This window comes from Oryctolagus cuniculus, chromosome 2 (assembly GCF_964237555.1).
Source record: "Oryctolagus cuniculus chromosome 2, mOryCun1.1, whole genome shotgun sequence".
NCBI lineage: Eukaryota > Metazoa > Chordata > Mammalia > Lagomorpha > Leporidae > Oryctolagus > Oryctolagus cuniculus.
This window is the reverse complement of record NC_091433.1, coordinates 119,175,554-119,319,732: the sequence shown is the minus strand read 5'-3', so window position 1 is coordinate 119,319,732 and position 144,179 is coordinate 119,175,554. Positions and strand designations below refer to the sequence as shown.

Below are 144,179 nucleotides of genomic sequence, written 5' to 3'. Positions count from 1 at the left end.
GTCCTTTAATGCCTACAGAGAATTTCTGAGCTGGGCATTGTCTCTGACCTTGAGATCATGATGGTAAATGTGATGACACACATGCAGCATATCAATATTTCCAGGAATACAGTCCAATATATGGTGGTAATTAAGAGATGAACTCATAATTTGATAAAGACCAAACTAGAATGTGCTTTTAAGACTCTTACAGATGCAGTAAAAATGCATGTGTTGTTTATTAAAACCACACCACACTCATGCACAGAGATATTGTTTGCCCTGCCATGTCTATCAGTTCTGACGGTGGTTTCTCTTGTTCTTACACCAGCTGCCTGTGTTCCCAAACTCCTCTGTTTTAAGCCATAGTCTAAATCATTGCTTTTAATCACCATTTTTAACTCTTCCACAATTTCACCCTTTACATTGCCTAGCAACATCTCTTAGGCAAGCCTCTGTTTCCTAAACTATGGACAGACTACCCTGCTTTCTATTTAATAATATTAAATTAATTTTTGGAACTAATTTCATATGTTCCTTGAATAGGATTATGTTGATTTTGTAAAGACAAGTGGTAAACAGAACATCCAGTACAAGGAACACAGACTTTCATGAAACCACACAAACAACAGCAGCAATGTATGTTTTTCACCTGTGCACTAATTCCCCTTAAAGTAACTATCTGAACACATCAGAATGGCTATTAAGTGGTATTAACCCTAACAGTATCCATCACTCATTTCACATCATGTTTCAAGATAATACTCATATATCCTGATGAGCTCTCTACATTACACCAGGAAATAGCAACATTTACCAGGCATTTATTAGTTCTACTTCAAGAGTTAACTATTATTTTAGTTACTACTATTTTAAAAACTTTTTTTATGAGTGGAAATGTGATTTAAATTAGACATTAGTAATGTCTCATCTCCCACAGGGTACAGTTTTGAGATATCAGATTGTCCCTTCTTTTTGTCTTTGATTTTGGGAAACATGGTAAAAAGTTAACATGAGAGCAGTACAGCTGACACTTTATTTATTCCAAATATCAGAATATATAAAACTGAATGTAAAATGTAGAATTAAATTATACTAGACTTTTATCATAGACCAGATGTATTTCCAAAGTTACATTAGCTATTCTTTTAACTCAAATCTCATTATAATTATGCATTCCATCGTATAATGTTATTGTTGAGGAGAAAACTTCACTAATACCATTTGTCCCAAATTGTACATCTCCTCCCTCTTTTATTTCCACTCTTATATTTAGCAGTTTCACTTTTCAGTTAAATTTCAACACCTAAGAATAATTGTGTATTAATTACAGAGTTCAACCACCCTACTCTGCCTTCCAAATGCATTATCAGGAAACTGTATTGAAAGTGAAGCAGCCAGGACTCAAACCATTACTCCAATATGGGATGTTGGTATTGCAAGTGGCAGCTTAATTCTCTGTGCCAAAATGCTGGTCCCTTTCATTCTTATTTTCTTTCCAAACTCTTCTTACGAATGTAATAGAGATAAATTTTCTCCAATTTCCAGACAGAGAGAGAAAGAGAGATAGATAGAGAGAAAGAGAGAGAGGGCAAAATTTCAATAGAGTATCAAATAAATAAGTGCCTATGAAAAAAAGAACACAAGTAAATTATTCTCTAATTAATTAGAAAGAAAAAGAAAAAGAATCCTGCAACAGTTTATTGATTTTTCCATATAAAGTGGCTTGAAAGAGAATTTCTCCTGTTTGTTTTAGTTGGGTTAAAAGAGGTACTATAAATCATAGAAATATGAAGAAGAATTATCATTTTACAGTCACTGAAGGATAGAAAACAATAGAACCTAGAAGAATCCTGTCAGTTGATGTTATGAAATAAGTTAGTATAAACTGAGAAGACATAACCATAGCACAAGTCCTATAGGAAAGGGGATTTGTGTTTTTGTTATCGTTAGTATTATTGTTAGTTTTTATTAATATAAAGAGAACAAATTCCATGTATTTCATAGATACAACCCTAAGAAGATAATTGTATTTCCCTCCCTCACTTTCTCCTTCCTCTCATCCTCCTCCTTCTTTCATTCCTTTCTTCCTTCTTCTTGTCTCCTTTCTTTTATATGCTTTTTATTTTTTACAAAAACATAATTTCAATCTACTCTATATTCACAGGCTTAATGCACCACTAACTATAATATTCAACAAGTAAAATAAAGACCATAGTTCCATGGGAGTATAAGTAAGAGCTAAAAACACCACTCAGATTACAAGGTGTCCATTTCATTCCTACACTTTTTTTTGTATTCTGCACTAAATATAACGTATCAGAGGAAGCATGTGATATTTCTCTTTTTGGATTGTCTTATTTTATTAAGCATAATCATTTCCAGTTCTACCCATTTTGTTTCAAAAGGCAAGATTTCATTCTTTTTGATGGCTGAGTAGTATTCCACAGTGTATAATACATCTTCTTTATCCTTTCATCAGTTGATGGACATCTGGATTGGTTCCATATCATAGCTATTGTAAATTGAACTCCAATAAACATGGTAGTACAAATAACTTTTTCATATGCTGCTTTCACTTCATTTGAGTAAATTCTCATGAGTGGGATGGCTGGGTCATATGGTGTATCTATTTTCAGATGTCTGAGGAATCTCCATACTATCTTCCACAATGACTTCTCAAGTTTACATTCCCACCAACAGTGTATTGGCGTATATTTTTCCCTGCAAATTTACCAAGCTCTGTTATGAGTTTCAGTCATCTCTTAGTGGAGTGTTTTGGTTCCCCCTATATATAGGATCATGACATTTGCAAACAGGGATACTTTTACTTCCTCCTTTCCAATTTGTATTCATTGAATTTCCTTTTCTTCCCTAATGGTCTGACTGAAACTCCCATAATTATATTGAATAGCAATGGTGAAATTGGTCATCCTTGTCTGCTTCTGGATGTTAGTGGAAATGCTTCAAAATCTTCCCCATTCAATAGAAGCTGACTATGGGTTTGTCATTTATTGCCTTGGTTTTGTAAAGAATGTTCATTCTGTACTCAATTTGCTTAAGGTATTTTAACAAATGCTTTCTCTGCATCTATTGAGATAATCATAATTTTTAATTTTGCATTTTTTAAAAGATTTATTTATTTATTTTAAAGTTAGAACTATGGAGAAAGAGAAGGAGAGACAGAGAATCTTCCATATACTGTTTCACTTCCCAGATGGCCACAACAGCCAGGGGTAGGCCAGACTGAAGCCAGGAACCAGAAGCTTCTTCCAGGTATCTACATGGTTAACATATTTCATTGCTTTTCCTAGGCCATTAGCAGGGAGTTGGATCATAAATGGAGCATCTTGGACATGAGCCACTGCCCATGTGGGAGGCTGGCATTACAGGTGGCAGCTTTACCCATTGTTTCACAATGCCAGCCCTCTTCAATTTATTAATGTGATGTATCACATTTATTGATTTGCATATTCACATATGTTGAATCATCCATGCGAACCAGAAATAAATGCCATTCCATCTGGGTGAATGATCTTTCTGATATGTTATTGGATTCTATTAGCTAATATTTTGTTGAGGATTTTTGAATCTATGTTTTTTTTTCCCCAAAGAAACCAATTATTTAATGAGTACAAATTTCATAAGTACAACTTAGAAATATAGTGATTCTTCACATCATATCGCCCTCCCACCCTACCTTCTCCTCCCTCTCCCATTCCCAGTCCCATTCTCCATTAAGAAAGAAAACAACAAAAAACTGTTCCTTGTCAGTGAAGACAAGGGCTGTTCAAGTCATCACTTCTCAAATGTCAAATTCACTTCTACAGAGTTCCTTTTAGGTACTCTGTTAGTTATCACAGATCAAGGAAAACACGATATTTGTCCCTTTGTGACTGGCTTATTTCATTAAGAATGATGTTTTCTAGATTCATCAATTTTGTTGCAAATAACCGATTTCATTTTTTTTTATCACAATGTAGTATTCCATTGAGTACATATCCCATAATTTCATTATCCAATCTACAGTTAATGGGCATTTAGATTGATCCCATGTCTAGGCTACTGTGAATTGATCTGCAATAAACATGGAGGTGCAAATAATTTTTTATTTGCTGATTTCATTTCTCTTGGGTAAATTCCCAGGAGTGGAATGGCTGGGCTATATGGTAGGTCTATATTCAGATTTCTGAGGTATCTTCAAACTGAATTCCATAGTGGTTTTACAAGTTTACATTCCCAAAAACAGCAGATTAGGGTAGTTTCCCCCCACATGCTCACAAGCATTTGTTGTTTGTTTATTGCTGAATAAAAGTCATTCTAACCGGGTGAGGTGAAACATCATTGTGCTTTTTGTGTGCATTTCCCTGATGGTTAATGATCCTGAGCATTTTTTCATTTGTTTGTTGGCCATTTGGATTCTTCTTTTGAAAATGTCTATTTAAGTTCTTGGCCCATTTCTTAAATGGGTTATTTGTTTTGTTGTTGTGGAGTTTCTTGATCTCTAAATATATTCTGCTAATTAATTCTTTATCAGTTGCATTGCTTCCAAATAATTTCTCCCATTCTGTTGGTTGCCTCTTCACTTTCCTGAGTGTTTCTTTTGCAGTACAGAAGCTTCTCAATTTGATGTAATCCCATTTGTTGATTTTAGCTTTGATTGCCTGTGCCTCTGAGGACTTTTCTAAGAAATTGTTGCCTGTGTCAATGTCATTCCGGGTTTCCCCAATGTTCTCTAATAATTTGATGGTTATCAGGTCATAGATTTAGGTCTTTAATACATTTGAATGGGGGGCCAGTGCCGTGGCTCACTTGGTTAATCATCCGCCTGCAGTGCCGGCATCCCTTGTGGGCACTGGGTTCTACTCCCAGCTGCTCCTCTTCTAGTCTAGCTCTCTGCTGTGGCCCAGGGAGGCAGTGGAGGATGGCCCAAGTGCTTGGGCCCCTGCACCCTCATAGGAGACCAGGAGGAAGCACCTGGCTCCTGGCTTTGGATCAGCATGGTGCGCCGGCCATAGCGCACTTGGGGGGTGAACTAATGGAAGGAAGACTTTTCTCTCTGTCTCTCTCTCTCACTGTCTAACTCTGCCTGTATAAAAAAAATACATTTGGATTTTTATGTAAGGTGTAACGTAGGGTTCCTGCTTCATACTCCTGCATGTGGAAATCCAGTTTTCCTAGCACCATTTGTTGAAGAGGCTGTCCTTGCTCCAGGAATTAGTTTTAAGTCCTTGATCAAATATAAGTTGGTTGTAGATGTTTGGATTGATTTCTGGTATTTCTATTCTGTTCCATTGGTCTATCCATCTGTTTTTGTGCCAGTACCAGGCTGTTTTGATTTTAACTGCCTTGTAGTATATCTTAAAATCTGTTATTGTGATGCCTCCCACATTGTTTTGGTTGTATAAGATTTCTTTAGTTATTCAAGGTCTCCTGTGCTTCCATCTGAATTTCAGCATCATTTTTTTCTATATTTGATAAGAATGTCTTTGGTATTTTGATTGGTATCACATTAAATATGTAAATTGCCTTTGATGATGTTGATTCTTCCAATCCATGAACATGGAAGATTTTCCCATTTTTTGCATTTTCTTCTATTTCTTTCTTAAATGTTTTGTAATTCTTATCATAGAGATTTTTGACATCCTTGGTTAAATTTATTCCAAGGTATTTTTTTTGTAACTATTGTGAATGGGATCGATCTTAGAACTTCTTTTTCACCATGGCTTTGTCTGTGTATACAAAGGCTGTTAATTTTATGTATTAATTTGATATCCTGCTACTTTACCAAACTCTTCTATGGGTTCCAATAATCTCTTGGTGAGTCTTTTGGATCTGCTATATATAGAATCATATTATCTGCAAATAGGAATAGCTTGACTTCCTCATTCCCAATTTGAATCCCTTAGATTTTTTTTTTCTTGTCTAATCACTCTAAAACTTTCAGTACTATATTGAACAGCAATTTGAGAGTGGGCATCCTTGTCTGATTCTGGATCTCAGAAGGAATACTTCCAAATTTTCCCCATTCAGTAGAATGCTGGCTGTTTGTCATAAATTGCCTTGATTGTGTTGAGGATTGTTCCTTATATACCGAGTTTGCTTAGAGTTTTCATCATGAAATGGTGTTGTATTTCATCAAATGCATTCTCTGCATCTATTGAGATAATCATATAGTTTTTATTCTTAAGTTTGTTAATGTGATGTATCACATTGACTGATTTTCGCATGTTGAACCATCTTTGCATACCAGGGATTAATTCCACTTGGTCCAGGTGAATGATCTTTCTGATGTGTTGTTGGATTTGATAGGCCAGAATTTTTTTGAGGATTTGTGCATCTATGTTTATCAGGGAACTTGGTCTTCAATTCTCTTTCTCTGTTGCATCTTTTTCAGGTTTAGGAATTAAGGTGATGCTAGCATCACAGAATTTGAGAGGATTCCCTCCCTTTCAATTGTTTTGAATAAATTGAGAAGAGGAGTTCTTCTTTTTTTCTGTAGAAATTGGTGTTTATTTTCCATCAACCTCATTTCCATATTTGCTTCAGAAACTGTGACAAACAGCTTAAGACTACTCAGTGGTTGTTCATACCCACTTGGTGGCCTGAGCTGTGGGTGCTGCAGACCAGTCTTCAGTGGCAGGCTGAGCACTCCAGTCTTCAGTGGGGAACTGCTGAGTAGGCACAGAGGGCATCTGCATGCCTTTGGACCAGTCAGCAACCTCATGCTGAATAGCAGTGTACTCAGGCGCTGGAGCTGTCCATTCACCCTTAAAGTCTTCCTTGGTCACAGCTTTTTCAGCAGCTGCCTGCTCTTATTTTTCAATCTCTTCAGGATATCTGTAGAAGTAGAGATCAGGCATGACCTCCCATGGGTGTTCACATGAGATGATACCAGACATGCGCAGAACCTCCTGGGTCACCATCTACCACATCAGACTCACTGAGTGGGCTCCCTTGTTGTTGCATGGGATAGAAATGTCCACATAGTGCAGAGGAGAGTCTGTGTTATGAAGAGCAATGATAGACAGGTTCACATAAGATGCTTCTGTAAGAGGCTGCTGGTCAGCCAGAGGATCAGTAACCACCAGAAGCCGTGGTTCCTGGAAGGCTGCTTGGATCTGGTTAGTGAGAGTTTTGGGTGTGAAGCAACCAGCAATAGGAGTAGCTCCAATTTCAGCAGCAAACTTCAGCACAGCCCCCTGGCCAGTGTTCCTGGAGGATATCACACTGACATCAGCAGGCTTTTCAATGGCCGCAATAGCATGGGCCACAAACAGAAGCTTCTCCCAGGTCCTCTTCAGATTGATGATGTACATGCCATCACTTTTCCTTTTGTAGATGTACTGTTCCATCTGAAAGTCAAGGTTGGTGCCACCTAGATAGTTCCTGCTGCAAGGAACTTGACATCATTCTCCTTCATTTGCAGGACATCAAGAGCTCTGGACATTGTGACAGCTTCCTCTTAACTTATGCCAGGAATCAAGAACAACACTGTATAGATCCATCGCCAGGGAGTGCAGAAAGGCTAGTTCTTCTTTAAATGTCTGGTAGAATTCAGCAGTGAAGCCATCTGGTCCTGGGCTTTTCTCCATTGGGAGGGTGTTTATTATTGATTCAGTTTCAATCCTGGTAATAGATTTGTTTAGGTTTTCTATGTCTTCATGACTCACAGGTAGATTGTCTATGTCCAGGAATCTATCCATTTCTTCTAGATATCCCAGTCATTTGGCATAAGCTCTTTATAGTAATCTCAGATGATTATTTTTATTTATGCGGTATCTGTTGCTACAGTTCGCTTTTCATCTCTCATTTTATTGGTTTTGGTCTTCTCCTTTTTTTGGTTAGTTGGGGCAATGATGTGTCAATTTTGTTTAGTTAAATAAAAAACTCACTCAGCTCTTCATTTTGCAGATCTTTTGTATTGTGTTTTTGGTTTCAATTATGTTGATTTTTTCTGTAATTTTAATTATTTCTTTTCTCCTACTAGTATTGGGTTTGGTTTGCTGTTGTTTTTCTAGATCCTTGATTTGCATGGCGAGTTAATTTATTTGGTGTCTTTCCAATTTCTTGATATAGACACCAGTTGCTATAAACTTTTTTTTTTTTTTTTTGACAGGCAGAGAGGACAGTGAGAGAGAGAGACAGAGAGAAAGGTCTTCCTTTTGCCCTTGGTTCACCCTCCAATGGCCGCCGTGGCCGGCACGCTGTGGCCGGCGCACCGTGCTGATCCAATGGCAGGAACCAGGAGCCAGGTGCTTTTCCTGGTCTCCCATGGGGTGCAGGGCTGGCCTGGAAGAGGGGCAACCGGGACAGAATCCGGCGCCCTGACTGGGACTAGAACCCGGTGTGCCAGCGCCACTAGGCGGAGGATTAGCCTAGTGAGCCGCGGCGCCAGCTAAACTTTTTAAAAAATATTTATTTTATTATTTAAGATAGAGTTGTAGAGAGAGGTAGTGGCAGAGAAAGAGGTCTTCCATCCATTGGTTCACTCCCCAGATAGCTGCAATGGCCTGAACTGCACTGATCCAAAGCCAGGAGCCAGGAGCCTCTTCTGGGTTTCCCATGCAGGTGCAGGGGCCCACAGACTTGTGCCATCTTCTACTGCTTTCCCAGGCCATAGCAGAGATCTGGATCAGAAGAGGAGCAGTTGGGACAGTATGGGATACCAGGACTTTAACCCATTGTGCCACAGGGTCGGCCCCTGCTATAAACATTTAACACTGCCTTTGCTGTATCCCATAAATTGTGATAAGTTGTATTGTTGTCATCATGTTTCCAGAAAGTTTTTTATTTCTCTTTTTATTTCTTCTATGACCCACTGTTAATTCAGGAGCATGTTGCTTTGTCTCCATGTGTTTGCATTCCTTAGTTGCTGATTTCCAGTTTCATTCCATTGTTGTCCAAGAAGATGCATGGTATGATTTTATTTATTTATTTTTTAATTTGCTGAGACTTGCTTGATGGCCTCGCATGTTTTCAATCCAGAAAAAGTGTAGTTCTCTTTCTTTGTTATATATTTTTCTGGTTTTGGAATTAAGGTGATGCTGGCCTCACAGAAGGAGTTTGAGAGGATTCCCTTCTTTCATATATTTTGCATACCTTAAGAAGAATTGGAGTTAATACTTTAAAAGTTTGGTAGAATTCAACACTTAAGCCATTTGGTCCTTGGATTTTCTTTGTTGGGAGGGTCTTTATTACTGCTTCAATCTGTTGACCAGTTTTGAGAAGAAAAAGAGAATGTTCAGGAGTTTTCAACAGGGTGGATATACAAGGTTTCACTTGGAAATGATATTAGATGTATATATCTTCTTTATACCTTGTTTTGCAAGCTACCTATCTGACAAAGGATTAGTATCAAAATATATTGGCAACTTAAAAAATTCAACACCAACAACAAACATAATCAATCCAGTTGAGAAATTGCCAAGGATCTCCATGGACAATTCTAAAAGAACAAACACTAATGGCCAATGAATATGTGAAAATGGCTCAACATCACTAACCATCAGGGAAATGCTATTCAAAACCACAATGAGATATCACCTCACCCCTGGCAGAACAACTATAATCCAAGAGACAGATGGAACAAATGCAGGAGAGGATTTGGAGAAATAGGAACACTTATACATTGTTGATGGAAATGTAAATTAACACAGCCACTGTGGAAAGAAGTATGAAGGAGAGATTAAGTGAAATAGTGAAGTTAGCAAAGAAGGGTTTCAGAAAGAATGATGAACAGACCAAAAACCCCATTGTGTTTACTTGTAATGAGATCATGGTAAGTTGCGACACATGCAGACTTAGTGGACTCCTTATGTATTGGGGAGTTAGAAGACTTCAAATAAACAGCACAATTTTGGCATATTAGCATTTCTCCAAAAGTTATGTGTTTGACATGATAATGAAAAAAATAAGACAAATTATAGGGGTATGGGATCCTTCTGTTTGTTATTCTTATTTTTCTAAATATTAACTATTCATTTGAAAGGTAGGAAGATGGAGAGGGAGAACGAGAGAGAGAGAGAGAGCGCGCAAGAGAGAATCCTCCATCTAAGGATTCATTCTCCAAAGTACTACAATAGCCAGAGCTGTGTCACTGTGAAGCCAGGAGTCCAGAATACCACATGGGTGACAGGGACCCTTGTATGTGGGCTATCTTCTGCTGCTTCCCTAGATGCATTAGCAGGAAGCTAGATTGAAAATTGAACAACCAGGGCTCAAACCAGTGCTCCAATATAAGATGCCAAAATCACAAGTGTAAGTTTAATCCACTGTGCTACAATTCCAGCTACTTGTTTTTTAATTTAAAATTTCTGTAGATTTCATATGTGTGTAAGTTTAAAATAAGGGTATGAAAAAAGGGAAAATTAAAAATACAGAAGCTTTATAGATATTCCATCTTCAATGAAAAGATGTGTGAATATTCTAGAGAAAGTTCATGAGGAGAGGGAAAAGACTGAAAAATAAAATGGCAGGAACAATCATTTAAGAGAAGTAACAAATCCAGCTCTGAGAGTAGAAGACAGAATGAAGATACAATGGATATATTCACAGCTTTAAGTCGGTTAAGGAAAAATAACTGATATTTTCTATTTCCTTGTGAAATAGTAAATAAGGTCATTTGGGGGTAGAAGAGTAGGCAGAATAAGCCACATTATTAATTTCACCTGAGTATTAAATCTAAAAGGCATCTGTACTTAAATAGAAAATTATAGAATAGGGCTAACATGAGAGAAACATTCTCTTATTTAGCCAAGAGCTATTTGCCCAACTGTAGCTCACCTACTTTCTTTTGTACAGCTGATGAGAGCATTGCTAAATGAACACTTTGCTTTTGCATTAAAATGTAAGACTGCCCTCTTTCTGCAGTAATTCAAACTGCAAGATTTTTGCACATGAATATAATGTTATATTGCTATAGTAATATTTTTCAACTGTGTGAATTGTAAAATTATAGATTTCCATCATTTTTTCAATTTCTCTATTATGTTAGTAGTTTATTTTACTATAAACTTCATGTTTAGTTGTTGTATGTGTGTGAGGGAAAAGGAAAGATAGAAACAGAGAGACAGAAAGAAAGAACAAGAGAGAAAGGAGGGGGAAGGAGGGAGACAGAATATACTTAAACAAGACATCGGGCATACAAAACTTGACTGAAACCAATTAAAAATTAAGATCATGCAATTTATTCTTTTCCTAGAAATATAACTCAAAGTACAACTATAAATTAGCATTCTCTTTTATTGTGAAAACAGTGTCTGATTTAGCCCTGCATCTTGTACATCTTCAAGCAAGTATTAGGAATATATTTCAATGTTTCACACTCATAATTTTCCATAAGTTTTGGTTTGGATGCTTTGCAGTCAGAAACATGCACAGCTCAAGTGTGACTTCCTAGGCTGTCAAACGACTAATGTGACCAATTAGTTGGCTTTATTTGGAAATACCAACATTATGCCTATATTAAAGTGTTGCTACATAAGTCTCTTTCATCCACTCTGTTATTTTTTAACTAATTGAGCCAGAAGGAATGTGTTATACATATTAGTTGTTTTGCATATACATTGGAAATTATTCCTTTCCCTACCTGGTATTGTTAATAATTTTTCCTCTACTATTGTCTAAACAGCAGTCTCCATGCTTAGATGAGACCTATCCAAATTATTGGAAAATTATAACATTTGCTGACAACCTTCTTAGAAATCAATCAAACTTCCCCAAGAGAAAATTATATTTTAAAGGAAGCTTTATAACTTGGATGGCTTCAAAGGTCAAGTTATTCCTGTTCAATTTAAGGACATATTCTGGAGTCAATCAATGTTAATTCAACCTAAGACTTTAGTCCTCCATTTCACCTCCTACATTAACTAGCATAGTTAAACTGCTGCTGGAGGCTGGCATTGTGGCACAGCAAGTAAAGCTGCTGCCTGCAGTGACGGTGCTGATTCATGCCAGGATGCTCCAGTTCCATCCAGCTCTCTGCTGATGGCTTGGGAAAAGCAGCAGAGGCTGGTCCAAGTGTTTGGGCTCCTGCCACCCATGTCCTGCCACCCACGTCCTGCCACCCATGTGGGAGACTCAGATGAACCAGCAGATGGAAGTTCTCTCTCAGTAATTTTCAACTAAAATACAAAAATCTTAAAAAAAAAAAAAAAAAAAAAACAAACCTTCACTGCTAAGCCAAATGTTGATTACCTTTTTCTTATGGGCAAAGCACTCCACCTAGATTTTCTTTTATTTTATAATTTATATTAATTTAAAAAATAATTATTTCTTTGTATTGAGTTTAATTTTTTAAAAACTTACCCATATGCTTTTGTGTTAGATAATGAATCTCATGGCTTTTGAAAAGTAGTCACCTGGGATTATGTCTGAGTGTTTAGTTAATCCACAGTTCCAAAGAGTTGGTCAAAGTCACTTAAAAGAAAGAGTGACTTAGAACTCAAAGCACATAAAAAGAAGTCTGCTTTCAGTCTCTCTGCCATTAATACCATGACGTTGTCCTGAATTAGATGCCTATTCTATCTTGATGTTTATTTTTTGTCATAATACTTCCCATGATGTTCTCTGGAATTCCGGATGACTTGTTGTAACTTTTGACTTATATATCTAGTGATCTGTTTGGATAGATTTCTGTTTTTCTGTTTTAGCAATGCTCAAAGCCTAGTGTAATTAGCCTAGTGTAATTCCCTCAAATAACATCATAGGCTTCATTGTATCAATTGTATGCAAAAGTAGACACAGGAAAATAAAAAAAGTCAGCAGAAAATGAAATTAAAAGATAGTTTATTTTGGTGCAAAAATGTTTGAAATGCATGCACACAAGTGGTCTTCAAAAAATGTATGAAAATGCATGTTATGAAAACAATTTATGGATTTAAAAATGTTTGTGCTTCAAAATACTTTTTTAGCCCATTTCAACACACTTTTTGAAGTTTCCTCATACAGCTAAAATTGCCTAATGCCCATGGGAAACTGCTGATACTTTTCAACAACAAATTTATCTAGATAAAATGTAAAATCAGATTGTTCCAGTGCATTAAAGGTAAATATATCAATTTTCCTTGTCAAAAGAAGACAGAAAAATTGGATAATTGTGGTGCTATCAAATATATTATTATTGGATGATCTCCCTCCTGAAAGAATTAGAATCGTCCTTTATTTTTCAAGCAAATATGAGACATAGTTGTGCATCACTTCTCTGTGGAAAACACACACAAATAAACATATACTGCATATATAAAATTATGTACACATTTTATAAAGTAAAATATTTCATGTGTGTAAGTGTTTGAAAAATAAATGAGAATGAATACCCAAGTTACAGAATGAAGTTAGTGAAGCTGATACTCTATACTGTAGGTCTTTTGCTTCAAAGGACTTCAGCCTTGTCAGTACTAAAATATGTTTTTATTGATTAATTGATGATTAATAGCTTAGGCACTTTTCATTATTATAAATATATTCTCAGGGTGGACATTTGGCAAAAGGGTGATTAAGACCCCTTTTGGGGATGCCTCCATCCCACAACAGATTGATTGTGTTTGATCTCTGGTTCTAGTTCCAAATTCAGCATCCTACTAATGTGTACTCTGGGTGAAAGGCCACCACAAAACACACCAAACACCGAAGTTAAAGGACAAGTTTATTGTCAGGGGTAGGGGGACCAATGGGGTGGAAAGAGGGGTTGAGAGAGAGAATGTACAGGAAAGCAGGTCTTGTTATAGCGTTGCAGGGGTAGGGGAGTGGGAGCAGCAAATCTTGTTATAGTTGGGGTGGAGTTGGTGCTTATAGTTGGGCCATTTGGTTACCTGACTTCTAGTAAGCCAAGCTGGATTTTGGAGAGGCTGAAACTTATTGTACAAGATGGTGACTTGGCCAGAGCCTAAAATGGCAGCCAAGATTCAAGATGGCACCTCAGATAAGGCAGCACGGGTTTTATTAACACTGAGAGGCATAGCAGGATGGCTCAAGTACTTGGGTTCATGACATTCACATGGGAGACTCTGATTGAGTTCCTGGCTTCTGGCTCTGGTCCATTCCAGCCATGGTTGTGGTAGGCATTTGAGGAGTGAACAAGAGGATAGAAGAACTCTCCCTCTGTCTCTTTCCATCTCCATGTCTTTCAAATAAACAAATAAATAAATATTATCAAAAATTATTTAAAAATTTGTACAGAAGTAATATATACCATTTAATCCATAATATTCACATATTAAAGATGCTTCATGACTTCAAATTTTTCTTTATTTTTTAAAATGTTTATTTATTTGAAAGGCAAAATTACAGAGAGAGAGAGAGAGAGAGAGAGAGAGAGAGAGAATGGAGAGAGAGCTATCTTCCATCTGCTGATTCATTCTCCTGATGACTGTAACGGCTGACGGTGGCAGGGTCCAAAGAATTTGGACCATCTGCCGCTGCCTTCACAGGCTTATTATTAGGGACCTGAATTGGAAGTGGTGCAGCCAGGAATTCAACTGGCACTCAAATGGATGCTGCTAAAAGCTAAATGTTGAACTTCGATGTTAAATTCCTTTCACAACTTTCCTGTTACACAGTTTGTTTTCTAAATAGTTTACAAAATACTAAACAGAGCCTGTAGGTGGAATATCACAATTCCATCTGCCTACTTGATTGATGCCATGATCAGGCAGTGTGAATTTTATTTTGTAGTTGATGGAATTCAGTATTACTTTGATATTAATCAGAATAGCTCAGACTTCCCCAATTTTGATTGCTGGATAAGTTCAATTCTGAAAAAATGACATAGAGTAAGTTGTGGGAAAGATATAGACAGCACAGCAGTCTGATAATTATTTGCCCAAAATAATTTAATGAATACTTATCAGTTGAAGGATTTTATCTATGTGTGTATAATCCAAGGAAAAACAACTCTGGGATGGTCCCAGCCATACTGAAACTTTTTTCCTACCACTTGAGTATATTATACTACAACTCTACACTTTTTAGTCTTATTTATCAGAAAAATATCACCAGCAGAAATCTGGAGACAGAGAATAATTTTATAATTATTATTTTAGCAACAATTCTGTATCTTTGAATAAGTTGTTTACATGTAGTTTCTCCTATGTAGCAGTAGTATACATTATTATTTTATCATTATTAGTTGGTAATGTCTATTGAACTAGTTATTGATTGATAAAATAAAACACATATTATTATCAGTTGTATTGTTCCACTAAATGTACTTTTTGGCATAAAATAGTTATAGAATATTATCATGGAAAGTAATCCCAGAGTCCAAGTAGTATGAACCCAAATTTGCTATGAATTATTTCCCATTGAGGCAAAATGAATTATTAAAAGTCCCAAGTCAAGTACTTTGGAGTACATCTAGTTATGTCAATGCATGGTGATGAAAAATGAGAAATCCTTGCATGCCTTATGTCTGAATGGCACATAGTTCAGTCTATCTTCTTGTCATTATGTGCTACACCTCCACAGTAGACTTTTCAAGATTTAGTGCCATTTTGAGAAACTATTTTTTGAACACCAATGACTTCCCAGTGCTTTTGTATTACTCAAGTATTTATTTTAAATTGATAATTGGCAAGCAATAAAAAGAAAAAAATTACTGTTTGATTTTTCTGAATTACCAAAATACAAACTTTTATTAACTGAACATCAGCAGAAAATAAACTCAACTAGTTTGATATGTATATGAGTTTTTATAGTATAATAACAAGAAGATTATTTAATTTCTTTGTCAGTTCTACAAGCTGACATTAAAGTAATGCAATTCCTCCATGAGCCAGTAGCAACATTGCTATGAAATTTCTATAAAGGCAAGTAAGCAGCACACACTGCGACCTATCTCTGTGATACTCAGGTCATGAATAACTAAATTCATCATTGTTCTTTCCACCATCCAGTCAACTCAAAGAGATACTTTCAGACATTTTCTTGACAGCCACTGTTAATGGGCAGCTTTGACAAATGAAATGAAGTATATTTGAACACACTGGGTATGATAATTTTAACAATATTTGTTAATATTTTATATTATTTTATATATAATATATTTATTATAATACAATTCTATTATATAATATATATATATAATTCCAAGTGAGCATGTGCTGAACTGTACATCTCCTCCCTCTCTTATTCCTACTATTATATTTAACAAGGGTCACTTTTCAGTTAAATTTAAATGATTAAGAATAATTGTGTGTTAATTAAAGAGTTCAACAAATGGTGTAAATAGAACAAAAAACACTAAAAGGAATAAAATAGTAAGTTTTTCCTCAACAGTCAGGACAAGGGCTGATCAAATCATGGTTTTTCATAGTGTCTATTTCACTTTAACAGGTTTCCTTTTAGGTGCTCAATTAGCTGTCACCAATCAGGGAGAACATATGATATTTGTCCCTTTGGAACTGGCTTATTTCACTCAGCATGATGTGTTCCAGATTCCTCCATTTTGTTGCAAATGACTGGATTTCATTTTTTTTACTGCTGTATAGTATTCTATAGAGTATATATATCCCCTAATTTCTTTATCCTCTTCTGTTGATGGGCATTTAGATTGATTCCATGTCTTAGCTATTGTGAATTCAGCTGCAATAAACATTGAGGTGCACACAGCTCTTTTATTTGCCAATTTAATTTCCTTTGGGAAAATTCCAAGGGGTGGGATAGCTGAATATGGCCTTGTCTAAATATGATTGGAGTTAATGAACTCAAGAGGCTTCCATAGCCTTGGCAGCTCTTGACAAGAGCCTCGGTTGATTACTGACAACATAAATAAGAGTGTCAATTGTTAAATCAACAACGGGAGTCACTGTACAGCTGCTCCCCATGTAGGACCTCCGCCCTTAATGTGTTGTACTATGCAAATTAATGGTAAAACTACTACTCAAACAGCACTCTACACTTTGTGTGTCTTTATGAGTGCAGAATGTTGAAATCTTTACTTAATATATACTAAATTGATCTCTGTTTACAAATATAATTGAAAATGAATTGTGATGAAGCATGGGATGGCAAAGGGAGTGGGAGATGGGATGGTTGCGGTGGGAGGGAAGTTATTGGGGGAAAAGCTGCTATAATTCAAAAGTTGTACTTTGGAAATTTGTATTTATTAAATAAAAGTTGAAAAGAAAAAAAAATCAAGGAACCAAGAGCTCAAGATTGGTTTCTCTCTCTCTCTCTCTCTCTCTCTCTCTCTCTCTCTCTTTCACACACACTCTCACTCTCACTCTCATTCTCTCTATCTCTCAGTGTGTGCTACTTACCTGCCTTTATGGAAATCTCATAGCTGTGTTGCTACTGGCTTATGGAGGGATTACATTACTTTAATGTCAGCTTGTAGAACTGACAAAGAGATTAAATAATCTATTTGTTTTTGTACTACTGCCTGGGCAAACAGTAGAAGATGGCCCAAGTCCTTGGACTCCATGTGGGAGACCTAAAAGAAGCTCCTGGCTCCTTGTTTCAGATCTCCACAGCTCCAGCCATTGCAGCCATTTGGGGAGTGAACCAACGGATGGAAGACTTCTCTCTGTCTCTACCTCTTTCTGTAATTCTGTCTTTCAAATAAATAAAATAAATAAAATAAATATTTAAAAAAACTATATAATAAAATCAATAGATAAAGAAAAGGTATTTGATAAAATTTAACATCCCTCAAAGTTAGAAGATCCCACAAAAATAAATATAGAAGAAACATATTACAACAAAGGCTATATATGTATAACAAACTTGCAGCCTACATCATACTGACTTAAGAAAAGCTGAAGGCTTTCTCTTTAAAATCTAGAATATGACAAGAATGCCCACTTTCTCTTTTATTCCACATACTACTATAAGTGTTTTCCCGGACAAATGTTAAAGAGAAAAAAATAAATTGCATCCAAATTGGAATGGAGGAAGTCAAATGTCTCTGCTTACAAATTATATGATATTTTATTCAGAAAATGCCAAAGACTACTACAAAAAGATATGAGAACCAATAAGAACATTCAACAAGTTTGCAGGATATAAAGAAAACACAAAAGCATCAGAAGTATTATTATACTCTAATAGTAAACTATTGGAAAGAGAAATCAAGAAAGCAGCTTTACTTCATTTTCTAAAAATTTTTCTTTTAGGGGAAGGAAGCACAAACCAGTCCCCAGTACCACAAATTATGTAGTGGAGTTTCCAACATTTGGGGAAATCAAAGGAATTAGCACATCCAGAGTGCAATGGATCAGCCTTATCCTGGGAAAACCACCTCTGTGATTATGGTATTTCCACTGCCAGCTAAGGATGAGCAATCTTATTTCTATAGTCCCAAAATAAAACAAAACACACACCTAGGAATAAACTTAATCAAAAAATGTAAGATTATACAATAAAAACTATAAATCACTGGTGAAAGTATTTGAAGAGGACACAAAGAAATGAATAGGCTTCCATTGTTCATGGATTGAGACACATTATCATTTAAATGCATATACCTTATAATAAGATTTACATATTCACTGCAACTCCTATCAAAATGTGAATGACAATATTCACATACTAGAAAAAATACTACTAATATGTGTAGCCAAAACTGTCATGAACAGAACGAATAAAGCATGAGAAATTATATTATCTGATTTTAATACAAATCACAAAGCTATTAAAATAGCATCATATTTGGCATAAAAACATAGACTAATAGGACAGAACAGAGTCCCTAGAGGTAAACTCACATATTTACTTCCAAATGGTCTTTGACAAAGGTGCTAAGAATAGAGCTGAGGATACAAGATGGCTGAGAAGGATGACGTCACACCAACTGCAGCAGGGCTATTGTTTTTAAAAAAAAATACAAAGAAATGGCTACATTTCCAAGATTCTGAGTGACAGAAATTTTTAGTGCATATGTAGCAAAATGAACAAAGACTCCATGGACAGTGATGAAATAGGACAGAGACAACGTTGGTGCCAGTCTCACAGGGCAGTCAGCTGCTGACTGTGAGTTGCCATCTTACCAAATCAAGGAAGGAAGAAGTTGCTGCCCACACCGTCACCTACAGCTTTTGTGTACAGAGAATTCCACAATCATCAACTATCTGTGTCTTCAATGTGGGGAGCTCACTGGGGTCTGAGTAACTGCTGGACTCTAAGAAGGGAAGCCACACTGCCCCTCTGGTCCCCAAAGCCACAGAACAGTGGATTCAACTATGAAAAGTCAAGCAACTGATTTCTACACCTCTGCTATCAGAATAAGTCAAGAGTCTAGGCAAATTTGGGGACAATGGACATTTCCCCTGTGTCCTGTAACTACAGAACTTCAGAAGTACACTAGCTCACTCTATGTGAGCTGGTGGGGAGGTGGTTCCCTTAGCTTCTGGAGGCTAGCACTGGTAACAGACTATTCAAAAATTCTTCCCTTCCCATCCTGGAATATCTAGGTAATGATCCCACTGTATGTTGCAACACCAGGACTGTAACAATCATTTCTCATTTCCTTAATCCACTGGAATCTACTCAGTGAAAATAAGGAAAACCTACACATATTTCACCTACCTGGACTCCTACCAGCCACAGCAAAATGGGACTGGAGCAGGATTCAATTTACATCCTCCAGTCCTAGGAGTAGAGCTGTTAGTGTTATAAGCCACAGCACAAACTTTTCTCTCCTAGAAAGACCTGATGTCACAGTCCTACAATCACAGCATTTGGTGCCACAGCATCACTCACATTTACCAGTGGAGCAAGGGGACAGCCTCCTATGTCTCCCTCAACATCTATAAAAAGGTCATGGCTATCACATTCCCCAACGTGATTGATACTGAACACCCTTTTGGCTGAAGACACACATGCAAGGAAATCCACAGTATACCATTGTGTCACTTGTAGTCACAGCTGACACTGATTAAAACAGAAGAAATCACTCAGGGGCGGCACATCTAGACTCACCTAGAACCAAAGCCAAAGAAACATGGTAAATGGTACAATGCAATCCAATTAAACCATGAACTCTGAAAAAAAAAAACAAAACAAAACAAAACAAAACAAAAAAACTGCATAAATAGAAGGAACTATTATACCAAATGAGCAGATGTCAACATAGGGGCATATGAAAAATGAAGAAGTAAAGTAGTTTTATACCCCCAAAAGAAAGCAATAATTCTCCACAAATTGATCTTGATCTGAAAGAAATGTATGAATACCAGAAATAAATATCAAAATAATGATGATAAGGAAACTCTATGAATGAAAATATTACTAAGGAGAAAGCAGTCATTAAGAAGAACCAAAGAGAAATTTGGGGATGAAATCTCAATCAGTAAGACAAAGAAAAAAAGAGATTGTATCATATTATTATACTATATTATATTATATTATATTAGCAGCAGAATAGACCAAGTTGAGGAAAGAATTTCTGATATTGAGGACAAAACTTTTGAAATAGTATAATCAGACATAAAGAGAAAAGAATTAAAATGAATTAAACAATCTACATGAAATCTGGGATAATGTTAAATGACCAAATATTTATAGTATAGGTATTCCTGTAGAAGGAAAGGTAAAAGGTGTTGACAATCTGCTAAATGAAATAATAATTGAAAAGGTCGTACGTCTTGAAAGAGACATGGGCATCTGGACACAGAAAGCTTGAAGGACCACAAGCTAACTCATCCAAAGAAAAGATCTTCTCCAAGGCATATTATACTCAGATTATCAAAAGTTGAGGACAAGGAGAGAATCCTAAAGACAGTAAAGGAAAAGTATCAAGTTACATATAAATACAACCACTCAGACTATCATTAGACTTCTCAGAAGAAACCCTATGGGCCAGAAGGGAGTGAATGATATATTCAATATCTTTAAAACAATTTCCAGGGCTGACACTGTGGCATAGCAGGTGAAGTTTTGCCTGCAGCACTAACATCCCAAATGAGTGCCAGTTAGAGTCTCAGATGCTACGCTTCTGATCCAGTTCTCTGCTATGGCCTAGGAAAGCAGTAGAAGATGGCCCAACCCCCTGGGACCCTGCACCCACATGAAAGACATGGAAGAAGCTCATGGCTCCTGGCCAGTTCTGATCATTGCAGCCATTTAGGGAGTGAACCAGGAGATGGAAAACTTCTCTCTTTAGACAAAATTTCCAACCAAGAATATTATATCCAGTGAAGCTATCCTTTAGAAGTGAAGGAAAAACAGGTGTTTTCCAGATAAGCAAAAACAGAGAATCCAGCATCACCAGAGCAGCCTTACAAGACATTCTGAAAGGCATCCTGCATTAGAAGTCAACATGAAGACACATGACACCACCAAGTTCACTAACAGCGCAAGTGGAATCAATATCAAGTCAATAAAATGACAAAAATTAGTTCTTGTCTATCAATACTAACCTAATTATAAATGGATTAATTTAAACAGCCAAAAGACTTAGTTTTCCTCAATAAATTAAAAAATCCAAGACCTTACTCTATACTGCCTACAAGGAACTCACATCACAAATATATGCATAGTCTGAAAGTGAAGGACTAGAAAAAGATATTCCAGGAAATGGGAACCAAAAATGATCAGGAATAACTGTCCTCATGTCAGATAAAAGACTTTAAATCAAAAACTGTAAAGATAAAAAGGATATTATATTTTGATAAAAGGTTTGATTCAACAAGAAGATACAATAATCAAAAATGTTCAAGATCACTAGCAATCATGGAAATGCAAATCAAAACCAAAATGAGGTTTCACCTCACCCCAGTTAGAATGGCTCACATTCAGAAATCTAACAACAATAGATGCTGGAGAGGATGTGAGGGAAAAGGGACACTAACCCACTGTTGGTGGGAATGCAAACTGGTTAAGCCACTATGGAAGTCAGTCTGGAGATTCCTCAGAAACCTGAATATAACCCTACCATACAACCTAGCCATCCCACTCCTTGGAATTTACCCAAAGGAAATTAAATTGGCAAACAAAAAAGCTGTCTGCACATTAATGTTTATTGCAGCTCCATTCACAATAGCTAAGACCTGGAACCAACCCAAATGCCCATCAACAGTAGACTGGATAAAGAAATTATGGGACATGTACTCCATAGAATACTATACAGCAGTCAAAAATAATGAAATCCAGTCATTTGCAACAAGATGGAGGAATCTGGAAAACATTATGCTGAGTGAATTAAGCCAGTCCCAAAGGGACAAATATCATATGCTCTCCCTGATTGGTGACAACTAACTGAGCACCAAAGGGGAAACCTGTTGAAGTGAAATTGACACTGAGAAACAGTGACTTGATCAGCTCTTGTCCTGACTGTTGATGTACAATGTAATACTTTATCCATTTTAGTATTTTTTTGTGTTTTGTTCTAGTACTATTGGTTGAACTCTGTGATTAACACACAATTATTCTTAGGTGTTTAAATTTTAACTGAAAAGTGATCCCTGTTAAATATAAGAGTGGGAATAAGAGAGGGAGGAGATGTACAATTTGGGACATGCTCAATCAGACTTGCCCCAAATGGTAGAGTTAGAAATGTGCCAGGGGATTCCAATACAAACCCATCAAGGTGGTATGTACCAATGCCATCTCACTAGTCCCAGTGATCAATTTCTGTTCACAGTTGACCACACTAATAGGTCTAAGAGTCAAAGGGATCACATAAACAAGACTAGTGTCTAATACTAACTGATAGAATTAAAAAAGGAGAGAACAATCCATCATGGGAAGTGGGATACACAGCAGACCCATAGAATGGCAGATGTCCTAAACAGCACTCTGGCCTCAGAATCAGCCCTTAAAGCATTCGGATCTGGCTAAAGAGCCCATGAGAGTACTTTAGGCATGGGAAGCCAAGACACTCAGGAGAAAAAAAAAAAGAAGAAAACCTAAATGAAAGATCTCTGCAAGTGAGATCCCAGTGGAAAGAACGGGCCATCAAAAAAGGAGGTACCTTTCTCTGAAGGGAGGAGAGAACTTCCACTTTGACTATGACCCTGTCGGAATAAGATAAAATTAGGCGAACGCAAAAGGCTTCCATAGCCTTGGCAACTCATGACTAGAGCCAGGGAGATTACTGACGCCATAAACAAGAGTGTCAATTTGTTAAGTCAACAACAGGAGTCACTGTGTACTTACTTCTCATGTGGGATCTGTCCTTAATGTGTTGTCCAATGTGAAGTAATGCTATAACTAATACTGAAACAGTATTTTACACTTGGTGTTTCTGTGTGGGTGCAAACTGATGAAATCTTTACTTAATATATACTAAATCGATCTTCTGTATATAAAGATAATAGAAAATGAATCTTGATGTGAATGCAATGGGAGAGGGAGCAGGAGATGGGAGGGGTGCAAGCGGGAGGGAAATTATGGGGGGCGGGAAGCCATTGTAATCCACGAACTTTACTTTGGAAATTTATATTTACTAAATAAAAAAAGAATGAATTTCAAAAAAACCAATAATCATAAATATATATGCAACCAACATAAACCTACCAGGAAATATACAGCAAATACTATTAGATCTGAAAGGAGAGATGGACTCAAAAATAGTGGGCGAGTTCAACGATACACTCCTATTAATAGACAGATCATCCAGACAGAAAATCAATAAGGATACATCAGAGTTGATACATAGTATCGAGCAAATGGACCTTACTCACATTTTGAGGACATTTCACCCAGCAGCTACAGAATACACATTATTCTCATCAGCACATGGAATATTTTCTAGAGTAGACTATATATTAGACCACAAATCAAGTCTAATGTAAAAAGATTGAAGTTATACCATGTATCACCTCAGATAACAAAGGAAAATAAAAGTAGAAATCCACAATTTCAATCATAATACCTGATTTCAAAACATACTACAAAGCAATAATAATTAGAACAACATAATATTAGCATAAAAACTGACATACAATGGAATATACAATAGAACAGAATAAAGAGCCTACAATTAATTCACATACATACAGAAGACTGAGTTTTAACAGAAGTACTTGGATAATACATTGAAATAGGATAATTCTTCAATAAATGGTGTTGGGAAAGCAGTGTATAAATGTAGAGGAATGAGAGTAGATCCATACCTCTAACCATATACAAAAATCAACACAAGATGGATCAAAAATCTCTATTTAAGACATGATACTATGAAATTCCTGGAAGAAAATATAAAGGAAACAATCCAAGATATTTGTACAGGGGATGACTTCTTGTACAAGAGCCCCAAAGTACAGGTAACAAAAGCAAAACTAAACACATGGGAATATATCAAACTCAGAAACTTCTTCACAGCAAAAGAAATGTTCATTAGAGTGAAGAGATACCTAACATAATGGGAATAAATATTTGTGAATGACCTATGCAACAAAGGATCAATATCCAGAATATATCACTAATTTAAAAAATTCAACAATAAAACAAACAATCCAGTTAAGAACAACACATTTATGGAAAAATGCTCAACATTACTAGACATCAGGGAAATGCAAATCAAAATTGCAATGTGATATCACATCGGCACTCTCAGAATGGCTATTATCCAAAAGATAGAGAATAACAAATGTTGGAGAGGCTGTAGAGAAATGGGAACACATATACATTGTTGGCGGGAATATGAATTAATGCAGTCATTGTGGAAAATAGTGTGGCAAATTCTTATAAAACTAGAAATAGTCTTGCCATATGATACAGCAATATCACTTCTGGGTACATATTCAAAATACATGAACATGTTGTTTCAAAGAGATACCCACACCACTATGTTCACAGCAGCAGTGTTCACACTAGCCAAAATATGGAATCAACCAAGGTGTCCATCATCAGATGAATGGATAGAGATAATGTGCACACACACACACACACACCCCAATATACACATACAACAGAATATTATCCAGATATAAAAAATGAAATTCCACCATTTGCAGGAAAATAGATGCAACTGGACAATATCATGTTGAATGAAATAAGCCCAACATGGCAAGACAAATTCTGCATCTTCTCCTTTACATGTGAGAGCTAAAATTAGAAAAATAAAACTGTAAAAAAGAAAAATATTTTGTTTCAAAACACATTACACAGATATTGTAACTCAAACAGCATGGTACTGACATAAAAATGTTCACACAGACAAATAAAACAGAATAGAGAGCCCCAGAATGAATATTTACACCTTTAGCCAATGGATACTTGACAAATGTATCAAGCACATCAACTGGAGAAACTATTCTTTTCAATAAATTGTGTTGGGAAAACTGAATATTCAGCAGAAAAACAGAACTTGACTCCTAATTCTCACCCTACAAATGATGCTTTCATCTCATAAGACATAAAATCATGCTAAATTTAGCTAATGCCAATTGAATGTCAGAGATGATAAATTAAAATATTTCAAGTGTGGAATATTAGCAGAAAGTTTAATCTCAGTAATATATAATGCCACAATGCATTCTATTTACCAATTAGTTTTGTCCAAATATTTATCCTTAAACTGAAATCTTCAGAAATTCAAAGTTAAGTAGTTGGAATTATCTAGATTAAATAATTTCTTTATAAAACTAAATGTTAACACTGAGATTTATTAAATTAGTACACATTGTCAAAGAAATATTATGGAAAATTCTAGAACAATTATATTAGTAGCACTAACCACAGTTTTACACTTTCCAGGAAAAGTAAAATATCTTAATCTGTTATTAGAGAATTATGCATATGGTTTTTGTTGAAGAATTTCCTTATGACCAGGTGGTCACAGTTGAAAAATATTTAAACTGTGAAATCTCATTATATATCTCATTTTCTTGCATTCTAAAAAGCATATGTGTAATAAATACCTAATGCATCCTTTATTTGTACCACTGGTAATATGTTTATTTTGTTGCCTTTGCCTTTGTTCTGTTTTAAGATATAAAATAAATTAGAATACAAAATTGTTTGGGAGCAACTTATTTGGAAAACAGTGCACTATTTCATACAGAATTACATAAAAAATTAGACTGTTCCATGCTGATAGGAGTCATGATCCTATAAAAGGAAATGTCCACTTAAAACTCCAAGATTAATTTTATTTATTCAAATTGTAATTAAAAATAATCAATTCACAGTGTGGCGGGTTTATTACATATTTTTTTATAGTTCCAAGTACTGCTTATTAAGTACTTCACTTTGTAATACCATTTAAAATTCTTAAGTTAGATATATATACTGTTGCTTTGTATTAAACTATGTTGGCATTTTAAAAATATAATTTTAGGTTAGGATTTAATTAATATAAATTATAGCTAAGAAAAATCCAGTTGTAATTCCTATAAGATAAAAATGAACACAAAAGCAAACTCCAGCATTTTATTTCATTTCTTCTGTGTGCTCCATGATGAAGCAATTATGCAATCAGTAATTAATCACTTCTCACCAACAATGAGGGTATTTTAATTTTGGAAAATAATGCATTCTGCTAAAATGGTTGGATAATAGCCAACTGAGCTTAGCACAAACATTAGAATAAGGAAAAGAGGCAATGAAAATAAGTTGTGATCCTCTGGAAAAGCAAGACAAAGTACATTAAAATGCAAATCTGCAAATCAGTGTGTGTGATTCCTGAACACACAGTAAAATGGAAATAATTTTGCTAAAATACATTTTACTTGGGTTTCCACAAGGATGGTCTCCTTTTTTTTTGGTATGGTTTATTTATGGATTGCCTAATAACTTCATATCAAAAATATTTAAGAGAAAAACTATTATAGGCTAGAAGAAAATAAAACTATGTGGATAAAATTAAATGGATTATGTTTATAGTGAATGTTGTACCAACTCATCACTGCATCTGGAAAAGCAATTTTCTATGTACCAGAGAAAAGTTGCTTCATTTAACTGGTTGCTATCCCATTTTAGAAAGAGCCAGGAATCAAAAAATTAACATGGGAATCCTCTTTAAAACTCGTTTACTCGTCTACTTGTTGTCTTGTATAAATTAATAATCCCCTCCAAATTTTAAGAAATACCCCATGGTGTTTCTGCTTGGCTCAAGAGTAGTCACTCGTAGGCTCAGCCTTAGAAGAAAGACAGATAGTAGATAAATTATAGGTAGATACATAGGTAGGTTTCCTCACCTACTACTATCTCTCCTCTCATTAGATACATTTTTGTCTACCATTTTTCATTAGTGTAACTGCTTTGATTTTCATAATTAGTATATGCTTCTTTGTATTTTATAGATTTTCTTGTTTTCCATCTCAATTAGATTATTAATGAGCAAGGATAATTTTTTATGCTTCCTTATATCCTGAATGTTATATATAACTGCAATCATGTTCAGAGAAGTAGACAACATTACAATTTCATAAGAATAATCAAATTTCATAGACCCCATTGTTAAAGTAAAAATACAGAATTCAGGAGCCAGCATTGCAGTGTAGTAGGTTAGTCCTCTGCCTGCAATGCCAGCATCCCCTATGGACGCTGGTTTGAGTCCCAGCTGCTCTAATTTCAATCCAACTCCCTGCTAATGGTCTGGGAAAATAGCAGAGAATGGCCCCTGAACACAGGAGGGAGACCAAGCTCCTGACTTAAGCCTGCCTCAGACCCAGCTGTTCTAGCCATTTGGGGAGTAAGCCATTTGGGGAGTAAACAAACTCTCTCTCTCTCTCTCTCTCTCTCTAACACTGATAAAATAAAATCTGTAACAAAATAACATCTTTAAAAATTACAGCATTCAGCAAATACATTAAATGCAAAAAAGCAATTATTTTGATAACTCCAACTAAGCTCAGAAATATATTCATTTTTCTATCAATGTAATTAAATACTGGCTTTCTCCTCCAGAAAGTTTGGAGCTAGAGAGAGAAGGAAGAATTGATAGTGAGACAAGTAGAGTCAAATGTTACAATCAGTGGTGTTATAATACTGTAAAGAATTAAAAAACAATGTGAATTTGAAAAATATTTTGAATAAATATGCAAACAGTACTTGATCATGATCTAAGAAGCATCTGGAGTGCATGTTGTAAGGGATAAGTCCAATGTGTCCCACTATCAAGGTAATTTAGTTTAAACTAGGGGAAGAACCAATAAGTCACCGTCAAACTATAACCTCTGCACCAACATTTGGCAACTATGAGCCTTGCTTCAACTATGACTGATAAATGTCACTGATCTCTAGATTCACCAAAGGAAATAAAAGTATCTTTATAAATGAGAAAAGAACATGAGATTGTGCTAGGCTATAACTGAATCTGAAATTCCAATAATTTGTATTATATTTCATCATTTAATTGCTGGAGTCCTCTTTTCACTTTCATTTATGTGGACTTCTTTTCATTCCAAAAGAAATATAATCTAAGATATTTTTCCCATTTGCAAATTGATGGACATATACATAAGCATACACATGGGAAAACTAGGCACAATGTAGAAACATTTTTCTCAAATACAGCAAGCAAAGGTAACTGTATTTTAAACACTCAATAAACTTCTTTTTAATATTAAATTTTACTTTTTTTTTTTTAATTTTTTATTTATTTTTTTTTTTATCTTTTATTTAATGAATATAAATTTCCAAAGTACGACTCATGGGTTACAATGGCTTCCCCCCCCATACCGTCCCTCCCACCAACAACCCTCCCCTTTCCCACTCCCTCTCCCCTTCCATTCACATCAAGATTCATTTTCGATTATCTTAATATACAGAAGATCAGCTTAGTATACCTTAAGTAAGTATTTCAACAGTTTGCTCCCACACAGAAACATAAAGTGAAAAATAATAGATGATTTTTTTAAAATGATGATGAAATCAGATCAGACCTATTGTCATGTTTAATCCCAGTGAGAGTCAAGTTGGGAATTGAAAATTTCTTTTTTTTTTTTTTTTTTTTTTTTTTTTTTTTTTTTTTACAGAAGATCAGTTTAGTGTACATTAAGTAAAGATTTCAGTCGTTTGCACCCCCATAGAAACACAAAGTGAAATATACTGTTTGAGTACTCGTTATAGCATTAAGCCTCAGTGTACAGCACGTTAAGGACCGAGATCCTACATGAGGAGTAAGTGCACAGTGACTCCTGTTGTTGACTTTACCAATTGACACTCCTGTTTATGGCATCAGTAATCTCCCTATGCACCAGTCATGAGTTTCCAAGGCTATGGAAGCCCCTTGAGTTCTCCGACTCTTATCTTGTTTAGACACGGTCATAGTCAAAGTGGAGGTTCTCTCCTCCCTTCAGAGAAAGGCACCTCCCTCTTTGAAGACCTGTTCTTTCCACTGGGATCTCACTCACAGAGATCTTTTTGCCAGAGTGTCTTGGCTTTCCATGCCTGAAATACTCTCATGGGCTTTTCAGCCAGATCCGAGTGCCTTTAGGGCTGATTCTGAGGCCAGAGTGCTATTTAGGACATCCGCCATTCTATGAGCCTGCTGAGTATCTCACTTCCCATGTTGGATCACTCTCCCCTTTATTTATTCTATCGGTTGGTGAGATCAACGATGACACTATGATGCCTCCAAATAAGCAAAACACCCCAAGCCAAGAGTATGAAGATGATGAGATAGAAGAAATGCAAGATACGGATTTCAAAAAATTTATGATAAGAACATTTAGAAGTTTTCAAAAGCAAATCCTTGAACTACAGAAATCCTTAATGGACAAGATTGAAAATCTCTCTCGTGAAAACGAAATTTTAAGGAAGAGTCAAAATGAAACTCAGAAACTAGTAGAACAGGAAAGTGTTATAGTGAAGAGAAATCAAAATGAAATGAAGAGCTCAATAGATCAAATGACAAACACATTAGAAAGCCTTAAAAACAGAATGGGTGAAGCAGAAGAGAGAATATCGGACTTAGAAGATAGAGCACAGGAAAACATACAGTCAAACCAAAGAAAAGAAGAGGAAATTAAATTTTACTTTTTAAAAATTTATCTCAAAGGCAGAATGCCATGAATACACACACACACAGACACACACATAAACACAGTAAGATCTTCATCCACTAATTTATTCCCAAATGCCCACAGCAGTCAAAGGTGGGGATAAACTGAAATCAGGATCCAAAAAGTACATCCAGGTCTCCCTCATGGATGGCAGGACTCCAAGGACCAGGCCGTTATCTGCTGCCTTCCACAATAAGCATTGGTAAGAAGCTGGATCAGAAGTGGAGATGGGACTCAGTCTTGGGTATTCTGATATGGGATGCAGGCATCCCCAGCAGTACCACAACAACCCCCGACTCAGTTAAGTTTTGAAAGATTAAGAGTGTCAGAGTACAGCTCCTCCAGTGTTGATTCTAATGGCTTCTTCTAGCCAGCAACACTTCCGATCTCATCATGGTTGGCATCTTCGGTAAAGAAGTCTATTTTAAGCTGTCAGATTCTGATAAGATTCAACACCAGTGTGAGAACAGTGACGCTGAGATTCCTGAGTTACGACCCAAGAGAAAATGAAGAATATTTTGACTTTGTATTACCCACATTGTTGACAAATGTATCCGTGAAAATGAAAAATTAAAACTAGATCAGTATTTTTTTTTTTTTTTTTTGACAGGCAGAGTTAGAGAGAGACACAGAGAGAAAGGTCTTCCTTTCCGTTGGTTCACCCCCCAAATGGCTGCTGAGGCCGGTGCGCTGCACCGATCCGAAGCCAGGAGCCAGGTGCTTCCTCTTGGTCTCCCATGTGGGTGCAGGGCCCAAGGACCTGGGCCATCCTCCACTGCCTTAATGGGCCACATCAGAGAGCTGGACTGGAAAAGGAGCAACCGGGGCAGAATCTGGCACCCCAAACAGGACTAGAACCTGGGGTGCCAGCACCACAGGCAGAGGATTAGCCTAGTGAGCCACAGTGCTGGCCTAGATCAGTATTAAGTAATGTTTGAATTGTGGCTGGAGCTACAGAGAAAGTATTAAATGGGAATATGCTGATTTTGGTAAAACATCAAGTGGAGTCCTCTCATCCTTTAGTCAGCAAACATAAGGAGTCTATTCACTTGTGATGTCACCAAATAATCAGTCTCAATATTTACCTGTGACAAGTTAGGAGATTGTGGGAAGACATCCCTTCTTAAAGAAAATGCCCCCTGAAAAGCAGTTTACCAGTGCTTTCATAGCAAGGGTTAGAGGTATATCAAAAATGTAGTGATGGTAGGGCATTGTGATGAACCAAGTTAAGCCACCAATGGGGACACCCACATTCCACATAAGAGGGCTTGGTTTGTATCCTGGCTACCCTGCCTGCAATACAGCTTCTTGCTCATGTAGCTGGGAAGCAGTAATTGTTGCTCCAAGTATTTGGATTCCTGCCACCTATGTGGGAGACCTGGATAGAGTTCCTGGCTCCTGGCTCTTGGTTTCAACCTGGCCCAGCACTGGCTGTTGTAAGCATTTGTGATGTAAATCACTGGATATGAGATTACCTCTTTCTCTCCCTTCCTCTTCCTATCCCTCCCTCCCTCCCTTCCTCCTTCCCTCCCCCTTTTTTCTGTCTTTAAATAAATATATATTTTTTAAACATTATGTAGCAAATGGGAGGTAAAAGCACCCTGTTGCTGACACCTGTAAGTCGCATTTTTTTTTTATATACATTGGATGATCAGAAAATGGCAGTACTCTTGTCTGGGTGGAGAATTTAGTATTATAAAGAAAGCTTGGCTTATGTCACAAAGATCTCACTCAAACTGGTTTCTTAGGGCTTTAAATGTTCCTTGCTCACAGTGGTATGATCTCCCTTAGAGAGAAATGTAGCAAGACAAATTGTTTTTGTTCCTAAATCCCTTCTTTGTTTTACATTTTTACATATTTCTCTTAATTCTTTTTTTTTTTTTTTTTTTTTTTTGGACAGGCAGAGTTAGACAGTGAGAGAGAGAGAGACACAGAGAGAAAGGTCTTCCTTCTGTTGGTTCACCCCCTAAATGGCTGCTGAGGCCGGCGTTACGCTGATCCAAAGCCAGGAGCCAGGTACTTCCTCCTGGTCTTCCATGTGGGTGCAGGGTCCAAGCACTTGGGCCATCCTCCACTGCTTTCCCAGGCCATAGCAGAGAGCTGGAGTGGAAGAAGAGCAACCAGGACAGAACCAGCTCCCCAACCAGGACTAGAATCCGGAGTGCCCGCTCCACAGGCGGAGGATTAGCCTAGTGAGCCCTGATGCTGGCCTTTCTTAATTCTTTTCAAAGCTGTTTGTAACTGTTTTTCATTCATTCAAAGAATTTTTGAAGACAACTGTATGCCATCCCCTATTGACAGCTGCTCTCATAGATCTTGATGCTCTGCCTAGTTCAAATTTCATTCCTGATTGAAATTTCTAAATGGTTTTCACAGTTAAATGCATACAATAGCAGTTTTGTTTTTCATATAGCTATTTAGTCTGTGCTTGGAGCAAGCATAGAAACAGGACCAGAAGTTAGAAAAGGGAAGTCCTCTCCGGATGTCCCCAGAATTGTCAGATCTGTTGACTCCCATGGCTAAAGTGAGACTCTGAATCTTTGATTATTTTCCTACCTCCTTGACTGAGCAGCGACACCCCATATCATTTTCTCTTTCCTTTGGACTGAAATTTGTATACCTGATTCTCAAACCTTCAGATCTGGACTGAATTATAGCACCAGCTTTCAGTTGGCAGATTTTAAGACTTCTTGGCTTCCATGGTCATGACAGCCGATTCTTCATATTAAATCTCTCTTTATGTGTACACAATCATGTATGTGTGGTGGTATTCTGTTTCTCTGGAGAACTCTTTAGAACTCTAGAACTCCTTTTTATGCTACCACCAGCATTCTCTGTGACAATGGGTAGAAAAAGGCTATTTGAATTTTTAAAAGGTGAGTTTGTCTATGTATCATGTGCATGCATAAATGAACTCTTGACTTGAATATATAAATATAAAGACTTGGCCTAAAAATGTGGCAATACAAACGATTTTACTATATAAATAATTGATTATTCATACATGGGTAGGTAGATCCATAGTTAAGCAGATAGAAAAACTGAAACTTCTTTCAGTACTGAACCACAATGAAAGACTTTGGAGAGAGTGTATATTTCTTGATCTATATCAGAAAGAGATCAATATCATGCAGTTAGTATCCATCCTGGTAGGTTAAGGACCACGGAGAAATTTAAAGATAAGCTAGCTTGATTTTAAAGCAGGTTGGGAAAGACGAGATAGAATTCAATAGTATTCACAGAGAGAATTATAAGACATGACCTTACGGAAAATCAACCAACCTTTCATGCAACAAGCACCCCTGAACATGTAATTTCTTGGCATGAGGTTAAATGCATTGGAAATCAATGACTACCTTCTGAGTTCCATTAGAACTCTTACAGGCACCCACCATTCCTCTTCTAGGTATATTCTCTTTGTGAATCTCAGTTGAAAAGTGAGACCTCAACTCTTGCCCCAACATTTTTCTTCTCCATTTGTGTGTATCTTGCCTGATCATATAGACAGGTCTCTTATCTTACCCATTTAAGATGGAAGGACTGAACTCAGAAAATAATTATCAATCTCGTTTGATTATCATTTCCAGCATTCCAAGGGGTGAACATTTCATTAATTTTGGTTTCAATTGGAATGCTGATAAAGGGATGATGGGGTAAGGAAGTTTGAAAACAGTATTAAACTTTTTCGTTTATTTGGTAAAACATTACATTTCCAATTGGACAACTGATTGGTCAAATTTGTGTCCTAGAGAAGTCAGGGGAAGATTAATATTCATTTCTAACTTGTAAACACTTGTATGTTCTGGATGCTGCTGGATAACCTTATGTGCAATGTAATCTATGAAAAAGCCATGACAACCTACTTTTGCAAAAGAAGAATCTGATATTCAGTGATTTTATGTGATTTTCCCAAGTAAAATTCAGTAAATAATGGTGGACCTGTGATTCAAATAACTGTATATACATTTCAAGAATGTAACAAAACACAGGGACCACTTCTAAGAAAGAACCTAAATTGGTTGATCAGTCAGGAGATTTTTATTAAAACTCCAAAATAAATAAAACAAACATTGGATTATGGTAGCATATAAATCATCAAATAAATCATCCAGTGATTAAACAATTAAAGTGCAAAACAAGAACATATATTTCTTGTCCTAAAAGAAATGTAAATGGTTTCAGAAATTTAATTTTAAATTATGCTAATAAATCTCAAGAGTTTTGTGAAAATATTGTAGGCATATGGAAATGATATAATTCAGCAAAAAATCAACAGCCTGAGGCTATTGGAAATTTAAACAACATCTAAAATCACAGAAAATCTTAAGTATATTCAAATTACATTTGGTATTGCAAATAGAAATATTTGTTAATTAAGGAAAAAATGTAAAAAATTAAGTCATCATCTCAGTAGAAAGATTAGAGATACTATTTAAGTGGTTAAATGAATAGGCTAATTGAAGAATTAAAAGACATGAATGCTTTGATATGGGAAGCAGTCCATACAGCAGATTCATAGAAAGACAATCACTTAAATTAGCATTCTGACCTCAGAATCAGCCCTTAAGGCATTCTGGTCTGGCTGAAGAGCCCAGAAGAGCATTTCAATCATGGAAAGCCAAGACACTGTGGCAAAACGTGTCCTACATGAAGTACCCTTCTGGGTAAGATCCCAGTGGAAATATGTGGTCATCTAAGAAGGATGTACTTCTCTTTGAATTGAGGAGAGAGCTTCCACTTTGTTTATGGCCTTGTCTAAATATTGAAGGAATTTGTGGACTCAACAGACTTTCATAGCATAGGCAGCTCATGTCAAGAGCTTTGGGTGATCACTGATGTCATACATAGGAATGTTAATTGTTAAATTAACAACAGGAGTCATTGTGCAGTAACTTCCCATGCATGACTTCTGTCCTCAAAGAGTGATGTTATGAGAGTTAATAATAATACATGTTCTCAAAGATTTACTTTGTTTTAGTATATTAAGTGGAAGATATGTCCCATAAGATTTACATGAGCTTATATGCCCAACTCCATTGCCTGTTTCCTTAGGTGCTTCTTCAATTAATGATAAAACTTGTTTTCAATGGGCACCAGGTTCTAGTCCCAGTTGCTCTTCTTCCAGTCCAGCTCTCTGCTGTGGCCCGGGGAGGGCAGGGGAGGATAGCCCAAGTGCTTGGGCCCTGCTCCCACATGGGAGACCAGGAGGAAGTACCTGGCTCCTGGCTTCGGATTGGCACAGTGCCATCCGTCCGTGGCGGCCATTTGGGGAATGAACCAATGGAGGAAGGACCTTTATCTCTGTCTCTCTCTCTCTCTCACTGTCTATAACTCTACCAGTCAAATAAATAAATTTTAAAAAACCTTGTTCTCAAAGAATAAAAGTATATTATCACAAAAACTAAAAGAAAAATAAGAAAGGAGTTAGGAGGAAGGATGGGATTGAGGGAGGGAGGGAGGATGGGGTGGGAAGTGTCATTATGTTCTAACAAATGTCTGTATGAATACATGAAATTTATTTTACTTATATAAATAAAAAAATTTTTTAAAAAGCCACTTGCAGTGACAGAACCCCATAGGGCATTGGTTCGAGTCCCGGCTGCTCCAATTCTAATCGAGCTCTCTGCTATGGCCTGGAAAAGCAATGGAAGATGTCCCATGTCTTTGGGATCCTGCACCCGTGTGAGAGACCTGGAGGAAGATCCTGGCTCCTAGCTTCAGATCAGCACAGCTCCAGCCATTGTGGCTAATTCGGGAGTGAACCGAACCAGTGGATGCAGGACCTCTCTCTCTCTCTCTCTTTCTCTCTCTCTCTCTCTGCCTCTCTTTCTCTCTCTGTGTAACTCTGACTTTCAAATACATCTCTAAAAAAAAGTATGATGATCATAATATCAAAACTTTAAATGAAGATAGCCTGTTCTTTGCTAAAAAAAATTACCCATTAAGATAATGGAAACCACAAGATATATCAAATCAAAAACTATTAATTAAATTGATTGAAGATGGAAGAGGAAATGTAGGATTTTTTTGTCTATATTGTCCTCTCTAGGGATTTTTCAGGCAAATATGATATTGGAACATTAGTCCTACAGATTTCACACTCTCTGCCATTGCAGAATCAACAAAATAACTGGCAAGTTATTCTTGATGCTCTGCCTTATTGATTTCACTTTGTATTCCTTTATTTTTCCATTCATACAAACAAAAGTTTGCATAGCAAGCATGTTCCAGGCCAGCATCTGTACAAAGCAATGAGGAATGAAGAAAACGGTGGTTGTATTTGCTCTCCATTCTTTTAGTGCTTTCCCTTCAATGTTTTTAGCACTGTGCAGAAAGAAGTATGGGTGTCCTTTCATTCTCAGTCTGCCAGATAATCCAAACATATATTTTTAAAAGATTTATTTATTTATTTATTTGAAAGGCAGAGAGGCAGAGAGAGAGAGAGAGAGAGAGAGAGAGAAAATCTTCTATCCCCTGGCTCATTCCCCAAATGCCCTTAATGGCTGGAGCTGTGCTGATCTGAAGCCAGGAGCCAGGAGCCTCTTCCAGTCTCCCATGTGGGTACAGGGCCATCTTCCACTTCTTTCTCAGGCCATAGCAGAGAGTTGGATCAGAAGTGGAGCAGCTGGGACTTGAACCAGCTCCTTTATGGGATGCCAGGACTGCAGGCAGCAAATTTATCTGCTATAACACAGAACTAGCTCCGCCAATCATATTTTTAATGACTACGTTGTGTTGAGGGAATATTTTTCAACAAATGCTTTTAGTAATCACAGCCTACTAAACTTTCACAGAAAGATTCTTACTAGAAATACTTAATCATCCAGATTTTTCTATCTTAAAACCAATATAAGCAAACCATCCAATAAACACATATTACTTGCTCTGATTTCCAGTTTTTAGAGGGTAACATTGCAATGATATTATTCTCTCTCTTCCTTTCAGAACAACCTTGTCAAGAAAAAAATTTTTTTGCTATACTAATGCTTTATTTTTTTTCACTTCCTGTCTTTGACTCTGCTCTATCTACCACAATTATCCTTTGGCCTCAATTGTGATGAACATGAGTAGGCTTTCAAAGGTTAGAGTCAATTACGTCTCACTGAAACCATGGGATAGAAGTTGGTCTTTTATTAGCTGTGCTTCTGAAAAGTACCTCAAATACTCCCCATTACCTACTTAAACAGTCTTTCATTTGTCTTCTAGGATATGGTAGTCCTCTTTCTGCTCTTCTGGAGGCTTTGTCTTTGTCTTGAATGCTTCATTTTGTCTACCAAGTGATTGAATAACAGAAGTTCAAACACTTACTTCTGGTATTAACTTTTCTCTTCACCCTTCTTCTTTCTGTCTAGTGTATTTTATCTATGCCAGTGATACAGATTACTCAGTGCTAATGTGATCTAAATTATTTTTTCCTGCAAGACACTCTTGCTGACCTGAAAGTTGTGTAGACAATCTGACATAGTATTGTAGTCAGACTTCAGGATACTTCAAAAACAAAGATTTAAAAACTGGATGTGTTATTTCTCCCTGTGCTTTTCTCCTACTCTCTCTGTAGCTTTAGTGAATGACCCCAACATTAATCCAGTTGCCCAAGTTGGACATGAACTCTCTTGGGAACTTTTTTCTCCTTATATCCAACCCACATCAAAAGCACATCTCAAAATATTACAGTTATCCTCTTTATCTGTGATTTTATTACCTGCACTGTAAGTTAGATGCAGACAACTGCAGTCCAAAAATTTAACATGAAAATTCCAAAAATGAACAACTTGTAAGTTTTAAATTGTGTGCTCTTCTGAGTGGCGTAATGAAACTTCCCGTCTCCCCACTCTGTCTTGCTGGGGATATGAATCTCTCCTTTGTGCAGAGTATCCAATTATATATGTTACCTGCTTATTGGTCACCTAGCCTTTTGGACTGTTAGATTTACTGTTGCAGTATTTCAGTGTTTGTGTATAGAGTTCAGTACTATCCATGGTTTCAGACATCCACTCAGAGTCTTCAAATGTATTCCCAAGGATAACAGGCAGGTTTTTTTTTTTTTTTTCAATGTGTGCATTTCCTCTTTTTCCATTGAGGAGACTGCAGTGATATTACTAGTCTAGTATCATCCAACTCTATCTCCATAACATTTTTATTTATTTTGTAGCCAGAGAAGTCATATTCATATGGAAGTTTTGTTGTAACTTTCCTCCTTATAGATCTTAAATGATTTTTCGGACATCTAAAGAGAGCCTTCAACTTTGTTCTGTGAACCCTGGTGATGATACGGACTTTGTCAACAACTTGTAGACTGTTGGTTTTATCATCTCTTTATTTATCCCACATGTTCCATAATTATTGCATTTCTAATATATGAAAGGCATCATACTATGTACTAACAGTACGTTGCTGAAAATAATATGAGGGCATGGAAAAACTCTCATGAAAACTGTGTTCTTATATGAGAGAGAGAGTAATGAAGATGACAGTTTTGTATTTGTAACAAAAGGCACTGTCTTAAGAAATTATAATGGATCAAGTGTAAAATGAAAATTCCCCTTAGAACCATACAGAGTGAAACTTAAGTAGCCTGGCCATTCTTCATGGACTCGTTTGGCTTTTCCAATAAAGGATACACTTCTCAGTGAAACTGAGGTTGCCACTAGCCCATTTTTTCATACTAGTCTCAAAGTTCCTAGAGTACAAGTAAGATGATATAATGAGGAAAATAATCTTAAACATTGTTGTCTCCACAAATTCTGTTTCTACAAACTCTGTAGAAACAACAGTGTTTAAGATTATTTTCCATTTCACACTCATATTCTGTCTCAGAATGCTTAATATTTTTTCTAGAATTTAAAGTATGTCAGAGCACCTTCTTGGCACAAATGAGGGGCCATAGGGGTAGAATAGGTTAAAGACTACATAAAACTATAAGAAAACTTAAAGGAGAAGCAATCACTGTGGAGATAAGACCACAAATGGAAAATCAAGAGAATCAAGAAACTGATATGACTGGAGTAGAGACGAAGAGATTTTGATCAAAAACAGATTGGCATATACTGAGGGACCAGATGATAATCATTCTTAACAACAAAAAAGGGAACATCAATTTTATTCTAAAAACAATTAAGAGGTTTACAGATTTTCAAAAATATATTGCAATAAGATAAAATCTAGGAAAACCATTTAAAATTCTGAAAATGAATATCTATACTAGAGAACCAATTAAGTGCTTTACATTGAAAATGCTTTGATTCAATTAGGGCAAAGTTTCAGATCAGAAGATGATTTTGTGAACAGAAGAAATGTAAATAATAAAGCATCCTACTGGGATATGTGGCATATTTTCTAAACTTTACTGTTGAATCCAACAGCCTTCTTCTCTAGGCACATATTGAAGTCCTGTTCTGTTTCACCACTTTCATTTACTGTCTCATTGCTTGGGCATATCCTGATCATCTCTGTATTTGCACCCTAATCACTGAAGTTTAATTCTCATTTTCTTTCATAGTGATGTTCCTGTTTCTGTTTCTGTGTGTAGCATATACTTGACCATTTTTTGTAGGGCTGGGTGTGTAGTTATAAATTCTTTCAATTTCTGTTTGTTATAAAAGATCATTATTTCACCTTCATTTATAAATGAGAGTTTTTGCAGGGTACAGTAGTCCTTCTCTCTGTGTGTAACTCTGACTTTCAAATAAATAAATAAATCTTAAGAAAAGAGAAGAAATAAAATTTTAAAAATACTAAAGATCAATGAAATGAAGGGTGGGGTTTATGAAAAAATGAACAAAATTTGTACACTATTGGCCCAACTAACAAAAAAGGCAAGAGAAGACCAAAACTAATAAAATCAGAGATGAAACAGGAAATGTAACAATAGACACCACAGAAATAAAAAGAATCATCAGAAATTACTACAAAGAGCTGTATGCCAACAAAATGGGAAACCTAGGAGAAATGGATAGATTCCTAGACATACGCAACCTACATAAATTGAACTAGAAAGTCATAGAAAATCTAAACATACCCATAACCATGACAGAAATCAAATCACTAATAAAGACCCTACCAACAAAGGAAAACCCAGGCTGGATAGCTTCACAATTGAATTTTACCAAACATTTGAAGAAGAACTCCAATACTTTTAAGTTATTCAAAATTATTGAAAAGGAGGTAATCCTCCCAAATTCCTTTTTTGAAGCCAGCATCACTTTAATTTCTAAACCTGAAAGATACAAAAAAGAAAGAGAACTACAGATCAATCTCTCTGATGAATAAAGACACAAAAATCTAGCAAAATATTAACCAATCAAATGCAACAGCACATCAGAAAGATCATTCACTGGACCAAATGAGATTTATTTCTGTATGCAGGGATGATTCAATATTCGCAAGTCAATCAATGTCACACATCACACTAACAAATTGAAGAATAAAAACCATATCTCAATAGACTCAGAGAAGGCATTTGACAAAATACAACACTACTTCATGATGAAAACCATAAGCAAATTGGAAATAGAAGAAACAGTTTTCAACACAATCAAAGCAATATATACAAAATCAGAGCCAGTGTCCTATTGAATGAAGAAAAGTTTTGGAAGCAATCCCACTGAGATCGGGAACCAGGCAAGGTTGTCCACTCCCACCACTGCTTTTCAATATAGTCCTGGAAGTTTTAGCCAGAGCCATTAGCCAAGAAAAATAAATCAAAGGGATACAAATTGGGACAGAAGAAGTCAAACTATCTCTGTTTACAGATGACATGATTCTATACATAGGGGATCCGAAAGACTTCACTAAGAGGCTATTTGAACTCATAGAATAGTTTGGACATATAGCAGGATATAAAAATCAACACACAGACTATAACACACCTGAGAAAGAGCTTCTAAGATCAATCGCATTCACAATAGCCACCAAAAAAATCAAATAGCTTGGAATAAAATAACCAAAGATGTCAAAAAGCTCTATGATGAGAATTACAAAACATTAAACAAAGAAATAGAAGTTACGAAAAAGTCTAAAAATCTTCCATGTCATGGATTGGAAGAATCAATATCATCAAAATGTCCATTCTTCTGAAAGCACTTTACAAATTCAATGTGATACCCATCAAAATACCAAAGACATTCTTCTCAGATATAGAAAAAATGATGTTGAAAATCATATGGAATCACAGGACACCTTGAATAGCTAAAGCCATCTTAGACAACAAAAAACAAAGCTAGAGGCATAACAATACCAAATTTCAAGACCCACTACAGGGCAGTTTTAATCAAAACAGCGTGGTACTGGTTCAAAAACAGATGGATATTATAATGGAACAGAATAGAAATAACCAAACTCAATCCAAATATCTACAACCAACTTATCTTTGAAAATGGAGCTTAAATCAACCCTGGAACAAGGTCAGTCTCTTCAAGAAATGGTGCTGAGAAAACTGTATCACAACATGCAGAATCATGGAGCAAGAACTTTACCTGACACCTTTCACCAAAATCAACTCAAAATGGACTAAAGACTCAAATCTATGACCCAACACCATCAAATTATTGGAGAACATTCAGAAACTCCTATAAGACATTGATGTAAAAAAAAAAGAATTACTGGAAAAGACCCCAGAGACACAGGCAACCAAAGCCAAAATGGACAAATGGGATTATATCAAATTGAGAAGATTCTGCACTGCCAAAGACAATCAGCAAGGTGAAGAGACAACCGACAGAATGGGAAAAAATATTTTCAAATCATACATCTGATAATGGATTAATAACCAGAATATATAAAGATATCAAGAAACTCAACATCAACAAAACAAACAATCTGGTTAGACAATTACATTAGGTAGCACTCCAACCTCAGAATCAGCCCTTCAGGCATACTAGTCAGGCTGGAAAGCCCAGGAGGAGCATATCAAGCAAGAAAAACCATGACACTCTGGCAAAAGATTTCCTACACAAAGAACACATAGGCAAGACCTTAGAAGAAATAAGGGGCCACCAAAGGATGTACTTTCTTCTGAAGGGAGGTGAGAACATCCACTTTGCTTATGGCTCTCTCAAGCTAGTGGATCCAAAAGGCTTCTATAACCAAGACAGATCATTTCAAGATCCTTAGGTGATTACTGATGTCATACATAAGAGTGTTGTTTGTTAAATAAACAAGAAGAGTCACTTTGAACTAACTTCCCATGCAGGACCTCTGTTCCCAAAAATTTGTCCCATGAAACTTAATAGTAAAACTTGTTCTCAAAAATCACTTCATTTTATTATATTAAAAGGAGGATATTATAGTTACATCCAAGAGCTCACAAAGGAAGTAACATCCTAGGTTTCTTCTTTAAAGACAATTATGTTTCTAAAAGGAAAGAAGAGGGAGAAAGGAAGCGGAAAGAGAAAGTGAGAAAAAAATAAAGTGAAATCACCTTCCAGAATCAATAACATAGGTCAGCCCTTATATAGAAAGTTGAGGAACACTTCTTCGTTTTTCTTTTTACTCCATTTGTTCTTTTTTTTCTTTGTCTTTCTTTCTTTTTATTTCTATTTCTTGAATAAAACAAGAGAAAGAGCAGGAAGAGGGGAGAATTGGTGAGAGAGTGGGCATGGTGGGAAGAATTACTATATACATAATGTATTTATGAGATAAATACAAATTAAAAAAAAAATTCGTATCAGTGAGATTGTTCAAACCCTACACAAATCACATTTTCTCATAGAACACATGGGTGGCAAGGACCCAGGACTGGAGCAGAACCTCCTTCTTCCCAGGTTTTGTACTAGAGAGCTGTTGGAATCAATAGCAGAGCCAAGAGTCAGGATCTCCAATGTGATATGTGGTAATCCCAAAGTCTTAACCTCTGCAATAAGTACTTGCTCCTTACCTCCTATTTTATACCCATTTGTTGTACCCCTTTTTCAATATTCTAATGAAAAGCTGATCACAGAAGAGACATATTGCCTGTAAGTTAACGATGTACTTCACTAGTTATGGGACATGATATGGTGTCCAAAATAATAGAAGCTGTCATGATCTTAGGGAATTTAAAATACAGTTGAATTAATAAGAAATAAGAAATCAGGGGGACAAAAAACAACAAAGGGGTCATTTCATTGTATAAGTCTATTTCTGATAGTGAATTAAATACTAAGTATTCCAAAACTTTCTATTTTCTAGTTAGTATTACAAAAACATAGGAGCAGGCATTTGGTGTAGTGATTGGGGAGTATTATCATATCCCCAGAATTGTATCTATGAACTACATTGAATCTGTTTTGTCTCTTCTCTTGGTATTAACATCATATTAACATGAACATTGACAAGAATTGTGTTGTCACAATTATTATGCATTTTCTGGGACCCTCATAATCTAATGTTTTAATAAATTCCTTAAAATAGGGAACAAAGAAAGAGAAGGGAAATAGGAGAGTGGGAGGGAAGTATCATTATATTCTTATATTTTATCTATTAAATACTTGAAATCTATTCTCTTTATATTAATGAAAATTAATAATGGAATACATATTTTTAAAAAACTGCATAGATTTCATTTTTTACCAAAATATATTAATTTTTCAGTTCTGATGATAGCGATAATAATAATAAAAGGCACTGCAGTTGGAATGACTGTATTCCATATCCCAGCGCATATGTCTGAATCCAAGTTCCACTCTTAATTCCAGCTTCCTACTAATGCACACCAGGGCAAGGAGCAGGTGATTGCCCAAGTAGTTGTTCCCTTCCACCCAAATGGGAAATGGATAGACTTCTTGGCTCCTGAGTACTAGCTGGAGTGTACCAGCAAACGGAAGATCTCTCTCTCTCTCTCTCTCTCTCTCTCTCTCACACTCGCTCCCGCTCTTGCTCGCTCTCTCTCTCTCTCTCTCTCTCTCTCTCTCGTGTGTGTGTGTGTGTGTGTGTATACCTCTCAAATAAATATCTAAAGAATACTAATTTTTTTTTTAAAAAATTAACACAATCCCCTAATTGTCCTTAAATTACTCTCTTTAAATGCTTTAAAATACCAAAGAGGTGTTTAACTTCTAAATTATGTAATTCTTAAAAAAAAAAAAAAGCACTTTCTTCTTTTGCTCTGAAAGCTGTCTCCTCCTTTCAACTTAGTTCTCACAGTAATTAATTAACACAATTTATATGTCTAGTGTATCTTTTCTCATATAGTCTAGTAGGTTAAAAGATAAATAAAATAGCTAAATCACAGTTCCTGACCTGGACTCCAATCAGAAATTCTTAATATTTTCACTTTTTTAGCATTTGCAATAAAATGTTAGACCTTTTATTTGAGAGGAAGAGAGAGAGAGAGAGAGAGGGAGAGAGAGAGAGAGAGAGAGAGAGAGAGAGAGAGATCTGCTGGTTTACTCCCCAAATACTTGCAACAATCTGGAATGAGGAAATGAACTGCAAGCCAGGGACCCAATCAAGGCCTCCTATGTGAGTGACAGGTACCCAACAACTTGAGTCAGCACTGCTGCCTCCCAGGGTTTGCATAAGCTAGAAGCTGGAATTAGTAGGCAGAGTCTGATACCAAATCCAGGCACTCTGATAAGAGACACCAGCTTCTCAAGCAGTGCCTTAACTTCTAGATCAAATGCCTGTCTCAGCTCCTACTTTTGATATTTATCTTTGGACACATTTTAAGACCTATCTCTGCCTTTTCCAATTCTTCCCAAGTCTGGAAAAAATTGAAAAGAGAGGCCAGGTACTCCAGGATGTACAAGGAAGGTAAGACTCTGTATTCTGAGACAGAAACTCTCACTAAACCTAACCTCAAACCCAAATCAAGTAATTGTAAGTACCTTAAGCCAAAAGTTTCCTTTATCTGCACCAGCTTTGTTAAGTCTTCCTGCTCTTCCCCAAATGCCACATTATACAAATAAAAATCTTTTTGTATCCTGTTTATGGGCTCAGCATTATCAGTTTTGGCATGTGAACCAAACATTGGGCAGAAGTTCATCTCATGATTTCTATGGAGTGGTATAGCAATGGACTTTTTTAAAGTTCAGGGTTCCCTTCCTGAATAATGTTTAATTTTCTTAAAGCCATGATATTTACAGTCAAATTTATTATCTGCCTAAACACATCAGAGAAATAAAAAATAATGTGATACATTATATAATTTTAATAGCTGTATTTTATTGAGGATATAATTATAGTCTTCTATTAATTTTAATTATTTTTATGCTAGTTATCTTTTATCTGAGTCTAGTTTTATAACTGTCTTCATGTCTTTGTTTTCTTATAGTTACATGAAGTCATGTGTGGTGGTGGGGGTAGTCACTTTGCTTAGGGGTACATTAAGCTTACCAAGATGGAAATTTGATTATTTCATTCACCCTTGAATTTCTCAGCCATTATTTCTTCAAATATTGTCTCTACCTATGTTTTTCTATTGCCACTGTATCGGCTCAAATTGCACGTTGGACCCTCTTGCTTCAACCTCCCCTGTGTCTTCACACTTTTCTATGTATCTGTTTTTTTCTCTGTTTTCTTCACATAAATCTACAGATCATTTGTTCCTTCAAATATACAAGTCATTACTTTAAATTCAATGTCTATTTTTCATATTAATTGTCTTTTTCAATTCAGAAACTTATTTAGTTCATTTTAATATCTATGAGATAATTGGTTAGACTTTGTATATTTATTATACTTTCACTTTTTATTTTATTTCTTCAAATAAACAAAACTCACTGTATTCACTCTATAACTCCAGTATTTGGGTTTTTTATTGATTATATTCATTAATGATTTATTTTCATGGTAACACATTTCCCATTTACTCAGGCTATTTTTCAGTATGACTGTTTCTTCCTTTCTCGGTTTTTAGAATTATTTGGAATGACGAGCAAGGGTGCCTTTATCCAGGCAATCTACTTGATTGTCACAATTAATTTATTCTCCATTTGCACATCTAATTTGCCTCTCAAATAAATGCATCCCAGTAAGACTTTATTTGCAATTGGTTAAGTGTGCTTTGGACTGCTATATACTTTATGACATATTTTTCTCTGTGTTGAAAAGGTAAGATCCTTTTTCTTGTTCCTTGGCTAGTAAATCCTACACTTAATCAGGCTTTTGACTCACTGTGCATAATTGGATAGAGACATTCCCCAGCATCCTCACTATCAGCAACAACTTCTCTTTGATGAGTACAAAGAAAACCACACAGTCCCTGGCATAGGCTCCCAATTTCAGCTTCCTACAAATGGAACTTCGGAGATGGTGGGTAATGGCTCAACAGTCCATTCCCTGCCTATATTGAATTTCCAGATACTAGTTTCAGGCATTTGGAGAAAGAACCAAACCAGTGGATGACAACTCTCTCCTTTCTCTTCCTATATACATATGTGTGTGTGTGCGTGTGTGTGTGTGTATAAAATATATAATATATATAAAATGTATATGCCTCAAAAATTAATATAAAATAAAAAACTTTTAAAACATTTTGAAGTTTCAGAAAAGGGTTGTTTTAACTTAAATTGAGTCTATTAAATAGTTTAATATAACACTCATTAAATTCTTTCCTCTAGAGTCACAAATGGAGTCTTAATGACAGTGTTTAAGAGTCACTGGTAGACTCTAAGGATAGCAACCTTTTCTTTAAAAAAAATTATTTATTTATTTGTAAGGCAGAGTGACAGAGAGGCAGAGGCAGAGAGAGAGAGAGAGAGAGAGAGAGAGAGAGAGAGAGAGACAGGTCTTCCATCTCCTGGTTCACTCCCCAAATGGCCCTAGTGGCTAGAGCTGGGCCAATCTGAAGCCAGGATCCAGGAGCTTCTTCTGATCTCCCATGCGGGTACAGAGGCCCAAGCATTTGGGCTTTCCTCCACTGCATTCCCAGGCTACAGCAAAGAGCTGGATCAGAAGAGGAACAGTCCTGAATGGAACCAGAACTCATATGAGATGCCAGCACCGCAGGACACGGTTCTATCTGCTGTGCCAGAACGCAGGCCCCAAACCTTTCTTTTTCATGTTACTATATATATATATATATATATATATATATATTGTAAAAGACCTCACTGCTCTTCTTTGAAAAGCCTACATGTAATGTTGGCCCTTAGCCAGCACCTTGAAATGGATTTCCGTAGGGTTTCCACCATTTCCCCAAAACTGGGAAGAATGGATCACTATGTCCATACTATTCATACAAACAATATGATTTACGCTGAATATGTGCTTTCCTCCTGGGAGTCTGGAAATTTTGTGTGTGTCAAGCTGAAACTGCCTAGATAACCAGACTCCAGCACATGTCCTGGGTGCTGGGTCTTTAATAAGCTTCCCCGCTTGGCAATATTTCACTAAGGTTACAAGTCATTGTTGAGGAAAGTAAGTACAGCCTATGTGCAGCCAGCGGGAGAGAGCTTGCGAAAACTTGTGTCGATTTTCTCCTGCATTTCACCTCCTATGACTTTTTCCTTTGGTAATTTTGCTCAGCCTCCACCTGCCAGTTGTGATTAAGACGTAACCACAAGTAAGGCAATATGCTGAATGAGTCCAGTGCATAATCAAACCAAGAGCTGGCCTTGGAAACTTCAATGCACCTTCAGAACACGACCTCCTCAATGCTTCCCTTATTTAGTCCCCCTACAGAAATTCAGTTTCTAAAGTCTCCTGTATTCTTTCTACTTCCTTTTCTCTTCAGTTTTTCTTTCTACTCTCCATGGAACACACATCTGCTAGCTACACACTTTCCTGAAAGTCAGTCCATTTACATATTCAATCATATTTTCAACTCTGAAAATTCAAGGACTCATTCAATATCAATTTCACAGAAATTAATGACATTTCAGGCTTTGAAAAAAAAGCTCTGTAATAAAGAGTCCTATTTATTGTCTAAATCTTAATTTGAAATAAGGAAAACAAATTAGTGCTAAGTCAATTATTTTATCCTGGATATATACTGTATTATGACAAATAACCACAACAGCTATTGATTTAAAGCAAATTTTTTGCGCATATTATAGAGAGCAGAAATTTAGGAAGAGTTCAGCTGGGCAATTTGTCTACCGTTCATGTGGTGTTAGCTGTGGCTTTATGACAGGGGGGCCTGCTGCATCATGTTTTCTCCACTCATATGGGCAGCCCTGATGCTCTGGTATCTGTCACTCTTTCCATGATGTCTCATTTTCTGTGGCTCTACATGACCAGATTATAGACCCAAGGCAATCATAATCCTTAGATAGAGACTGGAAACTAAGTGTTAGCAATGCTCTGAAGAGATATTTTTATGGCTAGTAAAGTGCCAATTCTCTCATGTTCTTTGGTTAAATTAGTCACAAGCCTTGCTAGAGGTAGAGACATTGACACCCCCTCCTTATAGGAGTGTGGCAAGTCACATATCCAAGAGCTTAGGGGATGGAATAAATTATGACAGCTTTTTTGAAAAATGCATACCATCATGTATCACATTGTGGAACCAGTATTACACAGATTTACAATTGAAAGATTGTCGCAGTACAGAAATCTTATCTGGATCAATGATGCTTAGTGATTTTTTCTGGAAAAGGTAAACAGAATTTCAAGGAAGAATGAAGCCAAAAAGAATCAGGAAGGAATATGTGCAGGTTGAAAGAGCACTAAGGAAAGACTCAGAGGTGAGAATGAACATTTTACTTTGTGAAATTTCAATAATTTCTGGAATTACTTTTGGTTGTGAGAGAGATGAGGCTCACAAAGATAATATTGTAAGTACTGGGTTGTCTACAAGCCCCTAGCACAGAGATCTGCCAACCTTGCTCTATAAAATATTAGAAAGTAAAAAATTTTAGGCCAATGGAGAATATAAAGGCTTTTAAGGAGGTAATTATATGATCACTTAATCTAACCATTTAAAAATGCAAAAAGTAAACATAAATAGAAAAAGCATTTTTAGTTTCTAGAGTTTATACAAACAAGTAATGGGCTGGATTTTGCTCATGGATCATAGTTTGCTAACTCCTGAAAAACAGTTTTATTTAGGAAAAATGTGGTCAGATGTGAATTTTGAAATGATTAGCTGACATCACTATGGGGATGGAGGCAAAATTAATGACACTAACTAGTTCAAGCTAGTTAGAATACTGTTGAAGCAATCTAATAACCATCTGATTATTAGCATATAACAATCATCTGATATAAACTGCAGTGAACACCACTTTGCATCTTCCTGGAAATACTATGAATAAAAGGGTGGAGAAAGATGTCTTGTAAGTTTCTTGCAAATGTGATTGGGTCTTATAATTTGTTCATGCCATTTAAGATACAAACACAAGAGGAGATATACAGATAGAGACAATGCACTAAATTTTAAATCTAATTGGTCTGAGGCTGTGGCAAGAGTCATAGTGCTTTCTGCCTACCTCTTTTCCAGCAAGATGGTGTGTGTGGCTGGGGTAGGAGTAGTGCAAAGGCAGTGAATGGCATGGTTTGTTCTTTCTCTACTGGCCTTCAGAATTTCTGTGTTGTGTACAAGTCTCATCACCTCTTTTATGAAGATTTCCCTTCAGTCTCTTCAGTACTGAACTTTATAGAGAGAGCATATTTCCCAGCAAGATGCTGCCCTTGGCTGGGGCATGAGGATAGGAGGGCTGGCAGCAGAAATGGCAGCAGCTTGTGCTTTCTTCCTCTTTCTCTGCTAGTATTCAGTCTTCGTGCCATTTGGTTGATGATGCAGATCCTCTCCTGAATAAGCTTTTTTTCTTAGTAGTGTTGATGTCTAGATTTCAATTTGTCATACTTACTTACACAAGCTTGTCTTTTAGTGACTGATTTATATGCTTCCATCTTATGGAATGCACTTAAAATTTAGTAAGTTAGCTGTTACCTTAAAGCCAGCTGTATCCTAGATTAGTTTGGATAAGATATCATTTTGTTTTATATATCTTTAATCATTAAGTTTTTGAAAAGATATTAGCTAAGTGACTCAAATTATGGTGCAGAATTAGTTTCAGAGAGTAAAGAACTGTCCCCAGCTACATTTTAAACAATATTGAATGCTCTCTATGATTGAGAATAGAAAAAGTCTGTGTTTGCAGAAACTCTTTCTCAGAAAGAAATGACAATGAGTATAAAAGAATGTACCACATACCTGATCAAAAGCATCCACTAGCTACTACCACATGAAGTTACCTAAGATCTCAGATGCCTTGTAAACTGCAGAGGGTTCCTATCAAATTAATCTTGTGCACACTCATTTTTATAACAAATATTGATCAAGAAACTTCCATATTAGCTTTCCCACATGCTTATAAATAATTTCATGGGGCCAAGCTGATGTTCACATTCAGTTTTTGCTTTTTTGTTTGTTTGCTTTCAGCCACATTTTATAATGTCATCTTCATATCATCTTTTTTTTTAATTTTTTTTTTGACAGGCAGAGTGGACAGTGAGAGAAAGAGACAGAGAGAAAGGTCTTCCTTTTGCCGTTGGTTCATCCTCCAATGGCCGCCGCGGCCAGCGCGCTGAGGCCGGCACACCATGCTGAACCGATGGCAGGAGCCAGGTACTTATCCTGGTCTCCCATGGGGTGCAGGGCCCAAGGACCTGGGCCATCCTCCACTGCACTCCCTGGACACAGCAGAGAGCTGGCCTGGAAGAGGGGCGACTGGGACAGAATCTGGCACCCTGACCGGGACTAGAACCGGGTGTGCAGGCACCGCAAGGTGGAGGATTAGCATAGTGAGCCGCGACGCCTGCCCTTCATATCATCTTTGAAATGCATAGAAAGTCTGTAGAACTCTATGTTATAAAAGCCAGAAATGACATCAAAGGCTGTTGGACCTGAAAATATGCCATTTATTCTTCAAACTTGCATTTTGTACAAGTTGACAACCACAAGTCAGTTATAACTTTTTCATTTTCATGGGACTATTTTTTATTCATTTCACTATATTGTTGAATGACCTATTTTTAAATAAATGATTCATGGTGTTGTCTGCTTGTTTTTTCATAACTATATTATGATGTATTTATTAAAATCAACACTGAAAAGATCAATGATCATTACAATATAGTTACCAAAAACTGAAACTATGCAAGAGGAAAAACAATAAAATGGCTGAAAATGATTAAATTTACTACTCATTAATAGTGATGGAAGAGTCCTAATCGGGAAGACATTAGTGTGCTGATTTAGATATATTGTACGTGTCTGGGAAACTCTTTTTAGGTTCCCAATGTGTTATTTTTTGTTTTGCTGATCTTTATATGTTTTTGTTTCAATTTTGTTTATTTATTCTCTAATTTTAATCATTTCTTTTGCCCCTTCTAATTTTGGGGTTTGTTGTTTTTTTTCTGGGTTCTCGAATGCATTTATAGCTCATTTATTTGATGTCTTTCCAATTTCTTGATATAGGCAGGAATTGCTATAAACTTTCCTCTTAACACTTATTTGGTTGTATCCCACAAATTTTTGATATGTTATATTGTCAACTTAATTTATTCCCAGAAATTTTTTGATATCTCTCTTGATTTCTTCTATGAGCCACTGTTCATTCAGGAGCATGTTGTTCAGAATCCATGTGCTTGCATATGGTCTAGAGAATCTTGAGTTGTTGATTTCCAGTTACATTCTGTTGTGGTCAGAGAAGATGTATGGTACAATTTTGATTTTTTTTGAATTTCCTGAGACTTGCTTTATGGCCTAGCATGTGGTCTATCCTATAGAAAATTCCATGCACTGGTGAGAAGAATATGTATTCTGCAACTGTGGGATGAAAAACTCTGTAGATATCCGTTAGGTCTATTTGGTCCATAGTGTTGATTAACTCTGCTCTTTCCTTGCTGATTTTCTGTCTGATTCATCTCTCCGTCCATTCCTGAAAGTGGAGTATTGAAGCCTCCCATTACTATTGTATTGAGTCTGTGTCTCCCTTTAGATCCATTACCATTTCTTTTAAATATCCAGGTGCCCTGCAATTAGGTGCATATATGTTTCTTATAGACACCTCTTCCTGTTGAATTGATCCCTTATTCAATGAATAGTGCCCTTCTTTGTCTCTTTTTTTTGTGTTAAAGTCTATTTTGTCTGATATTAAGATGGATATACCAGCTCTTTTTTGGTTTCCATAGCATGGAATATCTTTTTCCATCCTTTCATTTTCAGTATGCATGTATCTTTGTTGATGAGATGTGTTTCTTTTAGGCAGCAAATAGATGGGGCTTGTTTTTTTAATATATTTAGCCAGTCTGTATTTTTTAACGCGAGAGTTGAGGCCATTTACATTCAAGGTGATTTTTTTATAAATGGCCTTGCCATTTTCCATAAATATTCCTAATATTTACTTTTGATTTCCTTTATACTTTTACTGGGAGATTTTCTGCTTTCACCTTTTATAGTGATGACCACATTTCTATAGCACATCCTTAAGCATCCTTTGCAAGACTGGATGAGTGGTAACAACTTGTTTCAATTTCTGTTTGTTATGGAAGGTCTTTATTTCACCTTCACTCATAAATAAGTGTACTTTGCAGAGTACAGTTTTCTGGATTGACATGTTTATTTTTCCTTTCAAGACTTGGAATATATCTCTCCATTCTCTCCTAGCCTACAGGATTTCTGATGAGAAGTCAACTATGAGTCTAATTGGAGATCATCTGAAAGAATCTGGCATTTCTTTGCTGTACATTTTAAAATCTTTATTTATATTTTACTGTGGAGAGTTTGACTATAATGTGTCATGCTGAAGATCTTTTCTGGTCATGTCTGTTAGGAGTTTTATGAGCTTCCTGTACTTGGATATCCCTTTCTTTCTCCAAATTAGGAAAGTTTTCTGTAATTATTTCATTAAATAGGCCTTCTAGTCCATTATCTCTTTGCACACCTTCAGTAACTCCTAAGACCCATATCTTGGGTTGCTTGATAGCATCTCACAAATCTCAAACACTGTTTTTTGGTTTTCTAATTTCTTCTTCTTCAGTTTTTGTGGTTAGAGCACATAAAATTCTATTCAGAAATTTTCAAGAAAATGATACATCCTTTTTAACTATAGTCATCAAGTTATAAAATTCATATCTTGATCTTCTTCCTTTATTTTACTGGATCATATTTTTATAATACCCAATATAATGCATGTGAAGTACTGCCTCGCCCCCATTTCAATTTGTATTTCTCTAATGACTGGTCATGTCAAGCATTTTTTCATATAACTACTGGCTATGTACACTTCTTTTTTGAGAGATGTCTATTCTGGTCCTTTGCTCAATTTTTAATCAGAGTATTTGTTTTCTTACTATTGAATTATGAAGGTTCCATATATTTGGATATTAACTCTATCAGATGTATGGTTAGCAAATATATTTCTCCTGCCCTGTAGGTTGTCTTCTCACTCTATTGTCTCTGCATTGCTAAGTTGATGACTAGGGCTACAGGACCAACCTGTCTTCAGGTGGGCCTGAGTCTTCAGGGCAGGCTGGATGCCTGGAATCTGTGGGGCCTGATCTGACACTGTAATGGGCAGGATACTGAGCTAGTCTGGAGCCTGAGACTACTGTGGTTTGCATGTGATGGAGCAGGCCTGAAGCCTGGAGCTCTGCGAGCCAACCTGACACTGGAGACAGTCTAAAAAGGCTTAGTCCATAGCAGTGTCCTGAAGGGGTCTAAGGTAAATTTGCATGCTCACTTCCTTCTTCTTCCCCAATAGAAAACGTATCACTCTTCACACTGTTTGGGTTTGGGGGACGGGTGACCTAAATTATGTAAAATTGTCCTTTTTACCTCCTTCAACTCATTTTTTTTCTTATTTCTGTAGTACAATTAAGCATTGTAATGTATTCCCTAGTTTTGAAGGCATTTTTGGAGATAAAAAGACTGTGGACATTTGTTCAAATTGTTTTAAGTGTCCAGGGGGACAAACACTGGAAGATCATATTACACCATCTTGGTCAAACTTTCTTTTCTTCCCTTAAGCCTGAACATACAGTATTAAGTGGAAAAACCTGTGAAAACAGAAAGCTGCCATATAAAAGATACTGCTTCCTGAATGACTCATAATGTTGGGATTAAAAGAATACATGAAATATCTCACGTAAGTTGATCCTAAATGAAATACCAAAATAATAAATAGTGATACAGATTGATAATCTTAGTTATGAACTGCAAGTTAAATGATCAAAATATCCTTTATCAATTAATTTACTGATTTATACTTGAAGAATAGCCAATGAGTGATTCCTATTTTTCAGTTAGCAGTTGGTGGTAGAATGACTACTGCATTTTTTCTTTCTAATAATGCAGAGTACATAAAATGGTTTCCATCTAGTGTCAAAAATAAGCAAAATTATTTTTTTTAAACTTTTATTTAATGCATATAAATTTCCAAAGTACGACTTATGGATTACAATGGCTTCCCCCCCATACCGTCCCTCAAACCCACAAGCCTCCCCTTTCCCACTCCCTCTCCCCTTCCATTCACATCAAGATTCATTTTCGATTATCTTAATATACAGAAGATCAGCTTAGTATACATTAAGTATGGATTTCAACAGTTTGCTCCCACACAGAAACATAAAGTGAAAAATAATAGATGATTTTTTTTAAATGATGATGAAATCAGAGCAGACCTATTGTCATGTTTAATCCCAGTGAGAGTCAAGTTGGGAATTGATAATTTCTTTTTTTTTTTACAGAGGATCAGTTTAGTATGCATTAAGTAAGGATTTCAACAGTTTGCACCCCCATAGAAACACAAAGTGAAATATATTGTTTGAGTACTCGTTATAGCATTAAATCTCAATGTACAGCACATTAAGGATAGAGATCCTACATGAGGAGTAAGTGCACAGTGACTCCTGTTGTTGACTTCACCAATTGACACTCCTGTCTATGGCATCAGTAATCTCCCTATGCTCCAGTCATGAGTTTCCAAGGCTATGGAAGCCCTCTGAGTTCTCCGATTCTTATCTTGTTTAGACAAGGTCATAGTCAAAGTGGAGGTTCTCTCCTCCCTTCAGAGAAAGGTACCTCCTTCTTTGATGACCTGTTCTTTCCACTGGGATCTCACTCGCAGAGATCTTTTGCCAGAGTGTCTTGGCTTTCCATGCCTGAAATACTCTCATGAGCTTTTCAGCAAGCTCCGAATGCCTTTAGGGCTGATTCTGAGGCCAGAGTGCTATTTAGGACATCTGCCATTCTATGAGTCTGCTGGGTATCTCACTTCCCATGTTGGATCACTCTCCCCTTTATTTACTCCATCGGTTAGCGTTAGCAGGTACTAGACTTGTCTGTGTGCTCCCTTTGACTCCCAGTCCCTCCACCATGACCAACTGTGAACTGAAACTGATCACCTGGAACAGTGAGATGGCATTGGTACATGCCACATCGATGGGATTGAATTGGAATCCCCTGGTATGCTTCCAACTCCACCACTTGGGGCAAGTCAGCCTGAGCATGTCCCAAATTATACATCTCTTCCCTCTCCCATTCCCACCACCATGTTCAACAGGGATCACATTTCAGTTAATTTTCAACACTTAAGAATAACTGCATCAATTACAGATCTAAACCAGTCATATTAAGTAGAACAGATAAAAAAACTACTAAGAGGGATAATGTATTAAGTTGTTCATTAACAGTCAGGGCTATGCTGATCAAGCCACCGTTTCCCATAGTGTCCACCTCACTCCAACAGGTTTCCCTCTTGGTGTTCAGTCAGTCGTCACCGATCAGGGAGAACATATGGTATTTGTCCCTTTGGGACTGGCTTATTTCACTCAGCATGATGTGTTCCAGATTCCTCCATTTTGTTGCAAATGACTGGATTTCATTGTTTCTTACTGCGGTATAGTATTCTAAAGAGTACATATCCCATAATTTCTTTATCCAGTCTATCGCTGATGGGCATTTAGGTTGGTTCCAGGTCTTAGCTATTGTGAATTGAGCTGCAATAAACATTAGGGTGCAGACCTCTTTTTTGTTTGCCAATTTAAATTCCTTTGGGTAAATTCTAAGGAGTGGGATGGCTGGGTCGAACGGTAGGGTTATCTTCAGGTTTCTGAGGAATCTCCAGACTGACTTCCATAGTGGCTTGACCAGTTTGCATTCCCACCAACAGTGGGTTAGTGTCCCTTTTTCCCCACATCCTCGCCAGCATCTGTTGTTGGTAGATTTCTGCATGTGAGCCATTCTAACCGGGGTGAGGTGAAACCTCATTGTGGTTTTGATTTGCATTTCCCTGATTGCTAATGACCTTGAACATTTTTTCATGTGCCTGTTGGCCATTTGGATTTCCTCTTTTGAAAAATGTCTATTGAGGTCCTTGGCCCATCTCTTAAGTGGGTTGTTGGTTTTGTTTTCGTGGAGTTTCTTGATCTCTTTGTAGATTCTGGTTATTAACCCTTTATCTGTTGCATAGTTTGCAAATATTTTTTCCCATTCTGTCGGTTGTCTCTTCACTCTCCTGACTGTTTCTTTTGCAGTACAGAAACTTCTCAATTTGATGCAATCCCAATAGTTGATTTTGGCTTTGACTGCCTGTGCCTCCCGGGTCTTTTCCAGAAATTCTTTGCCTGTGCCAATATCTTGAAGGGTTTCTCCAATGTTCTCTAGTAACTTGATGGTGTCAGGTCGTAGATTTAGGTCTTTAATCCATGTTGAGTGGATTTTTGTGTAAGGTGTAAGTTAGGGGTCTTGCTTCATGATTCTGCACGTGGAAATCCAATTTTCCCAGCACCATTTATTGACTAGACTGTCCTTGCTCCAGGAATTAGTTTTAGATCCTTGATCAAATATAAGTTGGCTGTAGATGTTTGGGTTGATTTCTGGTGTTTCAATTCTGTTCCATTGGTCTATCCATCTGTTTCTGTACCAGTACCATGCTGTTTTAATTACAACTGCCCTGTAGTATGTCCTGAAATCTGGTATTATGATGCCTCCGGCTTTGTTTTTGTTGTACAAGATTGCTTTAGCTATTCGAGGTCTCTTGTGCCTCCATATAAATTTCAGCACCATTTTTTCCAGATCTGAGAAGAAGGTCTTCGGTATCTTGATTGGTATTGCATTGAATCTGTAAATTGCTTTTGGGAGAATGGACATTTTGATGATATTGATTCTTCCAATCCATGAGCATGGAAGATTTTTCCATTTCTTGGTATCCTCTTCTATTTCTTTCTTTAAGGTTTTGTAATTTTCATCGTAGAGATCTTTAACGTCCTTGGTTAAGTTTATTCCAAGGTATTTGATTGTTTTTGTAGCTATTGTGAATGGGATTGATCTTAGAAGTTCTTCCTCAGCCATGGCATTGTCTGTGTATACAAAGGCTGTTGATTTTTGTGCATTGATTTTATACCCTGCTACTTTGCCAAACTCTTCTATGACTTCCAATAGTCTCTTAGTAGAGTTCTTTGGGTCCCCTAAATACAGAATCATGTCATCTGCAAAGAGGGATAGTTTGAGTTCTTCCTTTCCAATTTGTATCCCTTTAATTTCTTTTTCTTGCCTAATAGCTCTGGCTAGAACCTCCAGAACTATATTGAATAGCAGTGGTGAGAGTGGGCATCCCTGTCTGGTACCAGATCTCAGTGGAAATGCTTCCAACTTTTCCCCATTCAATAGGATGTTGGCTGTGGGTTTTTCATAGATTGCTTTGATTGTATTGAGGAATGTTCCTTCCAAACCCAGTTTGCTTAGAGTTTTCATCATGAACGGGTGTTGTATTTTATCAAATGCTTTCTCGGCATTATTTATTAATACTAAAAATATGATCAAGTTCAAATTTGCAGAAAATGAATTATGGGCTCTGGGACACATTGACAATAATCCATTCTTTGTGCAAGAATGACAAGATCTAGGTAGCATAACATGGGGTTGGCATTGTGGTGTAGCTGATAAAGCAGCCATCTGCTATGCCAGCATCCCACATGGGTACCAATTCGAGTCTCAGCTGCTCTACTTCCTGTCCAGTTCCCTGTTAATGCCCTGAGGAATACAGTGAAAGATGACCCAAGTATGCGGACCCCTGCCACCCATCTGGTAATGAACTCAAGGATGCAGGATCTATCTCTCTCTGTCTCTGTCTCTCTGTAACAGCGGCTTTCAAATAAATAAATAAATAAAAACATAGTATAATAGAATCTCAAGCCAGGGTACACTTAAAAATAACCTCAACTGCATGTCCATACACTTCGTTTTGTTGTTTTAGGTGATGTTGATTTATTTCACATAATGTCCAAAGAAAATGCACTAGCAAAGTAATAATGAATTTAGAAAGGAATAGAAGTACTAATTTGCTTAAGTGGGTAATTTGTTAAGTGGTTCTAGCTTTGTCAATTGGAAGGCTCTGGAAAAAAATCTCAATCAGACCACTATTCCAGTCTGCATGAAAAATAGAAATCGGATGAAGTTGAGGACAGAATTTTATTTTATTTGTGAATGATATTCTTAATGAGTTGAAAGGTAGTTTTATTCAAAAGCATCTTAAATCCAAGGGTTTTTCATAGGTGAGGTGTACACATCAAAGTCACCTATAGACATTTTGTAATTGCAGAATTCATGACAGAGGATAAATATGGTATTCAAGGTCTTTAGACAGTCATATACCTCCACAGATCTGCACAACTTGAACTGTATGGATTCTTCACATTTTTGAATGCAAGAATAATTGATATGTGTCACATTAATCATGGTAAGTAAAACTTGAGCTCTAATGAAACATACTTTACATATGTTCAGACTGGTCTAGAACACAATCATTAACTGTACCTGGTTTCCTTCATGGTCCTTGACAGTCATTTTATCTGGCTGGGATATGTGATATGCTGTGACACAAGATTAAATGGGATAATTCATGTGGAAACACTGAGAAACTTGTGGACTGCATATTAGTTTTTGCGTTGCATTATTCATAAGTAAGTGTGATGTTGCAGGCCAAACAAGCTGGGCAGTAGGTTGCTTGTTATTTTGTTAGCACTGAGAATGAATCTCTGCCTAATCTTATTCTCAACATGCTGCCATAAGAGTCTATATTTTTATATTAGAGATTATCACTCAAGGGAAACTAAATTCCTAATTGAAAATACTCTTAAAGGAGCTAAAACATCATTACTGATAATTTTCTTATTAGAATGAAATAGTATATTTTCTTTCCCACTAATAGGAGGACATTGAATAAATGAGGCTGTTGTAGGACAAAATCGAGTAAGAATGTATAGAAGAATCAACTTGTCTACAATAGATTAAAGTAGATTCATTCCCCTTGACCTGCAGGAAGAAATTGGAGAGAATGAGCCCTGATCAATGCTGTTTACATCTAGTCTTTGCCATCAAATGTTTTTAGAAAATTAACTATCTATCATTCTATAGGTACATATTTAAATAGTGATATTTCCAAAGTGTAAAAGTTGTAAGCAATTTACAGGATAGCATATTCTAGAGAGCATTTGCAAAAAATATGATCTTATATAGATTTAAGATACATTTGTCATCAGCATTACATTTCATATCCATTAACTATTAATAGATGAACATCCAAAATGCTATACATGCATATTCATAAAGAATGAACAGAAAAGGCAAATTCATAGAAACAGAAAATAGTTCAGTGTTTCCTATGAATTAAAGGAGGGTCAGAAATAATACCTAATGGGTACTGGTTTTCTGATTTACCCCCCTTAGGGAGATTTTAAAAATATATAAAGTTACACAGTAATTATACGTATACAACCCTACAGATATACAAAATAGCACCAAATTATATAATTTATAAGCTGAGCACTGTGATATATGAATTATATCTTAACAAAGCTGTTACTAAAATTAATAAATGGAAAAAAAACTCAAAAAGAACATCAATATCAACAATGGAAAAATGTTTCTTTCTCACCCAACCTTTCTTCACAGCCAGCAGTCTCTTTAGGGAGATAGAACTGACATAACTGAAGTTACACTTACTTGATGTATACTTTTGAATGAGTTTTGAGATATATATATATATATATGTACATATATATCTGCAATACTATCACCAGAATATCCATTTTTGCATTCTTTTTTTTTTCTTTTTTTAAAATTTTATTTATTTATTTGAGAGGTAAAGTTACACAGAGAGGGAGAAGGAGAGACAGAGAAGCTCTTCCATCTGCTGGCTTACTTCCTAAATGGCTGCAATGGCCAGAGCTGAGTTGATCCAAAGCCAGGAGCCAGGAGCTTCTTCAAGGTCTCCATGCAGATGCAAGGGCCTAAGCATTTGGGCCATCATCTAACTGCTTTCTCAGATCATAAGCAGCTACGACAGGAACTGGTGCCCTTATGGGATGCCTGCGCCACAAGTGGAGGCTTAGCCTACTTCACCACAGCACCAGTCCCAGGTTTTCTTTCCTTCCCTTCTCCTTCTCTACCTCCTCCTCCTTCTTTTTAATGGTAAGACCATTTCAAAGAAATTTCTCCCACCAACTTAATTTAAAATGCCCAATGTTACATTGTTAACAATGGGAACCATGATTTATGAAAAATTTCTAGAACTCATTCAACCTTTATAACAAACTTTTTATCCAATGAACTAGAATTCTCCAACTCCAAGGCTTTAGAGGCTGTCATTATTTGCTTCTATGAGCTTGACTATCTTTTTTTAAAGATTTATTTTATTTATTTGAAAGACAGAGTTACAGAGAGAGGTAGAGACAGAAAGAGAGGTCTTCCATCTTCTGGTTCACTCCCCAGATGGCCACAAGGATCCTAAGACAGGAGTCAGGAGCTTTTTCTGGTTCTCCCACATGGGTGGAGGGGCCCAAGGACTTGGGCCATCTTCTACTGCTTTCCGGGCCATAGCAGAAAGCTGGATCGGAAGTGAAGCAATTGAGTATCTAACTGGAACCTATGACTAGAACCAGTGCCCATATGCGATGCCAGTGCTTCAGGCCAGGGCTTTAACCCTCTGTGCCACCACGCCGGCCCCGAGCTTGAATATTTTAAATGCTTTATATAATAGAATCATGCAAAATTCATCCTCTGTAACTGTCTCTAGATTGATCGCATTGTCACAAACAGAGAAATTTCCATGAGTTTTAATGCTGAAAAATCTGTTATACTACATTTTCTTTGCTCATTCATTTACTGTTTATCTTTTGGGCTGTTTCTCTATCTTGGATAATATGAATAATGACGCAGTGTTTATAGTGTGCTGGTATCTTTTCATGATTTAACTTCTTTTGAATATATGATATTGCAAATAAATAAGTAAGGAATAAAGTTTACCAGATAGTGAAATAATTGTATATGGAACATTGTGGAACATAGATGAAATAACTTAAAGCAAACACAGGTGAATGGAAAGACATCCCATGTTAGTGGATCAGAATGATCCATGTTGTCACATTATTCACACTGGAAGAGCAGAGTCCCTGAGCCTCGGCCAGGTCTGCTCTGGGTTCGCGCTGCCCTTTTCCACACTCTCCCAGCGTCCAACACAGTCTTGAGAGCTCAGATGGAGATCACTTCTGTCAGAGAAGGGTGATGTGCTACCAGCCCTGCTTGGTGCACTGCACAAGCATGCTTGAAGTAGAAATAAATCTGATTCCTGCTGGGACAGAAACAAGCCCTTTAAATGTATACTGGGTAAGCACGAGATGATTTGAGGCTAAGAAGGTGCGGTTGTTCAGATGATTGGAGGTCAGACAGCCAACCTGCCCATCTCCCCAGACTATGCCTATGGTGCCCCTGGTACCCAGGCATCATCCCGCCACATGCCACTCTCCACTTTGCTGTGGAGCAGGACTGACTGGGACGGCCTCCTTCCGTTTGCTCCCTGTTCTTGGATCTGCCATGAAGTGGTCTGACGCTGCAGAGTCATGCACAAGAATCCAAAGAGAGCTTTGCCTGAGGATCCACTGCACTCTGCACAAGCATCTGCTCAACTGAATGTGCCTGGTCAATCAGTTGTGCTTCTGACACCCCCGTTTCCTGTCCCCTTCCTCCTTGTACGTGTATTTCTCCAAGTGACACCATCAACCTCAAGTGACTTGTTTTGTTTTAGTTTGGGGATGAAATTTGGTTTCAAGCTTGGATTTAAGTTTCCAAACAGGTATCTTCTCAGGAATTAACTGTGATGGGTTAAGTTTATAGTAGGAGTTGGTGTAGAGAGGATGGGATTTGTAAGAAATCGTTATTTTATTTTACTTTATTTTTGATGAAATTCTTAGGTATTATTTTTAAACATTCTTGCTGCTGCACTGCAAAGCTTGGCTGGTTTGAGAGGCTGTTGTGAGCTGAATTATTCTCCAATGTGAGAGACTTTTTTGAGTTATGTTAGCAGTCCTGCTGCGGAGAAGGGGAGATCCTTTGCCTCTACCAGCAGCAGCCCAGCTTCCCTTGAAGCCCTGAGCTTCTGAAACCAGCTCACTTTCCCTGCAATGCTGACACTATAGGTACTGTCCCCGGACCAGCAGGGATCACTGACACCTTCCCTGTGAACTGGCACTTTTTTCCCCCTTTCTATGGTTTTTCTAATGGATTTTTAGAAGTTTATAATCTCCTATCTATCCAAGCTCCAACACTTCCTAAATTTCATGAAACTTTAATTGAAAGTTCGAATTGAAGGTGCTGTGTGTAGATTATCACCCAGTGAAAACTCAGTCATCACGATGCACCCTCGAATGCTTTCTTGGGAAAGTGATGCTGGTCATTTCAGCTTCAGCTTCTCCTGGTTTGTGATGCTTACCTCTCTCTGTTGATTTCAGCTCCCTGGCTCTCCCCATCAGCCCCTTTGCACTCCTGTGCTGTCCTGTGTAGTCATTTGGTGAGGGAAAGTGTTGCTGCCCTCCTTGCCCTCCAGCACCACATATGATTTTCACGTTTTATTACTGTACTGAAGCGCTTTAATGCTGGCTTTTCTAGAAAAAAAAAAGCCTATACTGCCAAAGTGGTTTAAAAATTCAGTGCGATCACTCTCAAAACCACAATGACGTTTCTCATAGAAATGTAAAAAAATAAATCCTAAAATTTGGATAGAACAAAAAATATATCAAATTACTCTAGAAACAAGACAAAAATCTGAAAATATCACACTTGCTAATTTCAAAATGTTGTAGCATTATATTAATACTAGTACTTTATGCCCTATGGCACAGACATAAATGCAGGCACATAGACTAACGGGGTAAAATAGAGAACCCTTTAAAGTACCAACATATATATGGTTAGTTGATATTTAAAAAAAAGGTACATATTCATTTTTATTTGAAAGGCAGAGATACAAAGAAAAAGACAGTGAAAAATATGGAGAGAGATCTTTTAACTGCTGGTTCACTCTCCAAATGCCAACAACAGCCAGGGTTAGGCCAGGCTGAAGTCAGGAACTTGGAACTCAGTCTGAATCTCCCTTATGGGTACCAGGGGCCCAAATATTTGAGTCGTCATCTGTTGCCTCCCAGGATGTACATTAGCAAGAAACTGGAATAAGAAGTGAAGCTGGGACCTAAATCTAGTATCTCAGATAGAGGATAAAGATATCCTAAACAGGGACTTAACTATTGGCACCAAACACCTACCAAAAAAGAGTCCAAAACTATGCAATGGAGAAAGGATGGTACCTTCAACAATTGGTGCTGGGAAAACTGAATATTCACATTCCGGAGAATAAAATTGGATCCTTATAACACACACATGCCTTAAAATAGATTAAGGATTTAAATGGAAGACCTGAAACCATAAAATTCCCAGAACAAATATAGAAATACATAAAACTGCTATAGACTGATCTTGGTAATGATTTTCTTGGGTGTGACATTAAACTACAGGGAACAAAAGCAAAAATAAAGAGTGATTACATCAAGTTAAAGAGCGTCTCTGCAGCAAAAGAAATAGCAGCAAAATGAAAAGACAACCTACAAAATAAAAAAAAAAATTGTAAAATCTCAGGGGTAAGAACTCCCTTTAACTCAATACCAAAAAAAAAAAAAAAAAAAAAACAACCAAAAAAAAAAACACCCACAATTAAAGATGAGAATAATCACTTAAGCATTTCTCCAAAGATGGAATAAGTATGTTAAACCTCATAAATGGCCATGAAAATTATGAAAAGATGTTCCATATCATTAATTTTGGGTAAAATCACAGTGAGATATCACCTTATGCCTGTAAGTGTAGATATTGTCAAAAACAAACTAAAGAGTTAAATACTGGCAAGAAAGTGGAGAAATTGGAATACTTCGGGGGATATAAAATGGCAAAGCCATTTTAAAAACACAATATGACATTCTTCCACAAATTAAAAATAAAAGTACAACATCACTTTTAAAAAACAGTTTTCCTACATTTTCTTACTGCTGAACATATTTCTTTTGCTATATAGGAACATGTATTTGTTATTTTTCACTACTATTGTTTTTAAGCTTGGAATTCTTTTCCTAAATGATATATCTCAAATACATTTTAAATTTAGATTGCCTTCTCTGTAATCCCAAAGCTTATTAAGGTCTTGACAGATAATCAATATTTTGCAAATGCTGGACTGAATGAAAGTGATGTTCTTTAGTCTCAGTTTGTGTTAACTCCTTTGGTCTCAGTGTGTGTTAAATCAGCTTGTGTATAGCTTGTAGTCATATCCACTGCTCATCCTCAGTTTTTACATCTTTAAAATGTGAATAGTGATGTTTTCCTACAGTTTCTTTTCCTTTACATAAAAAGAAATAGTGAATGAGGAACTGTATTTTGAATTCTATTTTTTCTTCTGTTGTATTTCAAAATGCATCCACATATCAATATTTGTGGCTAAATTCAATTGCTAATTTTCTCTTATATTATTATACTTCATTGAAATTCTTAAAACAAACACATATTGTGTTTATGACATGTTAGATATAAGCCTAAGAATTTTATAAATTTTCACAAACTTGATCTGTTTAATTACTCTATGAATTTCTGCTCTTATCTCTGTTTCACAGATGACAAAATTGAGGCATGGATAGTTGGCTAGATTCACAGCATGATTCATGTACCTGAATTTAAATCCATTCATGTATTTCTTTTTTTAAAAGATTTATTTATTTGTTTGAAAGTCAGAGTTACACACAGAGAGAGGGAGATGCAGAAAGAGAGAGAGGTATTCCATCTGCTGGTTCACTCCCCAATTGGCTTCAGTGGTCAGAGCTGAGCTGATTGGAAGCCAGGAGCCAGGAGCTACCTCCCAGTCTTCCCACCCATGTGTAGGGGCTCAAGGACTTGGGCCATCTTCTACTGCTTTCCCAGGACATAGCAGAGAGCTGGATTGGAAGTAGAGCAGCTGGTGCTCAAACCGGTGCACATATGGGATGCCAGAACTGCAGGCAGTGGTTTTACCCACTATGCCACAGCGCGGCCAATTCATGTATTTCTAAAAGACTCTATGTTGCCTCTTATTTTCTGAGACTATTCAGTAAATGCTTTTATAAAATATTAAAGTACAGGGAAAATTATATATGTATATATATGTTTATGTGTGTGCATATATATGTATATAAATATATAAACACATAAACATATACACACAAATATCACATCTCAAAAATCTGTGCCCCAAAAATGTTAGGTAGTCAGTGCTGTGGACCACTGGAAACACACAACCATATTTCTCAGCCTCTAACAAATAGGTCTAGTGTCTTAAAAATACAGGCACTACTTTAGAACAACTGAAGTGCCCTAAATATCTGTTTATTTTTTAATCAATTATCAGGTGTTGTTGATGCAGTTGTTGGGTGAGCAAACTTAGAGCAGAAATGTCACAAACCCAAGGAAGTATGGTGATAGTGATGACAATTTGGAATGATTCAAGTAACAAGTATGCAGGGGACTTGTTCAGAAGATACTGACCAGCTCTACATCTTTTTCTTTCTCTCCTAAGGCTCTTATTTCAAATGGCTTATGTTGCATTACCCTAATCTATTCATTTTTATTTGATATAATGCAGGAAAATTAAGTTCTTATCTATGTTCAAAATAATTTTCACAATTGGCTTGCAGATATCTTGCAGTTAGCATATTAATTACATCTTAGTATTACATAGGACAAAACAAATTTTAATGCTTGTGATAAGTCAATTAACTCTAGAAAGAATGGAAGGAGGTTTGAAATGATTGAATGCTACTTTCACGATAGCAGTGGGAACCAAGAAAAAGGTATGCAGGAGACTCAGGAAGAGTACTGAAAATTCACCCTGAATACTTGTGTATGGGATAGTTAAGGGATCTTACCAAGACTATTTCAGTTTCAGGAGGCATTTAATGATCTAAAGTAAGTGACTTTCTGTTATCAGGCAACTACTTCAGAGGTGGAGGTGGGGCTTCAGGAGTGAAGCTGAATGAGAAGTGGAACACCTGGAAGAGGCCCCACTGGGTAAGAAAACTCCACTGTGGCATCCCTGGAAATGCAGAACCTACAGAATTTCTAACCCCTCAAGGCATACACATGTGACTCATTCCTAGTTTTTATTCTGCAACCTCATTACCTCATTTGTTATAAAATTCAAGCATTGTTTCTCTCATAATTGATATATGCCAGATCAGACAATGCTTGATTTGTTCAATAAGATAACATTACACCAACACTCATTCTTTTTAGCAATGAAGAAAATATTCATTCAATAACTTGTCTGAGTACACCAACCTATTATCATGCCTCTACAGATTCTACACAATTTAAACTCATCACTTTAAATCCTGTCACAGTGTCTAAATTTATTTATCTGAAGACAATGAATATTTAAAGGAAATAATTTCATGAACTTCCAGTGCTCAAATCTTTCCTCTTAAATGCTAAAAGTGGAATTTCTTTGTTCAAATCATCATAAAAAAAATCACTGGGCTGTGGCAAATCTTGGAGGCTGCATGGATGTAAAACTGAGACCCAGAGAGGCAGAGTGACTTGGTAAAGGTCACACTGCTAATTGGCAGCTGTGACATTTAGAATTTAAGTTTTGCTTCAGTGGGTTTCTATTTGAGAAAATGGGTTTTTTCAGGAATCAAACAAATAATCTGACAAGGTAGTGATTTCACTGATGGGGAAAAATGCTTCGGAAGGGAGAATGGGAGAGGTCATGAGAGAAGCTGCAAAGAAAGGAACGAGCAATATTTGTGATGTGCTCATTAGAGGTTATTTACAAGTACTCCTCTGCCCATGAGTGGGATAGCAGAGCATAGCACCCAGATGGACAGATGCCCACTTTGCTCGGCTTTGAATCTCAGACCACCCTCTTATTAATTACGTGATCTTCAAATAGGTTCTTCAACTCTGTGTCTCAGAAACTCCATTTGAAGAGTGCAGGAAGACTATCTCATTAGTGATGGCGCAGTTTAAAGTTCATGCATTTTAGAAGCAGTTCATAGCATATTGTAATTTCCAAGTTGTGTTAACTCTGAGCTGTGGGAGGGCCTCCAGGAGGACAGTGTCTTCCTTAACTTCTCATCTGACAGAGAATTAGGAATCAATGACAAGGAAAGCTTGAATGATGACTGCAGAGATTTACTGATAATATATGTGTGTGAAGTGAGGGAAGAAGAGGTAGAGTACATGTTCTGTCTGATAGCAAAGCAATTACATCAGCATGAGTGGAGATAGCAATATAATCAGGAGATACATGGAGAAATATGCAGAAATCATGTGTAGCTCAAATGAGAGGAAGTCCTCACTTTCTACAGTATAGTATTGAAACTATAAGACACCATAGATGTTAGTGATATTACTAATTTATGTTAGAGATAACTGAATTCAGAAAACACTTTTGACAGATATGGATCCTGATAACCAGGTAAGAATTTTATCTATTTCACTCCATGGAAGAACTGGAAGACAACCCATCATGCTTGGTTCCCAATATAACGAACTCAGGTAAGCAAAGCTGAGTTTATCAAACTGCAATGAGTAACAGTAGTTTATTTTACATGTTACTTCTTGTATTTCTTTGGTATCTCTGCTGTAGCATTACAGTCTGAGTGCCAGTTTTATAGAATATAACAAACCAGACTGTGTTAGAGTTTAGTGACTAGGCAAAGTAGAAGAGGCAAAAGTTGACCTCTCTCTTCTCAGAATAATCATCTGGACCTGAGAATTAAATTGACATATAATAGATTAGTAAGGGAAAAGCCAGGACTGGCGTCATGGAACAGAGGGGTAAGCTTCTACCTGTGATGCCAGTATCCCATGTCAGAGCACCAGCTCATGTTCTGGCTGTTCTCCTTCTGATCCAGCTCCCTGCTAAAGCACCTGGGAAAGCAGCAAATGATGACCAAGTACTTGGACCCTTGCCACATAGAGTTCCCAGCTAACTGGCTTTGGCCTAGCCCAGCACTCGTCATTAGGGCCATTTAGAGAGTAAACCAGAGGATGGAAGGTCTTTCTCTCTCTGTCTCCATCTGTATCTGTCTGATCTGTCTGTCACTCTGCCTTTTTTTTTTTTTTTTTTTTTGACAGGCAGAGTGGACAGTGAGAGAGAGAGACAGAGAGAAAATTCTTCCTTTGCCGTTGGTTCACCCTCCAATGGCCGCCACGGCTGGCGTGCTGCAGCCGGCACACCGCGCTGATCCGAAGGCAGGAGCCAGGTACTTCTCCTGGTCTCCCATGGGGTGCAGGGCCCAAGCACTTGGGCCTTCCTCCACTGCACTCCCGGGCCACAGCAGAGAGCTGGCCTGGAAGAGGGGCAACCGGGACAGAATCCGGCGTCCCGACCAGGACTAGAACCGGGTGTGCCAGCGCCGCTAGGTGGAGGATTAGCCTATTGAGTCACGGCGCCGGCCTGTCACTCTGCCTTTTAAATAAATTATTTTAAAAAAAAAGAAGAAAAGAAAGACCTACAAACATAATACAAATTTTTATATCACACAAGAGCCCTCCTTGTTAAAATGAAGACCTGAAGAAGTAGCAAAACCTGAATGTTTTCATATTGAACAAAGAAAGGTAATTGTACAAAGCTAAGTTATGTGAGGATGTTTAAACAAAGATAAGAGGGGACTGGCACTGTGGCATAGCAGGTAAAGCCTGCAGTGCCACCTGTGGTGCCAGCATCCCATATGTGTGCCAGTTCAAGTCCCAGCTGCTCCACTTCCGATCCAGCTCTCTGCTATGGCCTGGGAAAGCAGTATAAGATGGCCCAAGTCCTTGGGTCTCTGCACCCATGAGGGAGACCTGGAAGAATCTCCTGGCTTCTGGTCTCAGGTCGACTCAACTCCAGCCGTTGTGGCCATTTGGGGAGTGAACCAGTAGATGGAAGATCTCTCTCTCTCTCTCTCTCTCTCTCTCTCTGTGCCTCTCTGTAAGTCTGCCTTTCAAATAAATAAATAAATCTTTTTTTAAAAAAAAAAGGAAGGTAAGAATTATTTAACAAGGACTGACTTTACAAAATTGTTTCAGATATGATTCCCTCCTGAAGAATATTTCCTGTCTACTTTACAGGGAAGGTCACTTTTACATGGGGAATTTTGCCTGCTATTTTCAAGAAAAAAGAGTAAAATTAGAATACCCTTCTTGCATCTGCAATTTTTACATTCCTTTCAATCACGGTAATGTTTGTGCCAAGAAGCATATTTTGGGGAGGCATATGTTTCCACCTTCAATTAGTTTTCAGAGACCCTGCAATAGCCAAGAGTCCTGGGAGTTGAGCCTTTTGTACTTCACGAAAGTCCAACAAACAAGTTATTGGTACAGCCACTGAGGTCCAACGTGAGGCAACCTGTACAGTCCATATCCTAAGGTGGTGCTATGGGAACTTATGTGGAAGTATCAGACCCAGAAAAAAATTCAGTAATGAACTGTGAATAGACAGCAGGAAGATTTCCCCTTACCAGAATGATACAGTACTATGGAGATATGGGAGAAGTAATCAAAAGAAGAACGCAGTCGTTAGACCAGGCCATGTGCTCATAGTGGAATCAATTCACAGACTGACATATGCTAATTTCAAAGGCAGCTTTGGGCCTGTTACATTTCTGCTGATGTTCAGAGTAGGAAATGGGAGAAGTTGGTATTGCTCAGTGGTTAAAGCACTGGATGCCCATATCACATATAAGACTACCTAGGTTTTAGGCCCAGCTCCACTCTCTATTCCAGCTTTCTGCTAATGTACAGCCTGGGGGGCAGCAAGTAGTTGATTCCCTGCCACCCATGTGAGACTCTTGTATTAAGTTCCAGGCTCTTGGCTTCTCCCTGACTCAGTCCTAGATATTGCAGACAATTGAGGAATGAAACAGAAGATCTGAGATCCCTCTTCATCTCTGCCTTTCAAATAAATAACATATATAAATAGTGTGTTAGAACATTTTAAGAAGAGTAGGTTGTTGAAATTGGGTTATGAAGGAACATGCCATGGGGCTGAGAACTCAACAAAATTGATTGATGTGTGTGAGCACACCAGCAGCCTGCATCAAGGTATCCCATCCCTCTGCTTGTGTGGGCATCCTATGAGTTTATAGTCTTGAATGCAAGTTAGGTCAGTATTTCCTAAAATGAAAGGCATGGCATTAGAATGTCTTAAATATTTCCTCAGATCCCAAAGGGATAACACCAAAGGGATAAGCAATTGGGTGTTCCCCCCCTCCTCATTTTCCTCATATCTATTTCATGTTCAAGCCTTGATACATGAAGAAAAATAGTACTGTTGAATCATAAAAGTAAAACTGAAAAACAATTATTGAGTATCATGATCTCCCTTTTCCTATTAAATCTTTGCTGTCAAGGATCCTGTTCATTCAACCGTGTTCAAAACCTACTGAAATTTTTATTCTTGCTTGAACTCAGATATTCACATAATGTTGTAGCTTTAATCATGTATGTATCCATCATCCATCTATTCATTCTTTCAGCAGATGCTGAGAAGCTATGAAGCATGCAAGAGTCACAATCATTGTACAATGAGGGAAAATAGGGGTTTCTGAATGCAGACATGAAGGAACAAACTCTGCGAGGGGAAAAGAAAGGGCACTTGTGCCAATCATTCAGAGAAAAATAACTCATAATTTAGGAGAACATCCTCAGAGACACATTGGTACTAAAAGTAAAATGAATATGTGGCACTGCTTGTTACTTATTACATTGAAACAAGCCCCTCCTGACCTAAAGTGAAGTTTCCAGAACCTTTGGGGCAGGCTGTCTGGGAAGCCATCTTGAGTGTGGCTCTCACCACCAGCCCAGCTCCTTTGTCTATGGCACAGATAGCTCTGGGAAGCACAATCTCTTGTTTTCCATGCACCAATGGAGTTTATTCTGATTTTTCTTAATCATATGAACTGTTCCCTATTGTTAAGAAAGAAAGAAAGAAAGAAAGAAAGAAAGAAAGAAAGAAAGAAAGAGAAAGAGAGAGAGAGAGAGAGAGAGAGAGAGAGAGAGAGAGAAAGAAAGAAAGAAAGAAAGAAAGAAAGAAAGAAAGAAAGAAAGAAAGAAAGAAAGAAACTAACTATCAGCCGGCTCACTAGGCTAATCCTTTGCCTGTGGCGCTGGCACCCCGGGGTTCTAGTCCCGGTCAGGGTGCTAGATTCTGTCCCAGTTGCTCTCTTCCAGTCCAGCCTTCTGTTGTGGCCCAGAAGGCAGTGGAGGATGGCCCAAGTGCTTGGGCCCTGCACCCGCAAGAGAGACCGGGAGGGGGGCGCCTGGCTCCCGGCTTCGGATCGGCGCGGCATGCCGGCCATGGTAGCCACTTGAGGAGTGAACCAATGAAAGACCTTTCTCTCTGTCTCTTTCACTTTCTAAACTCTGCCTGTTAAGAAAAAAATCTGAGAATATCAATCTTTTTTTTCAAGATTTATTTATTTATTTGAAAGTCAGAGTTACACAAAGAAGGAGAGGCAGAGAGAAAGAGAGAGGTTTTCCATCTGCCGATTCACTCCCCAGATGGCCGCCATGGCCGGAGCTGGGCTGATCCGAAGTCAGGAGCCAGGAGCTTCTTCTGGTTCTCCCATGTGAGTGCAGGGGCCCCAAGACTTAGGTCATCTTCTACTGTTTTCCCACGCCATAGCAGAGAGCTGGATCGGAAGTGGAGCAGCCAGGACTCGAACTGGTGGCCAGATGGGATGCTAGCACTGCAGGCAGGGAGCTTTACCTGCTACACCACAGCACTGGCCTCCAAGAATATCAATCTTTAACCACAGAACAAAGGCATTCTTTTTTATTTATTTATTTATTTTATTTTTTTATTTTTGACAGGCAGAGTGGACAGTGAGAGAGAGAGACAGAGAGAAAGGTCTTCCTTTACTGTTGATTCACCCTCCAATGGCTGCTGCGGCCGGCGCACTGCGCTGATCCGAAGCCGGGAGCCAGGTGCTTCTCCTGGTCTCCCATGGGGTGCAGGGCCCAAGCACTTGGGCCATCCTCCATTGCACTCCCTGGCCACAGCAGAGAGCTGGCCTGGAAGAGGGGCAACTGGGGACAGAATCCAGCGCCCTGACTGGGATTGGAACCCGGTGTGCTGGCGCCGCAAGGCAGAGGATTAGCCTAGTGAGCCACGGCCCCGGCCAGAACAAAGGAATTCTTGCGATCATATTTGACGTGTTATTTTGATGTTGATGTGGTCACATGCCCAACACTAGAGGTATGTGGGTATGTGCCTGATTTTCATGGCATTTCTTTAGGTCCCAGCCTCTGAGGACAGAAAGGTAAGTATTCATTATTCACAGATGAAGATTTTGTGATATTTTTAATCATTCCAAAAATTGAGTGTTTATTAAAAGATTGACTCATGAGGGGATGAATCCACTTATCGTTATAAAATAAAGACTGAAGAAGCTTTGAAGCAGAAATTTCTGTTAGCAGACGATCTGTTCCCTTTGGGGTGTTGCCAGATAATCAGTCTAAAGTGGGAGCTGCTCAAAGCTTAATTTACTTGCAACAAGTAAAGGAGACAGTGGGAAGGTAGAGTATTCCAAACAGACTGCCTGCTGGAGAAGTTTGCCAGGGCTTTTATAGCAAAGTTTAAGGGAGTGTCCAGGATGTGCAAAAAGGAGAGGAAGAAAGTTCATCTGCTCAAGCAAGCTACATCTCCATATATTGTACAGCCAAGAATTGGACGAATGGATTTTTTGCTGTTTCCTTGTCTGTGGTGGTCTAGCCTCTGTGAACACTGTTGCCAGATAAACTTTCCTGGAACGTTCTATGAAGGACAGAGCAACTTAAGGGAGTCAACTATTTTTACACGTTCAGTCCATGCTCCTGTGCCTCCCTCCTGTCTAAATCCTACACTCTGGGTTACACTTCCAGAAGGAAGGGAACATATTAACATGTTAGGAAACAAAAACAGAGCTATATTTTTTTGCCTTAGGATGGCACCTGTCACAAACAAGGGAAGAAATCCGGAATGTGTTGACCTGTCCTTTATGAGTCTTCCCACAGGGGCATAACTAAATTTATGGAAGAAATCTGGGGGTGGGATTCACGTTTCCATCTGCACAGCACCTCCAGTTACTGATGAACCTCACGAGCAAAGAAGTCCAGTGGCAGAACAAGATGTCTCAGCAGTGACAGCCTTAGAGCGAGATAGGAGAACTGTACACCTGTGATTGATGACTCCCAGGCATTAGGGACAGGCTGTTTCTGAATATTGCTTTGTTCTTGTGTTTTGGTTTGTTTTTCTCTGTTGTCTTCCCTGTGGTCTGAATGACATTCATGGCAGTTGGAAGGTATTTTTTGTCTGTGATCGCTAAGCTCCAGTAGCTAAAGCAAGGGTAGAATTCCAAGAGGACTCATTTCATAGATCAGGCGTCAGTTACGCGGGCCCCATTGCATGATGCTATACTCCTGGTTCCTCTCCTTTAATGTTATCACATAGTCAGGAAAGTGCAAAACAAACAAACAAACAGATAAATAAATAATTGGAACAAAAGTATGGCAACTACTGGAAAGCATACACTGAAAACAGTGTCACTTTTCTAATTCTTTTCAGAAGCAAATGGCTTTGTGTTCTTGGGGCAATAGCAAGGCAGTGAACATTCTTATCTCACCTGTTGCTAAAAGGATAGCAAAACATCTGGCAACAATTCTTTCTCAATGAATGAATTCTACTTTCTACTGCACTCTCAATTCTCCCAGGTGTTTTTTGTTTTTTGTTTTTTGTTTTTTGTTTTTTGTTTTTTTTTGTGACTGGAAATCAATTAAAAATTCAGTATTTTAAATGCCAACAGCATAAAGCATATTTTTTTAGAAAAAGACTTTATTTATTTATTTTTATCTACTTGTAAGGCGGGGTGGGGGGAGGAGAGAGAAAGAGATAAAAGACAGAAAGCGATCTTCTAAATGCTGATTGACTTCTCAGATGCCTGCAATAACCAAGACTGGGCCACGGGAAAACCAGGAGCCCAGAACTCCCATCTTGGTGTCCCAATTGGGTGGCAGGGGCCCAAATACTTGAGACATCATCTACTGTCTCTTAGGATGCATTACTAGGGAGTCGGATCAGAAGCAGAGCAGTCAGGATTCAGCTTGTCCCTCTAATATGGGATGTAAGTATAACAAATGGTGAAAGTACCACAATGCCCATCCCCTGAAAGCATATTTTGATTTTACCCTAAAACATTCAGTTAGATTATACAGAAAGAAGCAAGCAAACAAACAAAAACTGTGAAAACTTGAAAAGAATCTACTATGAAATTACCAAATATAAACAAGTTACAAAAGTGGATTTAAAATCCAAATATCAGAGTCATTACTATCAATACCTCATAATAGGTGTAAAATCTTCAATATTATGATAGAAAATCATTTTGAATATTAAATTCTATATCCAGTTAAGCAAGTAGTGTAAATAAAATTACATTTGTAAACATGCAGAAACAAATAAAAATAAAACCAAACAAATGCACTTCTTGTCTCAGGAAAGGTGGAAGTTAGGATGCATACCATCAAATAAAAAAGTGACATAAACCAAAGACAATGAGCTTGTGCAGTCTTCCAACCAAGATCCTCAATGCAATGTGAAGTGAGCAGAATTCACAGGAACACAGCTCTACTGCAGACCTAGAGAACAGCTGATCCACGATGGTGCTGGAATACCCAGGCTTCATGGCCACAGAGCAATAGCAAAATGAAAACGATTAAGTGTCCCCATCTGCATATATGGTTGGTTGGTTTAGACTCCTATCAAAGAGATTACACGCTGGCACCGCGGCTCAACAGGCTAATCCTCCGCCTAGCGGCGCCGGCACACCGGGTTCTAGTCCTGGTCGGGGCGCCAGATTCTGTCCTGGTTGCCCCTCTTCCAGGCCAGCTCTCTGCTGTGGCCAGGGAGTGCAGTGGAGGATGGCCCACGTCCTTGGGCCCTGCACCCCATGGGAGACCAGGAGAAGCACCTGGCTCCTGCCATCGGATCAGCGTGGTGCACCGGCCGCGGCAGCCATTGGAGGGTGAACCAATGGCAAAGGAAGACCTTTCTCTCTGTCTCTCTCTCTCACTGTCCACTCTGCCTGTCAAAAAAAATAAAAAGAAAAAAGAGATTACACAAGAAGTAGTGACAAATATATACTGACTTCAAAGAAAATAAGTGCCAAATATGAATTACACACAAGAAAATCTCAAGATAGAGATGGAAACTTAGTTCCTAACATGATTCAGCAGGGAAGAGCATTTCATGATCATAGTAAGCTAAAATGAGTTAAGCAAACCTGTGAAACCCTTTTAAGGATAGAAAGAGAGGAAAGGATTTAAATGATTGCAGTGTGCAAGTGTATTTTGTTGATTTGTGATGAACTGGATTTGGAGTTAGAGTGGACTTCTACATCTTCTAAGACATAATGTGATGATGTAGAGTGGGCTTCTACATCTTATTCTAAGATGTAATGTTATGAATTATAGGTATTTTATTTTGAAAAGTAAAGTAAGACATGGAGCATTTTTGTTTCAAAAGCTGTTGATTTAGGCTATCATGTACTAGAGATGAGATTTTCAGCCAGTGTTATTCTATCTTTTATGATACATAATGTTACCAAGGAGACCAGAGAAAACTTCTGGAAATATGCAGATAGAGATGCAGGCAGGGAGGTAGCTAGCAGAAAGGAGCTTAGGTTATATAGCCCCAAGACTACTGCAGCCTTGTGTGGCCCCATGGAGCAGCAACATGGTCCGTGGCATGACAGCTCCAGTTGGCATGCAGCATTACAACCCAGCCACACTGTGACAGCCTCAGCCAACAGACACAGACACCAGCTGCAGACAGCCTGTGTGACAGCTCTGTCTACTACTCATGCTCGCTTTCCATGAACTTCCCAACCTCCCTTTCCATGCACTGTCCAATACAATCCTCCCTTCATGCGCACCACCCATACCACCCTCTTCCATGAGCAGAAACCAAAAATTCTACAATGTTGCAATTTACCACCAGAGTCAGCTAGAAATCTCCATTATGGCTGCAAGCTGTGCACCTGCAATAAACAACCCTGTATAGTCCCCTCCTCATGGAAAGTCCTGAGGTTGTGGATGTGTGGATAAAATCAAAGGATTCAAGAATACTCAAACATTAGGTTAGTATTTGAGATCTGGGAACCCAGGTCTGAATCTAACTGCAAGGAGTCCCTGGGGATGCACTGGGTGAAGCAGAAGATGTTCAAGACTCTGAGAGGCCAGGTCTGAACTGTTCAGCTATAGAAAGCCTTAGAAGCTCTGGATTCTTAAGCAAAGCAGGGCTCTCACAGAACCACAATCTACTCCTCCCTATCTTCCTTTTTCCTTCCTAGGTCAAAGATAGGAGGCTTCTCCAGTAATGGATATCACCCCATTCATCCTCACAAACTCATCACTTGGTTGTCTCCTTAAAAACTGGGAAACGCTGAAATTAGGTGTTGTAAATTTAAAAAGATTATCTTCTTTTGCAATGCCGTCTGGCCATAATATAAGAGAATGGATAAATTTGGTCATCAAACAGATCCGTCAAATTTAATACTACCTTCCAACTTGACCTCTTCTGTAAGAGACAGAAAAGATGGTCAGAAATTCCTTATGTTCAGACTTTCATGGCACTCTTTCAAAACTCCAACTCTTAGAAGATGTAGATGCTTCTATGCCACTCCATATTAGAGATGTAAGATACAGACACTCAACAGATAGTTATGATGGAGGACACACCACCCAGGGCTCTACCTCAATCTCAGCTTGTCCCAGCTCTGGAACTCTATTGAAGGAATGATGTTTCCCCTTTCTCCCTTAGACACTAATCACCTATCACCTCCTATTATCCCACACCCTCCACTCTGCAACCCAGCTTGTCCCCCTATTCCAAAGGATAGCCCAACTGAAATCACTTACCATGGGACATGCTACTATCTCAGTAGAAGTAAGCTTTGTATTCTAAATGAGAAGGCTAATAGTGATGCTAGAACAATTAGAGTACCTGTTAACAGCTCTTCCCAATGAGAAAATCACTGGGGATATAAATATATGCCATATAAAATTCTTAGAATAATTTAGAATCCATGACTGTAGATCAAACAATATGGCAATGGAGATCTGGAAAAGTCTCTAGTAGATGAATAATATGAATAAAATTTCAATCAAACAGCTTTGCACAATGGCTGTACACCTGGAGACAAGGGATTAAGTGAGGGATTAAGTGAAGAGAATGAGTAAATCAGACAAGAGAAAATGTGGATCAGACCTAGGATTGCAGAACTTTGATAAACAATCATGTTAGAAATCTGTAAGCAAAAGGATGAGGTGATTTGGAATGTTGGTGTGCATTCATATATATTTCTGAATTTGTGTAAATCTGTGTGCAGTCTATAGTAAAGGGAAAAGTTGATAAAATAATGTAAAATTTTATTGAGTATTACTACAGATTTTAGATCCTCTGGTATAACCCCATATTTTCAAATTAATTACAAGCTTCTTAATTGAAAAGTATCATAAATTATATATAGCATATTTTCATTAGACACTTTAATTTCCAACATTTTTGATTGTAGTGATTAACACTTCTGTTATTATTAAGCAAGAAGGCCTTCTGGAGACAATATATCTCTCAACCCTATGGAAAGTATCATCATATTCCTGTCAGTTATAATTTAGGTATATCCATAAATCCAGTTTTTCTTTATGTCAATTTTTCTACTCACTCATCCAAGGGTCTTCACTATCTTTACTTTGAACTTCTTAACTATTCTCTATTATCAGTGGGGTTTGTTTCCATTCCTGTTCATGCGCCACACTGCTGCCATGATTTTCTAAATCAAAGACATATCAAACTACTGTGTAAAAAAACAAAGAAGCAGGGAACACGTCTCTTTAGCTTTTCATTTCCTACAGCCTGAAGATAAAACCTTTATTCTCTATTCCTGTCAACATTTCCATTCTCATTTCTTACTACTAGAATAACACTGCATTTCTTTACATTTTTTGGATAAATCAATCAGTCCAAATTTCAGCTCTGTAACATTGCATTTGCAATTGATAGCTTCTCTCAATGTTATTCCTCTCATACTCATTTTTTTCAGGATTAAGAAAAGAGAATATTTTCAGTAAATTATTCCCTAGCAATTCCAAGGTGACTAGTAACTCAAATGTCACATTCAATGGATAATCATATTAATGGAATCATATTTATTTAAAGAAAGTTGGGTATTCACATATACAGACACCATGTCTTCAACCCATCCACTCATCCTTACATTTATCCAGTAGTATAAAAAGATTATTACATAGCCATTGCTATATAAGTAATATATAGAGGTAAAGAAATACCTTCTGTATGTCCAAAATGAATTCTCTCCAGGCACAGCAGAGAACACCCATATAAACACATTTTATTTATTTATTTTACTTGGAGGACAGAGTTATGAGGGGTAGAGAGAGGAGAGAGAGAGAGAGAGAGAGACAAAGAATCTTCCATCTACTGGTCTGAGCCATGCCAAAGTTAGGAACCTGGAATTCCATCTGGGACTCCCGTGAGGGTGGCAGGGGCCCAAGCATCTTGGCCTGGGTAGGCTAATGTGTAGATCATCCCAGGTCATGTCAAAGGCCAGAATTAGAGCTGAAATTGTTCAACAAATTTGGTAGGGGCTTCTGAAGACCTTCCTAGATTTTGTTCACATTGATTTAAGTTAGTTATGGAGAAAAGAACAGGTTCTCTAATTGTTCTAGCATCACTATTAACCTTCTCATTTAGAATACAAAGCTTACTTCTACTGATTTCCCAAGCACACTAGCAGGAAGCTGGATGGGAAGTAGAGAAGTTGGGTCTTGATCTAGAGCTTATATGGGATTCTAGCATTGCAAGTGGCAGCTTAACCATTGTACCACAGTGTTAAACACTAAACACAATTTCTAAATAGTACATATGTATAATGTAAAATTGAGCTCAGAGAAGAATGATAACTCTGCTAAACACTTGCATGTATAAAAAGTAAATTACCTCAACCTGTTTTCTAATGAACTATATAAAATTTCAGAACCAAGGAAGAACTCCTTTCACAAATCATGTTTGACAAGAAATTTAAAGGATGACATTGTATGGGCCAAATGCACTGTGTAAGGAATAGAGAGGACCAGCCAAGAAGAAGGAATGGCACATCATAGAGTAGTATATGTCTACTGAATTATTGAATTTTCTTCCATTCAATCTCCCACCTGTATTTCTGAGAACTCTTCTGTGTAAGAAACATCTGATATTAAAGGTTTAGATATGCCACTACAGTCAGAGATCATAGTCTAATTTCATCACACAGTACCAAATGATAGATGCAACTCAGAAATGAGATCATCTTTCACGACAGATACTTGGCACTATTTAACAGTGAGACAGCAAACATCCTGCAAGCAATTCAGTATTTGATTGTCTCACTGTAGCTACAAAAAATTATTAGAGAAAGCTCTGAAAAATCAAAAATGAACTAAACTACCAAAACAAGAAAACAATATTCTACTAGTTGGAACTCCCAAAAGGTTTATTTGCCCTCAGAAAGAGGAAGATGGATAAGCCTTCTGATTTTTATCCAGGCACCTGTTCATTCCATTCACCAAGCTGCTTAATCATGTGCTGCTGCCAAAGCAGTGACAGGCCATATTTCCTAATATGATTTAATAGATAAAATTACAAAATAGTAAAAGTGATTTATTTGACATAGCAACTGCAACACAGGACATTCTCAGCTATTCTCTTCTGTTATTTTGGGTAGAAATGATCCTCTGAAAAAGAGTTTTTTTTTTTTTTTTTAATTTGTAAATACTGTCAAATCTTGATTTGACACACTAAAATCTAGTATGGAAGAAGAGTTTTCTTTTCAATATTTGCATGCATTTGCTATATCGAAGAACACACTTCTACTTAGTCATTTCCTATTAGATATTTAAAGTTGTTTATTATCTCTGTGCAAGCAAAAACCACCCTTTAGAGTGCTTGACACAAATCAGAGTGACCTGGTAAGAATCACAGCACAGATATCATTTCACATGTATCGCTTCCTGACTTAGCTGCTATTGGATGCAGAGTTCCACTCAGTGAATATGAGTGCCTGAATAAGTGTTGAAATTACTTAGCAGAGGGCTTAGCTATCATTACTTTGGGCTTATATTTTTGTTTTATTCGGATGATAATATTCCAATAAATTAAAGCAAAATCTACAAGTCTGCAGTATGTGCTTCTCAAACTTAACAATAATATCCATCTGATGAATAACACATCAGAGTTCATTATTTTATGATAGTAATTCCTTGGAAATTAATCTGAAAGCTATTCCTTCTCGTTATAAAGAATGAAGGCTATGCCACATTACCTTTTTGTTTGTACCTCTTAGATGAAAAGAGAAAGCTACTATTTGGGGTAGTTTCTTTTCCAAAGCTGTAACTTGGAAAGAAATAGAATCAACTAGCTCTCAGTGGTTTCAAAACAAGAAGGAAACAATGGGTTTCGGTGCAACCTTTGCAATATAGTGACTAATAATTTTATTAAAGATGTTGGATGCCTCATTATCCAAGTGGACCACTGTAGTTTTTGTCTTTCTTATAGTTCTCCATTTTGAAAAAAGTATTGGCACAGAAATTAGTTGCTTATCCACAGTTTTTTGAGGAAAAAAATTTTTTGGAAAAAAATGGCATGTGTCTGAATTGGTTTATTGCATTCTTTGTTCCAGAAAATGTCAAATATTCTCTCATGCTTTTTCTTTTGCATATCAGAGCAGGTATTGAAGAGAGATTTTGAGAGGAATGGACTGACAGTTACTCATCTTCAGGTTCAAAGTGATGTGATATATGCCTCTTCTTAAAAATGAAGTCAGCATTGACCCTAAATTTCAATAGCTAGTATGGAGTTCACAGACACAGAGTCTTCCTGCTTAACAGTGCTCATACACAGTCTATTCATAAGCTGATTAGGGCTGAAAAGATGCTGAATAAGTCCCTAATTGATCAGTATCATGATTGTGAACATATTATTTCATCTTACAATGTTCATTTTCTTCATACTAAAATCTAAAAATTGTTCTAGCTCCCTTAAAACTTCAACTCCCCATTTTTATGTAGTTATATAAGTAAGATTTAGATGGATTTAAGACTGGTCTCTTATTTTTTATTTCCGTGTAACTCACAAGAAAGATGATGTAATAATTTATGTTATTCCTCAACAAAATAAGATATTTGGGGATCTTAACCATCTCTTCCCTCCTTCCAACTCCCACCACCAGAATGCTTATAATACCCTACCACAGTGACATTGATATTGGCCTACTGACTTTACCTGTAAAATGGGAGGAGGAATGACATCTGTGCTCTCCACATGGAAGCTTTGTTAAAAGCTCAAAAGCAAACACATGGTTTTCTATGACCCCTTTTCCTCCATCAGGAAGCTGGTTGCAATTTGGATTGAGGATATACCATCAGTTTAGGACTGCAGTGAAAGTGACATGGTAAAAAGTCATATTGGATCTGCAATGTGCATGTGATAAAAGCAAGAAATAAGCCATTGTAATTGTAAGGCACTGAGATCTTGATGCCATTTTATCTATTGTGTAACCTAATTCAAATCCACCAATCTATAAAATATTTCTAGACATTGTTCTACATTTCTGGATCTTCAGACTTTAGTCTTCTGTATACATACAGTTTTTAATCTATAATGGGTTGACTTACGAGTTTTAGACTTTACAATGAAGTAAAAGCGACACTCATCCAGTAGAAACTATATCAAATTTTAAATTTGATCTTTTCCTTGCCTAATGCAGTATAGTGCCATTGTGATGCTGGACAGAATGAGCAATCCACATTTCCTGGTCATCCACATGTTTAGGAGAGACTTAAATACAATTGCAAAGTGCATAAACCTAATCAATCTATCATAGGTTTATCATGAAGTAAGTGTTGGAAGCAGAGGAGTATCTGTATTCTATTTGTCTCAGTTGTGTAGACTATTTTAATAAATGTATTATTCACATATCAAAGTTAATCATTTCTGTTATACTAGAAATATTTACTTTTAATTTTATGTGGCTCACTTGGTTAATCCTCCACCTGTGGTGCCAGCATCCCATATGGGCACCAGGTTCTAGTCCTGCTTGCTCCTCTTTCAGTCCAGCTCTCTGCTGTGGCCCGGGAGTGCAGTGGAGGATGGCCCAGGTGCATGGGCCCCTGCACCCGCATGGGAGACCAGGAGGAAGCACCTGGCTCCTGGCTTCGGATTGGCACAGCGCCTGCAATAGCAGCTATCTGGGGAGTGAACCAACGGAAGGGAGACCTTTCTCTCTGTCTCTCTCTCCCTGTCTATAACTCTACCTGTCAAATAAAAAAAAAATGTATGTATCATGCCTTCTCTCAGTATATTTGTTCTGCTATAACAAAATACCTGACTTACTAAATTATAAGTAACAGATCTGGAGGCTAGCATGTCCAGGATTAAGGTGCTGGCAGATTCAGTTGTCCCGTGAGGGTAACAACCTTCAAAGAAAAGGGTTCATTGGTCCTTGAGCAGTAGAAAGCAGAAAGTCAACAGAACTGAATGCTGCATGAAGTCTCTCTCATTAAGGGCCTTGCACCCATTCATGAGGAAGGATCCCTCATCACCTAATTAGCTTTTGAAGGTAACACATGAGCAGCATCTGAATTTTGGAGGGGATATATTCAAACCCATAGCATCTTCCATCCATGCTTGTTGGGTGACCCATTCAGTCCTGGCCTGCATCTACATTTGTTGGATTTGGGCAAAGCATGACCACAACAGGAATTAGGAGTACAGGAGGAGAAGGAAATCAGATAAGTAGCACTTCCTGCCATCCTCCTCCCATCATTTTGACAGTGGCTGCATTCCACCAGACAAATCAGCTCAGGGGTGTCCTTCTTCCAAACCTAAGAGTTCTCTGGGCTATAGTGACATAGTTCTTTCTCTTCTTCTTAGGTGGTAAATGATTTTGCTTTGCTGATGTCCTTATGGACTCCACCACCCTGTATTGACATTCTTTATTCTGGAAACACCTTTTGAATATCACCTTTATTACCTTCAAGATTTGCACTGTTTTCTGTGGGGCACTCCTTGCAACAGAGTGCTGCGTATCCTTTTCTCATAATTCTTTTAGACAAGCCATACATCATTTTTTATTTTATTCCAGAATGTAATTAAATTTCATTGTTGTTATACATTTATTAATTACATTGAATGCATTTAAAGAAAATCCATATTTAAATTCTTTAATCAATCAATTCAATTTAACATGTCCAGTATAGTCCTCCTTTTTCTCCAATATACTTATTCTCTTCCAACACAACTTTCTACCTGAATTTTGCTGGAATAATTTTTAGATACTTTTATCTGTCTTTATATTTTTTATTGCTGTTGAGAATATGGTTTCATTAAATTTCATTTTCTAACTTTTAATTTCTGGTGGAATCACACTATTTTGTGTAACTTTTTGTATGCAATCACTTCCAATCACTTTACAAAATCATCTTGTGTAAAATAATTATGACTTCATTTCTGTTCTTTTTTCTGCATCAGTCACACATGGGCTATAATTTCAACAACAATACTATTTAATGTACATGCCTCAAAATACTTGGAAAAAAACTCACCAAGCTAGTGCATTCCTAGAATTGAGAGAGCTTCTGTTTCCAGCAAAATCAAGGTCTTCTTATCTTCCCATTTTTGTGAGAGGAGTAAGTTAGCACACGGGGAAAGAGAGAAAGAACCTCATATTCTTTTGGCTGTGTTTCTGAGAGACAAGGCTATTGGACTGAGAATATGGCAAGCCTGTCCTGTTGGAGAATTCTGTGGGAAAGCAACATTGATCTCTGTGCAGCTGGCTGACTAGTATGTTCAGATTCTGAATTATGACCTAAATTTCCTCACACGTGTGTGTCAAGTTGTTGGTTCAAGAAGAGACAGCGAAGGGCCCATACTTTGACATCGGACCTTGGGCTTATACTTAAAAACCTTGTAAGCTTGACAACTTTTTGTTGAGAGTCTTCATTAAGAGATCTGATACCCAATCAATATTTTATTCATTGTCTCTATTTTCATCACAAATGCCAACACAGCCATAACAAAGCAATAACTAATTTATTCCAACACACAGCTGTATTATCACTATTATCATCATCATCATTATTGGGTTTTCATAAAAAAAGACTTTAGCATTTCATTGTTCCCAACAAAAATAACCATAGCATAGATTAGAGTCAGAATCCTTCCATAAATGTCTTGTAGAAAACAGCCCATAATCCCCTTCCTTTGCCTTGCCAAATGCATGATCTCATCAAATCAGAAGTGTCATCATTTTTCACATTTATCTTTTACATTCCAATTCTATTGGCCTGGCAAGATATCTCTGGACTCACTTTTAAAATTCTGTTTTGAAATATTCAATAACTATTCTTATAAAGTAACACATGAGTTACCTTGAAATGTCCTTGAAATTTTATTCAAACTAGTATAATATTTATACAATAACAAAAAGATAAAACATTGTATCTTAAATATATTCAATGCTTAATAGGATTCAAATAGGCTAAGTAAGCAATGCTAGTAATGTGTTAGTAGGTACTGAATACCATTAAAGAAAAAAATATTCAGTGTTACTTGTAAAAGAATAGTAAGGAAGACTTGATCCAGGAACATCACAATAAAAGTAGGGACTACTGGTATAGGCTATTGTTGTGCAAGACAGAAGTTGGACTCAATCCACATACAGCATGAGCAAGTGCAAACTCATAGCCAAGGAGAGGGATGGGAATCAGTGGATGGAAAATCACTTATAGGAAGCTTCAGGGTTAAATGGGATTCTAGCTTAACAACACACAATATTCTTGATAAAGATGGAGAAAGGAAATCAGACTTTACCTGAAGAAGAGTGGAGAATCAGGAACCTGGTAAACACAGACAGTGATCAAACAACAAGGGCAGGAGGCTCTTGCTAAACAAACTTTCAAGATTCTTTTCTTTTCTTTTTTTTTTTTTTTTTTTTTTGGACAGGCAGAGTGGACAGTGAGAGAGACAGAGAGAAAGGTCTTCCTTTGCCGTTGGTTCACCCTCCAATGGCCGCCACGGCCAGCGCGCTGCAGCTGGCGCATCGCGCTGATCCGATGGCAGGAGCCAGGTGCTTCTCCTGGTCTCCCATGCGTGTGCAGGGCCCAAGTACTTGGGCCATCCTCCACTGCACTCCCTGGCCACAGCAGAGAGCTGGCCTGGAAGAGGGGCACCGGGGAAAGAATCCCGTGCCCCGACCAGGACTAGAACCCGGTGTGCCGGCGCTGCTAGGCGGAGGACTAGCCTGTTGAGCCGTGGCGCCGGCCTCAAGATTATTTTCTAAAACTGGATTTTAAAAGGAAATGTTCAGATAGGCCTAGAAGAAGATTGGCCAAGAAATTACACATATATGGGGTCTTCAAAAAATGCATGAGAAATGTATATTACCAAGAAACTATGATGAATTTTATGAGAATTTTGCACCATACAAACATCTTTTAGCTCTATTTGATATAAACTTTTTGAAATGTTCTTATATTATTCATAAACAAATATATACACACACCTATAATCACAATTGCTATTCAAAGCATACCTGTGAGGTAAAAACTTTTTTCACTTTTATTTTAAAAACAAAAACTTAGATCAATATAATAAAATTATATAATTTCTTTGTTGTCCAACATAAATGAAGCATTGAAGTGTTATTTTGGAGCTGACTCTGTGGCACAGGGGGTTAAGGTGCCCACTTTGATGCCTCCATCCTGTATGAGCACCAGTTGAGTCTCAGCTGTTCCACTTATAATCCAGCTTCATACTAATACACCTGTGACAGCAACAGAAGAAGGTGCAAATGCCCATTGACACATTGGATACTCAAATGGAATTCTTGGCTCCTGGCATCAACCTGACCCAGCCCAGTCTTTGCAACCATTTGAGGAGTGAACCAACACATGGAAGATCTCTCTCTTTCTGTTTGTGCATTCATCTCTTCCTTCTGTATCTCTGCCTTTCAAATAAACGAATTAATCTTTTTAAAATATTTTCTTTTTCTTTTCTTATTCTAAAGAATTGACTCTCACAGCATATTTATGCAAATAGGGAGACTGGAATGAACTTACCATTAGCCCACACAACCTGGAAATAGTTATCACAATGATGTGCAAAGTCTAATTATGGAATTTGAAAAGGCTGTTGTATGTATTGGAATGGAAGAATGGAATTGAGAATATCAGATGAGACAGGAAGCAGAGATGTAATAAGGTGTAATCTCTCGGTTAATGTGTAAAATACCTAATTTTTTCTGCTACTTTGTGAAAACAACTTGGGGGTGTGGATAGAGTGAACTTTGTTAATTGCACTGTAGGGAGGGAGAAATAAGCAGAAGGTGCACTCACCGATGTTTCCAAAGGCTAAATGAGCAAACATATCCAGGCACATCCATTTGAAAAAAAAAAAAAAAAGTGCCCTGAAGGAAGACAGGCAATTGCCTAAAGACTATCCAAAACAAAGTGCTCAACAAAGGCGGCACTTCTCTGGAATTCTGTGGACAGGAGATATTATGTTGGCAGAGAGAACTATCCTGTTGTCTTTGAAATCAAATGTACAGGGAAATAGCTTTGGGACTACGCATAAGTGTAGTTATGATTGGATTGAATAGCCTTGAGCACAGAGAATTTTAGGCTAATCTTGCTTGGAGGGTCTCTGTTAAACTGCCCTAGCGATTTCCAGATTGCTAACATGTGAAGCAGCATCTTTACTGTACCTGAAGCTCCAAAGGTCACTGACCAGATGAGAGACAGTCTACCAAGATGATACTTGGAATGTCAACCTATCTCATCATTTCTTCCCCATGGATATTGAACTCACATGTTTTCCCGAATCTGTCTTTATGGAATTTTTTTCAAATAGCTTTTGAATATTAAAAATCAGAGAAATATGAAATCAGTACTTTAAACTCTTAGAAGACATTTAAAATATATTTTCATAAAAATACAAATATTTATCTCTAGATGTAGCATTAATCGTCACAATAAGAATGGATTTCAGTCTGTCAAAGTAAAATATTTGAATTGAGGAGTCAAAACATTTTTCTTTTGCATTTAGGAAATGGGTAGAAATACTGGTTTTTAGCAGTTTAGTGAGAAAGGTTGGCCCTTGTTTAGGAAATTTGACATGATGTTAATTTCCTTGGCTGAATGAGTTTCACCATTGGGGTAGTGATTAAGCTGGACTAAATGCCCCTCTGAGCCTGACTAAATTTTAGAAAGGTTTCTTCTGTACAATAGGCATATATTTTTTCTTAGAGCATATATTTATTTTTTCTAAGATTTATTTATTAATTTTGACAGTCACAGAGAGAGAGATAGGTACACACAAGGAGCTCTTCCATCCTCTGGTTCACCTCCCACATGGCCACAAAGGTTAGCGCTGGGCCAGGCCAAGAGCAGGAGCCAAGAGCTTCACTTGGGTCTCTCCCCCCTAGGAGCAGGGGTGCAAACACTCCGGGCATCTTTCAGTTCTTTCACAGGCCATTAGTAGGAGCTGGGTAGAAAGTGGAGAATCTGGGACTTGAACTGGCACCCATAAGGATGCTGGTGTTGCAGAAGGCTGCTTTACCAGCTACATCATAATGTTGGGCCCAGAGCATTTACTTCAGAACACTTGTTACTTGGAAATCCTTTCTCTTCTTTCTTAGGTGTGTAAATCTTGACAGTTCTGAGCCCCAGAAATGACTTGGGAGCTATCCCTTGAAATGTAATCTTCAAGGAAGACGGAATCCCCACCTCCCAGCACGCCGCCAACTTCTAATTTCATAAACAAATACAGAGGGCCTTAACACTTAGACTAAACTTTCCCCTAACTTCCTCCTGCAGTTTTTCAACTGCCTGGTCCCATTATTTAAAAATCTTCCAGTGGTTGGATTTAAGTAGAGTTTCATATCCCCTCACCCCCCCCCCCAGTGTCTTTCTTTCTCTGTCTCTCATTGCAGTAGTATTGAATAAAGCTTCCTTGCCTATTTAATGATATTGAGCAAAGCTTTTCCTTGACAATATTTGAATGACCATTGCCCAGTCGGCATGGCTTTCACCAGTGGGATGTGATTGAAACAGCCTTAACACCCTTTACCTTGACTAAACTTTTAGCAGGTTTCTTCCAAATTATAAGCCACTGAGTTCTCTTCTCTTGAGAATTTGCATTAGAACAGTTGTTAACTGTGAACTCTCTATCCCTAGGAAAGAAAATATTCTGAAAAAATGAACCTGGTTTGAGAGTTAGAGAAGAGCATTTGATCTAGTGACTATGATTGTGGAATGGAGTTTTTTATGATTTCCAGTGTCTGACCATCTGGTTATAAACTTTTTTTATTCTTCCTTCTTATTTTGACAATATAAAGACTAAAACCTCAACTGTTCACAATTATAATGTAAATTTGGGAATTAACATGGCTTTTAGTGCCTGAGATAATCTTAGCAATTTAGCCAAGCTTAATATAACCTTGAAATTGATAACAGTGGATTTTGATCATGCATATACATGCTTTCTTCTACAACAGGGGAAAAGATAATCATAATTGAACCACTCTTCTAATTCACATAAGAACTGTTCTTTCAATATAAATAGTTAAAAATTTTAGGATATACACATGTATATTAATTTGAGTTTCAAATACATTTTTCTTGTCTCTCAAGTCTTCATGAAATACAACGGTAAAAGAGAAGAGTTGTGTGAGTAATGTTACATTTAACATGAAATTTTGTTATTTTCTTTTTTTTAAAGATTTATTTATTTATTTATTTGAAAGAGTTATACAGAGAGAGAAGGAGAGGCAGAGATAAAGAGGTTTTCCATCTGCTGGTTCGATCCCCAGTTGGCCACAACAGCTGGAGCTGTGTTGATCTGAAGCCTGGAGCCAGGAGCTTCTTCTGGGTCTCCCACATGGGTGCAGGGGCCCAAGGGCTTGGATCATCTTCTACTGCTTTCCCAGGCCACAGCAGAGAGCTGGATTGGAAGTGGAGCAGCCAAGTCTTGAACCGGCACCCATATGGGATGCCAGCACTGCAGGCAGTGGCTTTACTGGATTTGCTACAGCGCCGGCCCCAAGTTATTTTCATACAAACAAATCCTAAGTAAGGTGTAGTCCCATCTCCTGATCCAAGAAGGGAGAAAAGGGGGATCCTCAGCTCAGAAAATGGCTACAACTTCTTTCACCATGTAGGAAGAGCAAGCCCATCACTGGAAGGGGAGTGTGCATTTTCCCAAATGTTTGTCAAACATGGGGAATGCTGAGTCAGCTTAGACCAGTTAGGGGATAATTGCATCCAGCAAGTAGAAGAACATACAATTGAATGTGTTATTATTTGCTATTACTGGGATCATTTCTCTCAGATAACTTTCCAAAAGAAGACCAAAAAATTCACTTATATGTTATAGAATGGGTATTATTTTAACTCTAATTTATAGCAGCCAATTCAAAGGCTTCACCGCTCAAACACAAACCTCCCTCCAAAACCCTCAAATGCATTTTCTACATAGCCATCCATACTCTCATTCTAATATTCCATTTGCCTCTAAATTAAGAAAACAAAAATTATATTGCAGCATTCCGTGTATATTTTAGAAACCATGGGTTTCATCAAATTTAGCAGAAAAGTTGCAGCAAAAGAGACAAAGTTGTTGCCAAACAGTATTTGCTTGAAGAATGCAGGAAGCAGGTACACATCAAAGTGGACTATGAATGGAGATCTCTAATAATCTCAATTGTCAGTGGTAACACCCAGATCTTAACATTTCCTAGGTAGTGTTACAGATGCAGTAAAGCCCCCTTTTCCTTGTCCTAAAAGGTGACTTCCTGGCCACAAAAATCCCATAGCCAACTCTAATTTTTTCATCATACTTACTGACTTCAAGCCTTGATATTAAAAAAGAAAAGGAATGAAGCTCAGTACCTCTGGTTTTCTGACATTTTAGAGGAGTTATAATCAGAAAGCAATATGACTTTGGATACCCCCTATTCTTGTTAGCCAAGAATTCTGTTTGCAAACAAAATTGGACGTGAGTGATTGGTGCTTACTTGAATGTATGAGTAGAATTTTTTCCTTCTGTGTTAAGCTAACATATTTTTGAATCAAAGTTTCATGAAAATAGACATCTTAAGGTTTTCAATTTTCAACACCACATTTCAATTTCAAACTTTAAAAAATATAAGTGAGGGGCCAGCATTGTGGCATAAGGGGTTAAACACCCACCTATGATGCCAGAATCCTACACGGGCACTGGTTCACGTCCTGGCTGCTCCACTTCTGACCCAGCTTTGTGCTAATGGCCTGGGAAAACAGCAGAACATGGCCTAAGTGCTTGGGCCCCGGCTAAGGATGAAGCTGCTGCCTCCTGGCTCCTGGCTCCAGACTACAGCCTGTCCCAGCCTTGGATATTGACACCATTTGGGGAGTGAACCAGCAGACTAAAGTTTCTCTCTCTCTCTCTCTCTCTCCCTCTCTCTCTCTCTCTCTCTCTCTGCCTTTCAAATAAACTTTATGTATGTGTGTGTGTTTGTGTGTGTGTATAAGTTAATAAAAGTGTGTGCTGATTTCTCAGTAGAAATTTAAAAGTTTTAGTTTAGAATTACTGATTTGACTCAAGGGATCCATCTAGTGACAAAAAGATCATATTTCTAACTACCAGTGTTCCGTGTAAAGTAAGAATAACTTAAGATGGAAACCATATAGTTAGCAATAATAGTTCCTTATTATGAATTCTCCAAAGCAATAGGCCACATTAATTACACTCTGTGTAATAAGTTGAAGCCCATGAAACTGCAGTAGTTGAACATTTTTATTTTCAGAAACAGCAATTTTATAAGTTCATAATCTTAAACTTAATAGCCATTGAGCTGTATTTTACTAAAAAGAAAAGTAAGGAACAGGGGTTAAGTCTCATGCTTTTATGTATATATATATATACATAAACCTGCAACCTAGCACAACTGTTGTTCTACAAGTTTCTTTTGAGTTTAAACCCTAATAAGCTGAGGGTCTAGTGACCTGAAATTGGATCCCAAGGATATATTTATTTCAAGATCCTCAAATTATCATTATTTTCCAATCAATTCAGTTTCAAAGGTTGCCTGAGAGCAATACGAGTCTTGAATGCAGGTCAGGCTTTTTTTTTTTTTTTTCTTACTCTGCAAACTACTGTCACGTAAGACTTTTGTAGTTGGTTTTAAGTACAGAACAACTCCTTCAGGATCAGAAAAGGGAAATTTTGTTTTATCAGAGAATTTAGGCAAAAGAAGGGGAGCCGGAAACATTGGGGAGGGGAGTTCATGCTTGGTGAAACTGGTTACGCAGGTGGCAATGGGATCTGATCTGCAATGCATCTAAATCAGCTTCCATGATGAAGACCTCCAGTGTTGTTTTTTTTTTTTTTTTTTTTTTTAATGTTTCCCTCTTTCTTTTTTGAATTCACACCTGTAGTCCCTTCTGTAGGCTCCTCTTGTCTGCTCCCTTGTGTCATGGTCCTTTATGGAAATCTGCCACTAAAAGGTGGAATATGTAGAGAGAAAGAAAAAAAAGGAAAATCCAACATTTCGTGGAATGAAATTTATTGAGGGAACTCAAGGACAGAAACAATGTCCCAGGTGATCAAATATGAAAGCTATTAATCAAACAACTTATATGACTAAGTATTGAGTATTGCAAAAAAAGAGCAAGTGTGTGCAATGCAAGCCTTAATGACAATTCTGAATGTGTTTAGGGATTTTTTTTTTTTTTATATATATATAGGCAGAGTGGACAGTGAGAGAGAGAGACAGAAAGAAAGGTCTTCCTTTGCTGTTGGTTCACCCTCCAATGGCCGCCACGGCCAACGCGCTGCGGCCTGCGAACCGCGCTGATCCGATGGCAGGAGCCAGATACTTCTCCTGGTCTCCCATGGGGTGCAGGGCCCAAGGACTTGGGCCATCCTCCACTGCACTCCCTAGCCACAGCCAGAGATCTGGCCTGGAAGAGGGGCAACTGGGACAGAATCCGGTGCCCCGACCGGGACTAGAACCCGGTGTTCCAGTGCTGCGAGGTGGAGGATTAGCCTAGTGAGTCGTGGCGCTGGCCTGAATGTGTTTAGTTTTTAAGCATAGTGAAAAAAAGAAGTTCAGTTAAGTCAGTAATTTTTACACAATTTTACACTCATGAGAGTTTTGAATATTATGACTGCAAACTGCAAAATTATTTGTTGTTCATGAAGAGGATTTGGGATATCAAAACCACAAAAATATGTCTATTAAAAAACAGGGTAGGGGCTGGCACTGTGGCGTAGTGGGTAAAGCCGCGGCCTGCAGTGCTGGCATCCCCTATGGATGCCGGTTCGAGTCCTGGCTGCTCCACTTCTGATCCGGCTCTCTGCTATGGCCTGGGAAAGCAGTAGAAGATGGCCCAAGTCCTTGGGCCCATGCACCCAGGTTGGAGACCTGGAAAAAGCTCTTGGCTCCTGGCTTTGGACTAGCGCAAATCCAGTCGTTGAGGCCATCTGGGGAGTGAACCAGCGGATGGAAGACCTCTCTCTCTCTCTCTGCCTCTCCTCTCTGTGTAACTTTGACTTTCAAGTAAATGAATAAATAAATTTCATATATAACCTTGGAATTGACAAAGTTAGTTTTTTGTCAGTTTACTGAGATATGATATCAGGGCCAACTCCAATGATTTGAGAGCAGAGTTCCAAAGCAGCATTTATATATTGTTCAGGAAGACATTGACAATTTTTTTTTTTTTTGCTGTAAAACATAATCAATATATATATTGGAGATACAGCATAGAACTCATCTCAAATACATTAACAAATTTTTTTTTTCAAAAGTCAACCTTGTCTTGAAAAAAAAAGCTGTAATAACTCTAAGTATGGGATGATGGATGTGTAAAGTTGGTTATTTACAATAATCACTCAATTAAGGGTATATGTATATATGTACGTGTGTGTGTGTATGTATAAGCATCATGTTGCCTAATTTTCATGTATACAAAATTAATTAGGTAACTAATTTAAAATAATGTCAATTTCATCCTTTTTTATAAAACAGTTTCTGACATAGCTTGTTTTCCAGTATAAATACTAAAGCACCATATTTTAATTTTTACCCTTCCCTCCTGCAGCTAAAGTAATGGCTTGTGACCCTGTGTTAGTGAATGGGAACTGAGGAAGTACTCAGGGGGCTCCTGAAAAATCTTCCTCCCTAGTAAAAGTGAAGGATGAATGCAATGCCCAGTTTCTTTCTCATTGTAGTATTATCTAAGTGAAGCGGGGACATCTATACACAGTGTGCCCCCATGAGGGAAGAAATTGGTGAAAGACAGAGGATAGCAAATAGTAAAGCTTTAGTGTTCATGAAAATATCAATGAGCCATAGCCTAAACTATCAACATGTTTCATCCAGATTTCCTTTACGTAAACAAAAACAACTCTTTAGCAGTTTTAGTTAACATTTATGATATTTGCAGTAACAAAGATATCTTGAATGATGGGGAACAAAGGAAAAATGGAGGGACAAGAATTTAAAATTTCAAGGCAGAAGAGTAGCATGATTCATGGATGCATGGATGTGGAGACTGGGGATCCAAACTATGCTTGAGAGCTGCCTGCCTGAAAACTGGCAAACCCGGACTTAGCAAGAGTTTAAGTTGAATGCCACGTCCTTCTGGAGCCTTCATTGATATGCATTGTTCCCTTTTTTGAGCTCATTTCCTCTTCCACAACTTAATTTTCAAATCACTTCATCTCTGTCTTCTTGAAACATCACCTTTATATGCATGTCATAATTGTTGAAGTACAACTTCCTTATGTAACTTTAAACTATCAGGGCACATCACTCAGCACAGTACCTAGTATTCTGTAAGTATTGTAGAGGGAAATAATAACTCCTGTAAAATTGCAATTGGAACAGACTCTTGTTACAAAGGATAGATTAATAAGAGAAAATCAAGCAGAAGTGTATTAATATGTATAGTTCATGTACTCATGGGAAGCATCCATAGAATGAGTAGTTTTCAAAGAGTTGGTTTTGGAGTCCAGCTTATATAGCATCTTTAACAAAGAACAGTAAATATATAGAAAAGTAACATGCAAGAAAAAAAGATTTTTAAGCCTATATGGGTAATATATTGGGGTTAAAGCAAACAAATGACAGATAAATCTAGTTATTCAACATTTTTAAATTCCTCTGGTACCTTCTTAAGACTGATGAGTGTCTAAAACGGTCTCCAGTGGCTAAACTGTTTTCCCCTAATTTGGGGAGAGGATAAAGTACCTTTTGTCTGAAAATCTTTAGTGCTTGAGGCCTTGCCACCCACATTAGAGACCTGAATGAAGCTCCTGGTCCTAGCTTTGGCTTGGCCCAGCCCTGGCAATTGTGGCCATCTGAGGAGTGAACCAGCAGATGGAAGATCTCTCTCTCTCTCTCTCTCTCTGATTTTCAAAGCAAATAATAAATCTTTAAAAAAAAGGAGGACTCTCTACTGTTTCAATGAACGAAGCAGGTGCTACAAAACAAGTACACCTATCCAAATTATTTCACCTTGGGGTGGTATGTGTATGTGTGTTTATGTGTGCATTTATCGATATGCTAGGTATTCCCTTAGGTGTTGGAAATATAGGTAGCAATGATTTCTAGTACTCTACATTAGGCAAAGCCATTGAGGACCTCAAACAGAAGTAACTTGATCCAGTTTTGGAAGAAGTGCTTGAACACAAATTAGATGGAAAATGGTTAAAAGAAAGGAATGAACAATGATTCTGAAATAGAACTGGTTATGGATAATGGAATTTTGCTGAGAAACATAAAGAGTCATTAGAATAATAGAAGTCAAGGAAGTGGCATTGAATTAGTGAATACTTGGAGTGAGATAAGATTCTAGAATTTTGCATAGGTTTTTGTTTTGTTTTGTTTTGTTTTGTTTTGTTTTTTGCTCAGGTTAGTTGATGATTGAGATAACAAGTACAAGTGGGAGAGTACATTTTTTAAGTATTGAGGAGTGCCAGACTGAGAGTAGAGCATCACATTGCTTGTCTTAAGGTAACTCAATATGGAGGGAAGTGTGTTACACTCATCTTTACACAAAAGAGGGTGACTTTTCATTTAATCAAAAGCAATGCTGAGTTTGCCACATGATTATTTAATTTCAATTTTTAAGTGAATGATACTTCAATTATTAGGATCATGTTGAAGGAAACTCATAAGTTATCTGAAATAATAATGAAAAATTTAATGTTTTTAAGATAAACATTGACTTTACTTGTATAATGATAATAGATTGTGTTGATAAATATATGAAAGCCTAGGAAACACATGCTTTATTATCAGATGTATCACATAAACTCAGGCTGTTTTTTAGTAAATATTCAAAAAATATCCTTTGTTAACAACCTCAATAGAATAAAATGAGCACAGATATCTTTTGAGCATGTGTCCAGTGTTACAACTATACGTCAGTTGTCATATTTGCTATCATCTATGATATTTCAAGTGTTTATAGCTTATCAAGTCACATCAGGAAAAAATTTGCTGAGAATTTTAATGTTGGTTTAAAAATTTATTCCATTCTGTAGAATTTGTGTTACAGTAAATTTTAAACAGAAATTTGGAAGAGTTTGGAGGTTACCCACTCATTTTCAACACCAAAACTAGAAGCTGCATTTTGTACAAAGTTTTAATTCATTCTAGCATCTGGCATTACAGAATTATAATTGCATATTTACAACTAATTCCTGGGAGATCATCTGCTAATAAAATTATGGTGAAACCCTCACCAAGGGTGGACTGCTTAGAGCATTTACTTACAGGAAATAGGGTTAGGGAAGGCACTGTGGTACAGTAGGTTGAGCTGCCACTTGCCACATCAGCATCCCATATTAGAATGCTGATCACGTTCCAGCTGCTCTGTTTCACAACCTGAGTCTTTTGGCTGGAGAATTCAATCCACTTACATCCAAGGTTAGTGTTGGTAGATAAGAACTAAGCATGTCATTTTGTTGATTGCATAATGAGTCTACCTGCCCTGTTAGCGAATTTAGTGGTGTCATGTGTTTTCATTTTTACTTCTAATGCAGAATGCCCTTCAGAATTTCTTGTAAGATTCATCTGATGATGGTGAATTCTGTTTTTGCATATCTGAAAAAAACAGCTTATTTATCATTCACTTCTAAAGGATAGCTTTGCAGGATATAATATTCTTGGTGGAAGTTTTTTTATTTTTTTTTTAAGACCTTCAATATATCATCACATTCTCTCCCGCCTGTGGGGTTTCTGCTGAGAAGTCTGATAGTAATCTGATTGATTTTGCATTATATTTAACTGGGCTTTTTTATCTCTTGCTGTTTTTAGGATTCTCCCCTTGTCTTTAACTTTTGACAATTTGAGTACAATATTCCTTGGAGAAAATCTTTCTTAGTTCAGTCTGCCTGGTGTTCTTGGAGCATCTTTTATCTGTATGTCTATGTCTCTTTCAACACCTGGGAAATTTTCAACTATAATTTAGTTTATTATGTTCTCAATTATTTTTCTTTTTCTTCTCCTTCAGGAGTATCTATAATATGAATATTTGGTCATTTAATAATGTCCCATATTGTGTGTAAACTTTCTTCATTCCTTTTAATTCTTCTATCTTTATTACTGTCTGGGTTATTTCAAAAGTGTTGCCCTCTAAGTCAGAAATTCTTTCCTCTACTTGGTCTGAATCATATTTTTATTTCACTGATTAACTAATTCATCTCCAAAATTTCTATTTGGTTCTTAATGTGTTCTATCTACCTCCTTGGTAATAATTTCATTTATGTCACTTACTGATTTTTCTCTTTTCTTTAATCTGTCTGTACTCTCTTGCATCTCATTGAGTTTCCTTACAATCATTATTTTGGATTCTATATCTATCATTTCACAGATTTACTTCAGTTCTGGGTCTAATTCTGGAGGCCTATTGTGTTCTTTTGGAGACATCATGTGCTTTGCTTCTTCACGTCTCCTGTTTCCCTACATCAACATCTGTGCATCATGTGTAATTTTCCCTTCTTCCTTGCTGAGTAGGTTTTATTGGAAGAGTTTATGACTTAGCTGGAATGCAGGGTATCATCTGGCTTGCTGCTTTGTTTCTAGGTGAGCCTGGGAGTGTAGTCACTGAGTGATTTCCTTTGCCTTAATATTAGTTGTGTCTATAAGTGACACCATGCTGCACTTCGTAAGGATAGGAGTGTGGCTTTGAGATGAATGAGGGTTTCCTAGGATATGTATCTTTGGTCTGCAGAGAGTTTAGTGTCAGTCTCCCTGGTGATTGTGTTACCTGGGGCCTTGTTCTTGGTGCTGATACAAGGATGGCTGTCCCCTTGTCCTACTGGAAAGCCTGAGTAATGCTTGCTTGTGACATCAATTATTGTGGCTCTAGAACTGTGTGATACAGATGGACTCTTCCTCAGTTCCTACTAGGGGAGTCCAAGTGATGCTCTAGCTTATAGCACAAAAACCATAGTCCTAGGACTAAGGGATGTGAACTGAACCCTGCTCAGGTAGTTTCCAGTGGCACTGCAAAATTTTGAACTGAGTGGTGCAGTCCTGGCGTTGCAGGGTAGTGCTGTCATTATCCAAATCTCTCAGGGTGGGAGTAGATTTTTTTTAATTGACTGCTTCTGGTGTTAGCCCCAGAAAATAAGGTGTATCATTCTCGCTTACATAGAATGTGTGAGCCCAGCTCTGTGGCTAATGCCCCAAAACTCCCAAAGTTTCAGAATGCAGAGGATTTGTCCTTTGTCCCACATGTTGCCTGTCTCTGACTCTGATGCTGGTAGGTGTGGAACAGAGGCGTGCTGTGCAGCTTTCTGCAGCAGTATGGCACTCTGCAGGAATGGGGAAAGGGAGGAAGCATTATTAAACCAAATCAGCTCCACAGGCTGAAGTAGAAGTCAGTGGGTGACAATGGAATTCACTATCAGCTGAAACTGTGAGGGGTGGAGCATGTGGCTATCTTGACATGGTAAAATGGCAGCTTGCAGTCTGTTGTTGACTGTACCCTGTAGCTGTGGCTGGCTGTAGTGGTGTCTTTGTCTTCTCTCTTATTCCATGGAGTCTTCATTTTTTTTTTTTACTTCTTCCCCCAGAATTTCCAGCATTGAAACCCCAGAAGACGTGGTCGTTCCTTTCATCTTTGCATAGCCAAGAGCAGCTGAATTGAGTGTAGCTATACCCTATTCAGCCATCTTGGATCACTGTCTCAGTTTACCCTTTTAATGACAATGCATATAGCATCCTGCATAGGAACAGCAAGAAGATATGGATGTACAGGAAATATTCTGAGAACTATGCCTGATATTCCCAATGCATTCAATTGTCATTAGGTACAAGTTAGTTCAGATGACAGGATCCTTTAATTTGTTGATATTTTCCAAATTATTTTATTCTGGATAACAAAATATTCTCAATATGTATCCAATAACAGTGACAATAAGAGAAACTTATGACACAATTTAATTTTGAAATCTGTACTATTTAACAGGAAATTATATTATCATAAAACTTCCTTTGAAAATGCATCAGTAATCACAGTCCTTAATAATGAAGCAAATACAAGATTAGAATTTACTCACTAGGGGCCAGCACCGTAGCGCACTAGGTTATTCCTCTGCCTGCGGTGCCAGCATCCCATATAGGTGCAAGTTCTAATCCTGGCTGCTCCTCTTCCGAATTAGCTCTCTGCTGTGACCTTGGAAAGCAATGGAGGATGGCCCAAGTGCTTGAGCTCCTGCACCCATACGGGCAACCTGGAGGAGGCACCTGGCTCCTGGCTTCAGATCAGCACAGCTCCCGCCATCACGGCCATTTGGGGAGTGAACCAGCAGAAGGAAGACCTTTCTCTCTGTCTCTCTCTCTCACTGTCTGTAACTCTACCTCTCAAATAAATAAATAAATAAAATCTTTAAGGGAAAAAAAAAGAATTTACTCACTAACCTAAAAGTGTTGTAATGATATGATGTCTATATCAACTTCATTGCATCAAAATAAACATTTTTCAAGCCATGTGATAATAGCTATGATCTAGGTTTGCATTCACAGTTTCTGGCAGAAATGCATTTTTTGCATCCCCTTACACTAACATTCAGCATCAGAATGGAAATGATCTGCATGCCGTGTCCATTTTGTCTCTGTAAAGGTAATCAGCATTTGTCATAAAACCCTAAATTCCTTAACTATGTCTTAAGTATACCTCTAAAATGGTACTAGTGATTATATCATCAGCACTCTCTGGCCTGATTTGAATTCTCAATTCTTGCTGATTATATGTGTATGTGAGAAAGATTTTTTTATTATTTCTATGAATGGAGTAATTATTTGTTTCACTCTATTACCTCTCTGTCACCAATTTTTCTGTGGAGAGAGAGAAAAGCCATTTTATTCAATTTTCCCTGTCATATTAAGCTTTTATCCTTCCTTTTTTATTCCATAAATGATGGATAAATTTACCAAGCCTAATGTTTGAAGTTCAGTGGCCAAAATATAGTATTTCTGACAATTGTGGCCATATCCACACAATTATAAATTACACATAACCTGATATTTCATGAATAAATATGATGAGTTAATGCAAAACATCCATGGAATACTTACCAGCCCTTTGCAAAATATTAGCATTGGGAATAAGCTCAGCCAGGAGTATTCATTGATGTGTAGATGTTATATATTGAAACCTACTTGTGAAGATTAATACCTAAAATTCCCGGACTTTTTAAGTCTAGTGTGAAAGATAAACAGTTACAATTTTAATGCATATATTAAGGAAAATTAAAAAAGAAGTGGGAGAGGTGAAATGAATAATAATTAGGTTGTTTCCTTGTTCTACTTTAAACAGTACAATCAGAGTCATCTTTGTCATCTATATTTGTTTATGTGAAAGAAAATATGAGATTTTGGGATCAGAGGTAAATTTACTGCTCCTTATAGCCATAAATGCATTGGTCCCCCATGCATCATTTTCTTTCCTTCCAAGCAAGTTGATGAGGGCAGTCATTCTTCCTGTGAAAAGAGAGGACCTTGCACCTCAGGAAAGAAATACAGAAACTATGAATCTAGAGCAGGCTTTGGCATGCCAGTGATGATACCAGTTGGGACACCAGCATTCCATGTGGAGTGGCTGAGTTTGAATCTTGGCTTTCCTTTCAAATCCAGGTTCTAGCTAATGCACACCCTGGAAGGCAGCAATTGATGGTCCATGTACTTAGGCCTTATACCCACATTGGAGAGCGAGGTTGGGTTCCTGGCTTCTGGATTCATCCTGGCCCAGCCTTGGCCATTGGGGGGAATTTGGGCATTAATTCAGTGGCAAGCTATCTCTATCTATCTGTGTCACTTTATCTTTTTCTTTTTCTTTCCCCTCCCCACCCCCATTCTTTCTTTGTCTCTCTCTGACTCTCAAAGAAATAAATAAAAATATTTTTAAAATTATGAATCTGAATCTGATATGGTTATTCACCCACTCCTTTAATGGAGAGAAGAAAAGAAAACTGCTCCTAAATACTACACAGTCATTTAGTGGAGAATTATATACCTTCAACTTTCATCCCCATTTTGAAGTATAAATATTTCTATATCTATCTATCTATTCATCTAATTACATATAGACACATATCTATAGATATAGATATTTATATATATAAATATAATTATATATTATATTTATATATAAAGATGAATAGATAGATATTTATCTGGATAGATTTTTCTCCCCAGAGACTTTCCACACTCTCTGGGATATGTGGTATTCAGTTATTCTTTCACAGTTAAGGGTTATTATTTGTCCCAGATTGGTATTAATGCTTGTTTGGAAGGCCATGACTATAAAAAATGAGATTATTCACATCACTTTGTTCTGAAGTGATCCTGGAAGACTGAAAAAATTAAAAAGCTCTAATAACAAGAAGTGTGAAAACTAAGACTTTCTAAGGATTCAGTTTAATTAAAACTTCAATAAGAAATCAAAATCAAAATCTAGATGAGTTTGAGGAATTTAAGTAAATCACAACCGTTACAGTAGCCAACATATTTACACAGATGATATTGAAGGTCCTTGAATTATTTCTGTAGAACTAAGCCATCCATTAACTGGAAAACAGTTAAACTAACTCCCTGGTCATTTTTCTATTGGAACAGAACTGTAAGTCCTGCAGAAAATTTTCCTCCAAACATCTTAAGATCCATCTCATGTAAAATATGTCCTGAAATCAAGGTTATTATCAATTCACTATTTCACTATACATCCTGCCTCTTCTCTTCTACCCTGGCGTTGCCACTGTTATTGATATGACAAGCTAACTCTATTTCTAAAAGTGCCACCTACTTGAAACCGTCTATAGGTTCTACAGTTTTCACATTTCCCTTACTTATCTGATTGCTACCTACTTCACTTTATTTGTTTATATTTCCCTCCCAACCAGTTACACTTACATTTCTTCTTCTTTAAAAAGTAAATGAGTAAAAAAATAAATTAGTAAGCAGATAGAGATAGAGGCAGAGAGAGCACCTATCTGTTGATTCCCCCTACACCTACACACACACACACACACACACACGTACAAAAGTCAGGGTGGGGCCAGGCCTCTCATCACAGTGTGGCAAAGGTAGAAGTCTTTAATTAGAGTTCTCATTTCAACTTTGCTGGCATTTAGCAAGGGAGCCTAATTTTCTTCTGTGAGTTTATTTTCAGTAGAGCAGTTACTGTTTAGAAATTGTCTGTCTTACTCCTCTGCTCCTTTCCTGTTTTGTTTGTTTCTGTTTTTTGGTAAAAATAACATTTATTTCAAGACCAATCTTTGCTATTATTCTACAGGAAAAGCTTTCATAGAAATCACGTGCCCATTTTTCTGGGTTTTGTGTTTCATTATTTTTTACCCTCTTTTATACATATATCACACTTTCTTAACTTATAATGCCCTAATTTCAGGCAGATTGCATTTAAAAGTAAATTTGTGAAATATGTTTTCTATAAGCTAATAAATAAACAATATAAGAAAGTGGCATTCAAAAACTTTAGGAAAAATTCATATTATGAAAAAACTTTCGAATATTTTTGTACCAAATTGTATTTATTTTTAAATTTGATTTTCTATGAACTTTTGCAGTATCCTCCTGTTTCTCATTTGTTATGCTAATTTTGGACTTCCTACTTTCTTTGAATCATATTCTATCATTTTAGCTTATATCTTTTGCACACTTTTGTTAGAATGATTCTTATTCCATTAGATTCTCCTTTTTGTGCTTATTTTCCATGATTGTAAATACTGATAATGGAAACTAAATATGTCATTATAAAGATTTATTTTTCTTTCAAATCAATCTGTTTATTAAATGGAATCACAAACAAAAAACTGACAGATTATCTCTGGCACACATTCTAGAAAGAAGATTGCCAGTTTCATATCCATGTTTGTTCCTTAGGATTATAAAAGATATTAAAGCATTATTGAAAACTGATTCTATCACATTTGAAATCAGCTTTCTTAAACATCTCTATATGGATAGACATTCTAAATAGATTTAAGCTTGTGATATAAAGTTGAGCAAACTAATTGTTTTCATGTAATTTATATGTTATCCACTTATAATAACTAAAATTAATTATGCAAAATGAAGCTTTTATGAAAAAGAGGAGCTGGATTTATGAAGACAAGATTTTTTGTAGTTTGATTTTACTTAATGATTGGAAAATACTCTGACAGTTTAGGGGCTTTTTTTGGACTAGCTGATGTGTTGCAAACGTATTCCTGACAGATAAGTGTTTTCAGACTCTAGCTGAGAACGACTGGGGAGAGCCATGCTTGCCAAAAATCTACACTTGAGTGAAGGGTCAAGGTTGTAGCTAAGATAATGATTGCACTTAAATCCAATCTGATGTTCATGCTGAAACAAAGGAAGGGATTTTTAGTATAATCAAGTAAGAAGTGACTCATATTTCTTTTTCTCTGAGCATTTTTTAATTTATTCAGAGCTGGTATTTTTTCCCTCCAGATTGCATTTTTATTAATCAGGAATCCATTTTTGGACCTATATACACATTATCACTTTATTAGAGAGTACATTTGATATGCTGTACAACACTGGAATCTAAGTCCAGATAATGTGGTTTCAGTGTCAGCACCATGCAAACTGTAGCACCAACATACAATCCATATTCTATGTATTTGAACTAATCATTTAATATCCATAGGACTTGTTTCTGCAATTGAGAACATAAGGACTTGGCTATATAAACAATTAACATATCTTTCTAATTGAGTACATCCATTTATTAACATCCTTATGAAAAATTGATTATTTCCCAAATTAGAGGGCTATTCAAGCAATCCATGGAAAACAAATATTTTGTAAAGAACTGCATAGATTTTATTTTTTGTACCCAAATCAACTTGTACTAATTTGTTATGACATGATTGAATGCAATCTAGTTTGAAGCATTGAGAAAGACATCAGTTTGAGATGTCCCCATCATTCCAGCATGATTTTTGCTCAAATTGAAGTAACAAGCATCAAATATATGATGAATCTTGGGTTTAAGAATGGTGAAATCATTGATGTTTTACAGAAAGTGCGTGAGGACAATGCTCCAAAAAACTCAACAGTTTACAAAATCATGACTCGTTATAAGTGGATGAGATGATATTGAAGATGAAGCCTGCAGCCACAGAACATTTGCATCAATTTTCAGGGAAAAAATAATCTTGTTCTTCTCTTAATTGAAAAGGATCAACAATTCACAGGAGAAATAATAGCCAACAGTGTAGGTATCTCAGCTGGCTCAGTTTAAACAATTCTGACTGAAAAATTCAACTAGAACAAACTGTTTTACTCAATGGACATGAAAGCTGATGCATTGAGACTTCAATGGAATTTTTTTTTAAATGTGGGATGAAGGATATGAAGCATTTCTTCTGATAAGTATAAGGGCGGATGAAGCGTGGCTTTGTCAGTAAGATCCTAAAGATAAAAATGAATCAAAAAAAAAAAAAAAAAAAAAGATAGCCAAGAGGTGGAAGAGGTTCAACCAAAGCAAAAGTAGACTAGTGAAAAGCAAGGGTCATTACAAGAGTGTTGAAAGGATATTCAAACCACTTTCTTCTTGACTCTCTGGAAGGCCAAAGAATGATGATAACATTTGCTTATGAAAATGTTTCATGAAAGTTAGACAAAGCTTATTTAGAAAAATGCCCAGGAAAGCTTCATCAGGGAGTTTTTCTCCACCATAACCCTGACAATGCTCTTGCCAATATCTAGCATTGAACAAGGGCAGATCCCCAAGATGAGAAATCATTACGAATCAGTGTCACAGTCCTGATTTGACTCCCTCTAACTTTACATTTCCTAATCATAAAAAACCCTTAAAATATGTGTATTTTTCCATTCAGTTAATAATGTTAAAAAAAAAGACTGCATTGACTTGGACCCTCAGTTGTTTTTTTTTGTTTTTTTTTTTGTTTTTTTGGTTTTTTTTTTAAACTTTTATTTAATGCATATAATTTTCCAAAGTACGACTTATGGATTACAATGGCTTCCCCCCCAATACCGTCCCTCCCACCCACAACCCTCCCCTTTCCCACTCCCTCTCCCCTTCCATTCACATCAAGATTCATTTTCGATTATCTTAATATACAGAAGATCAGCTTAGTATACATTAAGTATGGATTTCAACAGTTTGCTCCCACATAGAAACATAAAGTGAAAAATAATAGATGATTTTTTTTAAATGATGATGAAATCAGAGCAGACCTATTGTCATGTTTTTTTTTTGTTTTTTTTTTTTTTTTTAAGTTTTTTTTTTTTTTATCTTTTATTTAATGAATATAAATTTCCAAAGTACGTCTCATGGGTTACAATGGCTTTCCCCCCCATACCGTCCCTCCCACCCACCACCCTCCCCTTTCCCACTCCCTCTCCCCTTCCATTCACATCAAGATTCATTTTCGATTATCTTAATATACAGAAGATCAGCTTAGTATACATTAAGTATGGATTTCAACAGTTTGCTCCCACATAGAAACATAAAGTGAAAAATAATAGATGATTTTTTTTAAATGATGATGAAATCAGAGCAGACCTATTGTCATGTTTAATCCCAGTGAGAGTCAAGTTGGGAATTGATAATTTCTTTTTTTTTTTTTTTTTTTTTTTTTTTTACAGAGGATCAGTTAGGTATGCATTAAGTAAGGATTTCAACAGTTTGCACCCCCATAGAAACACAAGGTGAAATATATTGTTTGAGTACTCGTTATAGCATTAAATCTCAATGTACAGCACATTAAGGATAGAGATCCTACATGAGGAGTAAGTGCACAGTGACTCCTGTTGTTGACTTTACCAATTGACACTCCTGTCTATGGCATCAGTAATCTCCCTATGCTCCAGTCATGAGTTTCCAAGGCTATGGAAGCCCTCTGAGTTCTCCGACTCTTATCTTGTTTAGACAAGGTCATAGTCAAAGTGGAGGTTCTCTCCTCCCTTCAGAGAAAGGTACCTCCTTCTTTGATGACCTGTTCTTTCCACTGGGATCTCACTCGCAGAGATCTTTTGCCAGAGTGTCTTGGCTTTCCATGCCTGAAATACTCTCATGAGCTTTTCAGCCAGCTCCGAATGCCTTTAGGGCTGATTCTGAGGCCAGAGTGCTATTTAGGACATCTGCCATTCTATGAGTCTGCTGAGTATCTCACTTCCCATGTTGGATCACTCTCCCCTTTATTTACTCCATCAGTTAGCGTTAGCAGGTACTAGACTTGTCTATGTGCTCCCTTTGACTCCCAGTCCCTTCACCATGACCAACTGTGAACTGAAATTGATCACCTGGAACAGTGAGATGGCATTGGTACATGCCACCTCGATGGGATTGAATTGGAATCCCCTGGTATGCTTCCAACTCCACCACTTGGGGCAAGTCAGCCTGAGCATGTCCCAAATTATACATCTCTTCCCTCTCCCATTCCCACCACCATGTTCAACAGGGATCACATTTCAGTTAATTTTCAACACTTAAGAATAACTGCATCAATTACAGATCTAAACCAGTCATATTAAGTAGAACAGATAAAAAAACTACTAAGAGGGATAATGTATTAAGTTGTTCATTAACAGTCAGGGCTATGCTGATCAAGCCACCGTTTCCCATAGTGTCCACCTCACTCCAACAGGTTTCCCTCTTGGTGTTCAGTCAGTCGTCACCGATCAGGGAGAACATATGGTATTTGTCCCTTTGGGACTGGCTTATTTCACTCAGCATGATGTGTTCCAGATTCCTCCATTTTGTTGCAAATGACTGGATTTCGTTGTTTCTTACTGCGGTATAGTATTCTAAAGAGTACATATCCCATAATTTCTTTATCCAGTCTATTGTTGATGGGCATTTAGGTTGGTTCCAGGTCTTGGCTATTGTTAAATGTGCTGCAATAAACATTAGGGTGCAGACCTCTTTTTTATTTGCCAATTTAAATTCCTTTGGGTAAATTCCAAGGAGTGGGATGGCTGGGTCGAACAGTAGGGTTATCTTCAGGTTTCTGAGGAATCTCCAGACTGACTTCCATAGTGGCTTGACCAGTTTGCATTCCCACCAACAGTGGGTTAGTGTCCCTTTTTCCCCACATCCTCGCCAGCATCTGTTGTTGGTAGATTTCTGCATGTGAGCCATTCTAACCGGGGTGAGGTGAAACCTCATTGTGGTTTTGATTTGCATTTCCCTGATTGCTAGTGACCTTGAACATTTTTTCATGTGCCTGTTGGCCATTTGGATTTCCTCTTTTGAAAAATGTCTATTGAGGTCCTTGGCCCATCTCTTAAGTGGGTTGTTGCTTTTGTTTTCGTGGAGTTTCTTGATCTCTTTGTAGATTCTGGTTATTAACCCTTTATCTGTTGCATAGTTTGCAAATATTTTTTCCCATTCTGTCGGTTGTCTTTTCACTCTCCTGACTGTTTCTTTTGCAGTACAGAAACTTCTCAATTTGATGCAATCCCAATAGTTGATTTTGGCTTTGACTGCCTGTGCCTCCCGGGTCTTTCCCAGAAATTCTTTGCCTGTGCCAATATCTTGAAGGGTTTCTCCAATGTTCTCTAGTAACTTGATGGTGTCAGGTCATAGATTTAGGTCTTTGGTACGGGAGGGTTCCGGCAAGATGGCGGAATAGGAAGGGAGCACACTGATAGTCTGGGGAGAGATAGTTTAATAAAAGTGGAGATACTGCAGGTTCAAGGAAGAGTAGGGGAGGAAACAGCAGAAGAAACTCTTCCGGAACGCGTGACTCACAGCGGACCTGCGTGGAGAGCGTGGGAGCCCACAGTTCGGGACATCAGCGGCAGACTCAACACACCAGCGCTGGAACGCGAGGTGAGCCGAACCTCAATAGCCCGAGACACCGGCAGGCAAGCAGAGAGAGGAGACTAGAGGGAACGACCCCTGGGGGGGGGAAGTTCACAAGGCTAACTGGAAGAGAGAGAGAGAGAGAGAAAAAAAAAAAGGGTGACTAGTACGGACACGGGTTTCTCTCTCTCCGCTCACCTCTCAAGGGCGAGCAAGACAAAGAGCAGGCGCCATCTTGGACATATGTCATAAGCAGAGCGACCTCAGGTCTGCACCAGCCCTGAGCCTAGCAGAAAAACCTGACTCTGGGCGGGGCAAATTAACAGGAGATTAGGACCTAGTAAATTGGTGGTGCTACTGAACTGAGACTGTGAAAAAAGAGACGGTGGGGGAGAGAACTCACAGAATTCACGTGAGCACTCTCCAGAGACGCTACAATTCCGTAACTTTGGCAACCCAGTGGGAGGCTGAAGGAGAATTTGAGCCCACTCTGAGGGCCGAACAGCTTCCCTGTGGGGATCTTGGGAAAGAGCTTCCGATCTCTGGCTCCTGTGGGTATATCATTTGCCTGCTAACTACCTCCAACTTCGTTCAGCTGTGCGGAATTACTTCCCTTTTGAATCAAAAAAAAAAAAAAAAAAAGAAAGAGAGAGAGAGAGATTTACCACGCCTAACCTGGGAGTGTCACCTTTGGCACACCAAACAGAGCTCTCAGGCCACACCCATCTCAAGCCCTAAGGCTCCATCAAAAACAGATAGTCCACTTAATCTAGAGTCATAGTATAACAAGAAAAAGCACCACAGTGAAGAAACCAAATATCTCCAATATGCCAAATAACAAACGCAAAAACCGAGGTAATAAAAACAAGGAAGTCACCATGACGCCCCCAAATGAAAAAGACACCCCAATTCAAGACTATGAAGATGATGACATAGAAGAAATGCAAGAAGCAGATCTCAAAAAATTGATAAGAACATTAAGAAGTTCTCAAAAACAAATTCTGGAACTACACAAATCCTTAATGGACAAGATAGAAAAATCTCTCTCGTGAAAATGAAATATTAAGGAGGAATCAAAATGAAACGAAACAACTAGTACAACAGGAAACTGGGATAGTGACTGAAGTGAAGAATTCAATAGATCAAATGAAAAACACAATAGAGAGCCTTACAAACAGAATGGGTGAAGCAGAAGAGAGAATATCGGACTTAGAAGACAGAGAACAGGAAAGGATACAGTCAGACCAAAGAAAAGAAGAGGAAATTAGAAATCTGAAACATATTGTCGGGAATCTTCAGGATACTATTAAAAAACCCAACATTCGGGTTCTAGGAGTTCCTGAAGGCATGGAGAGGGAGAAAGGATTAGAAGGCCTTTTTAGTGAGATATTAGCAGAAAATTTCCCAGGTTTGGAGAAGGACAGAGAAATCCTAGTACAGGAAGCCCACAGAACCCCTAATAAACACGACCAAAAGAGACCCTCAGTTTTTTTAGGAATGAACAGCCCAGTATCATTATTTGAAAAACTGTCTTGTAGTTAGTGGAAGTTGTGTTGGTAAATAAAGTTCTTATATTTAAATTTTTAACATTTAATTCCATTTTTCCATGAACTATTTGGAGTCCCATCAAACTTGCTCTTAGTTTAAAAATATACTACTCTATGACTCAGAGTAATTAATTCATTTCATTCTTTTATAAGTTTTAAAGTTTAAAATTTAAATAAATTGAGTGCAGTAATTGAATAAATAATACAGAATGCAAATTGCAATAAAGGTGGGATTGTAACAAATTCATATCCATAATTCAGAAAAACATATTTTCTCTCTCACATTGTAGTATTATTTCTAACTTTTTAACTGTTTATAAACTGCACACATTTTATGATTGAGATCTTTTTCAATTTTTTTATTTGTCAATCATAGCCATTTTATCAAGTCATCTGGAAATGACTTTCTTGAATCAATTGATGTATAATTCATTTTTGTATTCATAGTACATTGACAGAGCACCTTGTAATGTAAAATTCTGTGTTTGTTTATGTGTCTCTGTGAGTATTTGAAACAGAGAATGAACGTGAGAGCAAACTACATGTGTTCAGGGAGGAAAAAAGGGCCCTACTCCTACGAAGTTGATCTCACTCATTTTCCTTCCCATCCCCCGCTCTAGCTTCATCTCCCTTCTACCAAAATGTAATACTAATACGATTTAGTGTTTCTCAGTAGGGAGAAATGTAGTTGCACATTCAAAATTCCTCAAACCAAAAAGCAATCAATACACTATGTCAGGTATGTTGTTCCTGAAGAAAATTGTTTTTGTGCTTCTTAAAGGAAGAGGAATGAGTATTTAGAAGAAAAAAATAGTCTAGCCTTGGAAGCAACCACATTTATCTCTCTTCAAGACAAAAACTCAAAATTTAAAGGTAACTTTCAAAAAATGATTAACTTAAGTCTCTTTCATAGGCACTATATATGGCTCTACTGAAGAGAAAAAATGCATCAGTAACCCACAGAGAAGGTAAGAAAATGCCATGTGCAGCTCAAGGATAATGAATGTTCAGTGCACTGAAATCACATATTCAGGTTGATATTCAGCTTCTTTACTGGTGTCTGCATTTTGCTTTTTTGTGAGTATTAAATATGCAATAGGATGAATGGTGATGCAAGCCTAATAATAAAACTTAAAGTAAAATGATTTCCTGCTTGTTATTTCTCTTGTTAGAGGGAAATAACATCTCGAAGTTCTGTTGCAGAGTTCTGGACTCAGTGTTGTAAGATGGTGGCAGGAGGAGTCCGCAGCTCCAGTCACTCGGTTCTGCATTTTGTCTCAGGGAGATGTGGCCAATTCTTCTTTTCCCAGGTTCTCCATGTGACAGTTCTTCATGTTCTTTTCACATTTGCCAGGAACAGCACAGCTCTTGTATTACAGCTCTCTCCTCTCTGCCGGGTCACAGCTCCTCTTTGTTGCCTTCTGGGTTACAGCTTCTTTTCTCTTCTGGATCTGTCAAGGAGTATTGTTGTTGTTTTTTTAACTTTTATTTAATGAATATAAATTTCCAAAGTACAGCTTATGGATTACAATGGCTTCCCCCCTCCATAACTTTCCTCCCACCAGCAACCCTCCCCTCTTCCGCTCCCTCTCCTTTTCCATTCACATCAAGATTCATTTTCAATTCTCTTTATATACAGAAGATCAATTTAGCATATATTAAGTAAAGATTTCAACAGTTTGCACCCACACAAAAACACAAAGTGTAAAGTACTGTTTGAGTACTAGTTATAGCATTACTTCACATTGGACAACACATTAAGGACAGAGATCCTACACGACCCGTTCTTTCCACTGGGATCTCACTCGCAGAGATCTTTCATGTAGGTTTTTGTTGTTGTTGTTGTTTCTTGCCAGAGTGTCTTGGCTTTCCATGCATAAAATACTCTCATGGGCTCTTCAGCCAGATCTGAGTGCCTTAAGGGCTGGATTCTGAGGCCAGAGAACTGACACTGGAGTAGCCTGTTCTGCGTTGAAGTTTGCAGAGTCCTCAGTCAAGTCCATTTGGCAGACTCAACAACACCTGAGGATTACAATGTGTATGCTTCTCCTGTCTCCAACCTCCCTCAGGGCTCCTAGAGAAGTACCTCATATGGTTTTATTTTCTTTCCCATGGGCCACTTGTGTCCCTAACATCTGGAGTAGGTTATTGAATACTGGCAGTGATATTCTATCCCTGGTTTACTTTATTTTTACCTAACCCCTGCCTTTCCCATTTTAAGATTTGCCTTGGGCCGGCGCCATGGCTCACTTGGCTAATCCTCCGCCTGCGGCGCCAGCACCCCAGATTCTGTCCCGGTTGCTCCTCTTCCAATTCAGCTCTCTGCTGTGGCCCGGGAAGGCAGTGGAGGATGGCCCAAGTGCTTGGGCCCTGCACCTGCATGGGAGATGGGGAGCAAGTATCCGGCTCTTGGCTTTGGATCAGCACAGCACCGGCCATAGCGGCCATTTGGCAAGTGAACCGATGGAAGGAAGACCTTTCTCTCTCTCTCTCTCACTGTCTAACTCTGCCTATCAAAAAAAAAAAAAATTTGCCTTGAAGTCCCAAATCTATAAATTAACAAAAATTATCTTGTTGGTCTTTTACATATTTTTCAATGAAGAGCAACCACTGTCATGTATTCAAAACAAGAAATTCAATAATTGGAACTATTTTGTTTACTTGCCGTCACCCACAATTAGTCCCTTGATGCTACTTCTTTGGTCAACATAGGAATATTTTTCTCAAATTCATCTTCTTTTACACTTCTCTTCAGGTCTTTATTTATTTATTTATTTATTTGACAGGTAGAGTTATAGACAGTGAGAGTGAGAGACAGAGAGAAAGTTCCTCCTTCCATTGGTTCACTCCCCAAATGACCTCTACGGCCAGCGCTGCAACCATCCGAAGCCAGGAGCCAGATGCTTCCTCCTGGTCTCCCACGCGGGTGCAGGCTCCCAAGCACTTGGGCCATCCTACACTGCCTTCCGGGACCACAGTAGAGAGCTGGACTGGAAGAGGAGCAACCAGGACTAGAACCTGGTGCCCATATGGGATGCCGGCGCTGTAGGCAGAGGATTAACCAAGTGAGCCACAGCACTGGCCCATCTCTTCAGTTTGTTAAAAGTCATTCTTCTGTTTGGCACTATTCCTGTCATCCCCATCCTCACCACCTCTTCACTCTATCCACACCCTCAGAAATTCTCCCATTCATTAACAACTCAATCTACTAAACTTTCTTCAGTATTTAACACAATATTCTGTAAAAATTGATATATAAATGCCTATTTTAGAAGTGTAATAATGTAGTATAATGGTTTGAAGTAAAATAATACCGAGATTACCAAACTTATTTAAAAATAGACCTTCTTAGAATGAGGAATCATTCATACTTCTGGAGAATACCTGTGAGTGTATGGACTTTATCTTAGCTCTGTATTTTTAATTGGTTGTTTATAAACAGATATTTTAGGGAGACTCTAAAAGATAAATGGATTACATTATCTTCACCTACTCATAGGCTTTCTTAGTAAACAAGAATACTGTAGTAATCCAATGTCTAATGAGTGCTTTCCTAGTTAATGCAGCATATGGAAGTCCTGTCACAACATTTTGATGGTCTCATATAAGATGTGAAATTCAAATCTTTGTCTATTCATTAGATGGCAATTCTATTGTCAAACAAATTGCACTTTCTTCCTACTGAATCTAATAAACTGTTGAAATATTGAGCATGAATGATATTTAATATAGTCAGGAAACAACAAAAAGAATATCCACTAAAAAGTATAATATTGACATGTCTGCTGGACTGTCTTGCTGTGGTTGTTAGTTTGTTATTATTGTTTGTAACAGAAAAAAATGAATGAATTAAAAATCCCAAAATATATTGCTATTTAACCCTCACATGTTTGATATAACAGTGCACAACCAATAACAAAATGGTAACAGAAAAATTTTGCATTTTTACCCCAATGGAATATAATTATAACTACACTTACTTAGAAACAGACACATGCATATAGAAAAAATAAATCAAAGAGTCATATCTTTGTTTGGCTTAATCACCATGGGCTATGGCTTGAGAATTTTGACCATCTGAATTTATATGACAATCGATGACATACATTTAGGTGACCTGCGTCAACATAGCCTCCATTATTTCATCCAAAAAGCTTTTCCTTAGCAAGATAAAATTATAAACCAACAAATAACTCTACTGCTTATATCAAGAACATCCTGCTGTTTACTTATCTGGTACAACAGTCTTCTGACATAGAAAAACAATTAACTTGCAAAGCAACAGCTTAATTTCCCTCACTTTGTTATATCCAACAATCCTAATGTATTACATGTGTCAAGATGTTTATCTTGTCCTCAATAACTCTTTTCTGGAAAGAGCCACCACAAATGCTGTAAATACCCATTTTGACTCACTGCTTCTTAAACCCTAGCACTTCATTTACCTTGTTAAAGTAATGTTTTCCTTGATTGTAGTGATTTGCAGTAAGTTGGATTTTGATTTAATAATATACCATATATTTATAGAGCTCAACAGAATGTTGAATATTAAACTTCATGAGCTATTTGACCAAGAAACCATCAAGACATCAATGCATTTATTCACTTTTCCCTGCCATGCTCTCTGCTCTCACTAGATTTTATTCCCTTCATCCCAGATCTTAAATTTACATGCAAAGTCAACTATGTTCAATGGTCACTTTGACTGTTTACATAGCCTTAGCACTTTATCTTCCACACATATTGATTTAAAGGGTCATTTCACCTGGTCTTAAAAATATTATTTATCTTTGACGAAACCTGACTTTAAAACCTTCAGAATTTTGGATTAGAAACTACATTTTAACATTTTTTCTTTTAGTATATCTATGAAATTGCAAAGAAACATTACAAATATTTTGCCTTAAGTGAATGTTGACAGAAATATTTTCAGATTATTAAACATATACTGTCTTAAAATTCACTGTTCCATGGTTTAAAAAACTTTTTAACACTCTGCATATTTTGGCCTCAGTTACATGACTATCCCTGTAGCTGTCTAACAAAACAAGTTTCTGTATTATTAGGACAATAAATTCAATTCTAGTACTTGGTACATATGATTAACCCACAATGTTTTGCTTTTATTAACAAGGTAAAAGATGGAATCAGTCCTCTTTTATGTCACCTACAACTGATTTCTTTTATTGACTCCTCTTTGTTTTTCTTATAATTCAGATTTAGGGAAATGTACTATAATCTGCATGTGAAAATAATGGAAATGAAAATAAAATGTAGAATTCATCTATAGGATTGCACAGAGATTACTTACTTAGTCAAGTCCTACCAGCAGATTTGCAGTGAAAAGTTGAGAAGGTTTTCATGAAAAGCATTGATTGTGGCTTCGTGCATTTCAGAACAATTTTAACATTACTATTTGTCAAGTAGAAAGATGGAAAAATGCACATTAATGTTATTTATTAAAAGATCTGATAAACATCAAAGAAAGATAAAGTTGTTTTGAACAACTGTGCTTATAATTTATGACATGCTTTTTCATGCACCATAGTATGCATAAAACCAAATGAGATGGATATCATTTTTTATCATAGCTATTATCTCTCAAATTAACTTAAATTATGAAAAATACTGCTATGTATACACATAAAATTATAATTTATTTCTAAGTAGTTCCACTAGCTGTATGCTACACCTCCTTTCTCCAGTGTCAATTGGACCTGTACTAAAATTTCTATATATCTAGACTACATTTAAAAGTGAGTTATGAGGATAGAATAGTCTATGAGTCTCAATATTTTCATCTGACTTAATTTAACCTATATAATTAAATGTTAACATAAGTGTATACAGGCTGAACTATTCCTCTGTCTTAGGTAATTGAAGACTATGATCCCTCTGTTCGCAGAAATTCCTACAGTTCATTCAGGTAAGCACATCAATGTTGCACAGATTTCATTACTGAGGTTTTGTTAAGTTCTCCACTAAATTTCATCTTCTCACCAGAAATGTGGTATTATACTCAGCCCAGGATTTCAATTATCTGGGTTCAGAATCATTTATTTCATCCAAGCCCAGTTTCAGCTTTAAACTAAATGGGTGCTTCTAACACCATTGTCGCCATCCACCTGATTATGTCAATTATCATTATCTAGAAGGCTCCGCCACCTCCACCACATATAACATGAAAGTCTGAGCTTTCTAAAAATTTATTTTATTTGGAAGGCAGAATTAGAGAGAAAGAGAGAGAGAGAGAAAGAGAGAGAGAGAGAGAGAGAGAGAGAGAGAGAGAGAGAATATCTTCCATCTGCTAATTTACTTCCCAAATGGCTGCAATGGTGCCAAGAGCTTCATCCAGACCTCCACTATGGATGCAGAGGCCCAAGCATTAGGAACATCTTCTACTGCTTTCTCAGGCATATTATCAGGGAGCTGAATTGGCACCCATATGGAATACCGGCAATTCAGGCTGTGGCTTAACCTGCTGTGTCACCACAATTCCAGGCCAATTCATTGAATGTTAACGGAGGAGAGAACTTCCACTTTGATTATGGCCTTGTCTAAATAAGTCGGAGTTCGTGAACTCAAGAGGCTTCCATAGCCTTGGCAGATAATTTCAAGAGCCTCGGGTGATTACTGACATCATAAATAAGAGTGTCAATTGTTAAATTAACAACAGGAGTCACTGTGCACTTACTTCCCATGTAGGATCTCTGTCCTTAATGTGTTGTACTATGAGAATTAGTGGTAAAACTAGTCTTCAAACAGTACTTTATACTTTGTGTGTCTGTGTGGGTGCAAACTGTTGAAATCTTCACTTAGAATATACTAAGTTGATCTTCTGTGTATAAAGATAATTAAAAATGAATCTTAATGAAGAATGGGATAGGAGAGGGAGTAGGAGATGGGATGGTTTGCGGGTGGGAGGGTCATTATTGGGGGGGGACCACTATAATCCAAAAGTTGTACTTTTGAAATTTATATTTATTAAATAAAAGAAAAAAAACATTAGCACAGATTGTACCATCTATTGCTGAACACACCATCTGACTCTGATTTTAAGAATCAGTCTATACCAAGACCACTCTTTTGATGTTGCTCTTTCTCATTTCCCTGTCTTTTCCTCCCCACTGTTCTAAATTACCCATTCAATCGTTTTCGCTCACTCATTGTTACCCATGTATCTTGTATTCGAAACAGAACACAGAAGAGTGCATTTTCTTTCCTGGGTGGCAGTCCTTTACTTCTCTACATTTCTCTCATCTGGTTTTTTCTTATTTTTTCCTTCACCCTAGACCTTTTGCTTTATAATAAAATAGCTTTATACGCTCTGGACTCATTTTGTTTCTCAATATCTCATATCCTGTCATTTATGTATTGAGTTTTTTCCTCGTTAGTAATATTGGGCCTAATTATTTCCTTTATTTTATGTTATACAAGGTAACAAGATGTCAATTCCCCACCCCTGAATTGGTCCACGAGGTAGGCTGTGTTTTTATCATCAGCTCTGGAAAGGAACCTAGGGACATTTCCTGCATCTCATGTTTCCTGATGCTTTGATTCCCACTCAGCGGTAGAGCAGTTTGCAAATCTCATAATCTACACTGAATTATGAGGATGCTTTTGACAAGCAACATGAAGTCTCCTAATTTCTGGGGCCCAAGAACCGTAGGATAAAATTGAGAATATGTAGGCAATAGATACTCTATTTCAATGGGAGAGGTGAATGGAATGTGCTAAGGCCCTTTGTGTTTAGTGTTTACCTTTAGTGTTTACCACAAGTGGTATTTTGTAATACCTTATATCTTATATGATATCTCTGTAACTTCCTTTTTGTATGATCTGAACTGCTTTTGTTTGTCAATATCTCATATCCTACTCATATAAGCTTCTTGCATAAATGAATGAAACTTTGAAGGATGAGATCTGATTATAGCAATGGTAGTGTAGTAGCTAGGAAAGGAGTTTTGTCAAAAGTCAGCAATTATCCTCTCTACTTGGTCTATGTTACCTCCTGCTTGCTCTTATCTAGATACCATACACTTCCCTCTCTGTTTATTAAAGATTTACTCTTTTTTGGAAGGTCAGAATTACATACAGAGAGAAGGAGAGACAGAGAGAAATCTTTCTTCCATTGGTTCACTCCCCAAGAGGCTGCAGCAGCCAGGGCTGAGGCAAGCTGAAGCCCGGAGCTTCATCCAGGTCTCCTCTGTAGGTGGCAGGGGCTCAAGCATTTGGGCCACATTCTGCTGTAGCTGCCTTTCCCAGGGAATTAGCATGGAGCTGGATTGGAAGTGGAGCAGCTGGCACAAGAACTGGCATCTGTATGGAATGCCAGTTTCCCAGGCAGAGCATACCTGCTACGCCACAACACCAGCCCCTGATGTTTTAAGACTCCAGTCCTTCTTCCTCCATCCTTCAACCTTGTGTAATTCTGAAAACACAAGCTTGTCTGAAAGCAGACCTTTACATATCAACACATAAAGGACTTTCTCTGAAAATTATTTTCTTGTCAAGCTGCATGATTAACTTCTCAAAACTGAGACTGAGACCCTCATAGTTACACGGCTTCACACTTGTGGCAAATTTCTGTGAGGCTCTTCCTGCTTTTCAATCACCTGTCTGGGAACAAGAACTGGATGGTTTTTAAAGGCCTACTCCTCTATGGGTTCCATGTTATCACATTTTTTTTTTCAAAGAATAATGATGATTTCAGCATATTATGCTGTTTCAGACAATATTAGATTTCCAAAAACTTCTACACAAATTTGATTAATAATTCAAATAGATGGCAGATGTTATAATTGTATCCCAACCAGGTAAATACACGCTGATATATTTTGGCCTATGAAATGTCCATCCCTGTTTTTCTTTTTTTTAGCTTTACAGAGCCTATTGCTGATAAGGGGTAGCAATCAGGAAACCCAGCCTGGATTTCCATACATTCAAGGCCTTTACCTTAGTGTATAGCAATATTGACTATAATGCAAAACAAGCTTCAAACACACTTGCTATTTATTTTCATTTTCACAATTTTTTCTTATCCACCTTGATCAACTGACTTAAACTGTCTAGAAATGTGTATTTCTTTTTAACTTTTAATTCCAAACTTATTTGAATTTTTATTAAATGCTCCATTTGTGTAAATTCCTTAATCAAGTGTCTGACCAAGCCCTCGATAATTAACGAAAACCCATTAGATTATTAGTAATAATAACATTATTAAAAGGAGTAGATATAGTAATCATCATTATTGCCATTCTGTAGAAGGAATTGCTATAATTTAACATTTAGAAAGTGCCATCTGTAGCAGTTTCCACTGGTAATAAAGCCTATTGCTTTTTTATCTCTAAAACCATGGTTAACTTGATTTTTGATTACAAAAATTTAAACTTGTGCCTGTCTTCATCATGCAAAATTTTCAAATTAAATTATATGCAATAATAGAACTAAATTTACTCCTTTGGCAAAATGTTATCTCTGTAGTAAGGAGTATGAACTTACTCTTTGACCCTGTTTCCATATTACACCCGCATGATATTCCTGACTTATCAATGTGCATCCATAGTGTGAAACTGTTAAACTAGTGCTTCATCACAAAAGAGCAGAACTATCATCAATGGCTTGTTTCAAGGTTAACTTTCCTGTCACAGCAGAGAATTGAGTGACCTTATTGTAACAAATCTGTGTGACCCACAATTTAGCAATTTTATACTCTTTAATGTGTGGTGAGGTGCTCTAGAAAATGTAAAGCAAAATATAAATGTTGGTTCTTATTGCTGCTCTTTGTATTTCTTCATCTTAGCTGTTATTTTTGCTCTACAAAAATGGAATTTTTCATGAGTCATTACAGAATCTTGAGGAAACTATAATATAAGTAATAAACAAAAAATGCTGGGCTGGCATTGTGGCTCACTAGGTTAATCTTCCACCTGGCTCCTGGCTTCGGATCGGTGTAGTTCCGGCCATAGCGGCCATTTTGGGGGGTGAACCAACGGCAAAAGGAAGACCTTTCCCTCTGTCTCTCTCTCTCTCACTGTCTAACTCTATCTGTTAAAAAAAAATGTTGTATTTGGAAATTCCACAGCTGGTTCTGTGTTTACAAATTGTCAGCTGGGTTCAGTGTAAGCTCCGTTAGTACATCATGCTTTGATGTCTCCCTCTGCAAAGTGAGCATAATAATCCTGTCTTGTTTAAGTAAAAAACTTCTGATTATGAAACAAACTAATACAAAAGAGATTCTTTTTTAAGAAAATTTTTATTTAATAAATATAAATTTTGAAAGTACAACTTTTGGATTATAGCAGTTTTCCCCCATAACCTCCCTCCCACCTGCAAACCATCCCATCTCCTACTCTCTCTCCCATCCCATTCATCATTAAGATTATACACATCAATTGGGCCCACATTGTGGCGTGGTGGGTGGGGCCTCCATTGCAATGTTGGCATCCCATGTGGGCACTGGTTTGGGTCCCAGCTGCTTCATTTCTGATCCAGCTCTCTGCTGTGGCCTGGGAGAACAGTGGAGGATGAAAGCCCAAGTGCTTGGGCCCCTGAAGCAGCTGGGCACAGCTCTGGTCATTGAAGCCAGTTGGGCAGTGGACCAGAGGATGGAAGGCCTCTCTCTCTCTCTCTGCCCCTTCTTCCCTCTCTGTGTAACTCTTACAAATATAAACAAGGAACTTCATCCAGGTCTCCCAAATGGGTGGCAAGGGCTCCAGTACTTGGGCCATCCTCCAATGCTTTCTGAGATACATTAGCAGGGCACTGAATTGGGAAGTGGAACAGCTGGGACTTGAACTTGGACTTACATGGGATGGTCACAGAAGGCAGTTTAATCTACTGCGCCACAACACTGGCCTCCAGTCAGTAAAAATTTAGGACAAACTAGCATCACCTTTTCTACTTGCTCTTTTTAATTCTCATTTTTCCCTATGTAGGTAGAAAGTAGACAGACTAAAATACACCATTAAGGAAGTATTAAACTCAACATCGATATGTAAGTCTCTCTACTGTCTACATTCCTGCTATCTTTGAGAAATATACTAGTGATTGAAAAATGTTTATTATACACTGGTATTTTTATTTTATTTTTTTCTTTTAAGTTCTTAATCATTCACTTGGCATGTAGAGAAACAGAGAAAGGGAGAGAGAGATTTATTCCAATTGCTGGTTCACACCTCCTCGGCCAAGCAGAAATCAGGAACCTAGAATTTACTCTTGATTACCACATAGATAGCAGGAACTCAAGGGATTGAGCCATCATAACTTCTTCCCAAGTGCACATAATCAAGAAATTGGCTCATAATTGGAGAACTTGACCCCAGAGATTCTGGTAGGATGCTGTTGTCCCGAGCAATACCTTAACTGATGCACAAACACTAATCCCCAGTGTTACTTTTTAAACATTGTTTATAGAAGAGGTGTGCAATGTGATGACTATTTACTTGTAACATGACTACACATGTAAAGTCCAGAGCCCTTGAGAAATGCGGTCTCTAACCACCACTCCATCTTCTTTCATTCATCCACTGTACTTTCTGTGCAAACCACATTAGAGAACTTACTATCTTTAGGATATACCAAATAATTTTTCTTGCCATTATATTGGGTATGTGCATGAAAGACTTACATCAAAACATGGGGCAGTATTTAAGGCTTATGGGCAGCCCATGCTACTGTGTGCAAAGAAATATATGAATATGCATATCATGACATGTTTCCATGTTTTCTTCAGTTAATAAGCATTTGTTTACTAACTAAATAATCAAAAGTGGATATGATGTACCAGTTACTTTCCTCTGAAAATTTGAAGTCTGTTGAAAATATAGCTTCAACTCCTTTTCCATCTTCCATACTTTGGTATTTAGCACACAACACACACACACACACACACACACACACACCTTGCCATTTAGCCAAGACAATTCTTGTGACATAGACCTTAACTTCATACAGTTATAAGGTTGCTTGCATTTATAATAATGCATGCCCATAATTGTCACTCAGTAAAATACTCCCTGGTTTACTTTAGTTCCACTGATTATTTTTTTAAAGATTTATTTTTATTTATTTTAAAGACAGAGTTACAGAGAGAAGTAGAGACACACAGAGAGAGAGAGGTCTTCCATTTGCTGGTTCACTCCCCAGATGGCTGCAACAGCAGGAGCTGTGCTGATCTGAAGCCAGGATCCAGGAGCTTCTTCCAGGTCTCCTACGTGGGTGCAGGGGCCCAAGGATTTGGGCCATCTTCTACTGCTATCCCAGACGATAGCAGAGAGCTGGATCAAAATAGGAGCAGCCAGGACTAGAACCGGTTGCCCATATGGGATGCTGGTGTTTCAGGCCAGGGCTTTAACCTGCTTTGCCACAGTGCCGGTCGCTCCACTGATTATTTTTAAACAGAATTAGCCTAACTGAATTTAAATAAATATCACTTTAATTGGTAATAAATCAATTTTCCTGACCCCTGCTACTAATGTAAGAGTAATACAATCAGAAGTTTCCCACCATGGGCTACTTTCATTTTTGTTAACAATCTCAAGTACAAAATAGATTTGCTTTTTTTGACAATGCACATGAATTAAATCACTTGTATGAGTGTTTCCATAGAAGATTTGAAATAATGACTTATAGTAAAAGGATAAGTTTGGTGAGACACTTAGCAGAACACAGAAAATAAAAAATTAGTGTAAAGGGGGGAAAATCTGTAATTGACACCAGTGATTTGCAAATTGCTATTTTAAAAATAATTATTAATTTTTATTTGAAAAGAGAGAAACAGAGTGTGTGAGAGACAGATCTGCTGTCTGATGGTTCTCTCCCCAGGTGACTTCAACAACTGGAACAGGGCCAGGTGGGAGCCTGGAACCAGAAACTCAATCTGGCTCTTCATTGTAGGTTGAATTGCTCCAGTACCTTGATTCATCAACGACTGCCTAGACAGGTGCTCACTGGTGGGAAGCTGAGATTAGAAGTGCAGCCAGTCTCATTGGTAGGAAGCTGGGATTAGAATGGAGCCAGGCACTCTACTTGGGTATGTGGACATCCCGTGAAGTGTCTTCAATGCTGCAAAGAGTGCTTTGCCCCCAAGCTTATTTCTTAATAGCCCTTTTCAAAATAAAACTTCTTGCAGCATGCATGTTCTCCACCTTAAGCAAAGTCTTACCTGAAAACTCAGTATTCTTAATAGATTCAGTGTAGTACTCTTTTTCCAGGTAAAATATGGTAGGATCCCAAATCCTGAATAACTGAATGCCTGTCCTTCAATCACTCTATAAATCATTATTGAGAAATACTTTGATTATGTCTTTGAAATGGGCCTCTCAGATCATAAGAAGCCATGTTTTATTCATGAGGGAACCTAAAAAGGTCCTGGAAAATGTATTATATAATAAATTAATTTTGCTGGGGAAAGATTTACACATAGTTTTTTTTTTCTCATAGCAGACATTTATAATAAAATTGATGAAACAGCTTTAGTAGATGTAACGGGTCTATGCTAAAAAAAAAGGCAAAAAAATGCTAAAGTGAAAGAATTTCTGCTTAAACTGCTTAACTCCACATAAACAAGTTTTAGTTAATTCAATTTAGAATATAAATAATTGAAGAGTGGATATGTGGATGTAGCCTATAGATATCTTCCTTAGACATAATGTGTTTTTGTAAATCTTTTTATTTTAGTGGAAGATTTATAGCACTTCATTTTTAAGTTGTAATTTTAAGTGAAACCCTACATGATGTATGCTGCTTTATAAATGTAAGAATATATATTCTAAATGCCCAATATGTAAATTGTGATTTAGACTGGTTTTTTTTCTTCACAACCCTGTCCCCTTTGTAAAGGATTGTGAAATATATTACATGCAAGCAATGCTTTTCAACCAATTACGTACAGATAAGTAATTTCCAACCACTCATATTTGATAGTATATTCAATCTTTGATTTAACACTTAAGTCTGGATCTTATTTTATGTATGTTACACAACACTGTTCCAAGTCAGTATCAGCTGACCTTTTGTGTCAACCGAGGAATGAACAGAGTAAATATTTCCTTTGGATAAACTTGGAATAAAGTTACAGAACCGCTCCTTGAGTCAACTAACAAGCAGCTGCAGATATTTGACCATTCTTAAGGTCTTTGCCAAGAATCTCTTGAATCAGATGTTCTTTTCAACTGTGAGATCAAAGTTGATCATCAGAAGTTACTGTTTCTTTTTTTAAAACTTTTATTTAACAAATATAAATTTCCAAAGTACAGTTTATGGATTACAATGGCTTTCCCCCCCATAACTTCCCTCCCACCCACAACCCTCCTATCTCCCGCTCCCTTTCCCCTTCCATTCACATCAAGATTCATTTTCAATTCTCTTTATATACAGAAGATCAATTTAGCATATAGTAAGTAAAGATTTCAACAGTTTGCACCCACACAGAACATAAAGTGTAAAATACTGTTTCAGTACTAGTTATAGCATTAATTCACATTGAATAACACATTAAGGACAGAGATCCTACATGAGGAGTAAGTGCACAGTGACTCCTGTTGTTGACTTAACAATTTGACACTCCTGTTTATGGCATGAGTAATCTCCCTAGGCTCTAGTCATGAGTTGCCAAGGCTATAGAAGCCTTTTGAGTTTGCCGACTCTGATCAGATTTAGACAAGCTCATAGTCAGAGTGGAAGTTCTCTCCTCCCTTCAGAGAAAGGTACCTCCTTCTCTGATGGCCCATTCTTTCCTCTGGGATCTCACTCTGAGATCTTTCATTTATTTATTTATTTTTTTCCAGAGTGTCTTGGCTTTCCATACCTAAAATACTCTTATGGGCTCTTCAGCCAGATCTGAATGCCTTAAGGACTGATTCTGAGGCCAGAGTGCTGGTTAGGACATCTGCCATTCTATGAGTCTGCTGTGTATCCTGCTTCCCATGTTGGATCGTTCTCTCCCTTTTTGATTCTATCAGTTAGTATTAGCAGACACTAGTCTTGTTTATGTGATCCCTTTGACTCTTAGACCTATCATTATGGTCAATTGTGAACTGAAATTGCTCACTTGGACTAATGAGATGACATTGGTACATGCCACCGTGATGGGATTGAATTGGAATCCCCTGGCACATTTCTAACTCCACTATTTGGAGCAAGTCCGATTGAACATGTCCCAAATTGCACATCTCTTCCCTCTCTTATTCCCACTCTTATATTTAACAGGGATCACTTTTCAGTTAAATTTAAACACCTAAGAATAATTGTGTGTTAATTACAGAGCTCAACCAGTAGTATTAAGTAGAACAAAAAAAAATACTAAAAGGGATAAAGTATTAGATTGTACAAAAACAATACAAGGGCTGATCAAGTCACTGTTTCTCATAGTGTCCATTTCACTTCAACAGGTTTCCTTTTTGGTGCTCGGTTAGTTGTCACTGATCAGGGAGAACATATGATATTTGTCCCTTTGGGACTAGCTTATTTCACTCAGCATGTTTTCCAGATTCCTCCATTTTGTTGCAAATGACTGGATTTCATTTTTTTTTTACTGCTGTATAGTATTCTATAGAGTACATGTCCCATAATTTCTTTATGCAGTCTACTGTACTGTTTCCTTTTTAAATTTTTTTTTTTATTTTTCTTTGTCAGGCAGAATTAGACAGTGAGTGAGAGAGAGAGAGAGACAGAGAGAAAGGTCTTCCTTTTTCCGTTAGTTCACCCCCCAAGTGGCCGCTACGGCCGGCATGCTGTGCCGATCCGAAGCCAGGAGCCAGGTGCTTCCTCCTTGTCTCCCATGCGGGTGCAGGGCCCAAGGACTTGGGCCATCCTCCACTGCCCTCCCAGACCACATCATAGAGCTGGACTAGAAGAGGGGCAGCCGGGACAGAATCCGGGGTGCTGGCACTGCAGGCGGATGATTAGCCTAGTGAGCCGTGGCGCCGGCCTACTGTTTCTTTTTACATATTCTTTTCTCCATTTTACCCATTTGTTTTCATTCTTCTCTTTGTGTCTATTCCTTATTCTATTTTTTCTTTTATTTTTTATCACACTTCTCTTTATTTCTTCTTTTTTCTTCATCAAGGAATTCTGCAAGTTTGCTCTCACACTTGATAGGGATATTATTAATAATGGGGTTTTGGAGAGAATAATAGTAAACAATGAATGAAATCATATCAAAGAATAAGATATTTGGCTTTATTCTGCATTATTTGGGAAGTCACAGGCAGATAAGAAGACAAATGAGCATAGATGTACATTAACGTTTACGTCTCTGGCACAGGTGTGGAGGGATGAAACCATAGAAAAGCAGATGGAGACAGGATCCATGTTTGAGCAGTAAACATCAAATCTACTGACATAAGACTATTGACTGAATATAAAAGCAGCTGAGAGTAGAGGTAGTTCATGATTCAAATTTCTGATATAAGCAATTAAACAGATGGTAAACCATTTAAACAACAGGAAAATAAGCAAAACATAGATTTGAGTTCACAGATGATGTATTCAAGTTTGTTAATCATTATTAGATATCCCCAATCAAATATTTCTCATATACTCTGCTTTATTCATTTTTCTTTTACTTAATTTTGTTTCCTTATGTTTTGCAGCATGACAAAGTACTATAGGTACATGAGGTCACATTCTAAAATCATATTCCCTGTTTTTAAATCCTAGCTCAAAGTTCAGAGCACACATGTATATGGGTAAAGCAGATATTCACTTTTTGTTTAAGTTAATTAATCTTTCAAAAAGATGTTAAAATAAAAGTAGCAGGGTTGGTGGTTGGCACAGCCAATAAGTGGATTTGGGGCACTCACATGCCATATTTGAGTGTCTAGTTTCAAGTTCTGGCTGTGTTCTCAATTCTAGTTTCCAGGTAATACACACTGTGGGAAGCATTAATGGAAGACTCAAGTACTTGGGTCTCTACCATCAACATCGAAAGACCAGATTGAATTTTCAGCTGCCTAGTTCTGATTGGTATATTTGGGGACTGAACTAGTAGCTGAGATCTCTGTCTCTCTCTCTCTCTCTCTCTGGAAAATAAAATAAATATATAAATCAATAAATTAGCAGTACCTTCTCATGGACTTGTTATGATCAGTGAGTGATATATAGGGCTTATGTAATTGTGAAATATTATTTTTATCAATCTGATTTATGCGTATTCAAGGTGCTCTGCTGAAATATTTTCATTTACAAATCTCACATTGCATAAAACATTAATTCATTATTGTTGTCTGTCCCCTTTCAAATATCTTGCTGTGAATATTAGTGTCTGCTTTCTTATTTTGTGCCCACTACTATAACTGATACTGTACACATCCTATTAAAATGAAACATATTTGTCACCTCCATACAGTAGTAGTAGATATGATTGACAGGAACTATAAAGGTCAAAGAACATCGTGGTAAGTGTTAAGCATAGATTGTGTGAATATATCACCCCAGAGGGATGGGGGCATGAAATTATCTGTGTCAGAGTGCAGTTTGAATACCTTAGACTCTGGGTTTAAAATAATTTTAGATCTTAAGCAGAGGGCAAAGGCAAAGCACCTTATGTGAACCAAGGTCTAAATGTGAGCAGTGCAAGGAGGGGAACTGAGATAGGAATCAAAATTGGGGTCAGAGAGGCATGACTGTGATTTTGGAACTGAACATGTAAAGTGAAGTGAGCAATAGGGGTCAAATAAGACCTGATGGCTGGCAAATGACAAAGGCAGTACTCTGGGGGATGTCTCTGACCCCTAATTCATAGAAGTCCTGGATGACGTTTTGAATCATCATAAGAGACAGTTAAGCAAGAAGTAAAATAGAAAACTTGAGGGCAGCGGGAGAATGAATAAAAAAAAAAAAAAAAAACCTGGATGGCAAACCTGAAGGCATTTTCCGTACCAAGACTAGGAACTTGATTTTTAATTACCACTACTCAATTTGAGTAATTCATTGGAGTCTTCAAAAATGGAAAGCTAGGACTAGAAACTATCTATCAAGGCAGATCTCAAAATCCCCCAATCCTATGAGAGAGTAATATATGGAACAAAAGTCTCATCTAGTACACAAAACAACCAAGCAACTTTTTTTTTCTCTTAGATTTGAAGTGAAAAAAGATATTGAAAACCAGTCCCTATAATTCAAAATGCAGCTCTTGTCTCACTTGGATTTGGTGTTTCAATTTTCAACATTTGCATCACCATGAAAAATAACTATCCATAGATTAAAGTGTGTAAACTTGGCAGTCCTCAGAAAATAATATAATTTATCTGCAGAGAAAATAATCTTATACACAACACAAATGTGTGTATGTGTGTATGAATCTATGTGTATGTATATAGGTATGTGAATGTGCATATATTTATAGATATGAATATATATATAGTTTTCCTAACAAAATTGAGAATATAGCCAAATCATATATTTATTTTGTCCTTCAGTCCACTAATCTGTAAAATGATATAAAAATAAACAACAAATCAAAAATTGCCAAACAAATCAAAAAAGAAAATCGTAGAATATTTTCTATAAATAAAAAAATTAAATCCGTTAATTACAAAATTAAGAACACCGAAAAGGATAAGTGGTTGGGATGCCTGCATTCCAGATCAGAGTCTCTGCGTTTGAGTTCAGGTTCCACTCCCACTTTTAGTTTGTGGTCAGTGTACACCATCTGAGGCAGCCGTGATGGCTCAAGTGGTTGAGTCTCTGCCACCCACATGGAAGTCCTGGATTGAGTTCTTGGCATCTAGGAATTTGGGAAATGAACCAGCACTCAGGGGCTCTCTCCTTCATTCTCTTTTCTCTCTCCTCTCTCTCTCTCTCTCTCTCTGCCCTTCACACACAGGAAAATATTTAAATGAACATTTATAAATAAAAGAAAAAACATGAAAATATAAACTTAGTTAATTACACAAAATACAAGACAAATATTCATGAAGATGAAAAATTTAAGAACGGTATAAGATATATATAGCGTGCAATGAAATACTCTAAAATAATTCAAATTCAAAGTGAAAAACAAACTCACTGAGCCTGAGCATTCTTAACAGATAATGGCATGACCTCAATAATGAAAGGCACCAAACCTCAGATTCAATAAGCCAAGTGAGTCTTAAAGAAAAATAAACCAGAATCTCCATCTACACTTATCAGCCAACAACAACAACAACAACAACAACAAAAAAAAAAAAAAAAAAAAAAAAAAGCTGGGGAGGAAGTGATGGGCAAATAGCCAATTACGATGAGAACTCTTTTTTTCCCAGCAGTAAGCATGCTAGCCAGGTTTCACGAAGAAAGTACACCTGACTGACAAGTAGGGCATCTCAGGAAAGAACTGAGATCCGGGTCTGCATTCACACTGGAGTTTTCATGGATATAGGTATAGGTCTCCACCTCCTTCCTTCTTCTGAGATATTACTGGGTGGAGGGTTTTATAGATGTGGAGGTCATGAATTCCTCCTAGAACTTCATAATGGACCTAACAGCCCCCTTTGCTTAAGGTGGGAAGATTTCCCTAAACTGTGCCCCCTACTCCCTGGGTTCAGGGTCAGGGAGATTGTTGTGACCCATCTAGAAAGATTACCCAGAAAAAGGAAATATATTAAATATGTAATTGCTGATCAGTCTTGCTTCTACAGTTCTTGCCTCAGTTAACTACACAAAAGGTCCAGCCAAGGAGGCTATGGAACCTTACTACACTTTGATGTGTAAATGCTCCTCTGCTCTAGAGGTTTCATTCTACATCTCCTCCCTCATTCAATCACACAAAAATTCCCATTTTTCTTCTGCCCTTCATACACATATAAGCTAATGTCTGCCTACTTACCTTAACATTTGCCACCCCCCACCATCACCAAGAGATACAATATAATCTTCTGCAAGTAGCATGAGGGAAGGACCCTCTTCTATATATTCTTTAAGCTGGCATAAGGGCATAGAGCTGATTTGGGATATTCTACTCTTGCTGTCTGCCCTGTGGTGTTTGAGGCTGGCCTTGTGAAAAATTATCCTGGGCAGTCCAGAGGGATGGTTACCTTGTTCAATAGGATAGGCTAGGAGCCCTGCCTCACAACCATCTGGAGCTGGGCAGCTTTTATTCTGTTAGAGACAAAATACAAAGAGAAGTAGTGAGAGTATGGGAGCTATAGGGCCAAAGAGAGGCAACAGCCAGGATTTCCATGATCCAGTGTTGGTAGCTGTCTGAACACAGAAGGAAAATAAGTTCAAAATCTTGAGATAAAATTACTGCGCATTTTTTACCTACACTCAGCTTGTAATAAGAATTGAGTTTCCTGCCTACAAACCTTTACTGAAGAAAGTTACAAAACTTTATCCAAGGAGAAAAATATGATCCCAAAACAAAAACCTGAAATATAGAAGTTACTAATGTATAAAAATGTAATGCTTTACAAATCAATATGCGTTTATCCATGACAGAACAAAGCAAAACAAAACAAACTAGTGCAAATGAGGAATAGCAGTACTGGGCAGGATGATGGGGTATTTAGCATCCTAAAGTTCTTTAATTATTTGGATATTAGGTGGGAAGAAACTGGTAAATTTTGCCTTTAAATTGATATCTTAAATTTAAGAGTGAATAATAAAAGGATATAGCAATCAAACAACATACAATAAGTAATAAAGAAAAGAGACAAATAAAATAACGAAAAAGTAAGACTGAACCAAAAGAAAAATGTGAAATAAAAGAATTGAGGAAGTAATCCAAAATGCAAATCAACAAAATGAGTTAGTAGTTATTAATCCAAGTGTATGACAGCAAGCAGATTGCAGATGTTCCCAACCTGATAACGTGTGATGAAAAAGAAGGAAGGCAAGTGTTGGACAAGTGGGTTACGTTATAGCTCGGTATGCATAGATTCTACTTCCAAGTGTGTAGGATTAAGTTCCATCTTTGTTTCTGATGCAACTTTCTGGTTTTATGCCTGCGATGAAGCAGATTATGTCCCAAGTACTTGGATTCCTTAACCTGTATTGTAGACCTGGATGGAGTTCCTGACTCCTACCAATAGCCTGGCCCAGATCCAGCTGTTATGTACATATGGGAATGAGGAACAAATGGAACATGGATCTTTATCCTTAGTGTGTCTCTCTCTCCCTCCCTCCTTGTCTCCACCACTCTACCTTTCAAATAAATAAATAATTAAAACTCTAAAAAAGAAAAATAAATTATATTAATTACCGCCCAAAAAGATAAGGCAGTAGAAATATCTTTTAAAATAAAATATGACACAGATATGTCTATATCCCATTCTATATATTGCACTGTGCTTGCTTTTTTTTTTTTTTTTTTTTTTTTTTTTGACAGGTAGAGTGGACAGTGAGAGAGAGAGACAGAGAGAAAGGTCTTCCTTTTCCATTGGTTCACCCCCTAATGGCCGCTGCGGCCAGCGCACTGTGGCCGGCGCACCGCGCTGATTCGAAGACATGAGCCAGGTGTTTCTCCTGGTCTCCCATGCGGGTGCAGGACCCAAGCACCTGGGCCATCCTCCACTGCCCTCCTGGGCCACAGCAGATTGCTGAACTGGAAGAGGAGCAACCAAACGGGGACAGAATCCGGTGCCTGGACCAGGACTAGAACCCGGGGTGCCGGCACCTCAGGTGGAGGATTAGCCTATTGAGCTGCAGCGCCAGCCCACTGTGCTTTTCAAGAAGCAGAAAAAATAAAATTTTGTTGAATTGTCCCCATGGAGATATAATTGTTCCCAGAGGAGAAACTAATGTAATGTGAAGATAATTAATTGAAAGTGATAAGAAATTATAGAAAGTATGGAAACAAATTTGGACACTTGAGTAAATATAAAAATAAAATCACCTATGATTCATGTACCTGTACATCTAAGAGCCAAAAATACTGTTTTTAGAAATGATACTAATTAAACAGAAAAAATACATCTAAGAATATATCTTATAAAGGATGTTCATAGATTTTATGGACAACAATAAAATTCATTGAAACCTTACACATGGGAAGACTCTATGGTAAATTTTTTAATTCCCCACATTTTACTATAATTTAAACATATTTTGAAAAGTCTTATATTACTAAGATCTACATTACATATGAAGGAGCACAAAATTCATGGCAGGCAATACTACTCTGAAAAGAAACAGAATTGGGGGAGTTGCTTCAGCGCTATGAAGCAAAGTAATCAGGATGAAATGTTTGGGCATTAAAAAGCAAACAATTTTAGCGGGATAGAGATACCCAAAGGGTCCGTGCGTGATGGGTATTAACACGTGCCAGTCAAGCAATGAAATACTCTGAGGGAAAGAAAGAGATGGTAGAAAGAATGCTGGTTCAGATTGGCAAATTGAAACCACTTAGAAAAATCAATTATTTTGGATTATACTCCAAAATAAAAAAGGCTAAACTTTCCAAGAAAAGACAAAAATGTAGACGATTATCTTTATGCCTATACAATAGAAAATAATGCCTTTACTTAGAAACCAATAGCAAAATTACGAAGCAAACATTAGTATATTTGCTTTTAACTCATCTCAAAGCATGAAAACAATGAACAAAAATGAGTAAATATGATATCAAATTTGGGGCATATATACACATATGTACATGCATAATACATAAATGATAAAGAATAGTTACCAAGCACACCCCCTACACATAGACACACACACTTGAGTACTTCCATAAAATAATGAAAAAGAGGTTTAAGTATTAAAATATGTTTGTTTTGGTGCAAAAGAGTTGTGAAATCAATGCCATCCAAGTATACCATTCCTCATAATCAATAAGAAAATGTTAATTATTAGAAAGTGGTGAAAAACAATAACAAAAAGAAGTGTTTTTTGTTACAGTATTTTTAACCAATAATTGAGGAAAAAATTATGACATTGATAAGCACTGATGCAGACATAAAGCAATAGAAATGTTTATATTCTACTAAGTAAAACGCTGTTTGAGATAGCAATAGTAGTGAACATTTTGGTAATAACTCCTATGATGTTTTTGTGTTTTAAATATATTACATTTACAAATTAAAGGATTGGATACAGGGAGGTAGGATTCATTGAATGTGATTGCTCAGTATGAGCAGATGTTGAGTTTTTTTCTTTGTAAGTGAATGTGGAGTTAGATAGATTCAAGGTTAAAGAACCCCAGGTAAACAGACATAGATGTCCCTCATGTCATGACTATATTTTAAAATAATTTAATACAAAAAATAATTTAATAAACAAACACATTACTCAGAATAACTCTGTTTAGCATGTGCAACTTTGTGGAATGAAGGCTTAGGTTCCTTCATATACTCTGCTGCCTACCGTTCTTGCTCTTTTGAGATTATGTTCAAACATTGACATGTCTAAAATTCTTAAAGACTCACTGATACTGGTTAATCTCTGGGATTCTTGGGGGCCTCTTTGTGTGAAGTGTCCCCATAAAAATTACTTAAACCAAATCTACAGGCATAGTAAATACCACAAAGGAAGGCTCTTCTCCATAATCTTTTATTTTCAAGCACAGAAATGTCTCCTTTGTTCTCCTCAAGTATTAACTTTACCATGTACTCACTTTTGAAGCTTTTATATTAAAATGCAAATTATTAAGCATTATAGAAGCAAGATGAGATAATTTTATCCCCGGTAGATATTTTTCCATTTTATATTCTAGCATAGAAAATAAGTTTTGCTGAAAATAGAGAAAATCAAAGAATCATAAAACTATTAGAGCCTGCTCTTTCAAATCCAAATATGATAATCCAATTGTCACAATTGCAGGAAGACTCATTTATAAAAATGGGAATTCTGAGACCCTCACAGTCAGAGCAGAAGCTAGACCCAGCTTACAAATCCTGCTACTTTCTTTGGGCTTCTCCCACCGTATGTCAACCCTCTTGAATTAAATTATTCTCAGTTCTGCATTTACTGGACTCATTTTTTTTTATTTCCTGGAAAACTCAGTCAAGAGAATCTTAGTAATAAAAAAGTATATTAAAATCTATGCAGCACTTCTAGCTATTGATGAGACACTCAAATGGGATAATAGATTAACATAAAATATATGCCCTTCATGGAGTTTAATAATATACATAACCATGAAGACTACAGGATTCTCAACCATAAAAGTGATTCTTTTACACTGAATATATCCAGTTTCCAGCAGATATGTTTGTATAGATACTCAGCCTTTTTGTTTTCTGGGCAGTGACTCTGTACTTAATGAGGAAACTTTCTTTGTCTCTTTGGATGTTAGTTTTCTGTTCTCAAACTTACTCAGAGAATGGAAGGTGGTCTTCAAAGAATGTAGCATAATTCTTCCTAAGGAATTTTCACTTTCAATTTTCACTTTCATAGTGATGTAGCTCTTAAACTTGCACCAAAATTTTGAAACAAAGGGGCTGGCTTTGTGGCATAGCAGGTAAAGCCAATTCCTGCAATGCCAGCATCCCATATAGGCATAGGATCATATCCTGGTTAATCTACTTTCAATACAGCTCCCTGCTAATGGCCTGGGAAAAGCAATGGAAGATGGCCTAAATGTTTGGTTCCCTGCCATGCATGTGAGAGATCCAGATGAATCTCCCGGCTCCTGGCTTTGGTCTGGCCTGGTTCTGGCCATTGCAGCCATCTAGGGAGTGAACCAGCAGATGGAAGACCTCACTCTCTGCATCTCTCCCTGTCTCTGGGCCAGCACTGTGGCAAAGCAGGTAAAGCTGCCATCTGCAGTGCCAGCATACCATATGGGTGCCAGTTAGAGTCCCAGATGCTCCACTTCCTATATAACTTTCTGTTATGGCCTGGGAAAGCAATGGAAGATGGCTCAAGTCCTTTGGCCCCTGCAACCCCATGGGAGATCTGGAAGAAGCTCCGGGCTCCTGGCTTTGGATCTGCACAACTCCAGCTGTTGCAGCTACCTGGGGAATGAACCAGCAGATGGAAAACCTCTTTCTCCCTTTCTCTCTCTCTCTCTCCCTCTCTCTCTGCCTCTGCCTCTGCCCCTCTGTAACTCTGCTTTTCAAATAAATAAATAAATCTTTAAAAAAATAAATATCTCCTTAAAAATAAATAACAAATTGGAATAACTGAAAGAATATGAAAGTTGTCAATATAAAAATAAAAAATTCAATAAAAGACTGTGTTCCAGAAGCATCACATGTAAAACAACAGTGTACACAATAATCCTGTCCATAAATTAATTGGATTAATGATGTATTTTGTAAAAATCTAACTGAGCCTTAAGCCTTTAAGGATTGTCTTGTCCAAGAAAACTATTGAGGAGGACAAAGAGAGAGAGGCATTCAAAGGGAACAAAAGAATTCCTAAGCTATTCAATTATCTGCTAATGTGACTGTGAAGGCAGTTGATGATGGCCCAAGGCTTTCAGCCCTTGCCACCCATGTGGTAGACCCAGATGGAGTTCCAGGCTCCTGGCTTCAGCCTGATCCAGTTTAGACCATTGAGGACATTTGGGAAGTGAAAGTGAACCAGTGGGTGAATATCTCTGTCTATCTCTCCATCTCTTTTAGCACTGCCTTTCAAATGAACAAAATCTTTTTTTAAAAAAGAAACCTCTATCTGGTGTATGACAGATGGCCATCAGAATGGAACATTAAAAAAAAAAATCTGCCTACTAATCAATTAACTAGATCCATTGTGTTCCCCCAACAAACATTCTTCATTAAGCATTCTCCTGCTTACACCTGGGAGAAGATCATAGTGGGACCATGTCACTGTGATAAATGGACTGTCTCCCTGCATCAACTCTCCATCCTGGTATGTTCACTATCTAGCAGTGAGTAGTCCATGCCTAACTCTGCTCTGGTAACAATAAAGCATTAAGTTCCTAAAGTGCTAGTATGAATTAGACTATATTACATTATTTTTCTGGGTTTGCACTGAGCAGAGAAGAGAGGAGATATTAAAGATTCTGAAATATTTGTATTATTCACATTTTTACAAGTTTGAAATTGGGCTTCACTTTATATTCTATGACTCCTTAAAAATCACCAACAGCTGGAAAGCAGTCTACACATAGTTATCATAGACTTGCTTGATATTCCTGAAAATAACACAGAACAACTGTAATCCATTAGTGCTTCAGTCAACAAAAAAATTAAACTCCATGTGGGAAGGAAATATGAATGGTAATTCTTCTCTGCAATTTTTGGTTGACAACATCAAAACTCACTGAGTGAGATGTTACCAACTAAGAAGACAGGATACAAGGAGCTGGATGTCTGATAATTCTTTTGGGTAATTGATTCACCTTGATGATTTGTGATATCACTGAACTAGAAGGTGGAGCTCCCTCTTATCCTGGTAGGATGAACTCAATCCAAGATGGGCTTCCTGTTTTAGACGTTTATCCCTCCTGGGGTAATATCCCAACAGTCCTAAAATCCCCAAGTTATGGGTGGCTGGTATGCAAAGACAAAATTTGAGTTGACACTTAAATGCAGTCATGAAACAGTCTGTTCATGATCCCAGTAACAAGTCCTTTTGTCATTATATCCTTTTGAAAACTGAGACTAGGATGGAACAGGTTCCCTCCACTACATCACTCCCATGTTTGACAAAGTGTTCCTAGTACTCCTCTCAGTGGATCAAGAAGAGGAAGAATGCTGAATTGTTACATCTCTATAGTCCTGGATAATCACAAGTTAACCATTTATGAAAAAGATTATTTCAAATGAAACAGAAGGGCATTAACAAAGGCTACATCACTAAGAATATTGGTGGAAGAGGGGGTAATATTGTGAGCAAGATGGGAACAACAAAGATACTGTGCCACAAGATATTTGGATTTTCAATGTGAACAAGTTTTAGACATACTTAAAAGGTTTTATTGGGAATTGATTTGTGTGTGTGTATATTTTTATATATATACATATATTCTTTAAGCTATGTCCACATAATTGTAGAATGTCTGTTCAATAAATATAAACAGATAAACATTATAGGATCATGGATTAGCTAGAAGCCATTATTATCTTTAGTGTTTCATAAAATTTCAAAGTCTTATAATTTGTGACATCAAACAGGCCATCAAGGAAAGAGGCACCTTTCTCTGAAGGGAAGAAGGAACCTCCACTGTGATACAGCCTTGACTAAACAAGTTCAGAGTTGGTGAACTCAAGGGGCTTCCATAGCCTAGACAGCTCATAGCAAGAGTCTCGGGTGATTGCTGACGTCATAAATAAGAGTGCCAATTGTTAAATCAACAATGGGAGTTACTGGGTTCATGCTCCCCACGTAGGATCTCTGTCCTTAATGTGTTTAACTATGAAACTCAAAAACAACACTACTAGTCGAACAATACCCTATACCTGGTTCAGTTGTGTGAGTGCAGCCTGTTGAAATCACTGCTTAGTATATACTAAGTTGATCTTCAGTATATGAAGGTAATTAAAAATGAAACGTGATGAAGGGCGGGATGGGAGAGGGAGTGGAGGAGGGGAGGGCCACGGGAGGGAGGGGGGTTGGTGGGGGAAGCCACAACAATACAAAAGTTGCATTTTATGTTCTACTTAAAACTATTGGTTGAACTCTGTAATTAATACACAATTACTCTTAGGTGTTTAATTAATACTATAACTAGTACTCAGATAGTATTTTACACTTTGTGTTTCTGTGTAGGTGCAAAATGTGGAAATCTTTACTTAATATATGCTAAATTGATCCTCTGTATATAAAGATAATTGAAAATTAAAAAAAAATAATTTGTGACATCATAAATTCTATGAAATACATAAAAAGCCTCTAATAAAACAGAAACCTCCACAATATGACTAACCTAACTTGTTAGAAATTCAGTTCCATTAAAATGATTCATAGGTCATAGTGTCCACTTGCACTCTAAGCACTGTCTAGGCCACAGCAAAACAGGCAAATCAAATACTAATCGGAAAAATGGGGGAGAGCAATATTTTGATACATTTTACATAAGTATGAAGTTATTATTATTAAGAATCATAATTGAGATGGCATTGGTACATGCAATCTTGATGGGATTGTATTGGAATCCCCTGGCACATTTCTTTTTTTTTAATTTTTTTTAACTTTTATTTAATGAATATAAATTTCCAAAGTACAGAATATGGATTACAATGCATGTACCAATGCCATCTCACTAGTTCAAGTGATCAGTTTCAGTTCACAATTGATCACACTGATAGGTCTAAGAGTCAAAGGGATCACACAAACAAGACTAGTATCTGCGAATACTAAATGATAGAATAAAAAAGGGAGAGAACGATCCAACATGGGAAGTGGGAAACACAGCAGACTCATAGAATGGAAGATGTCCTAAATAGCACTCTGGCCTCAGAATCAGCCCTTAAGGCATTCAGAGCTGGCTGAAGAGCCCATGAGAGTATTTTAGGCATGGAAAGCCAAGACACTCTGGCAAACAAACAAACAAAAAAGACCTAAATGAAAGGTCTCTGTGAGTGAGATCCCAGTAGAAAGAACGGGCCATCAAAGAAGGAGGCACCCTTCTCTGAAGGGAGGAGAGAACTTCCACTTTGACTATGACCTTGTCTAAATAAGATCAAAGTCAGCGAACTCAAGAGGCTTCCATACCCTTGGAAACTCATGACAAGAGCCTAGGGAGATTTCTGATGCCATAAACAAGAGTGTCAAATTGTTAAGTCAACAACAGGAGTCACTGTGTACTTACTTCTCATGTGGGATCTGTCCTTAATGTGTTGCCCAATGTGAAGTAATGCTATAACTAGTACTGAAACAGTATTTTATACTTTATGTTATGTGTGGGGGTAAACTGATGAAATCTTTACTTAATACATACTAAATTGATCTTTCATATATAAAGATAATTGAAAATGAATCTTGATGTGAATGGAATGGGAGAGGGAGCAGAAGTGGGAGGGGTGTGGGTGGGAGGGAAGTTATGGGGGGGAAAAGCCATTGTAATCCATAAACTGTACTTTGGAAATTTATATTTACTAAATAAAAGTTTAAAAAAATAAAAAAAGAATCATAATTGGTAGATATCATAAACATATGAGATGCAATCTGATTCATTTTCGTATAAATGTGGAGTTTCTAGAAGTCATGTTATTGTAAGAAGGCATGTGTGCCATTAAAATTTTTTTTTTTGACAGGCAGATTGGTTAGTGAGAGAGAGAGAGAGAGACAGAAAGGTCTTCCTTTTCCATTGGTTCACCCTCCAATGGCCGCTGCAGTACTTATCCTGGTCTCCCATGGGGTGCAGGGCCCAAGGACTTGGGCCATCCTCCACTGCACTCCCTGGCCTCAGCAGAGAGCTGGCCTGGAAGAGGGGCAACCGGGACAGAATCCGGCGCCCCGACCAGGACTAGAACCCAGTGTGCCGGCGCCGCAAGGCGGAGGATTAGCCTAGTGAGCCGCAGCGCCAGCCAGCCATTAAAACTCTTAAATCTATAGTTTCTGTTATTTGTAGGAAGCATTTTCAACATAGTATAACTAATAAAGTAAATGTAAAAAGAGAATAAACATGAAACACTAAACTGCTAACATTACTGAAGTGTAAATCAGATATATTCCTAAAGAAAAACTTTCTTCCAAACCCCCATACTTTTAAGGAAGACTTTGAGAATGCAACTTATTATTCAAGTATTTTATTTCCTCAGAGTATTAGAATGTAAATTTAAGTTTACATAGCTGGATATTTAAAGGAAAATGAGAAGCACTTAAAAAAAAGTGGCAATTTCTAGCTATAGGAATTGTTCTACTCCCTACTACAATCCCATAGCCTCTTACAGCTTTCTTATTTAGACTATTGATGCATTTGGTCAATTCCTAAATTTATTTTTCTTATTGAAGTTTTTCTGACTCATTGTATCTTTACTTTTCTTCAGCATTTATTATTTCTCATGCTTTGAGCAATTCAGAATCCCCCCTGCCTAATCTATCAACCTCCAGGCTCCAAAATGAATATTTCTCAGGCTCATAGCTTGAGTGCTGAGCTAGTGTTTCTCAAGAAGTAGTACATATTTCCAAAGGCCAAGGGAACATGAGAGGGGAATGAGTTCATGGAATTTAAGTTTGTAAGAATATATTATTATATTTAAATAATTTAAATCATCACTACATTACTATTAGATTCTGAGAAGTTTTAAGTGACTAACCAGTCTCTACAGCAATCACACATTATTTTTATTTTGGAGATCATATATCTTTATATCACTGAAACTTTTGCAATAAACATACTTAGGAGAAAATTTTGATGATTTAACGACTACCTGCCTTTTAACAGCTGTTGAATTACAGAGCTGCAAGATGTGCATTAACCTACCGTAAGACTGAAGTGTTTTTATGAAGATATTAATCCTAAGAAACATTAATTGGGGTCAAAGTTGTCATCTTTGATACTGGCTGCTCCAGTATCCTTTATTCCCAATGGTGCCAGCAAAACAAGGTTCAGGAACATGTAGAACATAGGGTCCTATCTGGACTATACTTTCATTTCCTGGATAACAGAAATATGCAGGTCATGGCCCAGTGTCTTTCAATGTTCTCTGCCATGAGGCTGTGGAGTATAAAAGGCTGTAGAACTTCTGGTATTTCATCAGTACTAGCTGATGCCCGATTAAACTTATTTAACGTATATTTATATGTGTACATCTTTGGGCTTTGTGTATAATCCAACAGTCATTATGGGATCTGTCGGCCAAGTGCTGTTATTTTCAAAACATAATGGTTAGTTATAATATGAACAAGAATATCTGCTTCAAATTATCGGCCTTGCAAAAACTGGCACACTGTTCTCAACATAGCACACAGAATCTAAAGGCATTCTGCAGTGTCTCTGTGAACTTGGTCAACAGCAGAAGATGCTATATGACAGCACTAAATTTCAAGTGTGATGGCTCTGGCAACAGCATTAGGCTCTGTTTACATAAACAATTTCCCTTTTAAAATATGCATACAAATGTGATAAAATGTGAATAATCTGGACTAATGGTAACTAATTCCAAAATAAATAACACTTTGATTTTCAAAAAGGATTCTTCATAAAATATAATTATAATTAAAAAGTGAAATATTGAACTGAGTATCGATAGCAGGAAACACCATAATCTACACTGTGCAATTTGTTCACCAGATATTTATGTTTTATAATAGTCTCTGACTAAAGATAAAACATGCAAATAGCTTTTTATAACAGGTGCCGTTTTCTATTTAGCTGTAATGTCAGTGGTGTTATTAAAATCATTTATGCAAGTGTTAAAAAGCCCCTCAGGTTTGTATAAAATAACACATAAAAAGTTGCAGAACAGATTCTTTATCCAAGGGACATTGAATTTGGGAGCTTATAATCTCTACAAAGATAAGTAAAGGACTTTAAGAAAAGCACCAGAAATTCAGTTGTGGGATAAGGAAGATTTTTTTTTAAATAGAAATAACTCAGGGGCCAGCCTTGTGGTGCTGTGGATTAAGCTGCCAGCTGTGACCCTGGCATCCCACATGAGCATCAGCTAGTGTTCCAACTGCTCTGCTTCCTGTTCAAATCCCTTCCTATTCAAACCCCTAGCTAGGAAAGCAGTAGAAGATGGTTCAAGTACTTAGGCTCCTGCCATCCACGTGGGAGACCTGGATGGAGTTCCTGGATCCTGGTTTCAGCTTGGACCAGCCTGGCCATTGGGTCCGTTTGGAGAGTGAACCAGTGGATCAAAGATTCTCCCCCACCCCCAACCCCAATACACATATACATACAACACACACACCTGAACACAAATACCTTAATATTCATTTTGGTTTTGTAAAAGGATTTTGGAAACTTGGTAACCAAATGAGTATTACAGGACCGTAGAGCAAGGAATAATTAGGAGTTGTCACTAGCCTGAAGGATGCAGGGCTGAGAGTCCAAGAGTGTGAAATGAACGTAGAACATCAAAAAAGAGGTCTTACTTTGGCTTAAAATCAGCTGGCTCCAATCACCAAAACAGATGCTTAGACAGACTGAATCAACAGACAACAGATCCTGTTGTCCATTCCCTCCCCCTCTGTTAGACTATGGAGGTTCTCAGGACCACCTTGAAATCCTGTGTCAGTACATTTCAATGTATAGCAGGGAATCACTGGCTGAGTTCTGGGTCCCAGGAAACTTAGATAAGATCAGTTTCTATCCTAGCCTCAGAAGATCCATTCCTGAGCCTGGAATCCTCGGCTTTGCCTCAGCTTCTGTTCTACCCTGTTCCCGTTTTTCAAAATAATTGTCCAAGGCTGCCCTAAGAGACGGCATTTTTCCTCCAGGAGATGATGGCTCTCCTGATCAACATTCTTTTAAGACCTGGGCAGGAAAGAGACTATGGATAGCAAAACATATATATACAACTTCTAAATATTCTGGCATAGAGTTCTGGATTCTCTATTCTTTTCCCAAGTACATTAATTTTATATCAGTAAGCAACCTGAGAGATTAGTTCTCCCCAATAATATATTTTTTGCTTTAGATTTAAACTTCTTAAAATTTAACTGACATAAAAGTTATACATACTTAGAGTGCCATGTAATTTTTAAAGGTTTATTTATTTATTTGAAAAGTAGAATTATGCATTCTTGTGTTTTACTACCATTTCCCACTTATTTGCTAGTTAATATTGCATACTGGGTGAAATAGACCATCTCAAAGGAAAATAAAATCTACTATTTTACAATGATATGAATTTCTCCTTTTACCTTTCAGTCATCATGTCTACATCTGAATGGCACTTGTGGAAAGAATCCTCCAAAGCTGCTAGCTCAGAATTTAAACACAATATTCAAAATTAGGCAAGTAAATGTAAACACATTTTGAGTAGCTGGGAATCACATAGCAACAACCTGTGTGAAGGTTTGAAAATGTAATGAAGGTGATCCCCAAGGTATTCTATGAGATGCTAAAATATGCTTCACAGAACAATTAGGAAGAAGAAAAAATGGAAGACAAATAAATGTAATAAGGGACCTTAAACATTAAGAAGAATAAAAAACCCAAACGAGCAGAGTTTATTAGTGTGTTCCATTACTATGATGAGGTACCGAAGCGGACAACTTCGTAATGATGAAGCTTATTTAGCTCACAATTTTGGAGACTGAAAGTCCAGGACTAGATGGCTCCATCAATCAGGTCGTCAGTGAGGGTCTAATGGTGGAAGATATCATGACATGAGTATGTATGAAAGTGAGTGATCATACCATCACACAGGAAGCCAGGGAGCAAGCAATTCAGGAGTCAAACCCTTCCTATAATAATTGTTTCATGCAGGAATTGAAAACTACCTTACTCTCTTCTTGGGGAACAGCCCTCAAAAACCCTAATACCTCCTGTTAGCTCCATCTCTTAAAGGTCTCACCATCTCCCACATCACCCCACTTAGGAACATGGCTCCAACACAAAAACATTTGGAGAAAAAAAGCCACATCAAAAAAACAGCACAGGGGCCTGCACTGTGGTATGGTAGGTGTAGCTGCTGCCCGTGGTGCCGGCATCCCATGTGGGCACCAGTTCAGGTCACGGCTGCTCCGATTCCTATCTGCTCTCTACTGCAGCCTGGGGGGGGCAGTGGAGGATGGTCTGGGCCCTTGGGCCCCTGCACCCACATTGGAGACCCTTGGTGGGGGGTGCTCCTTGCTCCTGGCTTCAGATCGGCACAGCTCCAGGAGTGAACCAGTGGTTAGAAGATCTCTCTCTCTCTCTCTGTGTAACTTTCAAATAAATAGGTAAATCTTTAAAAACAAAACAAACAAACAAACAAAAAAAACAAAAAAAAAACACCACAGAGCTTCACCATGTTCACCATAGAATTCCAAGGAGAAAGAGGCTTTTTTTTTGGGGGGGGGGGGAATATATAGACCTGCTTTTTGTATTCATAAATGGAAAATTTCTATGAGCACTGGGCCGATGCTGTGGCTCACTTGGTTAATCCTCTGCCTGCTGCGCCAGCATCCCATTTGGGTGCTGGGTTCTAGTCCCGGTTGCTCCTCTTCCAGTCCAGCTCTCTGCTGTGGCCCGGGAAGGCAGTGGAGGATGACCCAAGTGCTTGGGCCCTGCACCTGCATGGGAGACCAGGAGGAAGTACCTGGCTCCTGGCTTCGGATCGGCGCAGTGCGCCGGCTGTAGCAGCCATTTGGGGAGTGAACCAATGGAAGACCTTTCTCTCTGTCTCTCTCTCTCAGTGTCTAACTCTGCCTGTCAAATAAAAAAAATTCTATGAGCACATACCATGTATATTTATTTTATTTCAGTTTTGCAAGTCATTATTCTTTACAAAAGTAGTACATGACTATTTATATGTAAAAAAATCAAAGTCTTGTTTTACATGCATCAGAGAAAAAAGAAAATTAGCTTTAGTAATCTGTGTATGTGTACATGAGTTTAATTTCAGATTTAGAGTTTAAATGATATACAAATAAAAGTAAGTTTTAAAATTCTGTCTTCTCATTTATTATGGCTTGAGGGAATTCTGTAGACTTCTTGCTGGCTCATTAGTGGTACTTATGAAACAAGAGCAGTTGAAAGAGGAAGGAACAGCTGTTTGAAAAAGCAAGGAGAGAAATTAGAGCAGAAACGCAGGTAAAATATGGGCACTTTGAATATAATTGTAGTGACATCAGAGGTACAATTTAAACATTGTTTAAAAACACTTTGAAAACTATTATAAAACTGGGGATCCAGAGTCAATAATGAGTGTATGCATCAATTACTCCAACTGTAATTGAAACATGGAGAATGCTGTATAAGTCATTCATTAAAAACTCCATCCTGGTGTCAAGCAGGGTTGTAGCTTCTCCTTTGGAGAACTCGTCATTAGTCAGCAATTTAAAAATACAAGGAAAGTCGTGAGGGATGTTAGTGTTTTGATTCATGACTTAAGGAATGACTTGGATGAAAGGACACCTGTCTCATCAGCTGCTATCTTTAATTCTGGAAGAAAAGCAATCAGGGAAGCAAAATGGAGAGAGATTTTAAATAATTAGGATATGAAATTTATCAGCATCGTTTTCATGTAAGATGAACGATTTAAATATTCTTGCGTTCAAATTTGAGAAAGAGCCTCTCAATGTTACTATCTTTTATTATTTGAATTTATACTCAATTACTGATTAAAAAAATCAAAGTCTAGGGCCAGCACTGTGGCGTAGCGGGTAAAGCCGCTGCCT

The 144,179-nt window shown here is 37.4% G+C and overlaps 1 long non-coding RNA gene and 1 other non-coding gene across 2 annotated transcripts; one reads left to right on the top strand and one right to left on the bottom strand.

The window, feature by feature from the left end:
* Positions 1–18,093: 18,093 nt before the first annotated feature.
* On the bottom strand, positions 18,094–18,257 carry LOC127490477 (U1 spliceosomal RNA). The gene has a single exon (XR_007918424.1). It is a non-coding gene; the product is annotated as a U1 spliceosomal RNA (small nuclear RNA).
* Positions 18,258–52,546: 34,289 nt separating this feature from the next.
* On the top strand, positions 52,547–110,455 carry LOC103347642 (uncharacterized). The gene is made up of 4 exons (XR_011386906.1): positions 52,547–53,887; positions 66,080–66,159; positions 67,551–67,650; positions 109,984–110,455. It is a non-coding gene; the product is annotated as an uncharacterized lncRNA (long non-coding RNA).
* Positions 110,456–144,179: the final 33,724 nt, after the last annotated feature.